The sequence below is a fragment of the Protopterus annectens genome, chromosome 6.part0 (assembly GCF_019279795.1).
Source record: "Protopterus annectens isolate FY-2018-M chromosome 6.part0, PAN1.0, whole genome shotgun sequence".
NCBI lineage: Eukaryota > Metazoa > Chordata > Ceratodontiformes > Protopteridae > Protopterus > Protopterus annectens.
The window spans coordinates 194,771,479-194,915,657 of NC_056737.1; the positions used below are offsets into that span (position 1 = coordinate 194,771,479).

Here is a 144,179-nt window from a genome sequence, read left to right on the forward strand (position 1 = left end):
TAAAGGATTTTGCAGCTTGGACAGCATTATCCTTTAGCATGGTGGCTTTGAAACTTTCCACCTCGGTCTTAAGTAACGTGAAGCTTGCTTTTGAAAAGTTTTACACGGTGGTTTCTTTGAACTGGATGTGGGGACGGAGACCCACTTTGCCCTAGGTATGGCAAGAAGAGCCAGCACAGGTCCTGGAAAGCAACGAGTGTAACCAATCTTGGATGGAACAACACACACACCCCTGAACCCCACTTCCCCCCACCACACACACAATATCAGCAGTTTATAAAAATGCCAATTTACCTGTCAGCATGTCTAACACAGATAGGCACGGAGACTACAAACTAAAGTAATCTAGATGAGAACATATAAAACGTCTTTGATTCGAGATTATGACCCACTGAAATCTCACTGGCTAGCAATGCTGGCTGACGGATCTACTTTTTTTCTGCATGATTAACTATTCTCCAAGGTTGTTCATGAAAAAACACATTTCATCCTACTCCTCCAGCAATTGGTGACATGATTTCTTTTTCAGAGCTAGTAGAGTAAAGGAATTCATAGTAATACGCACTTATAAACAGGGCACACTTTCACATGCCTTTTTATTCGGTAACTGTGATTCTCAGTTTTGCTTCAGAAAAGCACATTTTAAGAGGGACAGGGAAATTACTTAAGCACAACTGGGGACTCCCCTGAAAATCTGAGACCAAAGTAAGACCTAAATCCAACAACTTCTACTGGATCTGTTTTTCTTTTCTCTTCCATGCTGAACACACCATGCTGAACAATACATATTTTCAGAGAGACCTCTTTCTGGTGCTGTATACAGTCAGTGAAGAATGTCTATTCACTGTCATGGCATTTCATGCATAATGGATCCACTAAAGATCCCCAGGTTACATCTCAACAGTAAACTAGACTAATCAAGCTCCTGAAATAATGTACCCATCAAAAATGTGGTTAAGATTTAAGATCTGTTTGTAAGGGTATAGCCACCTACAGAAACTGAGGATATATTTTAAGAATTTTTATTTTGCAAGGATGGCAAGACCCATCTATCTCCTAAGTGAGAGATTCACCCCACACCCTACATTATTTACAAACAGTAATATCACAGTCACACAACCACAGGGAGAACAAAAAAAAATAAAGGGGTGGAAAAAAGCTTGCACAACTGCAGAAGGCCTGACCTCTTTTAAAATATTGTTGGAATAGCTACTTAAGGAGAGATGAGGTCAGGGAGACTGTCTTCTAGTACTTACCATTCACAGAATGGTAGATCTTTCAAGTATGGACCCTGCTTTGAACAGGAAAACAAGTACAAGACCTTTAGTTCTACTTATATAATGCCATGTTGCTGAAAGTATATATTTTAATTATAAAAAAAAAAAATAGAAGAACAAAAGTGGCATCATGTTAGTGGGCTGAAAAAATAAACATCTGCCAATATTAAAGATGCATCTTTTGTACAAAATAATGGGCAACAAGGTGAAATTCATAACTATAGTGAAAACTTTGTAAAGGTAGTGTATTTTTGAAATCACATACAAAAAGGCTTCACGGTTCACAAATGGCCATCAATGCGACGTATAATACACAATTAATACCTACATGGAAATGAACTATGTGCTTTGCAAACATCAATGTAAACTCTAGAACGTAGTTCACATGTGACCTTTGTTACATACTAAGCAATGCTGGTCTGAGATTAGACAGCACTGACAACATGGCAGGAATGAGAACTAACTATGCAAAAATGGACTGTGCTCCTGAAATGAATCTAAATCTAACAATGGATAGCAAAAGCAAGACAGAAGGTGCACATAGGAGCACTTTTGCCACAAGAGCATTACTGCTCACTCACCAGGTAAAAACAGTACAACTAATTCTGGACAGATGGCCATACCCTATACCTTACATATGACCTGTGCTGAGGAAAGGAGGCCAATAGTGTTAGATGGCTGCCTGTTTTCCTGCACACATGGGTCATAACAATTGTATCTGCACCAGTTCCAAGACGGCATTTATGAAGTCATATATTTCATGCACAAAACTGTGATACTTTTGTTGCACTCATGAAATTGTGACATTATGACACGCTGGTACAGTACCCATGATCTTATCTCTGGTATTACAGATGGAATTGATATAGTATTTTATAATATAGTAGCTTATTCATACTACATTCATTTCTCTGCAGTACCCCTTGCTGCCCAGGCTTTTGAATCAGCTCTTTGCCTCAAAAACATAAACATACTTTACCACAGGGTTCCCAGAAGTAGGAGGGAGCTGCTGTGGCACCGTGACATGAGCCTCCTACAGTGATGCCACATACACTCTCTAGCCTTTGTTTTATTTAATGTTTTTTGGTATCAATGCTGTGGAACAGGTATCCTTACCAGCATCCTCCACATCTTACACTGAAGTACCAGCAGCTGAAATCTTTTCACTTGTGTCGTCCTAAATCTGCCCTCCATTCACACAGGGTCCCAATTCAGTTATAGCCGTGGCTTCTGCTGAGGATGTGGTAACCACACTGATTGTGTCCCATTTGTTATGGGCACCTGCATTTGACTGCCACCATCATTCTCATATGCTAAATCCTTTGTCAAGTATCTGGAATCCATCAGAAAATTATATAAGTATGTTTACTATTTCTGTTAAGTATCGCAATATACATAAATAACCCTTTTATATAAATGTTTTTATTACTGATTTTATGTCTGGCCAATACTGTTTTACTTGTAACAGATGCAAATAAATATACTAAAGTAACAGACTGTAAGGGAAGTAACTGTCCTATGCTATAACCTGATATTGTACTCTAACTTACTATGTATTCATTTCTATAAATGTTTACACTATCATTGCCTTTGGCTCAGGCCATGGATGAAACCAGCCCATTTACCTTATTAACAAATATTAAAATAATAACAAAAAAATCCTCAACCATCATTGTAAAATTGTAGCTGCTGCCATAGATTCAGCCACAAGAGTAGTCATACAACCATTATCAGCCCTGCAGGCAGAAAATCCATCAAACCCACAAAGACTACACAGATGAGAAGGGCAACAAAAGTAAAAGTTGAAAGGGATTAACAAAAGAGGTCAAGAAGTAAAGCAATGACCTTTTTACATACATAGCAGAAAGAAAGAACAGAGAGACAAAAACTGGCCAGGCTGAACAGTTCTCGTAAAGATTCGATATAATTAAGATATGAAAGTGCTCAATATTTACAATTAAGTCGTATTATGTACATGTGAGTGTGTGGTGTGGAAGAACTACTTTGGTAAGGCTAGACACCTGGCTGTATAAAACTTCACTCTAGATGATTCTCAGTATTGAAGTGACACCCCGACCCCATGAGCAAAAATGGGAAAAAGGGTTATGGGTGGGTGGATGGATGTATGGATCTTATGACAGTCTTCTGAAGTGTGTGTATGTTTTTATCCCACAAGAGCCAGACGCCTGGAGGACAGCAATTTTGGGTACCTTTATACAATGGACAGTTATAAAAATCCAGGGAACAAAGCTGCCTATTAGCTTAACAACAATGGCAAGGAACATCATGGACAGAATCCTGAGGGAAAGGCAAGAATTGTTTATACATGACAACACTGTCCAGGACAGAAACCAACATGGGCTTGCAGCCAGATGCAGCTGTCAAACTTGAGCCAGTTTTATGAATAGATTATTGGAGAACGTGACAGGGGATTTACAAGCAGACAACGTTTACCAGGACCTCAGTAAGGTCTTTGTCTCCCAGACAGGATGCTGAAAGCAAAACCGAAATAACTGGAGGCAGGATCAGGACTTAAGAAATGGATGGTGGAACTGTAGAACAGAAGGCTATGGTCAGTGGCACAATGTCTACAATTAGGGAAGTGACTACTGGGCTACCACAGGAAAAGTCGTTCTTTTGTCTAATACTATTCATTCTGTGTGTGTCTAAGGCACACCTAAGGAATAAAGAATAGGATTATCCTCTTTGCTGATAATGCAAAGACGTGCAGCAGTGGAGAATATAGGGAAGGCCAAACAACTGGTTAGAAACCTGGCAATTGAGGTTCAGTGAAAACAAATGTGCAGTACAACACTTGGGCCACAAAAACTCTGGGAAGACGTGTCAGTAAAGATGTCAACAGAGCAATAATAGCATCCTCGGGTGTTGACCACATATGGAGTGGACCACTGGGAACAGAGAGACATGGCAGTGGCATTAATAAAAAGAATGCTGGGGTGTATCCTCAGGGGGATAATTCCAGAAACAAAGAGGTAATGCTTCCATGCTACAGGGCCTTAGTCAGACCATACCTTGAAAGCTCCATGTAATTCTGCAAGCCATATTTTAATCTATTTGTTAACTGGATTGGCACACTGAAAACAAGTATCCCTTTTCATGGGGACTGACATGAGAGCAATATCTGGTTAAGTGACTTGCTCAGAGTGATAAAGTAGGCAAAATGAGGCTGAGGGAATCAATCCTAGAATACAGAAAGTAGCCTTTTAACAGCTCACAGTCTTAAGCCTCTGTGCTGACTGACAGACATACAATAACACGGATGTCAGGCTGCTGGAAGGAATTCAGACCAAAGTTACCAGAAAAGTATGTGGAATGAAGCAGAATGATTATGACTATTGACTAGAGCAGCTACAGCTCATCTCACTTGAAACCAGAATACACAGGAAGGACAGAAACTAAAAGAAACAGAAAGGACACATGGGTGCACAAGATCATATCAGGGAGATATGGAGTGGTCATTCTGAACAGAAAGGACAGGGGGGCACAGTTAGTAGACTGTAAGGACTACTTACTCACTGCATCTCAGACAAAGAGTTGTGGTCCTATGGAATGAGTCACCAGAATGAGAGGTGGGGAGAGAGAATCTAGAGAGGCAATAGGGAGGACATGGGACAGCTGGAAAAAAGGGAAAGGGGGTAAGTAAGGACAGAAGGGTAGTAAAAAGTTAAGGCACTTAAAATGGCAGACTAGACAGACTTAATATATCCTTCTGCTATCAAGCATATTGTAAGATAAATAATGCATGAGCTAGGATGACTTTCAGCCTGAGAGTCATCTGAAATGTATGCCTCTGTCTTTTGTAACGCATAACTTGTAGCACCTGAAACAGATAAAAAGTGTCAGACTACCTGATGCCCTCTCTCTTAGAAAAGAAGATCAGGAACTACAGCACCTCTGCCTTACACTGCTGACATGTGGTACCTGTGCTCATCACACGAGGACTGCAAAGTCTGACCTGCAGCATACGGTTCAATCACAGTGGACATCAATCCATGTTCACCTAAGTGGTATATGGCACACTATGTGGTCTCAATATTAAGATGTAGATAATCGCAGATGAGTATAACACACATGAATATAATTTGTGAGGTGTACCAACAGCTAAGCCTCCAGGAACACCAGATATAGACAGTTCCAAATAAAGGCTTAAGAAAATATGTCTTCTGTCTCTCCTTCTCATTTCACCATCTTATAACCTTCCACATCATCTTCCTGCTTACACTGCATACATAACATTAACTTCTATCCTACTCTAAAACATTTTCTTACAAACTCTAAACATTGCAGGTAATGTGTAATCATAAATATTTCCATTGACGTGTACAATACTGCCACCAAGTGGCTATAATGAAAACTGCCTGTATATGTATAGATTGTACTGTCTTTTTCCACTATTTTCTGAGGTTATCCTGGGATAGAGGTACCAGATACCTGCGAACCCAAAAGAGGACACCGAAGGTCATAAAGGAGGACAAAGGAGAACGTGTCCTGTTCTGCACATGAAATACAGTGTAGTGCTGCTACAAATAATTCAGAATGATTGCAGAACTTCATTAAACCCAAGATGAAATGTATCAGCCAGATTAAGAACTACTTCCTTCCTTTTTCATGTAATAGCTGATGGCATTGTAACATTTTATGGGATTTTGAAATACTGTACAATTTTCATGCTTACATTTAATATCACTTATATGAAGTCACATACTTTATTTTCATGGGTGGGAAGTTAGCCATACAGTTCAGCAAGCTCCTGCCTGGTGCCCTGAAGAGTTCTACAGTAGCAGAGAGACAAGAGAGACTTTGGCGTGATAAGTATCATTCTCTGCATTTTCTTGCTGCCTTTAGCTAATTCCACCTAAAAATGCCGATTTGTTAGAGTTTCTGTGATTTAAAAAGCTTGTTTCATCTACATATTGTACTTATTTTACTGCCTGCACTTTAACAAAGTCATTTTTGTGTTTAAATTACTTGTTTAACTATTGTAGGCTACACACTCAAGTGTGATAGCCATTTCTGTGCATTTAAATTGTTTTTTGATTGTATCTGCTTTATTTTCTGAAAAAAAACAAAAAAAAAATACTTGTTTTCCCACCTTTCTGAGCTAGTATAGTCCAGTTTTCAGGTTAGTGCTGAATTCAGGGCTGTGTTACAAGTTTCTGTGTTTGCCCACACCTTACTTGGATAGAAGGAAGTTTCTCTGTTCACCTGTGAGAGAGGGGAGCTTTGAGCAGCCTATCTGTCCCTGGAGGAGTGGTTTCATCCCAGAAATTAGTAGTTTATTGGCCCTTTTGGGCTAATTTCTATCTCTTTCACTTCCCTGCTATAAAACCCACATTTGCAAGGTTTTTGTGCTTGTATACAGCTCAGCAAGCTCCTGCCTGGTGCCCTGCAGAGTTCTACAGCAGCAGAGAGACAAAAGAGAGACTTTGGTGTGATTAAGTATAATTTTTTTTTATTTTCTTGCTGCGTTTAGCTAACTTCGCCTAAAACGCCAATTTATTTCGAGTTTCTGTGATTTAAAAAGTTTGTTTCAGCTACATAGGTTCATAGGTTCATACTAGGCTATCTGCCCTAGGGCATTTATAAGCCTAGCCAGAGTGTGTTTGGCTTTCACCACCCATTTTAAATTAATTTTGCTATGCCCTTTTTCAAGGTTAGTATACTGTGCCTCTAACAGTGACACAGAAGTGATACCCAGGGTAAACCTACAATCTCCCATCCACTCATCAAGATTCCTCTTGAAGAGAGTCAATGAGGGACTCTGCCTAACCTGGACTGGGATTTTATTCCAGAGTGAAGGGAGCCTCTGGGTTATGAATCTGTCCCTCCAGCATGTCCTATTTATTTCAGTGCTGAGGTTCAAGTCTCTCGAGCACGTGCTCGATAGGATTTGGATTTTCTGAGGTGCAGCATGTCCATTAATTCCGGGTTGGACATGGCTTTATACGTCAGGCACAGATCGCCTCTGAGCAGGCGGTATGCCACTGAGTAGAGCTGGAGTTTCTTTAACTGGGCAGCATATGGCATCTGTTTGAGCCCTTTGATCCTCTTGGTGAGGTACTTTTGGGGTCTTTCCAGTTGCTGCAGGTGTCTGGTAAGGTACATCCCAAAAGGGGCATTGTACTCAATTATGGGCCTGATGAGGGATGAGTAAAGAGGCACGATGACTTCCCCTGATCTACATGTGAATCCCTTCATGATTAGGTGGGCTATATAAAATGTTTTTCTAACCACTTTGGCCACATGGTTGTCAAATGAGAGATTGCTATCAACTTGGGTCCCCAATTACTTCTTCTGTACTTAATGGATTACCACCTATGTGGTAATTTGTGGGCTCTTTGTTTTTGCCAAAGGAGATGACTATACACTTTTTGGCGTTTAGCTTGAGGCCATGGCTCTGGCACCAGTTGTCTGTTTCTATGAGGCCCTTTTGGAGGATGCTTGTGTTGGCTGGAGAGTCGATTATGGCACCCAGTTTGCAGTCATCTGTGAACTTGGTCAGCCACAGTCCTTCCGTGTTGGCCTGTACCTCCGAGAAATATATATACCGAACAAGAGAAGTCCCAGGACTGAGCCTTGTGGGACGCCACTTGTAACTGGTTTGGTGTCCGACATGACTCCAGCAATTCTAACCATGTGGGTTCTGTCCTTGAGCCAGTTTGCAACCCATCTAGTGACATAGGGGTTTATATTTAAGCTGGTGAGCTTATCTATAATGGCCGAGTGGGGTACTGTATCGAAGGCTTTTGCGAGGTCCAGGTAGGCTGTGTCGACCACCTTTCCCTCGTCAATGGCCTTGGTGACTGTTTCAAAGAAATCAACCAGGTTTAAGAGGCAGGATCTGCCCTTACCAAAGCCGAACTGGGTAGGATCCAGTGTCTGTAGGTCCCCAACATCTTTATTTATGAGGTCCATGATGATCCTTTCCATAGCTTTGCAGACCACGCTAGTCAGGCTTATGGGGCGATAGTTTCCAGGATCCGTTGAGGCACCACCTTTGTGGAGAGGGACCACTGTTGCTGTACGCCACTCTTTGGGTACATATCCTGTAGTAAGGCTGAGATTGAACAGCAGTTTTATGTTTGGGTTTAGCTCTTCTTGAAGTTCATGTAGGACACAGCCGGGACACCGTCTGGTCCCATTGATGCTGTGTTTTTGCTTTGGAGAGGGCAGCTCTTACCTGAGCATCTGACATGTCAGGGGCAGCACTCTGCTGGGATAGATATTTGCCCTTTTGGTGGGGGGGGGGGAGTTTGCGCTGAACCTGTCAGCTAGGATGTTGGCAATGTATGTGGGTTCGTGTATTTTTGTCATTTTGGACTAATTCTGAGCATATCTGGGAATTCCCACCCAGGTTCCTAACATAACTAAAGAAAGCCTTGTGATTATCCTTAGTGTACTGTGCAATTTTTCTCTCGAAGCTGGCCTTAGACGATTTTATGAGTGCCCGTAGTTTTTGCTAATACTGATCAGTGATGCCTTCCTTTTTGGGATTTTGCTCTATCATGTAGTAGCTTCCTCCTTCTATTGTATAGTTTGTTTATGGCTGGGGTCCACCAGACAGGATGTCTGCCTTTGGAGGATTGGGTCTTGGTTTTATTTGGGATTGCATGATCCATGCATTCCTGAAGGTGTTCATAGAATGCGTTTATAAAGGATTCTGCGGTCTGGGCCATATTTTCCACAGGCCCGGGGGCTTTGAAGGATTCCACCTCGGTTTTGAGGAGTGTGAAATTTGCTTTAGAGAAGTTTTTCACTGTGGTTTTCAGGGCAGGGGGTGGAGTCAGGATGTGAATATCCAGTGAGATTAGTTTATGGTCTGATCTTACCAATGAGGGATACACTTCTGGTCTGGAGCATAGAGTCCCCATGTTGGAGATGATCAGGTCCAGTATGTCTTCCCCTCTTGTGGGAGTGGTAACAAGTTGTTCCATAGCATTTGAGTTTATAAATTCTAGGAACCTTTGGGCTAGGGTGTTGGAGCTAGAGTAATGCTCCCAGTCTATGTTTGGGTAGTTGAAGTCACCCAATATAATGGTGTTTGGAGAGTCCTTCATATTTTCCAGTGTTCTCAGGAAGGCCGAGTGGGGTTCCTGGGTTTGGGAGGGTGGTCTGTAGCAGGCTATAAACTGGAAGGCAGTTTTACCCACTGTTAGTTGCACATGGATAGTCTCTGATGCTTCGTGCTGTGCCACCAACCTGGAGGTGTGGGTATCTTTGATGAATATTGATACTCCCCCTCCTTTTGTGGTTCGGTCCAAGTTTTGGGGCCGAAAAGCATGGTATGAGGTATAACCTGGTAGTGCTGGGGTGACCGCAGGAGACTTGAACCAGGTTTCTGTTACTGCACAGATATCGATGTTCTCCATGCTAAGGAGAGTTTTGAGTGTGTGCATCTTGAGGTTTAGACTTCTGGCGTTGAGTAGCATTATTCTTAGTTTCTTATCCCTTGTGATACCTATGGAGGTGGGTTTGTCTTTTGAGCCTTGCCTTAAAAAGGCACTATGGGGGAAGCAAGAGCCTTTGCCAATATCCGAAAGCCCAGGGGTGACAGGTGCAAGCCTTTCCTAGCGAAGCATCTTGGCTTGTCGAGCATGTCATCCCAGGCTGACAGGCATTGGATCCCCTTTGAATGACACCAATACTTAAGCTAATTGTTGAAATTGATCATCTTGTCTTCATATTGTGGCATCATTCTTGGTGAGGGTAAGATGCTACTCAAGGTCAGGGTCATACCGGCCTGGGCTACATGCTCAGGGAGCTCCTCTATGTCTCTTTTCATGTAGTTCAGGGAGGTACGTCTCAGGTCATTCACACCAGCATGGACAATGACTGAGTCATATTTGTACTTGCCTTGGAGTGACCTGAGTGCTTGTGGTATGTGGAGGATCCTACCGCCCAACAGGCAGCTCACCGTGACCTTCTCCTTGTTCAGCCTGGTGAGCGGGACGTCAGTGTGTTTGACGATAGAGTCACCTATTACAAGTGTATCAGGTGTGTTGTTTAGCCTTAAGGGCTGTGACTGTTCGGCACACTGGCTTTGTGAGCTATGTGCTGCACGTGTTTTGTTTTGGGGTAGCGGTTGCTTGGGTGTCTGCTTTGGAGGTCTCTGCTGCTTAGGCAGATTTTTATTTAGAGCCTCCGAGTATGTTTTTGTGTGTTTATGGGTTTGGTTTGCTGTCGTGGTAGGTCTATGTGAGACTGGAATTGTAGTGAATGTGGTTTCCTTCTTCTCCTGGCTGGTTTCGCCAGTACTGAGTTGAGAGAGCTTAGCCTTCAGTATGGCTATATGGTTGCATCTCTCACATGTGTTGGAATTTGTTGGGAGGAGGAGAGGGTTGTCTGTGTACATGAGGCAGTTGTAACATTGCCTCAAGATTCCCAGATTCACCAGCTGGACCGGAGAGGAGATTGACAACTGACCTTTGGACATGCTAGAACAGTATTGGGAATTCCTTTATAATTGAAAACAAACATGGGCTAATGGGGAACAAGGTACTCAAGGGGAGTTTGTGAGGGTGTAGTGCTTTTAATTTTTTAGTGCTGATTTATATAATTGCTTTAGTGAGCAAGTGCCAGGTAACTTAAATGCAATGTGTTACAGGTAACTTAAATGCAAAAACGACAAACAGTAACTTTCTTTCAAGTGAAACAAAGAAATAAGTACAGTAAACAATGCAGATATCACTAGGGATCCACAGAAGCGCTGAAAAGCCGTGTTTTAGGTGGAATTAGTGTTTCAGGGAAATAACAAGCAATCAAACAACAAGCATACAAACAAAGCTAGATTCAGCAGGCCTGGATCTAGTCTATGCTACAGCAAACAAGGTGTACCAATTTCAGTAAGAAGCAGTTCAAATATGCAGGCACTATAAGCCTTTAACCAGAAATTCCCAGCTCAGAAGGGCAGAGTCCAGCCTCTCCTCCCACAAGAGTGCAGACCACAAACCCTTTTAATGTAAAATAACTGGCCTGAAGCCCAAGTGCTTAAACCAGAATTAATACACTTTTAGAATAACAGACACTGAGCCCTCAATCAGCAGTTCCCAACTTAGAAGGATGTAAGCTACCTGTTCTGCCACCACAGTGCAGACCACAAACCTTCTTAATGTAAAACAACTGGTCTGAAGCCCAAGTGCTTAAACTAAAAGGCTTAGAATGAGATACACCAAACAGTAATAAATACAATTGAGTACTTTTAAGATGACGCAAAAGCAAAATAAAGTAGGAAGAAACACAAATACAGTAAAAGCAGATATTTTTTTTTCAGAAAAGTAGCAAAAACAGTAGTAAAAACAATTCACATGCAGTGCAAGCTGGCACACTTGAGTATGTAGCAATATTAGCCCACACAGTTTGAAAAAATGTATTTAAATTAAAAAGTACTAAAAGCAAGTGCAGAAAGGGTTTATTAGGTAGAATGCGGTAAAGAGATGGGACTGGGGGAGTGTCCTAGATCAAATCTACAGTGGGGCAGGCACTGCAAAAGCCACCAAATTTAAACTACAACCAAGAACAGGGAGGGGGGTGGGAAAGACAGTTTCAGCAGAGATGTGAGGAATCAGAGTGCAAATTATAAAATCAAAAAAATATATACTGATCTCTGTATATTTGCAGAACAGTAAGACAACATATATCTAAGCAACAATTTAGCTCTATAACACAGAATAATACAGAAAAATATACTCAGCTCTATATATTTGCAGATAGTCTTGTAAGGCTGTCTCTCAACACACAGGTTCCAGTTTAAAATGTTAAAAGAGGCAAAAGCAAAATAAGGTAATAAAGTAGGAAGAAACACAAATACAGTAAGGCAGATGAAGTGCAACATTTTTTTTTTTTTTTTGAGATGGAGGAAACAGAGCAGATTAAGATACTATAGGGGAATGCCCTTCCCAAGTGCTCTCTCTGTACACTGCAGAGGAGATTGTACTTATTTTACTGGCTGCACTTTAACAAAGTCATTTTTGTGTTTAAATTACCTGCTTGACTATTGTAGGCTACACACTCAAGTGTGACAGCCATTTCTGTGCATTTAAAGTGTTTTTTTGATTGTATCTGCTTTATTTTCCAAAAAAACAAACAAAAAAAAAAAACTTGTTTTCCCACCTTTCTAAGCTAGTACAGTCCAGTTTTCAGGTTAGTGCTGAATTCAGGGCTGTGTTACAAGTTTCTGTGTTTGCCCATACCTTACTTGGATAGAAGGAAGTTTCTCTGTTCACCTGTGAGAGAGGGGAGCTTTGAGCAGCCTATCTGTCCTTGGAGGAGTGGTTTCAGCCCAGAAATTAGTAGTTTATTGGCCATTTTGGGCTAATTTCTATCTCTTTCATTTCCCTGCTATAAAATGCGCATTAGCGCGGTTTTGCATGCCAGGCAGCACCGGTTAGCTAGGGTATAACTATTCCCAGCTCCACAAAGTGTACTCTTCAATTTTTCCCTTGGAACTAGACAAACTTTCAACTTAAGCATGCAAACCATTCACTTCTCAGCCTGGCACTTGCTCAAAACTCATAGCAAGCACTAATAAACCTTAGCACTAGACCCCCCCCATACTGTAGAGAAGGACAAGGCTCTCTATTTGACCTTACCAGCCAGTCAGTAAAACAGCTCACTGTACCTATCCAGGCATGTCCAAAGGGCAGTTTCAGGTGAACTCTCCAGTCCAACTGATGAATCTGGGCATTTTGAGGCAATGTTACAACTGCCTCATGCACATAGATAACCCGCTCCTCCTACCACCAAACACTAATGCATGCGAGAGATGCAATTATACAGCCAAACTGGAGGCTAAGCTCTCTCAACCCAAGACTGGACCAGACAGTCAAGAGGAGAAGGGAATTATTTTCATCACACCACCAGTCTCACATAGACCTATGAAACCAGCACCAGCAAAAAACACACATTAATACACAAAAACATACTCGGAGGCTCTAAATAAAAATCTGCAAAAGCAACAGAGACCTTCAAAGCAGACATCCAAGCAACCTCCACCTCCCCAACACAAACCATGAAACACATACTTCACAAAACCAGTGTGCCACGCAATCACAGCCCTTAAGGCAAAATAACATACCCACACTCTATAGTCAGGCACACTGAAGTCCCACTCACTAGGCTGAACAAGGAGAAGGTTACTGTTAGCTGCCTGTCAGGTGCCAGGATCCGCCACATAACACAAGCACTCAAGTCACTCCAGAACAAGTACGAATATGACTCTGTCATTGTCTACATTGGTGTGAATAACCTGAGCCATACCTCCCTGGACTACATGAAAAGAGACATGGAAGAGCTCTCTGATCATGTAGCCCAGGCCAGTATGATCCTGACCCTGAGTAGCATCCTGCCCTCACCAAGAATGATACCATGGTATAAAGAAACAATTATCAATTTCAACAACTGGCTAAGCTTCTGGTGTCATTCAAAGGGGACCCAGTGTCTGTCAGCCTGGGATGACATGCTCGACAAGCCACACTGTTTCATTAGAGATGGCTTGCACCTGTCACCCTTAGGCTTTCGAATACTGGCCAAGGCTCTTGCCACCCCCATAGTGCCTTTTTTAGGCAAGGCTCAAAAGACAAACCCACTACCATAAACAGCACAAGTAACAAAAAACTGAGGGTAATGCTATTCAATGCCAGAAGTCTAATCCTCAAAATGCATGCACTTGAGGCACTCCTCAGTATGGAGAAAATAGATATATGCGCAGTAACAGAAACCTGGTTTAAGGCTCCAGGGAACACCCCAGCACTACCAGGCTACAACTTATACCATACATTTTGGCCATAAAACCCGGACCGAAATACAAAAAACGAGGGCGTATCCATATTCATCAAGGGTACCCACACCTCCAGGTTAGTGGCACAGCACGATGCTTCAGAGATCATCCACGTGCAACTAACAACACGCAGAACTGCAATTCAAATTGTAACTTGCTACAGATCACCCACCATGTCCCAGGACCCCCATTCTGCATTTCTGGAAACACTGGGAAACAAAGGTCCTAACAAACACCCTGATATTGGGTGATTTCAATTACCCAAACATTAAATGGGAGAACTACTCATGTACTAACTCCCTTGCCCAACATTTCCTAGAATTTATAAACTCAAACGCCCTGGATCAACTGGTCAACACCCCCACCAGAGGTGACAACATATTGGACCTGGTCATCACCAACATGGGCGACCAGTGTTCCACACTGGAGGTCAACCCCTCGCTGGTTAGATCTGACCATAAACTAATCAGTCTGGATATCCACATTCTGACCCCACCCACGGTCAAAGAAACCACCGTGAAAAACTTTTCAAAAGCAAACTTCACGTTACTTAAGACCGAGGTGGAAAGTTTCAAATCCCCTATGCTAAAGGATAACGCTGCCCAAGCTGCAAAATCCTTTTCTAATGCACTCTAGAGGCACCTACAAGAATGCAAGGATCATTCTATCCCAAGCAAAACCAAGACTCACTCCTTCAAGAAAAGGAAACCAGTCTGGTGGACCCCTGCCAGAAACAAGCTAAACAATAGAAGGATGAAACTAGTACAGAACAGAGTAAAATCCCAAGAGGGGAAGACATCCCTGATCAGTATCAGCAAGAAACTACGATCCCTCATAAAATCATCCAAGGCTAGCTTCGAAAGAAAAATTGCTAAGGACTTCAAAGATAAACACAAGGCATTCTTTAGCTATGTCAAGAATCTAAGTGGCAATTCCCAGATCTGCTCAGAGTTAGTGCAGAATGGCACAAAATACACTGAAACGACTGATATCACCAACATCCTGGCAGACAGGTTCAGTGCAAACTTCATCCCCCTCTCACCCCCAAAAGGGCCCATAACCATACCAGAAGAATGTAGTGCTCCTGAAATCACAGACACTCAGGTTAAAACAGCCTTCTCCAAAGCCAAAAACACAACATCAGTGGGTCCGGATGGTGTCTCAGGCTGCGTCCTACATGAGCTCAAAGATGAACTAACCCCTCACCTAAACACACTGTTCAAACTCAGCCTCTCTATATGCTACGTGCCCATAGAGTGGCGCACAGCAACGGTTATTCTACTCCACAAAGGTGGAGACACAACAGACCCCGGGAGCTATCACCCTAAAAGCCTGACTAGCTTGGTCTGCAAGGCTATGGAGTGCATCATCATGGATCTCATTAACAGAGACATTGGGAACCTCCAAACACTGGACCCTACCCAGTTCGACTTTGTTAAGGGCAGATGATGCCTCCTAAATCTAGTGGACTTCTTTGAGACAGTTACCAAGGCTATAGACAAGGGAAAGGTGGTCCACACAGCCTACCTAGACCTTGCAAAGGCCTTTGACACCATTCCCCATTCTGGTATTATAGACAAGCTCACCAGCCTGAATATAAACCCCTATGTCATGAGATGGGTTGCCAACTGGCTCACTGACAGAACCCACATGGTAAGAGTTGCGGGAGCTAAGTCTGACTCTAAACCGGTTACAAGTGGTGTTCCTCAGGGCTCAGTCCTAGGACCCCTCCTGTTTGGCATATACTTCTCAGAGGTACAGGCAAGCACAGGAGGACTATGGCTGACCAAGTTCACAGACGACTGCAAACTAGGGGCTATAATTGACCCTCCAGCTGACACAGACATCCTCCAAAAGGGTCTCACTGAGACAGATACCAGGTGTCAAAACCATGGCCTCAAGCTAAATGCCAAAAAGTGCATAGTCATCCCCTTTGGAAAAAACAAAGTACCCACAAATTACCACATAGGTGGTAGCCCCCTAAATACGGAAGATGAAATAAGGGATCTGGGGACACAAGTAGATAGTTATCTCTCCTTTGATAATCACATTGCAAAAGTGGTTCAAAAATCCTTCTACGTGGCCCAACTAATCACAAAAGGGTTTGCATCCAGATCAAAAGAGGTCATTGTGCCCCTCTATGCATCACTCATCAGACCCATCATAGAGTACAACGCCCCACTTGGGATGTACCTTACAAGACACCTGTAACAGCTGGAAAGACCACAGAAGTACCTCACCAAGAGGATCACAGATGCCCTATGCAGCTCGACTGAAGAAACTCCAGCTGTACTCGGTTGCATACTGCCTACTCAGAGGTGATCAATGCCTGACATACAGGGCCATGTCCAACCCAGAATTGATGGACATGCTCCACCTAAAAAAAAACATATCCCCTCGAGCCACACACTCTAGGGACCTAAACCTCACCACAACAATAAATAGGACATGCTGGAGGTATAAATTCCTGTCCCAGAGACTTCCCATGCTCTGGAACAAGATTCCAATCTACATTAGGCAGAGCTCCTCACTAACACTCTTCAAGAGAAACCTTGACGAGTGCATGGGAAACAGGAAGTTTCCACCAGGGATCACTTCAGTGGCTTTGCTGGACAGAGGCACAGGGAACTAATCTAAGGGGGTGGCAAAAGCCAACACATTCCAGCTAGGTTTATAAATGCCTTTGGGCAGATAGCCTAGTATCTACCTATGAACCTATGACCCTAAAAGGCCCCACATATATTAATCGCAGGAACAAGTTTTTTATCTGCTAACATCCTACGTACATATGAAATCAAATCCTTTATTACCTGTAATATGGACTGAACCATTTATAGGGGGTTTGTGTATGTGATCTTATTCTAAAATTTCCATTGGTATATTTTATAAGCCAAATTTGAATTTAATAATTGAGATATACCGAGAACAATTGTGGCAGTGTCATTTAATTCATTTAATTTAATTCCACAGCAAAAAACACTATTGAAACTGTAGCCAAACAACATGCCTACATTTACTCAGGTGAGACTAATTTCTACTCTCATTTCAGGAATTCTGCAAAGGACATTTTTTTAATTTTAAAAGTAGTTTGGGATGTGTTGGTGTGGCCTGCATTGATTTTGTGATTCTAAGCTGTAGCAGTTGTGTTTTGCTGAAAATGGCATTTTGGCATTTGCTATTTCTCTGTGGTTCTTCAATGGTGAAAATTTTGCACTTGCATAAGAGGCTGTGAGGAGTGGAGGGGAGTATGCCACTTGCCAAAAAATGTTTTTTCTATATTTTACAATTTTTGGTAAAACTGCATTCCTCCACAGAGTGAAGCAGTTCTTGCCGTTTTGTTTCATTCACAATTCTCAATTTTTTTACATACAACAGAGAGTGGTAAAACTTTAATGTGGAGACTTCACTCAAAAAAACTGACAGTCTTTGATAGGGAGATCTAATTCTGAAAATAACATTCCTTAACATCCTGATAATGGAACACCTTGTGTTAGAGCTAATCAGAGATCGTTACATTCTTCACACTGCTGTCTGTAACACCAGTAAAAAAAAAAAAAAAAAAACACTAAAACACAAGCTGTTTCATGGACACCACAGCAAGAAGTTGTTGTTAAAGGAGCAAATAACCAACAAAGTGGTACCACGAAGAAAACAGTTTTATTGCTTAAACGAAAAAAAAAAGAACAGCTTAGTGTTCAAAACTTTCCATATATGCTTTTGTCCCATACAAACATATAAGGGACTTCATCAGAACTGAATTAGATTCCTCTTATAAGTGCTTTTATACTCTATGCCACACATTACAATTAGTTCACTCGATAATGTTTAAAAATTATTTTAAAAATTAACATAATGACAAAACTACATTTAATAAAACAAACTTGCACTGGAATAAAACCTGTTGTTGAAAACAATTATCTAACCATTGTTAAAACGTGACAGGAATCAATGCATTAGGTAGAAAATAAAAAATAGGTCTTTACAACTGATGTACAAAATAGTAAACTACCTGAATCATTCAAATCAAATATGAATTATAAAAATTACAAAGTTTATACATCCAACAAACATATTAAGAACATCAAAACTATTGATGTTAACAATAATATACTAAATAGATAAATGAATATTCATTTTATGACAAACAATATATTATACTGTACAAATGCTACAATAATTTGGCAGCTCTTAACTTTAGGATAGGTGTAATAATAACTTTATCATTAATAGCAGGAAACAAAGTTGCGTTAAGACACAACTGCCAGTATAACTGCTTGTATTCTGTGGTGGTCTCCCATGCTGCTTACTGACACAGGGGGCACCTGGACCGCTGTACAATAACATTTCAATGTGTAATTACATGAAGCTGGTAGTTTGCTAATAAGTAAAACACATTTAAAATCTGTATTAATTTATTTTTATTTATTTACTTATTTATTTACTGCATTTGTTTACCGGGAAAGTCCAATGGGCATAAAAGAGCCCATTTTCGGTGGAGGCCCGGGGAGAAAAGCTCCGACAAGGACACAGATGCAGAAAAAAAATTAAACATTAATTGGTACAGAAGTAGAAACAGTGTTGCACATAGTGGTTACAGTAATATATACAGAATATATAAATAAGTCAGGAATTTAGTTGGTTTGATTACAGTAACATATACAGAATATATACATAAAAGCAGGAATTTGGTTGGTTGCCAGATGAATTCAGAGTGGTAAAAACGGAGATAATCAGCATTATTGTACCAGTATCAACAAGTCTTCTTTCTTCTTCTTCTTTCGGCTTTTCCCGGTTTGGGGTCGCCACAGCGGATCACCTGTCTGCTCATGATTGGCAGTGGAGTTTTACTGTGTCGAGTTGCCAGCCAGGCGCCAAACCTTCCACAGAAGGCACACACATGCACACACTCATGCCTAGGGCCAATTTAGACTGTCCAATCCACCTACAGCATGACTTTGGGATGTGGGAGGAAACCGAAGCACCCGGAGGAAACCCACATGACCACAGGGAGGACTTGAAGATTCTGCACAGAAGGCACCCAGCTGAGGATCTAACCGGAGAACCTCTTGCTGTGAGGCGACAACGCTAACCGCTGCACCACCGTGGCCACCCATACAAGTATCAACAAGTGATGAAAGAAAAAAAAATAATAATTATGGAGAAAGTATCATCAGTCACTACTAGTAAAAAGCACAGGAATTTAGTTATAATATAAGGAGAAGGAGAAGGTTAGGTTATAGAGCAGGTACATAGCCAGGAAGAGGTGAGATGATTTTTCAGTATTTGTTTGAAGGTGGTGGTGCTGCCCGTGTTTCTTATAGAAGGAGGAAGCGAGTTCCATAGTTTGGCGACGGTGAACAAGTAGAGCAGTTGACCAGTCAGTAAGGTGGGCTTTTCCACTTTTAGAAGTAGATGATTTTCAGATCTTATTTGCCTGCTGGGTTGGTATTTAGCAAGTAGAGTTGAGAGAGCAGGACAGTCTGTGGGTCTGTAGATTATTTTGTCTGCTGTAGTTACTTGGGTGAATGAGAGATGGTGGGGGAGTTCCAACTATCCTAATTGTTTCAGTGAGTTACAGTGGTGGGATGAGAATTTGGTCTTGGTGGCAAATTTGGCTATTCTGTTGTTAACATATCAAGTTTGGATTTTGTAAAAATTTGGATATTAGTGAGGAGAGGGGCACCATAAAGGAGAGAGGGCAATAAAAATGTAGTTGCAAGGGTATTGAGGCTAAGAAAGTGTTGGTGCCTGTACAGCATACTGAGCTTTTGGTGTGTTTTTTGATGTTACTGTTTATGTGTAGGTCAAAGTTTAGGTTTTCATCTATAATAATGCCTAGTAATTTAGTGTGTGGGACAACTATAGTGGTATTGTCTTGGGCTTGTATACTGAAGAGTTTGTTTTTTTTTATCTAGGGGAGTGGTTTTCTTAGGGGTAAAAATTACTAGTTTAGTTTGTTTTTGGATTTAGGGCAAGATGATTGTTAAGCATCCAAGATTCAGTAGAGCTGAGGGCATTCTGGGTGATCTGCTGAAGTTCAGAGCTGGAATTTGCAGTGCATATTATTGTAGAGTCATCAGCATACTGTATTACAGAGCATTGTGGGAGAGTGGTGTGAAAATTTTTAATAAAGATGCTAAATAAGACAGGAACAAGGATGGAGCCTTGGGGTACCCCTGTGGAAGTACTGAGGAAGGGAGAGTAAGACTGTTGCCATTTGTTGGATTGCTGCCTATTGGAGAGATAGCTATTGAACCACTGTAGGGTAGGTGGGGAAATGTGGAAGGTAGATAGTTTTAGAGAGGATGATAGTGTGGGAAATGGTATTGAAAGCTTTGGAAAGGTTGAGGAAAAGAGAAGTGATTATTTTACCAGAATCCCATGCCCAGTTAACTGTATCAAGAAATGAGAGGAGGGCTGTAGTGGTGCTGTACCCTGGTCTGAAACCATGCTGAGTGGGTGACAGAATTTGATTTTCAAGCAGGTGGTTGACGAGTTGGGCATGGATGCATTTTTCCAGTATTTTAGAGAGGGGTGAGAGAATAGCTATGGGTCGAAAGTTTGTGGTGTCTGTGTTGTTGCTGCCTTTGTGTACAGGGAGAATGCATGCTTTTTTTCTAGATGTCTGGGACTATGGATTCTTTAATCGATCTGTTAATGAGTATGCTGATGGGATAAGCTATAGAGTTTGCTGCTAGCTGCAGGAAGTGTGGGGTAGATTGTCAGGGGCCAGAGTACAGGGTTTTAGCGTTAGTAAAAGTTTTTTTTTTATTGTGCAGGTGGGTATGGGGGAGAATTTTAGGTTGGACTCGAAGGTAGGATTGTTTTCTGGGATGATATGATCATCAGCTGTCTTGGTGGTGGTGTTAACCATAGGAAAGGTGGTGGTTAGGTTAGCTATGGTGTCAATGAAGTAGGAATTGAAGAGGGTAGCAAGTTCAGTAGAGGTTTTGTGTGGGTCAGGGGATGGATTGCTTTGAGAACCTGGATGTAATAGATGGTTGATGGAGGTCCAGAATTTTTTGGGATTATTTTTATGTTGGCTTTGTAGGTGGAGGCAGTGGGCTTTTTTATCATTGGTTATTAGACGTTTTGCCTGGTTACGGAGTTGTTTGTATTGTATTAGAGTTGTAGGGTCTTTGTTGTTCTGCCATGATTTCCAGATTTTATCCCTTGTGGACATGACTTCTTTGGTAGATTTTGAGAGCCAGCTTGAATGGTTATGTTTTGTTTTTAGCGGGTGGGTGCTTGTCTATTTAGGATGTCTAGGAATATTGAGTTGAAGAGCTCAACAGCCTCGTTAAGTGGCAGGGATTTGAGGGGTTCCCAATTTACTTTAGCTAAGGTTTCATTAAATATGGATGGTTGGAACTTAGTCAAATTTCTGGTTGATTTGTATTGGTGTTGCCCTGGGGTTGGGGTGGTTTGGATATATGCTGGGTGGTGGTCGCTAATGGTATTAGGTAGTATGCCTGCAGTGATGATATTGTTAGGGTGGGACACTAATATCCAGTCTATTGCGGAGCCTCAAATGTTATTTTTGTGGGGTCTGGTGATGTCTTCATTTAGTTGGGAGAAGTTGTAAAGGTTTATGTTTTTTGAGGGACTGTTGTTGGCAATGTCTAGCCAATCAATGTTTACATCACCTAAGATGATGTTTTCATTATCTATGTTTTGTGAAGTCCAGGCAAGTATGTTTTCTAATACTGGTATGTTGTTTCCTGGAGGAATATACAGAGCAATTATGCAAATGTTTTTATGGCTGTTAAGTTTTAATATAGAGATTAGTACTTCGGCTGGGGAGAAGTTGGGTATTGGTTTTGAGTAGGGATTAATGTATATTTGTTAGGGAAGAGTATTGCTATTCCTCCTCTCTTGTTTGGCTGATCGGCTCTCAAGCATGAGTAGCCTGGGGGAAGAAAGTCAGTGTCTTTTACATATGATTTCAACCAGGTTTCGGTAGCTGCTATAATATCAGGGTTGTTTTGTGAAATCCATGCCTGGAGTTCAGGTATCTTGTTTCTAAGGCTTTGGAGATTTATGGTTGACAGCAAGAGAGATTTGCTAAGTTTGCTAGGGCTGGGGAGAGTTGGACCCGGGTTGGATGTACATCACCACTCTGCGATATAATGCTTTGCCAAATTATGTGAATTATACTTAGTTTGACTGCAAGTTATAGTAAAATAGCAGAAGAAAAACCTCAACTTACACACATTACTAGTACCCTACTAATCTTTGATGCAGAAGTTTTTGTTTTTACCTTCTTGCTTTGCTTCTGCTACTTAATTTACTTTGCCTGTGGGCAGTATCTTATTTCCTAAGTACACCTGGCCTGTATGAAAGAAAGTAATCATCAACAGCCCCAAAAACACACAGACCACAGAAATCATCTGGTTCTGTTGACCCTGCCTGTGTATTAAAAAAAGAAACTCAACAATCCCCAAAACACACTGCCTCCTTAGTGTCTGATTAAACCCTGCCAGGTTATAATACATATATAAAAAAAAGTCATCAATGGCCCTTAAAAGTTTCACACTTAGTATTAGTATCTGGTTGGCCCTGCCAGGAAAAAAAAAGTACTTACCTTGAACGACTGACCCCTGTTTCTCCATTCTCTTGCTCTCTCCCTCATCATGTCAGAGGCAGCTCATGTCATAGGACTATGGCTGACAGGACTGCGAAGTCAGCAGTCTGTCACGTAATCTGTATGGATTCACTTCAGAATATCGAAGGTTTAAAACTTCGAATTTCATATGTTCGAGACCATATGATCGAAGTTTCAAAACTTCGATATTCTAAAATAAATGTAAAAACAAAACAAAACAAGGTTCCCCAATGTTTTTGGAGTGGGGCAAGCTCCCCTGCACCCCCCACACCACCCGCTACTTAAATATTCCAACTCTGAGATCAAACTACAGCAAGGAAAAGGGAAATCTCCCATTCTGCGCTGTTTGGAGATCTCTGTTCAGATCATATGGTCTCAACCATATGAAATTTGAAGTTTTAAACCTTCGACATTCTGAAGGGAACCCATACAGATTACGTGACAGACTGCTGACTTCGCAGTCCTGTCAGCAATAGTCCTATGACACGAGCTGCCTCTGACATGATGTACCTGAAAGCCAGACATTTTTGCCTTTATAGGCAATGCCTGCTGGACGGAGGACACAATGCTGAAAAGGAGGACATGTCCTCCTTTGGCCGGACGTCTGGTAACCCTATCCTGGGACCATAACTCTCAACCTTTTGGCTTTAAAAAAATCATAGTAGACAACCATCAAAATTCAAAGCAGTCAAAATTAGCTTGTTAGTAAATTTGCAGCCTGTGAGTAAGAGAATAATGTGTAACTACCCACCAGTAAAAGTAGAATCTGTAGAAATTTGGACTCTTGTAGTGGTTCTAACACACACACACACACACACACACACACACACACACACACACACGCACACACTACACAGCCCAAAGAAATATATCCTTACTGCACTGCGACATTCTACACATGTCCAGTTTTACACCCCAAACAACAAAAACAGCCAAGGCAGTTAACCAGATTTTAAAAGGTGTACAGTGAGTTTCACAATTCAGTGTATATATTTTGATTCACTGTCTCACAGTTTCAATGGGGATCCAACACATATGTCTCAACCTGCAAACAATGAAAACAGGAACAAAAGCCCTTAGAAAGTAGGAACATTCAGCCAAAAATCTGGACATCTAATTAACATAATATTTGAATACAAAATACCACATAACTCTTCCCACTTCGAGTGGGAACTTAGGATCTGAAGTAGTTAACTTCATTTGTGCAGCAACCTATGGCAATCGGATCCGACCTCGGATCCGAGCCAGCAGTTTTCAACAGCTTTAGATCCGAGCTCCAAGCTCCTCCCCCTACCCATTTGCCGCGGTTATCCAACAGCAGCTTGATCTAGAGTTCCAGGCGTTAGAGACTTTTTTGTGAGAAAAAATTTACCTCATCTTCTCTTTTCTTCTGTTTTTGGTTGTGAGTGTTTCCAGGTCCCTTTTTGTATAAAACTCTCTCTAGTTTAACTCTATTTTCTTTTGTCATTTACCTCCCCCTTCCTTCATGGTTCTGTCAGGGTTGTGTGTGTGTGTGTGTTTGGGGCCTAACGTGTGTGATTTCTTTTTTAGTTAAAATGGCTGAGGCCCCAAAGCCGATCTTTTCTAAGTGCACCGAATGTGGCCATAAGCTCTCCCCGGCGGATGGCCACACTCGGTGTGTGTGTTTGAACACCTGTCTTCTGGTTGTTCCATCTGTGCAGCGTTCAACCCCAGGGCACTCAAGGACCGGAGGTCTAAGCTGATTCTGGCGGGTATTCTGCCCCCGGATTCGGCTTCTACCTCCGGTCCTCCTGTGGCTCCCGCTGCGGCGGCTGCCACTCCTGCTTCCGGGACTCAACCTCCCGCCTTAGGCCCGGAGGAGAGGGAGGCCAGGAAAGAGAAAAGGAGGGAGAAACACCACAAGCGGCGGGCCGAGGCCTCCGCCGGCCCCCGGTCTTCTCCCTCCAGGACTTCTGGGTCTCCTCCGTCTCAGATCCGGTCCCCGTGCTTTTCACCGGGTCCTGAGGAGGAGGAGACCCGATCTCCTTCGAGGTCATCGAGGTGACACTCCCGCCTCGGTGGCCTCATCGAGATCAACCCGAAGTCTCACGGATGCAGATTTGGACCGGATGATGAGAAGATTCCTCCAGGCCCAACTGCAGATGGGAATGCTCCTGCCTCCTCCGGGGAGCTCGCCTCGATAGCTCCTTCTCCATCCCGTTTACCGGGCTCGGAGTCGGGCTGCCTTGGAGCCGGGGGTGTGTCGGCGCCGATAGTCTCGGGTACTTCGGCGCCGACACTTCCCTCAAGTCTGTTGGGTCCATTTTCTTCGGATCCCAGCTCTTGGAACCGAGGGCTGAGCTTTGGATCCGGGGGTATTGGTATGCCTTTGACTCCGTCCAGGTCGGAGCATACTGGTCCATCGGATCCGATCGCTTCGGCACCGGCCCCGATCCGTCCGTCAGATCCAAGTGAGGGTCTGCTTTCAGATCCCAGAGAGAGCAGCTCTCCCTTGGCATTCAACATGGTGGAGAGGGCCCTGTCAAGAGATTCCTGGCCCTCGGCCCTCGCCACGGCTCCACCCTGCACTCCTTCTCTGTTGGGCCCGACTTCCATCACCCGGCCCCAGGGACAGCCTGCTCTGATGTCCCAGGTTGTTCCTTTGGAAGAAGACATGGCTGGTGAGACCTCCTCGGACAGCCCCCCCAAGGAGGTTCCTCACAAGCGAAAGTGCAAAAGGAGGCACCTGGGCTCCCCCGAGTCCTTGACTGAGGACACGGATTTGGAGGAGGGGGAAGCCTCCCCAAGATCACCCCCCCCGAAGAGGTCTCATTTGGTGACATCATGGAGATGCTCAGGATAAGGGGGGGTGGTCTGCCCCAAAGCCTAACTCAGACGAATCCATGTTCCTGGAGGCGTTTGAAGCAGGCCCGTCTACCTCTTGGGTGTCCCAACCCCTGGTAGATTTGATTACTACCAGGGCATGGAAGGAGCCGGACACTGTGGAGCCAGTCCCCAAGCGTCCAGACAAAATTCTTAGCCCACCCTCTGACAAGTCCCACTGGAGTAAGGGTCCCCCTGTAGATGCCATGTTGGTGGCCGCGGCCACCAAGAGGGAACTAGCTCAGGAGAGTCCCTCGGTTCATCCCCCGAGCAAGGAGTCTCGGTCGATGGACCATTTAGGGAAGCGGGTCTTTAGTTCGGCTACCTTCTCTGTGAGGTCGCTGAACTACATGGCACATGTGCTTCGACTGCAGCGGGACCTTATCAAAGAGTATGCTGCGTCACCCCCCCGAGTCCATGTCAGTGGAGGACAAGCGATTGCACTCCACCCGGATGGCCACTCGCCAATCCATATCAAACACCTCTATGCGGCTACTGTCCCATGCCACGGAGGGAGCCGCTAGAGCCAGCGGAGCGGGCCTTGTCATGAGGCGTCAGGCCTGGCTCCGGCACTGTGATTTTGTGGAACCCTTCAAGGTGTCTTTTGCTAATGCCCCTTTCAATGGTTCTGCCCTTTTTGACAAAACTGTTCGCGATACCTTGGTCCAGAGCGAGAAGGATGGGAAGACGTTGTCTGCCATCGGAGTCCGCTTCTCTGCTCCCCAGAGGTCCTTCTCCAAGAACCAAAAGGGACAGAAGAAGATGTGGTTCCGGAAGTCGCAACAGTCCCGTCCCGCTCCAGACTCCCAGAGGAGGGCAGGGTGGACACCGCCCTAGAGGCAGAGGGGGGCCCGCGGAACTTTGGATCCACAGAACCCTTCTCGGACCAGCCCACGCAACACCGACTGCTCCACTCTGGAGGCAGTCGGGGCACCTAGCAGCTTGGGAGTCCATCACGACAGACCGCTGGGTGCTTTGCATTATATCCAGAGGATATCAGATTCCCTTTTCTCTTTACCCACGCAGCCCCAGATACCTCCCCGATGTCCCACCCAATCAGAGGGAGGCCGCAGCAACAGAAATCCAGCAGTTGCTGGAAAAAAGAGCCATCCAACACGTCCCCCCAGACCAGTGCGGGTCGGGGTTATACTCCAGTTTCTTCTTGGTGCCAAAAAAGACAGGGGACTTAAGACCTATCCTCGACCTCTCCCCCCTGAACCTGTCAGTAACCAAAGAGAAGTTCCGCATGGTCACCCTTCAATCCATTCTCCCCCTTTTGCGGGAGAACCACTAGATGTGCTCTATAGACCTCAAGGATGCATACTACCACATTCTGATGGACAGGCGATCCAGGAGGTTCCTCCGCTTCCGGCTAGGAGCCAGTCATTTCCAATTCAGGGTCTTTCCCTTTGGTCTCACCACAGCCCCCAGGGTGTTCGCCAAAGTGTTAGCAGTGATAGCGGCCCACCTGAGGCTCCAGGGAATTCAGATCTATCCATACCTGGACGACTGGCTCCTGACCGCCCCGACAAGGCATCTACTCTGTGCAGCCAGAAACTACTTTCTTCGTCTAGCTCCCCGACTGGGGATCACTATCAACATAGAGAAGTCGTCTCTTACCCCGACTCAGACTATAGACTTCATAGGGGCAAGATTAGACACAAACAAGCTCCTAGCTTTCTTGACCACAGACCGGCTATGAATCCTGAAGCTACATGTGCGGGCTATTCTACATTCTCCAGCTCCTCCGGCGGAATTGGTCCTGAGGGCTCTAGGCTTAATGGCGGCGGCAATCAACCTTTTGCCAATGGCGCGTTTGAACATGAGGGTCTTACAATGGACCCTCCAGGTCCAATGGTTCTTCCTTCGATTTCCTCTGAGCCATCCCATTCCCCTCAGCAGGGCTTGCAAGAGGGCCCTCTTATGGTGGCTCCAATCTCCGAACCTCCAGGAAGGACACCCCTTTTCTATGGCCCCTCCCCTAGCCACGGTGACCACGGATGCCTCCCGCCTCGGGTGGGCATTGTTCGGGCAGGACAATCCAAGGCACGTGGGACCCGATAGAGACCTCTCTGCATATCAATGTCCTAGAGATGAGGGCAGTGCTGTTAGCATTGCAAGCACTTCAGGACCCTTCTTCCTGTAGGAACTATTGCGATTCAGTCGGACAATATGTCTGGTACATCAACAAACAGGGGGGAACCAGGTCTTACCCACTCTGTCGAGAGGCCATGAGGGTGTGGGAATGGACGATCTCCACCAACCGCTTACGCACATTCCGGGGTGGTCCAACATCCTAGCGGACAGACTAAGTCGCACCATCCTGTTACCACACGAGTGGTCTCTGAAACCCGAGATAGCGAATCGGATTTTTGCCGAATGGGGTCAACCCTGTTGCAATCTCTTTGCTTCTCCCTCGAACACAAAATGTTACGACTACTTTGCTCTCATTTCCCCCTCTGGGGAACCTCCGAGAGACACTCTGGTGCATGCTTGGCCTCCCGGTCTACTTTATGCTTACCCTCCTCTTCCTCTGATGCTGAAGTTTCTACAGAAAGCCAGCCGGTTGGGGAGCAGGATAATCCTCATTGTCCCATTCTGGCCACATCAAACCTGGTTCCCTTACCTTTGGTTTCATCTGGTGAATCCTCCTTGGATTCTGGATCCCCGTCCGGATCTAATATCCCACCCCCTAGATCTCCCATTCCCGAATCTGGACAATCTCAAGCTCACAGCTTGGCTGTTCCAGTTCCACTTGTAGCTAGGACTCCCGGTATCTCTTCCCCAGTTAAAACTATTCTAGTAGCAATGCACAAGCCTTCTACTAGAAAGATCTATAGTAGCAAATGGAAACATTTCTCCATTTGGGCGGAACGTCGAAATTTGGATTCTTTCACAGCTCCTTTGCCCACGATATTAGACTTCCTGTCAGGGCTATTTCATCAGGGGGCTAGTTCTTCCACACTCAAGGTTCAACTAGCAGCTATCTCTCATTATCACGTGGGAAATGAACTCGGCCCTTTGATCACCACGAAATTGTGTAAGACTTTTTTGAAGGGCACCTTTCTGCTCAGACCTCCAGTGAAGGATGTAGTCCCTCCTTGGGATTTAACGCTGGTGCTTCAGGCCTTGACAGCTCCCCCGTTTGTGCCTGTAGCTTCAGTAGATCTTAAATTCTTGTCATGGAAAACGGCCTTTCTTGTCGCTATCACCTTGGCTCGAAGGGTCTCTGAACTACAGGCCCTCTGTGTAAAACCCCCATATTTGACTTTTCATAAGGATAGAGTTTACCTCAGGACCAATCCCTCTTTTCTTCCCAAGATTGCCTCTGAATCGAATATTAACCAGTCCATCAACCTACCAGTCTTCTTCCCTAATTACTAAAACAAAGGGGAATACAAATTACACTCACTGGATGTGCATAGACAACTTCGCTTCTACATCCACAGGACATCTGGTCATAAGCAATCTGACCAGTTGTTCGTCTCCTTTGCCAAATTTAACTTGGGTAAATCTGTGTCTAAAGTCATACTGTCTAGATGGATTTCGCAGTGTATCCTTCTAGCATATGAAAGTTCTGGCAGGCCCGCACCTCAGGGAGTCCATGCCCACTCTACTCGGTCTATGTCTACCTCTGTGGCTTTTAGAGCTAGAGTCTCTTTGGATGATATTTGTTTGGCAGCCACTTGGGCCTCATCTCATACCTTTATCAATCACTATAAATTGGACATTATTTCCAGAGGGAGAGCATCCTTTGGCTCTGCAGTGCTCCGAAACATCCTTCCATGAAGGCCGCCCAAGGTTCAGGTAGCTGGGGACTCTGTCCCATAGGTTGCTGCACAAATGAAGTTAACTACTTCAGATTAAGAAGTTATGTACTCACCATAGCATTCCATCTGAGTAGGTAAACTTCATTTGTCAGCAACCGTCCCTCCCTCCTGCCCCCTCACTTACGAATGTTTTCATACTCAGGTCCATGGGTGTTATCTACTTTATCTTGAGAGTATTAGTCTTCAAGCAGTATCTGCTTTTGGGCAAACTTGATCTGAGGTCAGTCAGGGTTGGCAGGGGATTATGGGTAGGGGGAGGGGCTTGGAACTCAGATCTAAAGCTGTTGAAAACTGCCGGCTCGGATCCAAGGTCGGATCCGATTCCCATAGGTTGCTGACAAATGAAGTTTACCTACTCAGATGGAACGCTATGGTGAGTACATAACTTCTTATTACTACTCAAAGACATGATTAAAAAACAGAGTACGACAAAAATGATGGAAAAATATAAACACATTTTCAAGAGACAGTATAAAATCTTTAGACTGAAATAAACTGCACTGCAAAATCTTACCAGACAATGTCATTTATCTTTGCTTCACATAAGGGTAGGTATAAGATGTGTGTCCTGTTTCTTTAACTTACTGTTGCCACTAGTATGTTTGTCTTGTAGTGTGGTTCTGTGTGTACCGGACAGCTTTAAAAATTCCATGTGATGAGAATTTAGAAAATTCGGTGAAGGAATAAAGCAAACTTGAAAATATGGACATCTTGTACAGAGGTAACTCAGGCCTAAAAATAACAGCAGTCTTCCAAAATAAGGACAGTTGAAAGGTCTGTCTGAAAGCAAAGGTGTCATGGTGGGAAATTAAATGCTGCAGGCCTGAAAAAGTCACAGGCACCATTATAAGGTTTAGCAACAATGGAAAAATGCTATGTTCTGCTGAAAGAAACTGAGCAGCTTAGACTCTTCACTCCCTCAGTCCTTCCTTGATCTTAACCTACATTTGTAATTAAGATACTACAGATGGACAATGTTCTGCAACTGCAGCAACAGCAGCTGCAATGTATTATGTGTTTGGATACAAATGTTAAACTCTCAAGCTTCCTTTAGTCCATCATATGTCATAGTAATGCTACAACAGGAGGCAGGTGATAGTTATGAGGCTGTAGAGACAGTATATGTTAGAACAAGGGACAAAATAAAAGTACTGCTAAATATTGGCTATGAGGTAATCACAAACACAAAAATACAATTTGGATCCCCCTGAAACTATTTAATGAAGATGTTTGCCACCATTTTAAAAATGGAAGCAACATCATAGAAGTTTGTTTTAATACATTTTACAGGTTTACTGGTTAAAGGAAAACTGCTCTACTCCCACCCCAGTCAAAACAGGCCATTACTCACGTTCTGTTATGTATGTCAATTGCACAAACACAGCGAATGCCGGATGAAAGCAGAGTCCAGATTCCAAATGTTCGCGCCTGCAGCTCATTCACTAAGGGAATGAAAGAAAGATGAAAATGTGCCAGAATCAGTATCCGATATCCCTCTTATCATCAACTTCATATCCTTCGGAACACTGTCACCCACACACAACTATGCAACAGAAGTACTAAACACATTTCCTACAACTTGAGACACAAACAACACTGCTATACAACAGGTATGCTGACTAGTATATTTTCATTTCTTGAGTGCACAAAGTCAGTACAGAAAGGCCTTCTAGGCAGAAGCTTAGAAATGGAAACACTACTACTACTCCTACTACAAATAAAAATATTTCTGTTTTAAAGTTTTTAGCAATCAATTTTATTCACTACTACATGACTATTAAGTGTCTTGGCTGTACCTGATTGTGTTTGTGATCTAAGAAAAGAGGTGACCTATCCCAAAAGGACGGTGAACATCTGACTAAAGAAAAAAAATTTAAAATAAGATGTCCAGTTTGACAATACTGTCTGCAGTGTCTTATAACAGCTAACATATAAGGAGTTTAGGAAGACATTAGGGGCCTCCTCTCTCTATTCTGGTTAATGTAGCTAAGTGGCAGTTATACCAACTTTATCAAGAGTTGTGCACATTAGGCATGGGTAGGATGATATAAATCTAAAAACAAAAACAAAAAATCTGTATGACTACAGGGAAGACACTGGATTGGGACACCTCAATTTCCTCTTTAATCCTGGAAAAAAGTCAGATAAGGTCACAGGGGTAAAACTATGTCTCTGGTACAAGAAATCAAGGACAGGTCTACTAAAAGCAATTGATGGTCAGCTGCAAAGTAGTAAAAAAAGCCCTGAAAGTATAATAACTTTTGACAACTCCAGCTGCAGAAACATCTAAATAGAACAAGCTAAGTCATTATGGAGATATACTGTGACACCCCAGAAAAGGCTGGCATAATAGGGTTAGTGGTTAGCATAATGGTTAAGATGTTTAAACAGGGGTCAGGGTTTGGGTCTCATCTTTGAAAGGGAAACTGGCTGGGTTTAAAAAGACCCACTAGGGCAGTTAGCCAAGTACCTATTTAACAATGCATAAGATGCAACAAAAGTCTTTAATTATCATATTTAACTTAGATGTTTTCTTTGTTACGAAATGTCATGCAGAGATACCATAGAGAACTTGAACAAGTGGACCATGGCATAGCACACAACTGCACACACAGACCATGGCACAGCACATAGAACCTGTACACGTGGATCACAGCACAGCACACAAAACTTCTACCCATGGACCATGGTACAGCATATAGAGCTTATACCAGTGGACCATGGAACAGCACACATAACTTGTACACATGAACCATGGCACAGAACACAGAATTGTACAGAATGTGTACACGTGGACCACACCACAACCCACAGAACTTGTACACGTGGACCATGGCACAGCACATAGAACTTGTACGTGTGGACCACACCTATCTTGACCTTAAATTAATTCTTTAGTTTCCTTATTCCCCTCTTGACAACCACAAGCATCATAAGGTCTGTCCTCTTTCCAGTACTCTATTTGTGTTGGTGGTTACACCATTTTTGTTGACCTTAGTATTACCTGTAAATAGCAGCTGTTAATGTGCACATTTTCCTCTTATTTCTTAAAAAGATGATTCAGTTTATTATTGTTAAGGGTTATAATAAAGCTGCTTTATATATCCTCATTTGTTTGGGATACAGGATTAATATAGCTGAATCTTTACATCTATTTTTTTTTCTAATCCCAGACTTTCCTTTCAAGATAAACTACTGGAACTAAAGGCCATTAACCTTTTGCTTTAAAACACCTTTATTGAATTATCACCTGTAACATAGGCAAACTTACATTTGTATAAAACGATTCAAACCATATTAACAAGTTCACATTTGCAAACATTATAGGATATATAAAAATATATGTGATGTATATTTTAGGCAACATTACATAAATTATTCAATCCATGCTTTCTCTTACACCTAATTCCGCTTCAAAACATTTTCTGCATATATTGCTCCCACAAGTTCCATTCTTTTCTATGCAAACTATTCTTACTCTTTTCAAAGATGCCACTTCCTGTTCTTTTATCTCTGTTACATTATTCACTACTTTAAGTATAGTTGGTTTGGATTTCCATTTTCTAGTAACTGCTTTCTTGGCAGCCACAAGAATTAAACTTATCAAGGCCTTACTGTGTCTAGGCAATTTAGATACTATATCCCAGTTTCAAAAAATCATTTCCGTAGTTACATTCATCTGCTCACCCAGTATTCCTAACAGAGTACGCTGTAGGAATTTTTTAAAGTTTGCCAACTCACTATACTCCCAAAACATATGCTTCCAGTTACCTCTTTCTTCCCCATCACACCTCCATCTGCCATCTACCTGTGGAAAAAAAATCTTTGGAGTCTGCTTGGGTTATAAAAGTATCTATTCAAATACTTCCGGGCAAAAATCCTAAAGCTTCTAGAATTTGTTGCACATTTGGCAGCCATACATATGTCCTACCGTTGCTTCTTTCTGAACTGCATGTCTAATCTCTCTTCCCAATCTTTGCTTACCTCTTCTGATTGATTCCTATAGTTACTGTGCAATATTTTTATGCCCTACTAATTATCCATTTTTTAACAGCAGCTTCTCTTCTAGACTCATTTAAAAACTCAACCAGAATTAGTCTTTCATTTAGTATTCCCCTATCCTACTGTATGTTACTTATGAATATAATATTCTATACGATCCGTGTCCAAATTCCCATTCTTTCCTTATTTCTTGAATTACTATCCTGCTTTGTCATCATTCCTTTCCACTATGAATTGTAGCTATCATGTAAGAGCCTTAACTGTGTAGCTCTAAGATATCCCTTCAAATCAGGTAATCCTAAATTTCCTTGTTGTTCTGGGAGGATCAACTTATCCCACTTAACTCTTGCTTTATTCCCTTCCTACATACAATCCTTTAACTCTATTACTGTTCACAACTTCTCCTCTGGATGATAAAATATGCCTGACCTGTATATAAAACTAAAGGGACTAAAACAATGTTTACTGCTTGTATCTTGTTATTCATATCCATAGCCAATAACTTCCAGTTTCACAGTTTTTGTATTATCTTTTGTTTAGTCTCTTCCCACATATCCTTAGCTGTCACAACTGGAACCTTTTTAATCCATACTCTTAAACACGTACTTTATCGTGTGCCCATAAATATGGGTATTGCTAGAGCAATTTGTTGTTTTTCTATCTTCATAAATTTTATATCCCCCCAAAAATCCAAACATACTTAGAATATTCCATGACTCTGAGATGTCCTTTTCCGATTCCATCAGGTACAAAATTCATCTACAAATAATTCCAACTTTCCTTGAACACCATACCAATTATATCCTTGAGTTTCTGAGTCCCTTATTTTCTTTGCCAGTGGTTCTAAATATAATGCAAATAACAAAGGGGAAAGAAGACAGCCCTGCCTGGTTCCTATGCCCAAACACAACTTATCAGAGAGGAACCCTCACAGTTTGATTTTTGTCTCTGATCCCTCATATATCCTTCTAATTAACCTTATTATTGTATCAGGAAATCAAATTTTTCCATTGCCCTACTCATAAAATCACAGTCTGTCAAATGCTTTCTCTGCATCAAGACCTACCATCAACAGTGATATTTTCTTATATTCTGCTTCCCTCTGGATCATAATTCTTCTATTAGTGTTGTCAAATGTTTGCCTCCCTTCCACAAAACACACTGGTCCATATCTATCAGTTTTAGCATCACCTTTGCCATTCTTTTAGCCATTGTGGACACAAACTCTTTATAATCATGGTTTAAAATTAAAATGGGCCTATATGAAGCTGGATCAGATGGGTCTTTACTGTCTCAAGGTATTACAGCCATTACTTATTTCCGGAATGTGGGTGCCACCCTCCTTTTAAAAACTGTTAAACAAAACCTTCCAGATTTTTAACAATTTCTTACCTCCTAACTTCCAAACTTCCATCAGAATAGTATATGTTCCTGGAGACTTTCCTGTAGATTGTTTACACATCATTTTCATCTCATCTCCTCCTATCTTAGCTGTTAGTTGTTGAGACTCATCTACCTCTAACCTTGGCATATTTAAGTCTTCCATAAATACTTTTTCTCGACTTCTCTGATTTATACAAATTTTCATACAAGTTCTGAAATATCTTTAATACCTCTACAGGATCTCTGGTTATTTTTCTTGTTATAGGCTCCCTAAGTTCGGCAACAATTCTTTCTACTTTCTGTTGCCGAAGTCGCTGTGCCAAAAGTTTTTGTGCTCTGGAATTATTATCAAAAACAGTTGCTTGACAGAAATCTTTCTAAACTCATGCAGATTATCCAGGTGCTCTCTTATTTTGTCTCTAGCACTCTGCAATTGTGCCTCCTCTTGTTCTATGAGATTCCCCTTATTTTGTAATACTTTAAGCCTTGTCATCCCCTTCATATAATCCTTATTACTTCTTAACCAGATCTCTTTGTCTTTTACTTATGCCCAATTTTTAAAGTCCACTTTCACTTTATCCCACTCCCTAGTTGTAAATTCTGGAATACTTTCTATCTCCCCTAATAACTCCCGAATAATTTCTACTGCCCGTTCCTTAAATTATTGTCTTTTTAACAGGTAGGCGAGGAAGTGCCAGTGTTTCATTTGTATTTCATTACCCTGCAATTTTATCTTAGTACTTACTGGTGCCTGATCTGAAATAGTTATTGGATGTCTCTCAACTAAATGGATGCATTCCTATCCAACATAATTTCTATCAAGTATAGTCCAGTTTTTGTACATTCAGAAATAAATTCTCAGAGTTCTTGCTACTGAATTTGCATCTTTCATACCAAATATTTTCTTAAATGTATTCAAAAATCCACTCTCTTTTGTTATATTTTCCCCTCTAGGCCCAAGATACATCCTCATTTTTGCAAATCAAATTCCAGTCCCCACCTATAAGTAATATTTCCTGTTGAAAGATGATTATTTCTTCCAATATGTTTTTTAGCTCCAAAATAGGAGTTTAATATGAAACATAAATACATGCCAGTGTAATCCTCATCCTTTGCCAGTAGCCCATTACTACTACAAATCTACCATTATTATCTTTTCCCCTCTTCTATCACTACTTGAGTTCCTCTGGCAATAATTAACATAAGTATACCTCTTTAACTGTGCCCCTGATATCCTTCAGAATATCCACCTTGAAATTCTATCTTTATCAAATGTACACATTCAGTTCTTTCCAGAGGTGTCTCTTGTAGCATTGATATTTGCACTCTGCATTTCTTAATATAATTAAGCATTTTTCCTTTTTGTCTATAAATGTGAGACCATTAGCATTTCAAGATAATGTGGAAAGAGTCACCATTATGGTAAGAAGTCATTATTCCCACCTGTTATATATATAGCTTTTTTACATGTTGAATTCCAGGTTTTGTGATACATGCACCCATTAAGGTTTGGTAGGTTAATCTTTTATACATTTTTTCTTATCAACAACATTGGAACCCAAGTCACATTTTACAAGACGTTTTGTTCTAATAAAAAAACAAGAAACCACCCCAAACCCCCACATAACCCATTAACTTAATACAAACACACATAACTATGTACATCTTCAAATAACCCTTCTTATAGGAACATTTGTGCCAAATAGACAGCTGCTAAAACAGGCCCTAGTTAATCTACAATTGAGGTTATACATGCTAAAACATGTTATTACCAGTGCTTCTACTTACAATCATTGGGGTCTGTTCTTTTTATAATCTTTATCCCTCCATCAGATATGAAAACTACTTGCATTCTTTCAGAAATCATTAAATTTTAGCTGTGAAGAAACAAGTATTCCTTTATTGCCCTATTATCAGTTTGTCTCCATGGAAAATTAAGAGAAAACAGATAAATTAAATCCTCTCTTGCAGCCTAAAAGACAAGCTGAAGCATTTATTGCTAACGCAAAACTTTTATTTCTATCCAGTGATCTTGTATTTAATGGTTTCCAGTTAAAATTTGTTATTAGACTAACCCAAGGGCCTTACGTCTGCATAGTGAATGTCTGGATTAAGAAGAATTGTATATGATCTGTGCACTTTTACACCCACCTCAACAGATTAAGATTACAGCCTATTAAATGAAACATGCTTTTTTCTTGCTTTTTGTCTCTCTTTGCACTGCAATGCCCATATTTGTCAACAGCAAAAAAAAAAAAGGAAGGAGAAGAAGAAGAAAAAAGAATCTGTTTAATTTAATAACTACCACACTGAAGAACTAAAAATACTTTACTATAAAACATGCAGTTTTTATTGTGAAAAGTTTCATAGCAATACAGTTAAAAAAATGTTTTACTTAATTAGTTTTCCTTCCTGCTCCCGTCCCTCAGAGTCCTTCCAAACATTAATGGCATGAAGCGAGGCAAGAGATTTCAGTTCCAGACAATTTTAACAAAGTGAACAAAAAGTCCACTCTTTCTGCTTATTCTTATACAGCCGTATTTCACAGATGTGACTGATGCGTTGCATTCTCACATTCATTCACTATTTTCATTGTTGCTGGGTTTTTTTTATGTTCATCTTCATCTCCCATCTCCAGATTCCAGTTCAGCTCCACAGTGCTTTTAATTCTTCTGGTCATCTCCTGTGCTTTCATTGTCTCTCCAGCATTTTCCTTTGGAACAGTGAAAAAGGTTTCACTGGCAAATTCTCTGCATGTGCTTTATTACCAGAAGAATGAGAAGCCCTTCTGCTTCTGCTTGATTGTTCACTTTTTGTTGGACAAACGTTTGCATTTCCTCCTTAGCCTGATCTGCATCAAAGAATGACTTTGATCCTTCAAGAAAAAAAATATTCTGAAGATAGCTGGATACAGCAGCTTGAATCTCCCACCTGCTCCTCAACGTTCCCTGATTAGTGGAATACATTTGTTCTTCTTCTGCCTGGTGTACAGTGAATAATCATTTTCCACAAACACTCTACTGCCTTCATCTTTTAATACTTTGCCCTTTATATATATTTTTTTCCCATCTAGAGAAAGTGTTTCTTCCTATTAATTATTCTTCCTAACATACCAAAGAATGAATCTCTGAGGAGGCATTATACCAATTCTTGGGGAGACCAATGCACCCTGCATATTCCTTAGCGGTTATGACTCAGTCAAGGACGAAATATTACCTTTGTGTCCTTAGTTCATATTGATATAAACTAAAAGAGATTTCTGCATCTTAAGTCCTGCCGGTGCAAATATTCTGCTACTGCTAGAGTTACCACAATATCTGCTAGCATGTAATTTTAATACACTAATCCAAATGTTTATTTACTAAACTCTTTGTGCTTTGATTTTCAGATATAACAATGCACATTCATTTGTTGTTCCTTGGTATTCCATCTCATTGTGTACTTAAATTTTATGGTTACCTGTTTGCATTCCGAGAGTGTGAATACATAGAAAAATATTATATATCTGATGTTATACAATGGAAACTCATCAAAGCTGAGAAATGTGCATGCTGATTGGCTAATAAAACCAGCATGCACATTGTAAATCCAACATAGCAAACTAAAAAAAGTCTGGCAGCTAATATATTTCCAAGCCCTTCTCCTGCCGAAATATATTTGCACAAGTTACTTGGAAGGTGCGTGTCACTGAACTGTCTTTCATCAGTGTGAATTTAAATGGAAATAGTTCAGTTTATTACATAATGCTGTCCAACTGACAAACGAGACAGTGGCACACAAAGCATTTTCCCCCGTCAGTTAACTTTCTGCCATGCGACTGGCAATGAGACGTCAGCACAGAATCAGTTTTTGCCCCAAAAATAAACACCCTCACTTTCTTAAATGTCCAACAGAAGTACGGTGCAAGAGCTTAACAGCACAGATGTGAGTAATGTGTATAACTGAAATTCACATGGGGACACAAGTGGTAATGAAAAACATAGGCTGGCAGACAACATGCAGATGGAAGAAAGAGTGGAACTTACGTATTCTCGCAAAAACTTTGTAAGCAACACAGGTTGACAACTGCATTTTTTAGGAGTTTTAAGTCTATGCTGTCCAACTGACAAACTACACAGCAGCACGCAACTATTTTCCCCACACCATTTAACAGGTTCAGTGTCTTACATGTCCACCTTAAGTTGACTCCAGCAGCTGAGCAACACAGATCTCAATGTGTACAAGTACAATCCACGCCAGTGGGCCAACTGCTGCAGGATACATATTAGTCAAGGGAACAGCCATATGAAAAAAAATAGCCACTTACATTTTTTTCAAACCCCAAATGTAAAGCTTTATAAATAAATTAACCACATACCCATAACATCTGCAGAAAAAAAAAGAGTACAGAAAAGAAATAAACAAATAATAAAAAGTATTGGACTACTTTATCTCATAAAAAGTGGAAGAATACAGACTTAATGCAAACAAAAAGCTAAATAACAACAACACAAACATAACACAACACAAAACTAACACCATTGTGTAATAGCAATAACCCACGGCTGGGTGTGGGTAATGCTTTGCCCTCATGACCAAACCACACCAACCGTGGTTAACTCCAGCATTACCCATACCCAGCTGTGAGTTGTTGCTATACTGTCCCTTTTCACATCAAGACATGAAGAAATGTTTGGAAGATATTAAGTAATTCTATGGCCCTACTGTTCTCACATCATGTACTATTACAGTAAGGTCTCTGAGATCAATAAAAGAATAATAGGGCATTTTCAGCCTCTGATACAAGATAAACAAATTTATACAACCCCTGTAAGTGGCAACATGGGTAATAGTTCTTGGAGTAATGAAAAGGACTGGAATGTTGCAAGTTTTTAACAACATATTCCATAGATGCAGGAAGCATTAGGGAGATTATGTGTAAAAATTGGGCTATAATCCAACAAGACAATGAAGTAGTTAAGAAGTTAGGCCCAACACTAACTATAACATACAGAAGAGGCCGTAACTTGAAAAATCTAGTAGAGAGACCTAAAAGAGTAGCAAGAGGCCAAACTGGTATGTTTAAATGTGGAAGGTGCGCCCAATGTAAACACATTAAGGTTACCAAAAGGATTAATATCAGAAACAAGCCCTATTATATTTGGGGTAAACATACTTGTGATTCCCAAGGGGTAGTATATGGGTCTGTCTGCAACCAGTGCGAAGTTTATTACATTGGTAAAACCGAATGTAAGCTCAAGCAAAGAATATATGAGCATCAATATAGCATTGGTAGGCAGATTAGTACAAATGCCCTAGCAAGACATGTTACAGAATACCCAGATCACAAATTCAGTTTTATTGTTTTGCAAAAGCTAGATCAAAATATTAGGGGAGGCCCATGGCAACTTAGACTGGAAGAAGCAGAGCTGGCGTGGCAGATTCGTACTATGGCTTATATTATGCCTGGGTTAAACGAGTACGTGTCTATAAAATGTTTACTCAAAATAAAAGCACTAGCTAGATAAACATTTAAAAATATTGAGAGTGTGTAAATAAATTTATGTATATATAATTTTCCAATAATGATTTTAAAAGCTTTTTTATTAATTTTATTTTAATGTTAAAGTGTGTATATTATGGCCACAAGTTTCGTGTGGTTGTAATTTTCAATGAGGACATGGACTAGGTTAGTGGAAGGTTTAATGCTGTAGATTTTAAGGATGTAGTTAAACCTAATGCAACATAAAAAATATTTGGTTCGGCAGATACATAGGTATTTGTATTTTGGAATTTAAATAATTAATTGTTTTTAAATATTTAATTAATTAATTGCTTGATTGAATTTGCATTATGTATAAAAAGCAATCCCTGTTTACATGGAAGGTTATTTTGTATTTGTTTCATTGGTCTGAAGAAGTTGGCTTATTTATTGCCAACGAAAGCACTTACCAATAAAGGAGGTAGTTCCAAAAGCTTGCTCACCTTTGTTGTTTTTACCAGATTGTGATTTTTGTCAGTGTCTGAGATCCATAAATATATGAAGGGAGGGGTCCATCTCTTTCTGCATATCTGGTAAAAGTATGTAGGCTAATCTGTTGGGGTTTCAAAGTAATAATCTACTGTTCATTTGCACTTATAATGTATACACCTTATTAAGCTCAGACTAGAAGAGTTCAGACAGTCAGTATATATCATTAAGGAATTTATCCAGCCTCTGGGGAAAATTTTGCATTTTATCCACTTTGCCCCATATCATTAGATTTTTAATGAATTCTAAGCAGTAATCTTAATGCTGACACTGTGCCAACGTACTGATGGGCTGTTAGCATTGATAATGGGGGAGTCCCTGGATAAAAAGGAAAACAACCCAAGACTGGACTTATAAAATGTAGAATTTGAGATTACTCTTAGACCCTAAACATTTGTTATCCAACACTTAACCATATATGGATCAGAGATTGCAGAGAAGCAGCCAGACTTATTATACCATAATGGAGCCCACACAACAGGCTTCAAAACATTCCAAAAATTGGAACCATGAAATTATGTACAGTTCTTATACAATGACTTTGAGCAAGAGGATGAAGTTTGGTAGCTCGACAGGTACCACACTTTTCTTTGGTTCTATTTCCACATTAGCTCCTTGCAGTAATCTTGGTTGGAGGACTGGCATAATGGTTAGGTGTTTATCTTACAGACACAAGGTGCATGGTTTAATTCTCAAATGGGGTAACTGGCTAGGCTTAAAATGGCCCACAAGGGCAATTAGCCTAGTACAAGACTATTTACCTATGAAAGTTAGAGCTGATGAGGACAGGTTAACGCTCATGCGCTGTCCCTCTGTTTTTCCTTCCTTTCCTTCAACAGGGGAATCCTTGAGTACTTGCTGCCTGTCGGCCTTCTCGGTTTCATTTTTGTCATCTTTGTTTGCCTATGTTTTTCATTTCTCTCAGTCCTCAGTTCTCTTTCATGTTTTTTTTTCTTTTGCTATTTCATTAAAGTGCTATGTAATATACACATCTGATCAGATGTTTATCAAGGTATACATACAAATATCTGCTAGCCAGCAGCTGTGGAGGCTCTCAGGCCTGCATGAATGGCAAGTGCCTCATTACAGCCAAGTATTCATCATTCACAGATGGCAACAGACTTCCTTAGATGAATCAAGAACTGATATGCACGTATACAAACGCAAACAAGTGTGTGTATGCATGCATATATATGTTTACCATGAAAAGCTCAACACTGTGAACACTAAATAGAGCAATAACACAAAGCTCAGAAAATCTAAAAACCAACAATTACACAAACATATCAAATCCCAAAACTCTGTACAACTCCAGACGTAGAAATTAAGCAATAACATGGGTCTTGAAGGGAAGAAGAGTTCAGACATTCAGTATTTTCTCTCTTCAAGATGTAACTACAAAAAGGTGTATCGCCAACGGCACAAACCACTAGTAAAAGTAAACTCCAAGGAAACGAAAGTAGTGTCCAAAGTACAAGGAAGTTTATTAGACAAAATGGACTCCACAGAAAACAAACGCTCTTTTGAAACAATAGTCCAACATAAACCAGGACTTCATCAGATTCAAACCACAAAAAAAACAATCAACAGTATAAATACTCATAGAAATTTAAAAACAACCTATCCACTGAGATGTGTTTCAATTGACAAATCAAAAACCAATGCATCTCATGAATCTTGAATTAAAACATACGCCTATCTTTCTTGTTAAATAAAAATATCCTTTACCTTCCAATGTGTGTGGTGTGGTGTATCATAATGTTAAACCATAATAATAATTGGATATATATAATTTTAATACTGTTAAAACCCTATTATGAAATAAAATATATGTATATGTCTCTCTATATAAATGAATAAATAATTAAAACTAAATATAATCCAAGGTATGTGTCCCATTAAAACTTTTAGTCTGATCTAAACTAATGCTGCCATCCAATGGTTAAGTCCAGTACTACACTATATTAAATATCAGCAGCTCTCAATTTTAACACTGGTGTTAGTGATATGTGGTCATTAAAACCAGGTTTTCTCGTGGCATCTAACCTTATTTGCCACTATAATTCTTTATAGGCTAACCATTCTTCCCATAAACCTCCCCCCAATTGTTTACTAACCTGCTCAAGGACGAAAAATCCAAATTTGGCCTCTGGGCATTCTTTTGTATGCCTATAAAGTGCATTAGTGTCTTTACATTTCTGTATTTCATAATTATGTTCATATATTCTTCTTCTCAGGGCACGTTCCGTTTTACCTATATAAAATGAACTGCATGTTTTACATTGCGCCAAATAGATGACTCACCTAGTCTCACAAGTGTAGAATTTTGTATTTGTTATAGTTATGTGTCTATTAACTACACTTATTTCATTCATATTTAACATGAATTCACATTGGTTACAGTGGCCGCACCTAAAACTTCCCATCCTAGACTGCCTATTTATTGTGCCTCTTGTATTACCACTGACTTTATTAATTATGTTATTCGAGTTTGATTCCAATACATTTTTCATACTCCTTGCATTTTTGTAAACCAATTTTGGGGTAATATTCTTAATATTTCCCTTTTCTACAAACATTGAAAATTTTTCCCATTCATTTCTAAATATTTCCCCAAATTTTATGTTGGTCATATTATATTCCAGAACTAATGCTTGTTCATAATTATTAATGTCCCTTACTGCAAATGGCGTACCATTGGCACAATAACCTGTTTTTCTCCCTTTAATGGGTTGAAATTTATTGTCTCTACCCTTATCAACTTCTTTCCTTATTGTTTGGACAAATAATAAAGGATATCCTTTTTCTATAAACATTTTTTCAAGAAGTTCACATTCCAAATGGTAGTCCTCATTTGAACTAGTCATACGACTACCCCTCACAAATTGTCCTTTGACAATGTTCTTTTTACAATGTGAGGGGTCGCTTAGTATAATGGAGATAATTACAAAATGTTTTTTTCCTATATATCCTGGACTCAAAATCTTTTGTCTTTTTGTATATTTCTATGTCCAGGTATTGAAGTTTTTCCTTAGATGCAGTGTAAGTAAATTTTAGGAAACTTGTTGTATTATTAATATAGGTGAAAAACTCATCAAACTTATTCATATCACCTAACCAAAAAATAACTATGTCATCTAGGAAGCGTCTATATAGTAACCAATTATTCTGATATTCAGAATTTAAAATATAGTCCTCTTCCCATTTAGCTAGAACTATATTGGCGTATGTTGGTGCACACGCAGCCCCCATAGATATACCCTGCACCTGCTGATAGTATTCTATATATCCAATTATTATTATGGTTTAACATTATGATACACCACACCACACACATTGGAAGGTAAAGGATATTTTTATTTAACAAGAAAGATAGGCGTATGTTTTAATTCAAGATTCATGAGATGCATTGGTTTTTGATTTGTCAATTGAAACACATCTCAGTGGATAGGTTGTTTTTAAATTTTTATGAGTATTTATACTGTTGATTGTTTTTTTTGTGGTTTGAATCTGATGAAGTCCTGGTTTATGTTGGACGAAAACGCGATTGTTTCAAAAGAGCGTTTATTTTCTGTGGAGTCCGTTTTGTCTAATAAACTTCCTTGTACTTTGGACACTACTTTCATTTCCTTGGAGTTTACTTTTACTAGTGGTTTGTGCCGTTGGCGATACACCTTTTTGTAGTTGCAGTTTAGAGGAGATGGAAGGAACTGTTCCAAAAGAGGACACGGGTGAATCGCGTAGGCTGATAGGACAGCTTACGCAGCTGATCGATTTACTCACCCCACTATGTCACTTACTTTGCGACTGTTCACGTGTGAACAGGAAGACTGGTTTGGACAGAACCGAAGGGTTTGAAGGAGCTAAACCAAAGCGAAAACGCAACTGGAGTGGCAGCATTGAACGCGGGCTTGGAGCGGATGAACCGTACGATGATTCGTTCAATCCAGGAATCACACCCGGTGTTTTTAGGCAAAACGAAAATGCAAATGGAGCTAAACAAAATGAAACATTACCAGGGCTTTCTGGTACACATGACAGGCCTTCCGAATGTAAGGCAAAAGAAGGTACTTTTAATGGCATTAATGCTTTTTCCAATAGTACGCAGAGAAAGAAAGACACTAAAGACTGGCTGTTTGTACCTTTTAACATTGACTTTGAAAGAGTAAATACAACAGTGTGTGGTGTTGATTTAACTTATTCCGCTAAGGTGGATAGGTTATCTAAATTAATGTTAAAATTTAAAACCCTGACAATTAAGAATGAATATTTGACAGAGTGTGTCAAAAGAAATATTGTCCCTAAGGGACTCAGGGTTTGGAAATTCCCTAACAATGTGGAAATAGGGTCTGATTTCCACAAGGAATTGATTCATGTTTTTAATCATTGTGGTATAGAAGTCTTGAAATTGATCATGATTGAAAATAAACATGTACAGGAGAATTTGAAAAAGGAGATAGATATTTTGGATTTTGCAACTAAGGAAGACCTTATTTTTGAAATTAAGGAAGAAAGGGATAAATATTATAAGGTTAAAAGTGATATAGATTTGAAATGTAAAGAAATAGTTGACCGCAAAGTAGGTAAACTAAAGAGGGACATAGTAGAATATCAAAACAATATCCATTACCCCAAACCACCCCCAATCAAAAGTGGAAGGTTTTCTCATGATATCTATCAAGAAGAAAGACCTGTTGATGGTGATAATATGGCTCATAACACGATCGGGTATGAAAATTATGAGAATGAATTCCCACCATTAGATAGGGAAACACATAAAGGCAACGGGAATTATCATGATAAATTTCAAAATTTTCAAAGGAGGGGGGGGGGAAGGGGCAAAGGGAGGCGTTATTATTAACACACCCAAACCCCAATACAAAGTCAAATAGTGATATTGTTGTCACCAATGGAGTCCAGTATACATTTAACAATTTCTCTATATATAATTTCAGCAATGTAACACCAAATATAACCCATTTCCACCTATTAAGTAAAGGATTTAAATATATTCCTGCAATAAAGGGCGATTTAGTCAGTACTATTATTGACATGAAGTTGTTTATCAGAAAAATTAATTTAGAAATGTATTTTGCACAACATACAAATTTTGTCACTTCTTCTCAGGGTGATTCCTTGATTCGTAAAAGCATTTTTAACCCTCCCTTATACCCACAAGTTAAAAACTTTGAAGTTATGTTAGAACAGCAAATTCGACAAATATACGGGATAAGGGCAAATGAATTTAACCTTTCAAAAGAAGAAAGTGGGGTATTAAATGAACTTAGATTAAACAACGACATAAGAATAATGAAGCCTGACAAGGGAGGGGGTGCAGTTTTCATGGATAATATTTTATACGAAGGAAAAATGAACTGCATGTTAAGAGACACCAATAGATACTCAACTGTCTCCATAAATGAGAAGAATGTAGCATACTATAAGATAGACAAACAACTTTATGATATGCTACTAGAAGAAATTATAGATAGGAAAACTTACGAATTTTTAAAAGTGACCAAACCTAAAACTCCCATCATTTTTGGAATACCCAAGATCCACAAAAATGTAGAAGATCCACCGCTTAGACCTATTGTCTCAGCAGCTGGTTCTAAAACACTTCCACTAGCAAAATTTGTGGATAACAAAATGAAACACATTTGTACAGAAAATTCGTACATATTAAAGGATTCTTGGGATTTATTGAGGACTATAACTACTGAATTATTTGATGATAACCTTATTTTTATCACCATCGACGTGATAGACTTATTCACATGCATTCCGCATAACGAGGGTTTGCTTATGTTTGAGGACAAAATATATAGTGACACAAAATTAACTTTGTCAGATAAAAGTGCTATCATGAATTTAATTGATATGGTATTAAAATACAATTATTTCATGTTTAATGACGAATACTATCAGCAGGTGCAGGGTATATCTATGGGGGCTGCGTGTGCACTAACATACGCCAATATAGTTCTAGCTAAATGGGAAGAGGACTATATTTTAAATTCTGAATATCAGAATAATTGGTTACTGTATAGACGCTTCCTAGATGACATGGTTATTTTTTGGATAGGTGATATGAATAAGTTTGATGAGTTTTTCACCTATATTAATAATACAACAAGTTTCCTAAAATTTACTTACACTGCATCTAAGGAAAAACTTCAATACCTGGACATAGAAATATACAAAAAGACAAAAGATTTTGAGTCCAGGATATATAGGAAAAAAACATTTTGTAATTCGTATCTCCATTATACTAGCGCACACCCCTCACATTGTAAAAAGAACATTGTCAAAGGACAATTTGTGAGGGGTAGTCGTATGACTAGTTCAAATGAGGACTACCATTTGGAATGTGAACTTCTTGAAAAAATGTTTATAGAAAAAGGATATCCTTTATTATTTGTCCAAACAATAAGGAAAGAAGTTGATAAGGGTAGAGACAATAAATTTCAACCCATTAAAGGGAGAAAAACAGATTATTGTGCCAATGGTACACCATTTGCAGTAAGGGACATTAATAATTATGAACAAGCATTAGTTCTGGAATATAATATGACCAACATAAAATTTGGGGAAATATTTAGAAATGAATGGGAAAAATTTTCAATGTTTGTAGATACGGAAAATATTAAGAATATTACCCCAAAATTGGTTTACAAAAATGCAAGGAGTATGAAAAATATATTGGAATCAAACTCGAATAACATAATTAATAAAGTCAGTGGTAATACAAGAGGCACAATAAATAGGCAGTCTAGGATGGGAAGTTTTAGGTGCGGCCACTGTAACCAATGTGAATTCATGTTAAATATGAATGAAATAAGTGTAGTTAATAGACACATAACTATAACAAATACAAAATTCTACACTTGTGAGACTAAGGGAGTCATCTATTTGGCGCAATGTAAAACACGCAGTTCATTTTATATAGGTAAAACGGAACGTGCCCTGAGAAGAAGAATATATGAACATAATTATGAAATACAGAAATGTAAAGACACTAATGCACTTTATAGGCATACAAAAGAATGCCCAGAGGCCAAATTTGGATTTTTCGTCCTTGAGCGGGTTAGTAAACAATTGAGGGGAGGTTTATGGGAAGAATGGTTAGCCTATAAAGAATTATGGTGGCAAATAAGGTTAGATGCCACGAGAAAACCTGGTTTAAATGACCACATATCACTAACACCAGTGTTAAAATTGAGAGATGCTGATATTTAATATAGTGTAGTACTGGACTTAACCATTGGATGGCAGCATTAGTTTAGATCAGACTAAAAGTTTTAATGGGACACATACCTTGGATTATATTTAGTTTTAATTATTTATTCATTTATATAGAGAGACATATACATATATTTTATTTCATAATAGGGTTTTAACAGTATTAAAATTATATCCAATTATTATTATGGTTTAACATTATGATACACCACACCACACACATTGGAAGGTAAAGGATATTTTTATTTAACAAGAAAGATAGGCGTATGTTTTAATTCAAGATTCATGAGATGCATTGGTTTTTGATTTGTCAATTGAAACACATCTCAGTGGATAGGTTGTTTTTAAATTTTTATGAGTATTTATACTGTTGATTGTTTTTTTTGTGGTTTGAATCTGATGAAGTCCTGGTTTATGTTGGACGAAAACGCAATTGTTTCAAAAGAGCGTTTATTTTCTGTGGAGTCCGTTTTGTCTAATAAACTTTTCTGGACACTACTTTCTCTTCAAGATGTCCTAATTGTCAAGCTTGTAATTCTATACATATGTGTGTGTAAATACATTATACATACATATACATATATATATATATATATATATATATATCTCTATATATATATCTATATATATCTATATATATATATATATATATACAAACAAACATGTACACACACACACACACACACACACACACACACACACACACACACACACACACACACACACACACAAAGTTTTGCAAGAGGAAGGGTTCTCCTAAGATTCCCCAAATTTCAAATAGCTGAAGTTTTAAGTGGATTTAAAAAAACACTCTCACCTTCAATTCATCAAATCCACTTTAAAAAGCAATTTTATATGGAGGCAAGCCCCCCCCCCCTGCACTGCACTCCTCATGCAGTGGGGCTTCACCCCTCCCACTCCTCCCCTTATTTAAATACACTGATTCCATGAGCACACAACTGTGAAGAAAAGAGTAGTTGAAATGAAACTGATGGGTTGAAACGTCCTATTAAAACTGGGGAACTGTAAGGTAACCAGACAGCACAGATAACCTAGGCATCTCTTTGACTGACTTCGCCAGGTGGAAGAACACTGACCAGAAACAAATGTGGTCTCAGAAAAGATCCCCCGCAGGCCCACACAAGAGGCTCTGGGCAGAAATCCTGCTACAGAATACCCTCCAAGTATACAGCAAAATATAAGAACTGAGTCACTCAAGGACAGTGGCTAAAAGACCACTGTGGGAATGTGGGAATGCACTCAGTCAAGATCTCAGGATCCATGACATCAAATGTGACCAAGAAATCCAAAGGGATCTAAGATAACTACACTAATCCCTTTCCACAAGGAAGTCAATAACCACCCTAGTAATAGCAGTCTCAGTACTGTGGTGACCCCTGAATCCACACTTGTAAAGAGACCATGATCTGTAAAGGAAAAGTCATCTTGTATGTATACTACTTTACCAATAACCTTACTAGTAAATGATAGGTTAGAGAGACTGTGGAAAATTTCCTGGCCCTGCATACAAAATGTTTTCTTGAAGAAATAAGGGAGGAAAGCCTCTTTATACACTTTTGGAAAAAAGCATGAGGCCTCAGGGATGAAATTACAATCTGACAAATAACGGGACTGAAAACATCAAGATAAAATCAACCTAATTGGGACGATATCTAGTCCAAATACAACAAGCCAAAACCCTGAGATCAGACTCACAACCTCAGAATAGTCTGGATACTAAAAGTCCAACAAATTCCATGAATGATTGCTACCCCTAGTGAAGGCCACTCTATACAGCTTCATGCCTTATCCAACTGTGTTCAATTAAAAAAAAGATATCATCACCCTCACACTCAGGGACAGAAACAGCTTTCCAGTTTATAAGGCAAGCTGGAGTGCATGGCCTATCAACACCACACAACAACTTTGCTGGTCTATAAGAGGTAGTGGGCATCTCCCTGAGTAAGGAACATTGCCATCTTATGGAAGATGTTTGACTGGAAAACAAAACAGTGTTCATCATGTTTGAGCAAGTCCTTAAGAATACCTTTCCCTCTCTATCAACATGATCAACAACCTCAGTGATGGACCAGCACCAGCTTCTCAAGATCGTCAGCGCTGTACTCCACAGGAAGCTGGTCAAGGGCAACAGGCAGGCTAGGATTAATCAGATCAGCTTATAGGTCAGATGATCTAACCAGAAGAAGGTCCATATTGAGGTCTGTCTAGGAAAATGATTCCTCCAACTTGAATAACCACATATAGCTAGGCAAAAAATCAAGCAAATATCTTTTCATGAGTTATAGACATAATGAAATGAACAAACATAATCCTATAATTAATTGACAGGAATTATTTAACCACAGCCATAAATCATAAACCCACATGTCAAATTCACCAAAAAATAATTACATTTGGGTGACTCAGGACTGAATCAATTAGCAATTCCATGAACTCTCATAGGAAAACCATGACATTTCAAATGAACAGTAAATGAGAAGGGACATACAGTTTGCTCCTACTTCCAAGATATAATCAAATTAGTTGTTGATACTGTTAATTTTTTAGTTGACTCCTAAACAGCCATCACAGTCAGCAATCCCTGGGTTTTAGTATAATTTCTACCATCAGTTTTGGACAGATACTGAGGAAACAATAATCCAATCCCACAGCCACGGTTCTGTTCACAAAATCTGTACACATCTCCACACTGGGTGGCCAAGCCAACTGGTTGTGGCTTCCTTCCTTTGCATCCTGAAATCTCTCTCTTTCCAGTTCTGAATGGAAGGTACTTCTCTTCAAAGCAGAACACAGTACTTGAAGCTGTGGTGCCACTGCAGCTGATGTTAATAATGGCCTTCCCACGTGGTGCATAAACTTCCTACTGGCATCACCAATGGCACAGCTTCAGGCTCTGTAAACACAGTAAATCATCTAAGCTGTGCATCCACAATGAAGGGTAAAGGAGAAGAATTGAAAGGTATACCTCTACCTCACTATCCTTCCATAAGGTTCTCTGGTTGTATGACCACTGTTCTTTCCAGTGCTTCAGTGAACAGGTTCAGAGGCAGAAATTATTTAACTTACTTTGAGGTTGTGTGTCCTTGGAACAGGTTTTTACAATGGAGATGTAAGAGTTATTACTTTCAAAACCCTTTATGAAATGGGTCTGCTCAACTGGGTTGCTCAAAAAAAGCTCAGTAGTTACAAAAACAATATTCTTCTTATGTTAGGGCAAGCAAAACAATCTTGCAGCACTTTTCCCAACAGGGGCATTTACATATGGAATCTTGTGCTGAATTTCACTGTCTACTTTAAATGTTAAAGACAAAAGGTTCCTGATGAACGAAAGGTGCCTGATTGCCTTCAAGGTCTGCTTGAGCGCCCTAAAATTTGGTAAACTTTTGCAAATGTAGTCACTAGCTTGCAGATCATGCTTGGTGTATTTGTGTGAGTAACCAGCACAAAGTTATGAGGGTACTGGAGGTCAGTGCTGACGTTTTGGGTATTTTAGTTCCAGATGTATATGTCTCATCTCTGAATAAGACCCTGTCCATTCTGAATAACAATTTAATTGAGTAGACAATTTCTCAAGAAGATCAGAATGACCACTAGAAAAAGTGAACAAAATAATGTCATTGATGAGTCATTACAGATAATGCTGACATTCACTTTTGGGTCTATATTACAAGACCGAAGACGCATTCTTTCAAATGCGTCTTGGTCGAACTTAAAAGGCTGAAAACGCAAAATATCGAAGCAGCTGTTAAGCAAATTCTTTCCCTGGGAAAGAATTAGCTTGGCCGCTTCTGTACTTTGCCATTTTCGGCACTGTAGTACGGTCTTGCAGTTGGTATATTTAAGTAAGGGGGGTGTGGGGGGCAAAGCCCCCTACTTAATGTAATGTTTGAAATTGATTTTTATTTATTTTTTTGTTGGAACAGCGATTTTTTTCCCTTGGAAAAAAGAATCGCTGTTCTGACACTTAGACATTGTAAGCTTTCGCTTATATAGGGTCGATCAATCACCATTCACTTTAACTTTTTCATGCAGATTGTGGCACGGCAAACTGCAGATCAGTTCACTGAAATTACCAGACCATACCAAGCTCATAGAAAAATCCTGCTCACTGATCTGAACAATAAATTTCAAACATTAAAGTATCCTGCTATCAATATGGGCTTTTTAGAGATGCATCAATTTTCAGTGAAACATTAAAACCAGTGTTATAGTGAAAGGGGCTCAAGACATAAGTCTTCATCACTCTCATTTCTATGAATGGCTATATAGATGCTGCCGTCATGGAAAAGACTTGTGTCAAGTGTGAATTAGGCAGGTTGGCTAAATCCTCTTAGATTCAAAAACGTCAGAGTGAAACGCCTTTTTCAGGGCCTGTACAAGTCCCAATATTGTTCCCAGCACTTTTCTTGGATCTGCCTAGCAATGAGAACCATGTTATCCTACAACAAAGCCTGAGTCCACAAAGGGATCCTACAAGCTTTCTTCAGTGCTGGGAAGTATATGTTTTTGAAGACTACAGATAAGGACATCCCTGTAGCAGAGACTAAGGCAATGCTTCATGAAGTACCATATGCTGACCTGTCTCATTTTTTTGAAGGTAACAAAAGCAGTGACATTGCTCAAGTCTCCTAGAAGGTTCCCTTTCTCTGAACCATGATTCTGTGAAGCTGCAGTGGTATGTTTACAGCCTTAAGAACTTCAGCTTGTATGCATTCTTATCAATCTGCAAGACTGCTCTTAAGCATGCTTTACAGCACATCTTATTTCTTCAGTGGAAGGAACACCAGCAGGATAGTGTCTTAGGAGAAATGTGATAGTGACACATGTCATACAGAACACACTCACAGACCAGGATTACCTGAAGGGGAGCCTTCCAAGCATACCTCTCAGTTATACAGATTTTTGCAGAATGTCCAGATTTTTGCCTCACACTTTTAGTCCATTTTTTATAAAATTGTGGTTTTCCATCAAATTAATGGCAAATCATTAAAGATTGAAGTTAGAAAATAATGACAGACATTTAAGTTTCAGACTTCACACTCTTCAGAAAAGTCATTCTAATACAAAACCTGTTATTCTAAGTTTGTAAGAGCAATATTTAAAAAGTGTCCATATTTTTGAGCCTTTGTTCCACTTTTATTTATGACTTTGTCCAGATTTCTTGCTCTAAGAGGTTGAGAGGTATGCTTCCTAGTAGTTTGAGTAATTTTAATTTCCCTCTAGTTGTCTTAGACCATCTGTCTGTAGGAGGAAATTAGGACAAAGCAGGGCCTTGAACTACCAACAACCCCTGGAGCATGGAAAAGGATCCGCATAACTTGCTCATCAATACAGAGGCAAACCTTCCTATTTCTATTTTGCCACCATTTCTGTTTTAATTTTCTGATTTTAGTTTTGAGCTTCTATTAAGCTGTTGGCATGCCTCTTCTATTAAGCTGTTGGCATGCCTCTGTCTTTTATTGCTGCGAGGTGTTACCATGTCATGTGTTGTGAGCTCTACTTTTTAAGTTAAGCAGGTTTTGAAGTGCAGTTGTCATTTTAATCAAAGGAGTTTTAGTAATGTAGCCAATGGACTAAGCACATGCTGAGTGAATGGTGATCAAACTCCTTAGAGCACTCTGCTTGGCGATACTGCTGAAAGAAGTCTTGAAACAAAGTAAATCTGGTGCTAAATCTAGTGTGCACTGACTGACTGCTTTTAGTACTTCTGTTCATTATACAGCTGATGATACAGTTTTTTGATCCTAAGCTCTAACAATGACATATTCAGGAAATGACCAGTATCTCAAATAAAGGTTATATTCGTTATGTTACAGATTTTGTAGTAATTAGAAAATACATGAAAAACATAAAATGCTTCACCCAAGGTAGTTTATGTTACATCACTCCTGTCTGATGACATAGAGATATATTCAGTTTATACAATCTGCCCTTTAACTGCATTTAATATTTTACATTAATTCCCATTTGTCATCTTCCTTCCTCCCTAATGTTCTTCTTGGAGGAGTAATTAAATATACTGATGTCTCGCCTTACTCAAAAGTACTCTCCCATACTCAGTCATCTGAATGGTGTAACATGCCATCTCATTACCACTCTGTCTAGAACACTTTCCTGTTGCAGTAATTACAAATACAACATTTATTAAAAAGCTTATACAATTTGTTTTACAAAAAATGCTAAATGTGTTGTTAGTAGCGGCCAAAAAAAAAAGGCATACAGCTGGCATTAACTACAACTCCTCTATGCTGCACAATAATACCACCAGCAAAACGAATGGTACACATTCAGGTACTTACAGAGAGGATCCACAAAAAGGACACTGGGAGGCACCAGACTCAAGCAATAAAAACATTAAAACCTTTATTATTAACGCTTAACAGAGTCATCATGTTTCTGTCCTCTGACACCAGGACTTCAGATAACCATTCCATTACAACTACAATCTTATATACCCAAAACACCACTTAGATACAATTAGTTAATTAATTAATCATTCAATTGCAATCTCAAGCTACCCTAAACCATTCATACAATAAAAATAAAAATACTTTCCACAAGAATTTAGTCTGCTTGTATATGTATATTTTATACTAAAAATATGTAAGGTAAAAAAGCTTGCAAATAAATTATTACATACAAATAAATTATTACAAATTATCTATAAATATGCTGTTAAATGAATATTAAATCAGTAAAGCCAATTAAAATTTTTCAAAAACAACAGTGCCATCTACTGGGGTAAAACATACAAAACTTGACTTTGTTCTTAGTTACAGAGAAAAGGAAGAAAATGTGAAAACCATCAAGACATGGCAGACAGAGCTATGAAATGAGATTTAGTGGGATACCTGGGTAAAGAAAACAGATACAACAGTTTTGTATTGTATTATAACTAATGCATTGTTTTGTTGTCTCTTTATGTTGTATATGGTTGCCAGCCAGAAATATTTGTCCTTCCTTGGCAGTGGGTCAAATATGACCTTATCAATTAGTACATCACGCCAGTAACAAACATTAAGTAAAGAGACAAACAAATACGCAAGCAAACAATCCAATGATGACATAAAAAAATAAGTAAGCAAGGACAAATGATTCTACTGGCACTGCTGTATCACATAAAAATGGAGAGGAATAGCTGCATGGAATCAGAAATACCTGACAAGACTAAATCATCCTCCGCAAGGAAGAGTAAACCTGTCTGGTGGACACCTGCAATAAACAAACTCTATAACAAAAGGAAAAAATTGTTGTCCAGGACCAAGAAGGAACAGGTGCCCAACTGGAAGCAACCTCTTCTTAGCCTGAACAAGCAAATAAGAGCACTAGTGAAATCCTCCAAAGCAAGCTTCAAGTCCAAATTGGCCACATCTACTAGAGACAATCATAAAGCCTTCTTCACATATGTCCACAATCTCAAAGGAAGCACCCAGATTTGTTCAGAACTGGTGGTCAAGGATACCACATATACAAATGCCGTAGCTATAGCAAACTTGCTGGCTGACATATTCAGCAAAAATTTCACCCCTCTGTAGCCCCCATCAGTAATCAGGACATCCACAGTGCCTGCCCCCTTCCCCTTATATCTAGGGAACAGGTCATCACTGCTCTCTCAAAGGCAAAAAATACAACCTCCATGGGACCCGATAACATCCCAGGCTGCATCCTACATGAACTCAGGCAGGAACTTGTAGCACCATTAGGTGCCCTATTCAACCAAAGCCTAAGTACCGGCTTCATCCCAGCTGAGTGGAGGACAGCCACTGCCATCCCTCTGCAAAAAGGTGGCGCATCCACCAATCTGGGAAATTATAGACCTATCAGCCTAACTAACCTGATCTGCAAGGCCATCAAATGCATTATCATGGCCCTCATTAACAAGGACATTGGCAACCTCCAAACGCTCAATCCCACACAATCTGGCTGCATCAAGGGGAGGCCATGTTTGTTAAATTTGGTCGACTTCTCTGAGACAGTCACCAAAGCCATGGATGAGGGAAAGACAGTACACACCACCTACACTGACCTGGACAAAGCCTTCAGCACTATTCCCCACTCAGGCATAATAGATAAACTCTCTCAACTAGGCATCAATCTGTATGTTACCAGATGGGTAGCTAACTGGTTCACTGATAAAACCCACCTAGTCAAAATAGGGGGAGCCACCTCAAGCAGTAGACCTGTAATGAGTGGTCATCTAGTGGCCATTTCAGAATGTCTGCCCCTGCTACTTAACACTGGTTATACATTTGGATTTATCATGTTGATACTCTCCCTCCTTACTTTTTTAATTTATCTACCGTTCTGCACAGGAAATATTGCAAATGGAGAAAGGAAAATGCCCCAAAAAACATTAAAAAAGAAAAGAAACCCTGTACATAGTGCTATGGGGGGACAAACACAATATGTTACCCTCTTCTACAGGGGGCATGAAGCCAGTGAAACATCGCTTTTCTTTTTATGGATCCATTGGCAATAAAAAGAAATCTACAGGGAATGAAGCATAAACTGACACATGAAAGAAAGACAGTACAGATAACTGGGAGGAAAGGGACACTATTTATATAAAAAAAAAAACATTACTAATCATGGCACCAACTACTCAGTTCCCATAATTTCTTCAGACAGAAGGATAACCCCAACACGCGCACACACACACACACACACACACACACACACACACACACACACACACACACACACAAGAAACCAGATGCCAGCACTTCAGAAATATTAATTTCGGCAGCAATGAGCAAATCCCATTAGATCCTCCTGTCGAAGGCAGTTGAAAGTCCTGGAAGAGACTTGACAGGCAGTTAGTATACGGGATCAAGAAAGGAAATAAGGGCATTTTTAGGTTCACAGCAAAAAGAAGGAAGGAATGTACAGAAGTGATCAGGCTATGGAAAGCTGGAAGGGAGATCACAAAAGTCTGAAAAAAAACAGAGGTACTGAATGAATGCTTTGCTTTATTCTTCAAAAAGGCAAACAAGGGGAGGGCAGCATGGTGAGAGGGAGGCAGGGCAAAATAAGAAGACTGGACAACCACCAGGACAGACAGGAAGGAGTTTCAGAAGGATCTGGCAGACCTTATGGAGAACAGATCACAAGGAATGGATAAAGCCAGAGGACTGGAAGACAGAAGTGTGGTACTCTTGTACAAAGTGTGTGTGTGTGTGTGTGTGTGGGGGGGGGGGGGGTTCACGGAGCTACAGGCAGGGCTGTTAGCTTAACAACAGTGCCAGGGAAAGGCGTGGAGACAATCCTGATAAGAAGACTGGTAGCATATCTACAGGACAACTGTCTTGAAGAGAACAACCAACCAGACGGGTTCGTGGTCACAAAGCACTTTCACTCAAACTTGATCTAGTTTAATGAATCTGTTACAGATGAACTTAACAGGGAGTAACTACAGTCACGGTCTATTAGGACTTCAGGAAGGCCTTTGACTCAGTCCCAAACAGATGCCTGATGGAAAAACTGGAAGGGTTGAGGTAGATTTAAGACAAGAAATGGGACAGTTATATGGATCAATGATAGGACAAGTAAGGCTGTGATGACAGACAGCTGATGTGAGAAACTTAGAAAGGGTTTAGTGGAGTACCACAGTGGTCTATCATGTTTCCAGTACTATTTAGAGTGCTTGCCTTAGATACATCTGTAGGAATAGAGAAAGAGATCAACCTCTTTTCTGATGACCCAGAGACAAATGCAACAGTAAAAGGTTGTATGAAGAGTCTAGCAAATGCTGTTGAAAGTCTAAACGAGAGAGCAGAAATGCAGTAGTTATGTAATTAAGTGCAAACAAATTCAATGAACTTAGGGTTGGCATAATGGCTAAAACATTTACCTTGCAAAAGGTTCTCACCTTTGAAAAGGCAACTGGTTAGACATAAAATGGCCCACATGGACAGCTAGCCTGGTACTTACCTCTAAACACTCTAGCCACAGCAATGCTGACAGTGAAGTATTAGCTAGAAGGGTGAAGGTGATGACAACAGAAAGAACCTACCTTTAAGACAAATAAAAAATGTTGGTCTGCAGCTACTGAGATGCACATAAAAAGATACCAACTGAGGAAAGGGATCAGTGTTAACACCAGCTGTTATCTAACAAATACAGCTGCATGTGCTTCTTCTACAGTCACCAGGAAACTGTAAACAGATGCATGTCTGTGCATCCTTCCTCTGCGATGTGCATTTTCACCAGGTGTTATGGTTTCATTAGACAGCTAAAAGACATCTCATCAGTGAATTGTCGGTCCTTTGACTTGCACGTAGGTGTGTATGCTATATGTGAGTGATTGTGTGTGCACGTGCCTGTGTACGGTATGTGTAGCTTGTGATACTCTAGCAGCCTATAGTGCTGGGATATGCTACACTTTCAGTGTAATCTTGAAGTGAATTAAGTGGGTAATTGTATAAATAATGAATGAACACATACATGTCAGAGCCAGGTAGTGGCTGTAAAAAAGATACAAAATGTAACAATATTTTTCACTTGAACACCTAAGGCTTTTTAGAGAGGTAATCCAGATTAAAGATAAGGGGCATGCCACACAGCAGAGGGATGAGATGGGATAATGCAGACATGCTTAGGGGAGGTTTACATAGTTTTGTGTACAGAGTCATAATGTAGCCATAAACCTCAACATTTAAGAAGAAAAAAAGCTCAACATTTGCAGCATGACACTTGTGACACTCAAACTGGTCCAAGAACTGTCTGTCCATGAACTAAATTTAGCACCTTGCTTAGGCTTCAATAAAAAGGCGCGTCAAAGGTCATCTTGTGGTAAAACTGAATAAATAGTACAGGTATTCAGTGTAAAGGATAAAGTACTGAATGTTACTTGAGCCAGTCAAAGTACGGCAATGAATTAAATAAAAAAAGTGGTTGTAAGCGATTTCTGAGATGCAATGCAATCACAGCAGACAAAAAAGCCACGCATTCCACTTACCAAGTTCAGGTTTCCCAGTGTAAAGTTTCTCTGACAGGAAGCTGTGATCCCTGAAACTCTGTACCGTATTTCCTACTGCAATAACTGACACCATCACCAGCCAACTGCGTAGCACATTCAGAAAGCGACTCATAGCGATATTTCTTTAGTAACTACAGAAACACACAAGTAGATATTCTGTGTCAATGTGCAGACTGCAAAAATATAACTAGAGTTAAATCACAGACATTAGGTTCTTTTTTATTAACAAAGTTCTGATGGTTTAAAATAGCTGCTCCTTTTTATGTCTGAAATTTCAAATTTCTAGTTGTTTCTGTGAATCTATTAAAAAATCAGGACCTTATCTAGGCACAAGCACATGTGCCACTGTTCCTCTTCAAACCTTAGCAACAACATGACTACACCTGAGGTATCATAATCATCTTTGTGAAACATTTGTTTTGTCATGAATATCTTAAATGTATTTGCTGGGGCTCTTCTCCCCAGGACTTCATTGAAAATGGTCTTTACCTAGTTGGACTTTTCTGGTCAAAAAAAGACAGAATGACAGATAGATAGAGAAGTAAATAAATAAGTAAGTAAAACTCTTCAGAAAAGGAACAAAAATTCATCTTCCTGGTAGCACGATGCTCCACATATAAATAGGCGATTTCCTTTTGTTTTTGGCAATTGATTGTGCTTGGATTTAGTCCCTTAGTCTTATTTCAAGAAAACACTAAAATCCCCTTGGTGTCCATCTCCTATGCTACCTGCTAGGTGCACTGTCAATAAATAGCAGCACGCACTGGTTCAGTAGTGTGGCTACTAATAGCTGCTTGGCAGCCCAGTGAGAAGTTACCTCTTGCAAGAGTCAGAAAATAAATACATTAATTAATAGTTAACTAGAATAGTGACGACCAGACAGTGTTTACCAGGGAGAAATACAATGTTTTGATATTCATTTTTCTCCATTATTTTGGCTTTTTCCAGCATTGTGAGATTCAGCAAAGTGACAACCAAACAGTGTTTACCAGGGGAAAAAAGCAATGTTTGTTATTCACTTTTCTCCATTATTTTGACTTTTTCTAGCATTGTGAGATTCAGCACTGAAAGTCTCAATATTTCCATATGGAAGCAAAGGTCCCAGTTCATTTTCTGACTACTTGTGAATTTGTCTAGAGGAGTTCATTTATTTCCTTAATGTTACAGTGCCTAATTTTCAGGAATAATGTACAAGCTTTTCCCAGTTATGTGAATATATGAACTTGCAATGGAATCTTTCAAATTATGGAGGAGTTCTCAACTGCCAACCATGTTAGCAGACCCTGTTCAAACTACATTTTGTTAACAGATGTGGTCATACCTGAACTGGAGGTAAAATCAGTTTTGTGGTCTGGCCACCATTGCTACTGCATTTCTCTCTTTATCTCCCTCCCTTTAGCTTACGTGGTATTGAGCTGCCTTAATAATTTATTGACTGAAGAACCTTTTCTGCTTGGGACATGGCTGTTTTATTGAGATAGTTTTAAATGGATTGCAGAACCAATGATCATGATACACTAGTCTATGTCTAAAGTTCTTCAGTCACCTTTGCACTAGGCTAAATTATCCTTATTTATGACTGCATTGTTCCTATCATTTCTTAGCTGAGCATTCAGAAAGCTCAGAAGGGAAAAAGTTTGTCCGGAGAAATTTCTGCCAGCATCAATCACCTACTCAAGCTTTCTTATGTTTTCAGGACCAAGCAGCCAACATTTTTGACTCTAAGGACGCTGCACAATTCTCCGTAGGTAAGTTTACCAAAATTAGTCTTTTTTGTTCCTTTTCTGATCTTAGCACTGATCACTGTGAGACCTCCTGGATTATGATGACCACACTGACTTACAATAAGGAGATTATGATAGTTATTTCACCTTTCTCTGAATTACAGAAGGGTCGACCTTGGTCTTATAAAGTTTGGTACAGCTTGCTTGGGGATGCCAAGTCCAATTATTTTCTATGGCTTGCATGCTTCTTTGCAAATCAGTGTTACTTACATTATAAGAAGAAGCTCTCTCCACCCCTGGTTCAAAGACACCCTCATATATCTAAAACACATGAAATTATTGCTTTGTCTCTAACCATCCTGTTTACATGAAAGGTTACTTAGAGTGCTTATATAAAGCCATATTGCCCAACTAGCATCTGATCAATCCTTATTGGTCTGGCTTTACATCCAGGCCCAGTACTGACACAGTCCATTTAAGATTTACAACTGGTGAGGGCTCATCTCTTATATTCTGTTTTGGTCCTCCTTGAGCTCTTGGCAATATCTGAATTCGTGGACCATGAGAGACTTCTTCAAAGTTTGCATCCCCACTGCGAACTTCTTGAAAAAGTCTTTGTTTAGCTTACCTCTTATACTGTAGGTTATGCTCATTGGGTGGTGTAAGGACTGAACTCTTCCTGAAGCCACCTATTCATGTGCGAGTTTCTTAAGGGCTTGATTTTGTCTCCACTATTGTTTAGGATATATGCAGTGTGCTTCCAATACATACACATCCTACTTTACCCATTTTCCTCAGGATTATGTGCCTGACTTCACCTTCTTCAAGATAGACCTGGGTAAGCTGACAGAATCTAAATCTACACAAGACTAAGATAATGCTACTGTCTAACCATCCTAGCTTCTGCATCCATCACCATTAATTCTTAATGGGGGTCATAGGCTAGAATTTGTTTCCAAGTTCAAAAATCTTAGAATGTTTCTAGACAGCATGCTCATACAAAAGGACCAGGGGACAGCTGTTAACAAAACTGTCAATTTTTCCTCTCTAGAACACCTCTAGAATTTAACATCCAGTACTGTGCTCTCACTGAAAAGCTGTTACTAGTGTACAGCTATTTTCCTGACATGACTTTTGCACTGGTCTGCATCTTTAACACTTTGGAATAACCTTACTCATTCACAGTGGTAGCAGTATTCTGTGGTCAGTATGTGGACTGGAACATCTGCTTGCTTATTTTAATTACTACTTCTCTGTGCTTTTTCATTTCTATCCAATTGAGTTTACAATGAAATGATACTTGATGAATTCCAATGATTTCATAATGACATTTCTCTATAGCGCTTAGGTTTAAGTGTCTATATAAAGAATGTCAAATGCAAGGTAAAAAAAAATATCAAAAAAGAAGTCAGATGTAAAAAAGTGACAGAAGTGAAAAGTAAATGAAGGATTCAAGGAAACAGAAACAGGAAAGTTGCAAAGAATGTGTGAAGGTAACAAAAGCTGTTCATAGCTACTGAGAGACTGGCCCTCTGCCTTTTCCCCTGCTGTGATACTGGAAAAGGATAAGTGTTTATTTTTAATTGTTTTCTTGCACTTCTGTTTTACTACATATCTCTGTAATCTTTAACACTGTTTTTTGCAATTGGTGCACCTGTTTTTAGTCTCCCTTTTGTTGTCTGATAGAGCTGAATATTTGTTACTGTTTGTGACCCTTCAGTTTGTAGTGAGATCTTTTGTCTAGACAGGCCTAGCTGTTTTTCTTTGTGGCAAAAAATAATCAGTCTGGTTTAATCTAGTTAAAAGCATTCCTGCAAAAACAGAAGTTATGTACTTACCATAACGTTCCATGTGAGTTGTTCATCTCGCCTTCATTCTTACACATGGGTTCGGAGCCAATCCATCCACTCCGAGTCGGCCGCTTTACTAGCTGAAGATCTCAGAGTAGCTCAAGGCCAGGTCCTTATCCCATGATGCTCTCTGTCCTACCTCAGATCTAGTTTGCTGAACCCAGCATGAACAGGTATAACTCAATAAATACTCCAACTGGAGTAAGAAGTCCCAGAACAAGACCACCAGACCCCAAGTCTACTCATTCTTCGAGACCCTGGAGGGGGAAGGCGGGTGGGAATGTAAGAATAAAGGCAAGATGAACAACTCACATGGAATGTTATGGTAAGTACATAACTTTTTTATGTGAAGTTGTTCAATCTTGCTGTTCATTCTTACACATGGGTAGCGTCCCAAGCACCCTAATCCTGGGTGGTTCAAGGGAGTATATTCCTGAGGACAGTGGAACCAAAGGAAGCCCTGTCCACTTTGTAATGAGTGATAAAGGTATGCGGCTTAGACCAAATGGCAGCTGCACATACAGTGTCCAAAGGCAATCAAGCCGCATAAGCAGAAGAAGTGGAAACAGCCCTCGTGGAGTGCGCCTTAACACCATGCTCTAATGCTTGGTTTGCTGAAGGGTATATAAACTTAATGCAGTCAGTTAACCATTTGGAAAGGGTAACTTTAGAGACTGGTAATCCTTTCTTAGTGTCAGCATGAGATACAAAGAGTTGGTCAGATCTTCTGTCTTCCTTTGTCCTGTCCAAATAAAATCACAGTTGTTTGTGGACATCAAGTTTATGCAACATGTACTCCAACTTATTAGAATGATTACTGAAAAAGGGTGGAAGTTCAATAGTTTGATTCAAGTTAGTTTCGGAACACACCTTTGGCAGGAATGAAGGATTAGTCCCAGTGATACTCTGTCTGGATGGAACACCAAATATGGGGGTTTGATAAAAAAGGTTTGAAGCTCAGACACTCTACGTGCTGAAGTAATGGCCACCAAGAGAATAGTTTTCCAAGAAAGAAACTTCAACTGGCAGGATGATGCAGGCTCAAAGGGGGGGGGATAATATGTGACAACACAAAATTTAGATTCCAGGGAGTAAAGGGTTGTCTAACAGGCGACCTAAGATGAATGGTACCCTTCAGGAAGGCCCTACATAATCTGTGAGACATCAAATTAGAACCTTCAGCTCCGAGGTGAAAATTCAAAATTGCAGCCAATTGAACTCTAATGGTGGCAGCTGCAGCACCTTCATGAAAAAGTTTAGATAGGAATTTCCAGGATACTGGCAATCGGAGCAACATAAGGATCAATATTATTTTGGGAGACTCTAAAGGCAAACCGCTTCCATTTACTAGCATACAACTTTCTGGTGGAAGCCTTATGCGAAGATACAAGAATGTGCTGTACCTCTGAAGAAAAATCATGTGACCTGGCTAGGATGAGAATCGGAGCAGCCAAGCTGTCAGTTTGAGGGAACGAAGGGAGGGATGGAGGGCCCCTGACAAATGTGTCAGCAGGTCTGGAACTGGGTCCAGAATCCAAGGTTCCTCCAGTTGATAGAGTCGGAGGAAGGGGAACCAAATCTGATGAGGCCAAAAAGGGGCTATTAAGATTACAGACCTTCCCAGGCTTTTGGCTTTCTGCAAGAATTTCAGAATCAGTGGTATAGGTGGGAAGGCATACAAGAGTTTGCATCCTTGAGATCTATAGCGCACATCCAATTTCCCACTCTGAGGAATCGGAGAACAGACTGAAGCATGACCATCCGGAACCTCTCCTTCTTTACAAATGTGTTGAGTCTGCTGAGATCCAAGATGGGCCTTCAGTCCCCTGTCTTCTTTGGAACTAGAAAGAATCTGGAGTAAGTTCCAGATCCTATCTGGTCTGCTGGGACTGACTGGATGACTCTTTTTTTCCTGCAGCCTCTGGATTTCTATGGCTGCTTGATCCCTGAGACTGGGTGGAACGTCTGGGATTTTTTATCCCAACAGGTGGGTTTTCTAAGAATGGAATGGTGTAACCTCTGGTAACGATGCTTTGTACCCAAGAATCTGTTGTAATTCCTAGCCAGGCATCCGGATACAAAGCCAAGCGACCCCCGACCGCCTCCAGAGTAGGACAGTTGGGCCTCCTTTCAGCAGCGCTGATAGGGCTTACCAAGGAACTGATCCCTGTTGCCCTGGTTCTGTGGACCCCCTCTGCTGCCGGGGCGGCGTCTTCCATTATTAACCCCTCCTCTACCCCTGGAGGGGTGTTCACTACGTGTGTTCTGGAAAGCTCCTTGGGACTTTCAAAACCACATTCTTCCACCTTTCTGCCCTTTGGGGTATGGTCTAGTAGGGGTGGAAAAATGGACTCCTACGGCAGATACAGTCTTTCCCTCTTGCTCACACCTAGTGAGAGCCTCCTTGACTTTGGGCCCCAAAAAGAGAAGAGCCATCGAATGAGGTGTTGACAAAGGAAGACTTGAAAACTTCCGCAAAGGAGCAAAGCACATCCAGGACTGTCTCCGAAGAGCTATCGCTGAACTCGCTGCACAACTCCAACCATTGGCTGCATAGGAAATGAGCCACATGGACGAGTTCACTATGGAGTTAAGGGTATTAAGCTGGGTTGTCACCTTCTCAGAGACAGCTCCATCTGTACTACCCTGCAGAGTATCTCCAAGCTCTTTTAGGAGATCTCTTTGAAGACGGGTAAAATGAGTCAAGTAGTTAAGCGATCGCATAGGTTCATAGGTAGGTACTAGGCTATTAGCCCTAGGGCCTATATAAGCCTAGCCAAAAAATGTACCCTGGCTTTCACCACCCAAGAAAATTATTTTCCTGTGCCCCTGTTGAGCAGAGCCACAGAAGTGATCCCTGGGGTGAACTTCCCATTTCCCATCCAATCATCAAGATTTTTCTTGAAGAGTGCTAATGAGGAGCTCTGTTTGACATAGATAGGTAGTCTGTCCCAGAGTATGGGAAGTCTCTGGGACAGGAATCTATCCCTCCAGCATGTTCTGTTTATTGTGGTGACAAGGTTTAAGTCCCTACAGCGTGTAGATCAGAGGGATTAGGATTTTTTTAAGTAGAGCATGTCCAACAGCTCTGGGTTTGACATAGCTTTGTATGTTAGGCAGAGGTCACCCCTGAGTAGGTGATATGCAATGGAGTAAAGCTGTAGTTTTTTGAGACATCTGCGTAGGGCATCTGTTTGAGGCCAGTAATCCTCTTTGTGAGGTGTTTCTGTGGTCTTTCCAGTTGTTGTAGATGTCTTGTGAGGTACATACCAAAAAGGGCATTGTACTCCATAATGGGTCTAATGAGTGATGAGTAGAGGGGAACAATGACCTCTTTTTTTCTGGATGAGAATCCTTTTGTGATGAGATGAGCCATGTAGAAGGATTTCCTGACCACTGTGGCGATGTGATTATCAAAGGAGAGACTACTGTCCAGCTGTGTCCCAAGGTCTCTTATCACATTTTCGGCATTAAGTAGACTACCAGCTATGTGGTAGTTCATGGGTACAGAGTTTTTACCAAAGGGGATGACAATACACTTTTTGGCATTGAGCTTCACGCCATGGCTTTGACACCGGGTATCTGTCTCAGTGAGGCCCTTTTGTAGTTTGTCCACATCGTTAGGAGTTTCGATTATGGCTCCTAGTTTGCAGTCATCTGCAAACTTTGTTAGCCAAAGACCTTCTGTGTTAGCCTGCACTTCAGAGAAGTAGATACCAAACAGGAGAGGACCCAGGACTGAACCCTGTGGTACTCCACTTGTCACTGGTCTGAAGTCGGATTTGGAATCCGCTACTTTCACAGTGTGGGTTCTGTCCATGAGCCAGTTGGCAACCCATCTTGTGACATAGGGATTTATACCTAGTTTAGTGAGCTTATCTATAATTCCAGAGTGGGGGATGGTGTTGAAAGCCTTGGCGAGATCTAGATAAGCTGTGTGAATCATTTTACCTTCATCTATGGCTTTGGTGACTGCTTCAAAGAAGTCAATCAGGTTTAGGAGACATGATCTGCCTTTTACAAATCCAAACTGGGTAGGGTCCAGAGTTTGGAGATTACCAATGTCTTTGTTTATGAGTTCCGCGATGATACGTTCCATGGCCTTGCAGACCAGGCTCATCAGGCTAATGGGGCGGTAGTTCCTGGGGTCCGTCGTGGCTCCCCCTTTGTGGAGTGGGATGACCATCACAGTGCGCCATTCAGTGGGTACAAAGCCTGAGGTGAGGCTATGACTGAACATGGTACTTAGGTAGGGTGCCAGTTCATTCTGTAGTTCGTGGAGAACGCAGCCTGGGATATTGTCAGGTCCCATGGATGCTGTGTTCTTGGCTTTGGAGAGTGTGTTTTTTACCTGTGCAGCCGTGATTATAGGAACTTTGCATTCTTCCGGTATAGAGATGGGCCCTCTAGGGGGTGAGAGGGGGGTAAAGTTAGCACTGAACCTATCTGCTAGGATGTTGGCAATATCAGTTGGTTCTACATATTTAGTGCCACTGTGCTGTAACTCAGAGCAGATCTGAGTGTTCCCATTGAGATTCTTGACATAGCTATAGAATGCTTTGTGGTTGTCTTTACAGTCAGTGGCAATTTTCTTTTCATAACTACCTTTGGAGGATTTTATGAGGGATCTCAGCTTCTTACTGAGGTTGACCAGGGAGTTCCTCCAGTCATGGGATTTTACTCTTTTTTGCAACAGTTTCTTTCTTCTGTTGTAGAGTTTGTTTATGGCAGAGGACCACCAGATTGGCTTCCTTTTTTGGAAGATAACATCTTGTTTCTATTAGGGATAGCATGATCCATGCACTCGTGTAAGTCCTTATAAAGTGCATTTGTGTAGGATTCAACAGTCATACCTCTATTGTCCGTCTGCATGGGTGTCGTGAAGTTTGCCACTTCTGTCTTAAGAAGTGTGAAGTTGGCTTTGGAGAAGTTTTTTACAATGGTTTCCCTAATTGGGGGTGGGGGTGGGATGTGGATGTCTAGGAATTGACCTCTGGTGTGGAACACTGGTTTCCCATGTCGGTAATGACCAGGTCTATGATATTGCTGCCCCTGGTGGGGATGTGAATAAGTTGATCCAAGGCGTTGGAATTTATGAATTCTAGAAAACGTTGAGCAAAAGAGTTGGTACATGAGTAGTTTTCCCAGTTAATGGTGGGGTAGTTGAAATCGCCCATTATTAGGGTGTTGGGTTGTACCCTAATACTTTACAGTGTATCAAGAAATGAGGAGTGGGAATCCTGGGGCATGGTGGGGGGTCTGTAGCAAGCTACAATTTGGATTGCAGTCTTGCCCAGAGTTAGTTGCACTTGGATAATCTCGGATGCATTATGCTGTGCAACTAGCCTGGAGGTGTGGATATCCTTAATGAATATGGACATGCCTCCGCCTTTAGTGCTTCATTCTGGGTTAGGTGGCCGAAAGGTGTGGTATGAATTGTAGCCTGGTAATGCAGGGGTGCTCTCTGGAGCTTTGAACCAGGTCTCTGTCACTGCACAGATGTCAATGTTCTCCATTTTAAGGAGTGCCTCGAGTGAGTGCATTTTGAGGTTTAGACTTCTAGCATTGACTAGCATTACCCTCAGATTTGGATTGCTTGTACCTGTTACGGTAGTGAATTTGTCATTTGGACCTTGCCTACAAAAGGCACTATAGGGGTGACAAGAGCCTTAGCCAGTATCCGGAATCCTAAGGGCGACAGGTGCAGGCCATCTCTGGCAAAGCATCGTGGTCTGTCGATCATGTCGTCCCAGGCAGACAAATACTGGATCCCCTTAGAATGACACCAGAAACTTAGCCAATTGTTGAAGTCAATCATTTTGTCCTTCTACTGTGGTATCATTCTGGGTGATGGCAGGATGCTACTCAGGGTTAGGGTCATACCTGCCTGGGATATGCTTCCTGATGGAAGCATAGCAAAGGTTGCAGAACTAAAGATGCTTTTCCTGTATCTGTCCATCATCCTGGAATCCCTATTAGGAGGATGGACAGTAGAAGAGGTTTCTGACATCTCTTTCTTGCTGGCCGCCGCCACCACCATGGCATCAACCGGGACTCCCTTTGTGAGGAACATCTTGTCTTGGGGGAGGAGATAAACTTGCTAGGATTCTGAGGGACCGGTTCCATAGTATCAGGAGACTCCCACGCCCTTCAAGCAACCAATTCCATTAGCTCATCAAAGGGCGGAGTCACCCAGGAGGTGGAAGGTTGAGACCCAAAGGCCTTCAGGAGCACCGACTCATCCTCAGTAGGGGTAATGGACTGCCAGTCACCCCTCTGCTTAAAGACTTCCAGGATATGAGCAAAGGAGATATCCTCCGATGGGGATCATGGGGACCCTTCCGATTCCTCTAAGTCAGTGTCTGATGTCAAAGACTCCTGCAGGGAATCTAAATGCCTCCTCTTACAAAGTCTCTTCCTGGGAACCTCATCAGTGGGAGCTTCTGGTGAGGTCTCAGTAGAGCAAGGGTCACCCAATGGGGTTACCTGAGGCTCCAGGTCTCAACGCTTTACAGGGACCTGCGATGTAGAGGCAGAAAGAGGCACTTTAGGGGAGGAGGAGGAGGGCCCTGATGAAGTGTGTGTCTTGGATGACATAACTCTCCTCACAGCATCGAAGGCACCACTGCTCCAACCCGAGGAAGCTGTCGGTTCCAAAGAAGATGGCAACTTCCCCCATGCCGAGACAGTGGGCTCTGAACCAGAAGCCCCAAGAGGAAGGGTCGGAACCGACCCATCGGTTTGACTCTTCCCCCCAGAACTGACCAGAGAGTGTTGGCTCCCAGACTCTTCCAATGGAACCGAAGAAGTCAGGGTTGACAGAGCCGACGGCACTGCAATAAGCCTTGGCTCCGAAGGCACCACAATCATCAGATCCTCCTATCCTGGCTCCAAAGGCCCTGCTCGGCTTGGTGGAGGAGTAGTCACAGAAGGTGGGATGGTCTTAGGCCCCGAAACTGGTTGGTTCGAGGCTGATAACAATTTAGCCAGTGCCGGGTTCTCGAGAAGCCTCTGCACCACCCGGTCCACATCAGAGAGGGTCCTCGAAGAATGAGTCGAAGGAACAGAAGACGCCACCGATTGAAGGATAGGCGATCTCAAGGTTTCGGGGACCAGCTCCAAGACCGGGGACCGGCTCCAAAAAACTTGCTCTGTGCATGGCTCCGAAGAATGTGGAGCCGGCGACCGCAGCTTCACGGTAAGCCTTGGAGCCGATGACTTGGGCTCCGAGGAAGCCTTAGAAGACTTCAACCCCTTCGATGACTTGGAGGTCTGGTCAGCCTTGTCCAAGGACTCCTGAAAATCTGGCTTCAATAAGCTTCTATCCACCAGCTTCCTTCGTCTCTCAAGTAAAACCCTACTACTGAAGGAATGGCAGATAGAGCAATCCTCCTGGAGGTGAACAGGCCCCAAACAATAAACGCAATTCACATGGGCGTCCGTGAAGGGCATCTTCTGCCCGCATTTTGGATACTTTTTAAAACCAGATTTTTGTTTCTCCTTATGGTCTGACATATTAGGAACAACACCACCGTAAACACTATTGAAGAGAACAAGGTTACTGAACAACCAATCACACACAAGACACTGCAAACTCTAATTACTAGAAACAATTCTAAGTTGTCAGATCGCTGAACAATGTCAACCTAATCACAAGATAGAATATATATATATATATATATATATATATATATATATATATATATATATATATATATATATATATATATATATGTATATATCCAAAAACTAAGCACACTACTAGCTAATAACAATATAACACACTATTATTATATATAAGCGGAATAGGGATTAAACTAAAGAACGGCCAAAGGCCTAAGAAAAACCGCTCTGAAAAGGATGAAACTCGTCCAACTTTAAATAAAGAAAGGCGAAGGCTAACTAGCCCAAAAAACAGTACAACTGTAAAAAAATTATATTACTATTCAGCTATAAGCAGAATATTGCAAAAAAGATGAAACTATGTAACAAACTGGCCCAAGCTCTCCGACGACCTCTGATCTGTTGTAGCGGCAAACTAGATCTGAGGTAGGACAGAGAGCATTATGGGATAGGGACCTGGCCTTGAGCTACTCTGAGATCTTGAGCTAGTAAAGCGACCGACTCAGAGCCGAACCCATGTGTAAGAATGAACGGCGAGATTGAACAACTTCACATTTGTTATTTTTGTTGTGTGATAGAACTGAATATTTGTTACTTTTTGTGACCCTTCAGTTTGTAGTGATATCTTTTGTCTAGAGAGGCCTAGCTACTTTCTGCCACAAAGAAAAACAATCAGTCTGGTTTAATCTAGCTAAAAGCATTCCCGCAAAATTACTTTTGATTGGATAATTGGGCTGGTTTCTGTTTCTCTGCCTTTAATAGCCAGTGTTTTAAACCAGTTATACTTGTTTGCTCAAGCTGTTCATAGCTGCTGAGAGACTGGCCCTCCACCTTTTCCACTGCTGTGATATTGGAAAAAGATAAGTGTTTATTTTCAATTTTTTTTTCTGTACTTCTCTTTTACTATATATATCTGTAATCTGTGCAACTGTTTTTTGTCCCAGCCACCCACCCAGTTGTTGTGGTGGTGTTAAATCTTGGTGGCTTTGAGTTGCCCGCCTCTGGTATAAAGCTGATACGGGACACTCCCCCCAGTCACATTACATGAGCTCATTATACTCTTTATAGTGAGAACTTAGTAAAGGCCCACCTGTGAAGCTTCTGAACCTTGACTTATCTCATTATCTTCTGTCTCTTCACTTTCTACTACAAAAAAAATATATATACACCTCTTTCTTCTTCATTTTGTTGTTTGCCATATGTACTACTGCTTGTTGGTAGCCTCACTAAATTGATGACAGGATTCTACTGAATCACTGCTTTATTAGTGCTGTCTGTTACTGTTGTGATTTGTGAGATATTGTTTCAAAACAATGTACTGATTAACTATATTTCATTGCTATCTACTGCAATTCATTACTGTTTAACTGCATTTTACTGCAGTTCGTTGCTGTTTAACTGTTTTTTTTTTCATACTGCAAGTGCTATTCTTTTGACTATAAGTGATTAATCTTTGCTTCATTGTGAGCTTTTTCTTACTGAGTTCTTTACCTTAAAATTGAGTAGCATAGTTTAAATACAGGTCTGTAGCATCTAGACCTTCAGCAGTAACAGCACCAGTACTTATTAGTTATGACCACCCCTCCTGGTATGATTGTAGGGCAATTTCCTTTGCTTTCTCTTGCTAACCTGGTGCACTTGAGCATTCTGAGACAGTGTGGCAACTGTCTAATGTACACAGACAACCCTCTCCTCTTACCTCCCAACACTCATACATGTGAGAGATGCACTTGTATCACCAAACTGGAAGCAGTGCACACTCCAACCAAGACGGGACTAGCTGGTCAAGAGGAGAAGGTCAACACCTACAACTCACTACATAGAACACACAGCCCTCCAAAACACCAACCACCACAACCCACACATAGAAACACAAACCATACACCCACCTTCGCAGAGGGTCTCAATAAAAACTTACCCAAACAACAGAGACTCCCGAGACAGAAACGCACTCCACCACCACAATACAACACCAACCCCAGAACACATAGATGACCACCACAGTGTGCCCCTCAATCTAAGCTCTTAAGGCAAAACACTTTGCCCAATGTACTAATCATAGGAGACTCAATTGTGAGGCACACTGATGTCCCACTCACTAGGTTGAACAAGGAGAAGGTGACAGTCAGTTGTCTATCAGGTGCAAGGATCCATCACATAACACATGCACTCAGGTCACTCCACAACTAGTACAAATATGACTTAGTCATTGTCCATGTGTGTGTGAATGACCTGAGATGTACCTCTGCTGTCACCCAGAATGATACCACAATACAAGCAGAAAATGATTGACTTCAACAATTGGCTAAGATTCTGGTGTCATTCTAAGGGGATCCAGTATCTGTCTGCCTGTAACAACATGATAGACAAACCTCAATGCTTTGCCATAGACAGCCTGCATCTGTCACCGCTGGGATTCAGGTACTGGCTAAGGCTCTTGCCACTCCTATAGTGCCTTTTTTAGGCAGTGTTCCAATGACCAAAATTCCACCTTAACAGCTACAAACAAATGCAATCTGAGGGTCATGCTGCTCAATGCTAGAAGTCTAAATCTCAAGATGCACTCGCTCAAAGCTCTCCTCAAAATAGAGAATGTCGACATCTGTGCTGTAATGGAGATGTGGTTTAAAGAGGCAGAAAGCACCCCTGCGCTCCCAGGCTATAACTCATTCCATACCTTTCAGCTCCAAAATATGGCCAGAAGCTGCAAAGGCGGTGGTGTCTCCATATTATTAAAGGATAAGCACACCTCTAGACTGGTAGCCCAGCATAATGCATCCAAGATACTTCAGGTACAACTAATAATGGGTAAGATGGTGATACAAGTCATAGTCTGCTACAGAGCCCCAAACATGTCCCTAGACTCTCACTCCAAGTTCCTAAGCACCCTAGAGTCTATCAAGGTCAAACCCAAAACTCTCATACTGGGTGACTTCAACTACCCTTCCATCAACTGGGAAAACTATTCAAGTACCAATGCACAAGCCCAATGCTTTCTGGAATTTATCAATTCCAATGCCCTGGTCCAGCTCATTCTGCCCCCCCCCCCCCGAGGAAGCAACATCCTCAAACTGGTTATCACCAACATGGGAGACCATTGCTCCCTGGTTAAATCTGACCACAAACTGATCACCATGGAAATCTCTATCTCACCCCTGCTAAGGTGACCACCCTGAAAAACTTCTTTAAAGGCGTTTTGGGCTTAGTTGTTTGTTAGTACAGGCTGTGTGTCTGAGCACATGTCCCAGGCCATCATAGCTTAGCCAAAGCCAGTATAGCATTTCCGTGAAAGTGAACTGTTTGTGGTCATTGGCTGAGTGGGTTTGCCTGGACTATGCCTTGGAGTAAGCACCTCATTGGTTCTTTCAAGTTTTTTTTAAAGTTGTTTCAGGTTTCAACTTTGTTACTTAAGAAGATAACTTGTGACTGTTTCTGTCATTTCACACTGAGCTAATCTGAGGAAGTCAGTGGAAGGGCTCGGAGCTAACTAATCTGTGATATATAACATCAAGTATCCTGTTTTTTGCTTATTTCTGAGTTATTTATAGCACTTTTATTTTACCCACTGTGTGTGAGGTATTAACTAGAATTTTCTACAATTGTTAAGCATTTGGTTGGGTTTGTTTATTCTGATTTTTGTTTCCCACCCTCCCTTTCTATTGGTATCCTGTTTTTATACTTGGTGGCTTTGCAGTTGCCCGCCCCTACTGTAAATTTGATCTGGGACACTCCCAGTTTAGTGTCATTACCTCATTCTACCTATTCCAGGGAGAACATTTGAGAAGGCCAACCCAGTTAGCTTCTGCTCCTCCTTTCCACTTTACAAAAAAAAAAATCTAAGCTTGTTTCCTGCCTTCCCTGTAAATTGTCTAGTCCAGATACAGATTTGCTGTATCCAGGACTGTTTGTAAGCTTCTGAGCCCCCAAGCCTTTCTGTGTTGGAGGGATGCCTACTAGCTTAATTTTGTTTCTTAGAACTAGCCAGTGTTCTAGTTTCAGTACTCAAATCTGTTTCTTTAAGCTCAGCACTTGTTCAGAACTCATGGAGCACTAAATATGCTACAAATTACTTCAGCACTCACATTTCCTCACTTGTCTAGAGGAAAACAGTTTTTAGTACTTAATAAATAAGCACCTATCCAGGAATGTCTAAGGGTCAGCTCCCGGTGCTTTCTCCTGTCTACCTGATGAATTTGGGCATCTTGGGGCAATGCAGCAATTGCGTCATGTACACAGACAACCCTTTCCTCTTACCACCTAATACTACAACCTGTGAGATATGCACTTATATAACCAAACTGGAAGCAAAGCTCTCTTCACCCAAGACTGGACTAGACAGTCAAGAGGAGAAGGTAAACACTTGCACCACACCACATTCATCACATAGTCCCTCAAAACCTACACCACCAAAACACACACATAGAAACACAAAACACACACCTACATTCACAGAGGCTCTCAAAAAGATCTACCCAAACAGGGACCTTCAAAGCAGAAACACAAGCAATCTCCACCCCCCCCAACACAACCCAAATGACACATAGCCCACAAACTCAGTGTGCCACTCAACCACAGCCCATAAGCCATAAAAACGTACCCAACACTCTAGTCATAGGTGACTCTATAGTCAGGCACATTGATGTTCCATTCACCAGGCTAAACAAGGAGAAAGTTACTGTCAGCTGCCTGTCAGGTGATAGGATCCCCGACATAATGCATGCACTCAGTTCACTCCACAGCAAGTACAAATATGACTCTGTCATTGTCCATGTTGGTGTGAATGACCTGAGAGGTACCTCCCTGGACTACATGAAAAGAGATATGGAGGAGCTTTCTGATCTTGTAGCCCAGGTAGGTATGCGCCTAGCCCTGAGTAGCATCCTGCCATCACCCAGAATGATACCACAGTACAAGGACAAAATGATTGACTTCAACAATTGGCTAAGTTGCAGGTGTCATTCTAAGGGGATCCAGTATCTGTCTGCCTGGGATGACATGATCGACAAACCACGATGCTTTGCCAGAGATGGCCTGCACCTGTCACCCTTGGGATTCCGGATACTGGATAAGGCTCTTGCCACCCCTATAGTGCCTTTTTTAGGCAAGATTCAAATGACAAATTCACCACCGTAACAGGTACAAGCAAGCAAAATCTGAGGGTAATGCTACTTAATGCTAGAAGTCTAAACCTCAAAATGCACTCACTCGAGGCACTCCTTAAAATAGAGAACATTGACATATGTGCAGTGACAGAGACCTGGTTCATGGCTCCAGAGAGCACCCCTGTATTACCTGGCTATAATTCATACTTCACCTTTCAGCCACCTAACCTGGACTGAAGCACTAAAGGCGGAGGCGTGTCTATATTCATTAAGGATGTCCACACCTCCAGGCTAGTTGCTTACCATAATGCATCTGAGATTATCCAAGTGCAACTAACTCTGGGCAAGACCGCAATGCAAATTGTAGCTTGCTACAGATCCCCCACCATGCCCCAGGATTCCCACTCCTCATTTCTTGATACACTGGAAAGTATTAGGGTACAACACAACACCCTAATAATGGACGACTTCAACTACACCAACAATAACTGGGAAAACTACTCATGTACCAACTCTTGTGCTCAACGTTTTCTGGAATTCATAAATTCCAATGGCTTGGATCAACTTAGCCACACCCCCACCAGGGGAGCAATATCCTAGACCTGGTCATTACCAACATGGGCAACTGGTGTTTCACACCAGAGGTCAATTCCTCGTTGGTCAGATCCAACCACAAGCAAACAACCCTAGACATCCACATCCCACCCCCATTTGGGAAACCACCATAAAAAAATTCTCCAAAGCCAACTTCACGCTTCTTAAGATAGAAGTGGCAAACTTCACGACACCCATGCTGATGGACAGTAGAGATACAACTGCTGAATCCTATACAATTGCACTTTATAAGCACTTACACGAGTGCATGGATTGTGCAATCCCTAACAGAACCAAGATGCTATCCTCAAAAAAAAAAGGAAGCCAATCTGGTGGTCCCCTGCTATAAACAAATTCTACAACAGAAGAAAGAAACTGTTGCAAAAAAAGAGTAAAATCCCATGACTGGATGAACTCCGTGGTCAGCCTCAGTAAGAAGCTGAGATCCCTCATAAAATCCTCCAAAGCTAGTTACGAAAACAAAATCGCCACTGATTCTAAAGACAACCACAAAGCATTCTATAGCTATGTCAAGAATCTCAATGGCAACACTCAGATCTGCTCTGAGTTACAGCACAATGGCACTAAATATACAGAACCAACTGATATTGCCAACATCCTGGTAGATAGGTTCAGTGCTAACTTTACCCCTCTGTCATCCCCTAAAGGGCCCATCTCTATACCAGAAGAATGCAAAGTACCTGTAATCACGGCTGCACAGGTAAAAAAACACTCTCCAAAGCCAAGAACACAGCATCCATGGGACCTGACAACATCCCAGGCTGCGTTCTACATGAACTACAGAACAAACTGGCACCCCCACCTAAATACCATGTTCAATCATAGCCTCACCTCAGGCTTTGTGCCCACTGAATGGCGCACGGCAACGGTTATCCCACTCCACAAAGGGGGAGCCACCATGGACCCTGGGAACTATCACCTCATTTGCCTGATGAGCCTGGTCTGCAAGGCTATGGAGTGTATCATCATGGAACTTATAAACAATGACATTGGTAATCTCCAAACTCTGGACCCTACCCAGTTTGGGTTTGTAAAAGGCAGATCATGCCTCCTAAACCTGACAGACTTCTTTGAAGGGGTCACCAAAACCGTAGATGAGGGTAAGGTGGTTCACACAGCCTATCTTGATCTCGCCAAGGCTTTCGACACCATCCCCCACTCTGGAATTATAGACAAACTCACTAAGCTAGGTATAAATCCCTATGTCACAAGATGGGTTGCCAACTGGCTCACTGACAGAACCCACACTGTGAAAGTAGCAGACTCTAAATCCAGCTTCAGACCAACGACAAGTGGAGTACCACAGGGTTGAGTCCTACGTCCTCTCCTGTTTGGTATCTACTTCTCTGAAGTACAGGCTAACACAGAAGGTCTTTGGCTAACAAAGTTCGCAGATGACTGCAAACTAGGAGCCATAATCAAAACTCCTAACGATCTGGACATCCTACAAAAGGGCCTCACTGAGACAGATGCCTGGTGCAAAGCCATGGCCTCAAGCTCAATGCCAAAAAGTGCATTGTCACCCCTTTTGGTAAAAACTCTGTACCCATGAACTACCACACAGGTGGTAGTCTAATTAACACTGAAAGTGTGATAAGAGACATTGGGATACAGGTGGACAGTAGTCTCTCCTTTGATAATCACATCGCCACAGTAGTCAGGAAATCCTTCCACATGGCATACCTCATCACAAAAGGTTTCTCATCCAGGCAAAAAGAGGTCATGGTTCCCCTCTACTCATCACTCATTATACCCATTATAGAGTACAACGCCCCTTTTGGTATGTACCTCACAAGACATCTACAACAACTGGAAAGGCCACAGAAATATCTCACAAAGAGGATTACTGGCATCAAACAGATGCCCTACGCAGACCGTCTCAAAAAACTCCAGCTTTAGTCTGTCACATATCGCCTACTCAGAGGCGATCTCTGCCTAACATACAAAGCTATGTCAAACCCAGAGCTGTTGGACATGCTCCACGTAAAGAATTCCCAATCCCTCTGAGCTACACGCTCTAGGGACCTAAACCTTGTCACCACAATAAACAGAACATGCTGGATGGATAGATTCCTGTCCCAGAGACTTCCAATCCTCTGGAACAAACTACCTATCTATATCAAACAAAGCTCCTCATTAGCACTCTTCAAGAAATTTATTGATGATTGGATGGGAGATAGGAAATTCATCCTGGGGATCACTTCTGTGGCTCTGCTTGACAGGGGCATAGGAAAATAATTTTCTTGGTTGGCAAAAGCCAGGGTACCGTTTGGCTATGCTTATATAAGCCCTAGGGCCAATAGCCTAGTACCTACCTATGAACCTATAAAAACAGAGGTGGCTAACCTCTTGGCACCCATGGCAATGGAAAATAGCTGCACGAATGCAAAATCATACACAAATGCACTGTATGAGCACGTACACAAATGCATGGACCTTGCCATACCAACTAGATCTAAGACACTCTCCTCCAAAAAAAGGAAGCCAATCTGGTAGTCCCCAACCATCAATAAACTCTACAACAGGAGGAAGAAACTGTTGCAGAAAAAAATAAAGTCATAAGACTGAAAACCCTCCCTTATCAGTCTCAACAAAAAGCTGAGATCCCTGCTTTTTCCTCTGTTTCTCTGTCTCATTTCTCTGTTCACCGTGAGAGAGGGAGCTTTGAGCAGCCTATCTGTCCCTGGAGGAGTGGTTTCAGCCCAGAAATTAGTAGTTTATTGGCCATTTTGGGCTAATTTCTATCTCTTTCATTTCCCTGCTATAAAACCCGAATTTGCGCTGTTTTGCGCAGCAGTGCTGGTTAGCCAGGGTATAACTATTCCCGGCTCCACAAAGTATACTCTTCAATTTTTCCCTTGGAACTAGACAAACTTTCAACTTAAGCACTCAAACCATTCACTTCTCATACTGGCACTTGCTCAAAACTCATAGCAAGCACTAATAAACCTTAGCACTAGACCCCCCCATACTGTAGAGAAGGACAAGGGTCTCTATTCGACCTTACCAGCCAATCAGTAAAACAGTTCACTGTACTTATCCAGGCATGTCCAAAGGGCAGTTTCAGGTGTACTCTCCTGTCCAACTGGTGAATCTGGGCATTTTGAGGCAATGTTACAATTGCCTCATGTAAAAAGACAACCCTCTCCTCCTTCCACCAAACACTAATACATGCAAGAGATGAAATTACACAGCTAAACTAGAGGCTAAGCTCTCTCAACCCAACACTGGACCAGGCAGTCAAGAGGAGAAAGGAATTACTTGCATCACACTATCAGTCCCACACAGACCTATGAAACCAGCACTGGAAAAAAACACATATAAATACACGAAAACATACATGAAAACATACTCGGAGTCTCTAAATAAAAATCTGCAAAAGCAACAGAGACCTCCAAAGCAGACAGCCAAGCAACCTCTACCCCCCCAACACAAACCATGAAACAAATACTTCACAAAACCGGTGTGTCACACAATCACAGCCCTTAAGGCAAAATAACATACCCAATGCACTAGTAACAGGTGACTCTATAGTCAGGCATACTGACGTCCCACTCACTAGGCTGAACAAGAAGAAGGTTACTGTTAGCTGCCTGTCGGGTGCCAGGATCCGCCACATAACATAAACACTCAGGTCACTCCAGAGCAAGTACAAATATGACTCTGTCATTGTCCATGTTGGTGTAAATGACCTGAACCGTACCTCCCTGGACTACATGAAAAGAGACATGGAGGAGCTCTCTGATCACATAGCCCAGGCTGGTATGACCCTGACCCTGAGTAGCATCCTGCCCTCACAAAGAATGATACCACGGTATAAAGAAAAAATTATCAATTTCAACAATTGGCTAAGCTTTTGGTGTCACTCAAAGGGGATCCAGTGTCTGTCAGCCTGGGATGACATGCTTGACAAGCCACGCTGCTTCACTAGAGACGGCTTGCACCTGTCACCCTTAGGCTTTCGAATACTGGCCAAGGCTTTTGCCACCCCCATAGTGCCTTTTTTAGGCAATGCTCAAAAGACAAACCCACCGTCGTAAATAGCACAAGTGACAAAAAACTAAGGGTAATGCTACTCAATGCCAGAAGTCTAAACCTCAAAATGCACGCACTCAAGGCACTCCTCAGTATGGAGAAAATCGATATATGTGCAGTAACAGAAACCTGGTTTAAGGCTCCAGAGAGCACTCCAGCACTACCAGGCTACAACTCATACCAAACATTTCGGCCACAAAACCTGGACCGAAATACAAAAGGCGAGGGAGTATCCATATTTATCAAGGATATCCACACCTCCAGGTTAGTGGCACAGCACGATGCTTCAGAGATCATCCACATGCAACTAACAATGGGCAAAACTGCTATTCAAATTATAGCTTGCTACAGATCACCCACCATGTCCCAGGACCCCCACTCCGTATTCCTGGAAACACTGGGAAACATAAAGGTCCTACCAAACACCCTGATACTGGGTGATTTCAATTACCCAAACATTAACTGGGAGAACTACTGAAGTACAAACTCCCTTGCCTAACATTTCCTAGAATTTATAAACTCAAATGCCCTGGATCAACTGGTCAACACCCCCACCAGAGGTCACAACATACTGGACCTAGTCAACACCAACATGGGCAACTGGTGTTCCACACCGGAGGTCAATCCCTTGCTGGTTAGATATGACCATAAACTGATCACTCTGGATATCCACATTCCGCCACCACCCCGGTCAAAGAAACCACAGTAAAAAACTTTTCAAAAGCAAACTTCACGTTACTTAAGACCGAGGTGGGAAGTTTCAAAGCCCCCATGCTAAAGGATAACTCTCTCCAAGCTGCAAAATCCTTTACTAATGCACTCTACAGGCACCTATAAGAAAGCAAGGATCATGCTATCCCAAACAAAACCAAGACTCACTCCTCCAAGAAAAGGAAACCAGTCTGGTGGACCCCTGCCATAAACAAGCTATTCAATAGAAGGAGGAAACTAGTACAGAAAAGAGTAAAATCCCAAGAAGGGAAGACATCCCTGATCAGTATCAGCAAGAAATTACATTCCCTCATAAAATCATCCAAGGCTATCTTCGAAAGAAAAATTGCCATGGACTCCAAAGATAACCACAAGGCATTCTTTAGCTATGTCAAGAATCTAAGTGGAATTCTCAGATCTGCTCGGAGCTAGTGCAGAATGGCACAAAATACACTCAACCGACCAATATAGCCAACATCCTGGCAGACAGGTTCAGTGCTAACTTCACTCCCCTCTCACCCCCAAAACGGCCCATAACTATACCAGAAGAATGTAGTGCCCCTGAAATCACAGACACTCAGGTTAAAACAGCCCTCTCCAAAGCCAAAAACACAGCATCAATGGGACCGGACGGAGTCCCAGGCTGCGTCCTACACGAGCTCAAAGATGAACTAACCCCTCACCTAAACACACTGTTCAAACTCAGCCTCTCCACAGGTTACGTACCCGTAGAGTGGCACACAGCAATGGTTATTCCACTCCAGAAAGGTGGAGCCACAACGAACCCCGGGAACTATCACCCTATAAGCCTGACTAGCTTGGTCTGCAAGGCTATGGAACGCATCATCATGGAACTCATTAACAGAGACATTGGGAACCTCCAAACACTGGACCCTACCCAGTTCGGCTTTGTTAAGGGCAGATCATGTCTCCTAAACCAGGTGGATTTCTTTGAGACAGTTACCGAGGCTATAGACGAGGGAAAGGTGGTACATACAGCCTACCTAGACCTCGCAAAGGCCTTTGACACCATTCCCCATTCTGGTATTATATACAAGCTCACCAGCCTGAACATAAACCCCTATGTCACAAGACAGGTTGCCAACTGGCTCATGAACAAAACCCACATGGTAAGAGTTGCGGGAGCTAGGTCTGACTCTAAACCAGTTACAAGTGGCATTCCCCAGGGCTCAGTCCTAGGAACCCTCCTGTTCGGCATATACTTCTCAGAGGTACAGGCAAGCACAGGAGGACTATGGCTGACCAAGTTCGCAGACGACTGCAAACTAGGGGCTATAACTGACTCTCCAGCTGGCAAAGGCATCCTCCAAAAAGGTCTCAATGAGACGGACACCTGGTGTCAAAATCATGGCCTCAAGCTAAATGCTAGAAAGTGCATAGTCATCCCCTTTGGAAAAAACAAAGTACCCACAAACTACCACACAGGTGGTAGTCCCCTAAACATGGAAGACGTAATAAGGGATCTGGGGACCCAAGCAGATAGCAAACTCTCCTTTGATAATCACAATGCCAAAGTGGTTAGAAAATCCTTCTACGTGGCCCACCTTATCACAAAAGGGTTTGCATCCTGATCAAAATAGGTCATTGTGCCCCTCTACTCATCACTCATCAGACATCACAGAGTACAACGCCCCATTTGGGATGTATCTTACAAGACACCTGCAACAGCTTGAAAGACCACAGAAGTACCTCACCAAGAGGATCACTGGCCTCAAACAGATGCCCTATGCAGTTCAAATGAAGAAACTCCAGTTGTACTCAGTTGCATACCGCCTACTCAGAGGTGATCTCTGCCTGATATACAAGGGCATGTCCAACCCAGAACTGATCGACATGCTCCACCTAAAGAAAAGCTTATCCCCTTGAGCCACATGCTCTAGGGATCTAAACATCACCACAACAATAAATAGGATGTGCTGGAGGGATAGATTCCTGTCACAGAGACTTCCCATCTTTTGGAGCAAGATTCCAATCTACATTAGGCAGAGCTCCTCACTAACACTCTTCAAGAGAAACCTTGACGAGTGGATGGGAAACAGAAAGTTTACCCCGGGGATCACTTCAGTAGCTCTGCTGGACAGAGGCACAGGGAACTAATCTAAGGGGGCAGCAAAAGCCAACACATTCTGACTAGGCTTATAAATGCCTTTGGGCAGATAGCCTAGTACCTACCTATGAACCTATGAACCTATGATAACAGTACTTGATATTTTACTAGTTTAGATGCGGTCTACCCAGACATCATGGTATCTTGCTTGGCCCAGCACAAGTAGCTGCAAAACATTCAGCAGAGTCTGGAAGTAGGATCAAAACTGGACTTCTGTGATGCCAAAGGGCAGTTAAAGAGGCAATAACAGGAATAACAGAAGTGACAAGAGGAGCACCAAAAGTGTCTGGTCCTAAGTCCAGTACTCTCTAGTGTGATGTGGATCGACCTCTTTACTAATGACACCAAGATATATGCAACAGTGGAGGATGGAGCAAAACTCTTCGGATGCCGAAAGGCTAGATAAGAAAAGAAAACAAACAGATAATAATGGGGTTTCAGCTCTAACAAAAAAACTAAGTGCTGCATGTTGGTAAACCTGTGGTGATGTATCAGAATGGAAAATGGAACTGATAGCAACAGAGCAAGAAAATGAACAAGGAGTTCCAGCAGCACCTTGATTGAACTACCATGAGCACAATGACAAGACAATGGTAGCACAACAAAAGCCTGAGGTATATGCACAGGGGGACATACTCCTGAAGCAAAAAAGTAATGTGCCAGCTCTGTACGGCCTCAATAAGGTCATGCTGTGTGCAATTCTGAGGGCTATACCAAGGAGGGCATCATACTGCTAGAAAGAGTATACAAGAAAATCATCAAGATGAACTATAGGATGGAACAGAAAATATATGACCAAATACAAGAGGAGCTGAATCTTCTCACCAGAGACCAGAAGAGACAAGGGGACATAATATGGATGCAAAAGATAGTCAGGTGCAGAGGTACAGGGCTTAACTTTCACAATGCTGGCATCAATTATGTGAGGAATGCCAAGGCTGCCAGGATGGAATTGCATATGTCTACCTTCAATATGTGGGGTGTGATTGGCTTTAAGTGAACCCAGGAAATTCACACTGCTGTATCAGGATATGACAAACACCTATCACACCAAACAAAGGTTTCACTGTACATTTACAGTACAAGGTTATAATCACTGATTCCATCGGACTTCACCCACCCTATTCTGAGTCCATTGCCTTCTACTACAATCTGACCAGTATTAACTGAGACTTAGCCAAACACACGCACACACGCACACACGCACACACACACACACACACACACACACACACACACACACACACACACACACACACACACACACACACACACACACACACACCGTTGTCAGGAAAAGGAGCTGATCAGTCCTGGTACATGCTGCCACCAACCAAATCAGCAGCAATATTGCAGTCTCAAGTGCTCACCCAATGAGCCAACATGTATACCAAATAGCAGTCAAACATGTCTCTTCAAAAAGGGGATAAATGTCAACAGTCACACCAATGCTGTGAGTGAACCCTTATAAACTAATAAATATGACAACAGCCACAGCTTTTATTATTGAGTAAATGTAAAAACTGTGGCATCCAGGTCTGATGTACTGTACGACATTCGAATAAACCAAGCAAAATACTAAATTATATCTGTTATATCTTAGAAAATAAATCAGAAACTATAATATGTGATCAAAACACCAATAAAGCAGTGGCATGAACACTATGAAACTGGACTGTTCGGTTTCCAAAGGAACTACATCATAAAGCTACACATTTTGAAGTACATCTCTAAAGCATTTACATATTCACAAAATGCTATTGGCAGAAAGAGTACATTTCTACCATGTCAGACTAGGATGCTTCTGCTCTATAATGACTTAAATTAAAAGACAGAACCTGAAAATTAAGCTTGTTTGCATGTATCAAATGCTAAATTTCTAAAAGGGATGGGTTTCAGCAGCTTGCTGGTCTGTCACATACAATAAAGCTAAACATTTTTAATTTGGACTTGGGCTACATGTTTTGGAGTCAGCAGAAATGTACAGACATATTAATAATTGTTATAGAATAGTGCATGCTGTACTATGAATTCCTCCAAGTTATACCAAGGACATAAATTTCTTTATGCCACGATACAATTTCACTTTCTGAAACTGCAAATGTTGTTAAAACTCAATCCAGATTTTATTTATTTATGTATTCATTTCCATTTCTCTACCAGAATACTGGAGGCCAAGGTAGAAAAAGCTCCACGGTTTATACAACAGATAGAACATTAATACATAAAGCGGGCTGTACATGTACATGTTTGTATCTAGAACACAAAATAATCTTTACAACATTAAAAAAAACAAGAGGGAGACTTGAAAGAGGAGAGATGGTAGCAGGAAGGAAATGACAGTTTAAAGATCGGCACTCATTATATTTGAGAAAGGTAGGCCTAGCCAATGCAAGAGTAGTACTAGGGGATTTCAAGTATAAGGGCAATGCAAGTTTTAGTCTCTCTCTCTCTCTCTCTCTCTATATACATATATATATATATATATATATATATATATGTATATGTATATGTATATACATATATATATATATATATATATATTTTTTTTTTAATTTGTGTTGAAAACTACTACAGTTGGTTTCATTTCTCTTACACTGTCTCTAAATATTTATTCAAGGCTTAAACGATGTTACCTCCCAAACAGAAGCTTACTTCACTCCATGTAATTTTTCCCTACAGAAAATGACTCCTACGTTGGTATTACATATAAATAAAGAACAGATTAACTGCTATCTCTCTAACAAACTTTTGTGCTGTTTAGTTTCCTTACAGCACATCACCTTATGTTTACAAGAAGTATTACACTCCATTCATTAGAAGCTTGTATTACTGTTTTATTTTTTGTTTCTCATTAAACATCAGAGTTAGCCCAAACAGCAAGTTGTTTGTAGTACCTTCTTCCCATCTCATTTGGCACTATAAAAACTGCGACTATCTGGGAATGTGAGTCTTGAAAATCTTTCATGATCAAGCAATAAAGAAACTACTGCTGTACAGAGATTAAATTTCTACCACCAAAGCTGACTGAAGTTCAGGCATGAAGGGCAGGAAACATAACATCTATTGCTAACACAATGATAGCATGGGAAGGAATTCATGTAATTAAAAATACTATTCATTACAAAAGTAACCAACTTAGGCTCTGCTTATTGATCTAACTAGAAGGGGATTCATGAAGTTGTTTCAAGAGATGGAAAAGAAAATAAACAGAACTACAATGTAATCAATGAAAAATGTACTCTACAGATTACCAAAAAAATCTGCCATTTGGGATACTATCCACTCTACATGAATAAAGAAAACAACTTGAAAGAAAAAACACAACAAGCTACACTGGGGAGACATGTTGTGCAGTATGAGATGTTTAGTTGAAAAACAATATCAATTTAAAATGGCATTCTATAGAAATTCATTTGGGAGCATAACACATTGTAAACTAAAACTAACCACTTACAGTGATGCAAAATCGTTTGTGCTGTAGAGAAGCTTGAGGTAGGATTAAAATACAATTTTTTTCTAGTGTCTGCTCTTGGAGTTCCCATATGTGAAGAAAACAATATTTTATTGAGGAAAAAACTTAGGAGATGGATCACCAGTAAAAGGTGACTATAGTCTGAAAGACTACTAATGACAGGCACAACTTAGTTCTAGACACAAAAAAATACACACACGCACACACACACACACACATATATATATATATATATATATATATTACATACACACACACACACACACACACACACACATATATATATATATATATATATATATATATATATATATGTATATAGACAGAAAACACAAGACATGGAGACATGACTGAGATTTGAGGACAAAGGAGTGTAATATACTTTATAAAGGCCAGAAAGCATAGCAAACAGGCCACCAGATCAGGGTGGGGGGAGTGACAGGTCAAATGGTTGAAAGAGAAACAAGAGAGAAAGAGGTCCAGTTACAGGAAGGAGATGGAACAACTAATTACACACAATCCAACTTTGAGGTTCATAGGTTCATAGGTATGTACTAGGCTATTAGCCCTAGGGCCTATATAAGCCTAGCCAAAAAGGTACCCTGGCTTTCGCCACCCAAGAAAATTATTTTCCTGTCCCCTGTCGAGCAGAGCCACAGAAGTGATCCCTGGGGTTAATTTCCTATTTCCCATCCAATCATCAAGATTTTTCTTGAAGAGTGCTAATGAGGAGCTCTGTTTGACATAGATAGGTAGTCTGTTCCAGAGTAATGGGAAGTCTCTGGGACAGGAATCTATACCTCCAGCATGTTCTGTTTATTGTGATGACAAGGTTTAGGTCCCTAGTGCGTGTAGCTCAGAGGGATTGGGATTTCTTTAAGTGGAGCATGTCCAACAGCTCTGGGTTTGACATAGCTTTGTATGTTAGGCAGAGATCGCCTCTGAGTAGGCGATATGCGACGGAGTAAAGCTGGAGTTTTTTGAGACGGTCTGCGTAGGGCATCTGTTTGAGGCCAGTAATCCTCTTTGTGAGGTATTTCTGTGGCCTTTCCAGTTGTTGTAGATGTCTTGTGAGGTACATACCAAAAGGAGCGTTGTACTCCATAATCAGTCTAATGAGTGATGAGTAGAGGGGAACAATGACCTCTTTTTTTCTGGATGAGAAACCTTTTGTGATGAGGTGAGCCATGTAGAAGGATTTCTTGACCACTGCGGCGATGTGATTATTAAAGGAGAGACTACTGTCTACTTGTGTCCCAAGGTCACTTATCACATTTTCGGCGTTAAATAGACTACCACTTATGTGGTAGTTCATGGGTACAGAGTTTTTACCAAAGGGGATGACAATACACTTTTTGGCATTGAGCTTCAAGCCATGGCTTTGACACCAGGCATCTGTCTCAGTGAGGCCCTTTTGTAGTATGTCCACATCATTAGGAGTTTTGATTATGGCTCCTAGTTTGCAGTCATTTGCAAACTTTGTTAGCTAAAGACCTTCTGTGTTAGCCTGTACTTCAGAGAAGTAGATACCAAACAGGAGAGGACCCAGGACTGAACCCTGTGGTACTCCACTTGTCACTGGTCTGAAGTCGGATTTGGAGTCTGCTACTTTCACAGTGTGGGTTCTGTCCATGAGCCAGTTGACACCCCATCTTGTGACATAGGGATTTATACCTAGTTTACTGAGCTTAACTATAATTCCAGAGTGGGGGATGGTGTCGAAAGCCTTGGCGAGATCTAGATAAGCTATGTGAACCACCTTACCCTCATCTATGGCTTTGGTGACTGCTTCAAAGAAGTCAATCAGGTTTAGGAGACATGATCTGCCTTTTACAAACCTGAACTGGGTAGGGTCCAGAGTTTGGAGATTATCAATGTCTTTGTTTATGAGTTCCATGATGATACGTTCCATGGCCTTGCAGATCAGGTTTGTCAGGCTTATGGGGCGGTAGTTTCCGGGGTCCATTGTGGCTCCCCCTTTGTGGAGTGGGATAACCGTTGCGGTGCACCATTCAGTGGGCGCAAAGCCTGAGGTGAGGCTATGATTGAACATGGTACTTAGGTAGGGTGCCAGTTCATTCTGTAGTTTGTGTAGAACGCAGCGTGGGATATTGTCAGGTCCCATGGATGCTGTGTTCTTGGCTTTGGAGAGTGTGTTTTTTACCTGTGCAGCCATGATTACAGGAACTTTGCATTCTTCCTGTATAGAGATGGGCCCTTTAGGAGGTGAGAGGAGGGTAAAGTTAGCACTGAACCTATCTGCCAGGATGTTGGCAATAGCAGTTGGTTCTGTATATTTAGTGCCATTGCGCTGTAACTCAGAGCAGATCTGAGTGTTGCCATTGAGATTCTTGACATAGCTATAGAATGCTTTGTGGTTGTCTTTAGAGTCAGTGGCAATTTTGTTTTCGTAACTAGCTTTGGAGGATTTTATGAGGGATCTCAGCTTCTGAGGTTGACCAGGGAGTTCCTCCAGTCATGGGATTTTACTCTTTTTTGCAACATTTTCTTTCTTCAGTTGTAGAGTTTGTTTATGGCAGAGGACCACCAGATTGGCTTCCTTTTTTTGGAGGATAGCATCTTGGTTCTATTAGGGATAGTATGATCCATGTACTCGTGTAAGTGCTTATAAAGTGCATTTGTGTAGGATTCAGCAGTTGTACCTCTATTGTCCGTCTTCATGGGTGTCATGAAGTTTGCCACTTCTGTCTTAAGAAGTGTGAAATTGGCTTTGGAGAAGTTTTTTACAATGGTTTCCCTACTTGGGGGTGGGGGCGGGATGTGGATGTCTAGGGTGATTAGCTTGTGGTCAGATCTGACCAACAAGGAATTGACCTCTGGTGTGGAACACTGGTTTCCCATGTCGGTAATGACCAGGTCTAGGATATTGCTGCCCCTGGTGGGGATGTGGATAAGTTGATCCAAGGCGTTGGAATTTATGAATTCTAGAAAACGTTGAGCAAAAGAGTTGGTACATGAGTAGTTTTCCCAGTTAATGGTGGGGTAGTTGAAATTGCCCATTATTAGGGTGTTGGGTTGTACCCTAATACTTTCCAATGTATCAAAAAATGAGGAGTGGGAATCCTGGGGCATGGTGGGGAGTCTGTAGCAAGCTACAATTTGGACTGCGGTCTTGCCCAGAGTTAGTTGCACTTGGATGCATTATGCTGTGCAACTAGCCTGGAGGTGTGGATATCCTTAATGAATATGGCCACGCCTCCACCTTTAGTGCTTCGTTCCGGGTTAGGTGGCCGAAAGGTGTGGTATGAATTATAGCCTGGTAATGCAGGGGTGCTCTCTGGAGCTTTGAACCACGTCTCTGTCACTGCACAGATGTCGATGTTCTCTATTTTAAGGAGTGCCTTGAGTGAGTGCACTTTGAGGTTTAGACTTCTAGCATTGAGTAGCATTACCCTCAGATTTTGCTTGCTTGTACCTGTTACAGTGGTGAATTTGTCATTTGAACCTTGCCTAAAAAAGGCACTATAGGGGTAGCAAGAGCCTTAGCCAGTATCCGTAATCCCAAGGGTGACAGGTGCAGGCCATCTCTGGCAAAGCATCGTGGTCTGTCGATCATGTTCTCTCTTTAATGTTCTCTTTGTACACAGTAGGAGTGCCTGAAATCAGAATATATTCTCACTGCACTCAGTTGAGTGAGCAAATGAGATGGGCCCAGAAGGAGTATCCAAACACAAATTTACAAGAGGGGTGGGCAATTTCAAAGCCACCAAGATTAACACGAAAACAAAACCAAGGAGAATGGGTATGGAACTAACTGAAAAAACAGAGTCAAAACTTCCAGTTCAGTTAATATTCAATGCAACACAAATAAATCAATTAAAATGCTGTATTATTTGAAAAAAGTGCAGATAAAAGGTACTTAAATTCTCTTATATGTCCAGTTGAATACAGCTAGATCTTAGCCAGCCAAAGCTCAGGTTTTAAGCAGAAAATATTCCAAAATATACCACTTAAATAGGCAGTAACAGGATATCAATGAATGAGACTACCCCGACTGCAATTACTGTCTATGCAGGAATTCTAACAGGCAATAAAATCTAGCAAACACTAACTGAAAAACAGAGTCAAAACTTCCAGTTCAGTTAATATTCAATGCAACACAAATAAATCAATTAAAATGCTGTATTATTTGAAAAAAGTGCAGATAAAAGGCACTTAAATTCTCTTATATGTCCAGCTGAATAAAATGTACCACTTAAATAGGCAGTAACAGGATATCAATGAATGAGACTACTCCCGGCTGCAATTACTGTCTATGCAGGAATTCTAATAGGCAAAAAAAAATCTAGCGAACACTAACTGAAAAAACAGTCTCAAAACTTCCAGTTCAGTTAATATTCAATGCAACACAAATAAATCAATTAAAATGCTGTATTATTTGAAAAAAGTGCAGATAAAAGGTACTTAAATTCTCTTATATGTCCAGTTGAATACAGCTAGATCTTAGCCGGCCAAAGCTTGAGGGATGGTTGTTTATCCCTAGGAATATGATGGTAACCTCATCACACAAAACGATTTTCACATTTTCAACTACAGTCACCTTAATATCACATCAGACCATTTTTTCCTTATTTGAGAAAGGCATCACCTTTATTCCTAGCAAAACGTTTGAAATGGTGGATGCCATCTTAGAGATGAAGCTTTTCACTAGAAAACGAAATCTGGCCACAGGGTGACAATACTATGAATGAGAAAAGTACTTTCAACCCAGCTTTACATCCCTTAGTCCAGACTTTTGAAAAGGCCTCTATGACTGACATCTACAGACAAGATAGATGTGTTAGCAAATATTGGAATCGTAACCTGTCCAGGAACAAATATGCCCTCTTAACAATTGCTGATGACTGGCAGATCCTTGTGGATAATGAAACCTGACAAAAATTGGGGCGGTCATTATTTCTGACTCAAGTGATTATTCCAGTACAGTTTTTAAGATACTTCAGGATGGTGATACGTATTCCCAAGTTTCTAAATACAAAGTCAATACTGCAATGAGAAATATATATATTTACAATTTGCGGGCATATTTTTGACCTGATTGAAAGTGTTAAGTTAGCAGGGTGACTCTTGTCCTATGTGAAATTATTCCTTTCCCTCACCTGAATGATTATTTGTGCTCCAAGGCCTAATAACTGGTTAAACAATTGTGTTTAGGATTTATTATTATTATTAATGTTTTGGGAAGAGTTTATTTTGAATCAAAGCTTGTTTACATATATCAGGTTTTATTTGAGTTGAAATGTAATAAACATATTTACTTGCATTATTTCTTGTGCAGTAAAAGTTTTTTTTAGGTCATATGGAAAAAAAAAAGAAGATCCAACTCAGGACATGGTTGACCTAATAATATTTTAACATGTTACTTAACTAAACCCCCCCATAGCCCCCATGCACGAGACTTCAACCTATGTAACCCTGTTACTAGTATATCCTACTTCTAGACTGCACTACTTTGGGGAAGGTGATGTAAAGTCATCAAAGCATCTGCATATCAGGAATTATTCATAACAAGATGCATTAAAACAGACATGGTTTACATTAGAAGTATATGCAAAAATAAAAGGAATCTTTGTAAAATATTTGATTGGCCATTAAGAAACAAAAACAGTAAGACTTTAGCGTTAGACAAATAAAAGATTACAACTGAGTCTCATGACTGGAGGGAATATTTTAACCTTCAGTTTGGTGGTTGTTCTGGAAATTTTGTAGGCCAAAATAGGCATGCCTACAGCTAGTGGGGTTTGGCTTTGTTGGCCTGAATGTACCCATTAAAGTTAAAACTCATGGACAAGAAGCCATCTAGATGAAACAATGATAAATCCTTAAAGGTCATTTGATTATATCCTATGAGCCTCCACTACAGGAGGTTTTATGATATTTGTGAAGATTTGCAGCCTAGCTAGATAGAATTTTGTAAACAATTCGGTGTCATTGTAAATATTAATGTAATCCACAGGCTTGTCGTACAAATGTAAAGAGAACTATATGTTATGATTAAACTATATGTTGTACTGAGCTTCAAAAAATTTAATCACAGTGCACCCTGATGGAAGAAAGCTGATAAGTAAAGCATTGTATGACTGTTTGATCTCAAGCTTGAAGACAGGATGTCTGGATCAGCAAACTATTTCTGTTGCCTTAACTTAAGGGATAATTACTAAGGTTTTACATGTAAAGTGTATTTTATTGCTGTTGTTTCCTGGCAGCTGCAAGATCAAAGAAATGTTAAAATTTTAAGTTCTGTGAGCCTGGGAAACTAAACCAGAGAAGTGTCAAGAATGATGTAATGTGAAATGACTCAGCAGTACTCTGTTATCAATTTAAGACTTTCTCAGAGAGAGAGAGAATAAAGCATTTTGGATTTTGTCTAAAGCTGTTAGTCCAGATAGACAGTTAGGCCAGATTGGTATCCTCTTTTCTGCTTCTTTAATGAACACAGACAGAATGTATTAATTTAGATGTTTTGCCTGTTCCTTGGCCTTTAAACTGCAAGTCATAAAGACCCTCAAGTTTACTTTCATGTTGTGGAAAAATAATGTAGAAGGTAACATTGATTAAGTTATTGACAGAATCTGAAAGGTTGGGACTTGAAACAATATAGATTCATTACCACCTGTAGCATGATGTTCTATTAACAATGTAATAGCTATGAATGAGAAATTGTGCTGTAATGTGATTTACATAGATTTAACATCAACATTTGACAGGGTCATGCTCAAAACACTGATCAATAAATAGAAAAACTAGCTACTGACATACCCTTGATAAGATGGATAGCGACATTGCTTACATATAGGACATGGCAAGTATAATACAGCAGCAGGACAGGTCCTAGGCCCATATTTGTTTAAATTGTCCCCAGGATTCAATAATGCCTACACTAAGTGTACATCGTTCTGTGTGAACAGACATACCTCACACCTTCTTTCCCCTAATTTTAGTTTTCCTACTGATATTCTTGCAGCTTTAAATATTGACAGGGATTCATAAAGGTTACCACAAAGTGCAGACTACATGTAAACTTAGTGTAATCTTTCTAAGTGTCTAGAAAGCACAAAAATGAGATAAGAATGTTCTTGAATATTTATTGTGTATACTTAGTGTAGGCTTTATTGAATCTGGCCCTGTATCTTTCACATCTTTTTCATCTGAGATGTTCTCCAGTCTGCATGCAGATGACCTGAAACTGGGTAAACTGATCACACATGTTACAGGCAGGGCATGTCTGCAAAAGAACTTGACTTAATTGACCATTTGGGCACAGGAGAATAATATGCTGCTAACTACATCAGAAGCTTAGTATATGAGATATGAAAGAGACACATTGAAATGTGAATATTTAATACAGCACACACTGTTTGAAACTAGTGATCTATTTAAGGAGCTATATATATGGGTAGATCCAGGGGCGGCCACGGTGGTGCAGCGGTTAGCATTGCCGCCTCACAGCAAGAGGTTCTCCGGTCCAATTCTCTGCTGGGGTGCCTTCTGTGCGGAGTCTGCATGTCCTCCCTGTGGTTGCATGGGTTTTCTCCGGGTGCTCCAGTTTTCTCCCACATCCCAAAGACATGCTGTAGGTGGATTGGACACTCTAAATTGGTCCTAGGCATGTGTGCATGTGCCTTCTGTGGAAGGCTGGGCGCTGGGCTGGCAACTCGACACCGTAAAACTCCACTGCCAATCATGAGTGGACAGGTGATCCGCTGTGGCGACCCCTAACTGGGAAAAAGCCGAAAGAAGAAGACTTAACTAATACTCAGAGCTTGGAATCTAAGGATGATGAACTGAGTAGTTTGGTGGTCTTGGGGAAATACAAAATTATTGCCATTACAAAATCTTGGAATTCATTATATTTTTGTTTACCTAATTATGTTAAATATAAATGTTTGAGAAATAACACTAAAGGGGTGGAATGACTCTTTGGATTCACAACTCACTTGATTTTATTTTATTAGAATTAAATGAAAAAAATACAACGTGTAACAGTTTGGGTAAAGAGTTTTAAGACAAACTGTGATACCTTTCTGGTACTATTTTAGTCAAGCTTCATCGAATTTTAAGAGCAAAGTTAATTTTACTTGGAGATATTAACTACCTTGGAACTGATTGATCTAACTGGACAGCAAACAATTGCTATGTCAGGGAATGAAGGAATTAGGCTTTGAAATGTTACTACAAGTGATAAACATTGTTCAGTTTATGTATGTAAAACCCATATTCCACCTATATTTGACTACAGTGTTTTTTTTCTGCACAATTTGAAACAATTTGTACTATCTGAATTTAATAATATTGAGAAGATACAGAGACAATTTACCAATAAAATGTGTGACGTTCGAGACATGAACTATATGAGGAGATATCAAGTTTTAAAATTATTTTCTATTCACTATAGATATATACGAGGCAACCTAATACTTACATTTCATGTATTTCATGATACTGAGTCACAGGTACTTTATGATATTGACACATTTTAATCTGATAAAACATTTAAGCATAAAAGCTTAAGATTTAAATTCCATTTTCTAAAACATATCTAAGATATACGTATATTACTGTAAGACTAGCAGTATTACGGAACAAGCTTCCTGATTTTTTTAAGAAAGACCGAGGATGTCAAGTCTTTTAAGAGAAGGTTAGACTTATGGATAGGTGAGCGAGTTTTTGATCCACCTATTTTGGACACAATGTTCCTTGATGTCCACATGACCTGAACACTTTCATCTCTTATGAACTTATACAAATGAAAAAGGTGATTTTGATTTCAGCCATGCCAAGAGTGAAATATTTGTCTATGCTGTATGTTAATCAGGGATTCTGGCAAATTCAGTCTTTTGAGTAAATTTCCATGCTGTGCACTTTTAATTTGCCTATTTTTGAAGATACATATTTCTTTAATGACTATCTTGCACTTAATCAGCACCTAAAGTGTTTTAGAGAATTGTTGCACGGATGATAAAGGGGCTTAAAAATGTTGTTAACATTACTGATGATATACTGGTGGGAAGTCAAACAACAGTGAGACACTGAGTGAATGACTTATTAAAGAGACAAACATAGAGCAACCATAAGTTGAATGAAAGTATAAAATCAGAGTTATGTTTTGAGGTACATGGGTCACGTTTCAACTTCAAAGGACTTAAAAGCAGGTAAGAAAGTCAAACGCTGTTTTTACTGCCACCACCATAACAGGATAAACAATCTCACATGAGATTTCTTGATTTGAAATTTATTGTGACTGTATCAGAAATAGGTTTGACATTAAATAAATTACTGTGAGATGACGTGGAATGGTACTGGAGTATAGAAAAGAAGATACATTTGAACTGCTGACATAATAAGCAGCACAAGCAGTCACACTGGAAGATTCTGATGTGAATACAACAGCTACTAGTTGATGCAAGCTAGAATGGAACTGGTGCAAGAAGATTAACTGCTTGGATATGGGTCTACCGCTTTTACTGACATCTGGAAAAGATACGACTAGTGAGAACTTTCATGAGTTTATTTACTGACTTTTTAAAATCTGGTTGCCTAGCTAGTTTGTGACGCATTTTAGTGGAGGCCTGAACAGGAAACTTACAAAATACATCAAAGAAAGGCAATAAAATTACACAGTTTACAACACAGTTTGAACAGAAAGGTATAACAGCTTTGTGAAACAAAGTGCTAGAAAGTGGCTATAACATATCACTGAGTATATTTAAGAAGCTATTGCATAAGGCTGCAAAACAGATTATTATTTCAATAACAAATGTATGTCTTATTTGTGAAGTTTAAGTCAAGAAAAAAGTATATAATAAGTATACCCATGTCAATCATATATCTGCTAAGGCAACAAAAATATTTGCTTGGTGATGCCCTGGAAGTTAAGTGAATAATTCCATAGTTTACTAGGACTTTGACAAGGATTACAGAGTTCCAGTAATATGGTAAGATGCAAGCACTACCAGAAGTGGTTATAGGAGGATGTTTTGAATAGAAATGTCCCAAAATAAAAATGCAGCCATATTTTTCCTTTAATGCAGATATTAGGTGAGCATAAGGCGTGATACTTCAGGCTAGTTAAGGAAAGAAATGTTGGTATGAATGCACAAACTTCACGTGGGTATCAAGAAATGTAAAGGAAGAGCTTGTGATGTGTTATTTGGGCCAGGTATACCTGAGCAGACAGAACAGGAGGTTCAGAATTATGCTGTATGCAATGTTTACCATAATAACTATCCAACAGAAGAGATGTTTACTTATTCAGCTCCAGGAAGGCTAGTGAGTAAAGCTGTAACCAATGTTTCAGTATTAATTCTGTAAGTATGATCTATGAAGACTAACATTAGATGTTTCCTCAGGTTGTGAAATTAAAAGTCAGTAAACATGTGATTAATACACTGAAAGCTATGCCTTCAACGCATGGAAAATTCCAGATGCAGTAATACCAGCTAATGGTCCACAATATACATTTATGCAGTTTAAGAGATTTTTGAAACAATGGGAGTTACAACATGTTACACTTAGTCCTAAATATGCACAGTCTAAAGCTCAGTCATGAGGTCAGTGCAAACTGTTATCAACGTCATGAAGAAGTCACAGAAAACTATCAGTGGCTATTAAGTAGAGTTGCACTTAATGTCACTGAGCTACAGAAATATTCCACTGTACAGTTTTGTCCTATCACCACCTGAGTTACTGATGAGTTACACAAAAGGGAGTAGAATTTCTGCAACTACAGTATTACTTACTCCTCAAATTATAATCTAGGTGCAAGTCAGAAAAAAGTAAAAACAGCAGAAATAGAAATTATGTTACAGTCAACGTAACATGCATCCATTATCTCTATAAGAAGGAGAAAGAGTCAAAACTCTGTAGAGTTCCAATTAGAAGTTTCAGAAACATAAGTAGCAGAGGTCATCTTCTGCAAGTATTATATGAAAATAACTTCCTTAGAAGAAGTAAGGGCCATGAGCATGTCTTGAAAAGGCTGTACTGAATACAGTAGCTATGTTTGTAATGCCTTCAGAAATGCTAAGGGTATTCACAAAAGTGTCAAAAGAGACTTCCAAGGTGGGTGTTAAAGGGGAGGGGGAGAGCAGAGTAGTGCTAAACTGTTGAAAGACTTGTCAGCAGTAGTTCCCAGTACATAATCAAGAACACCACAAACTGAATATCTGATATCTAGAAGACTGAGCAGAAAGCTATTTGATAATTAGACAATTCACATACCGACATGCATCATAATTACTGTAGAAAAATAAAGCATTGTCGGTGCTAAAGTCATACTGGAGTTGAAAGTATTGCTAATTGCTTTTCATTGCAGTAATAAAGCATTATGTCTAGATACCTCTTGATAATTGTTTTGCTCCTCTGCACCACCTGACTCATGTTTAATAACCCTAACCCAACCCCTGAACCTCACCTCAAACCTACACATTACATTACTAAAAAATATCTTCCTAACAATACGACTAAACAAGACACAAATAAACGCGAGCACAAGCACACACACACACACACACACACACACACACACACACACACACACACACACACAAACACTTACTATTACCAAAGTACAACACAAACACTATCCCCTTCCCTAGCCATTGCACTAGCCCTAACCATAAACACTAAGTTAAATAATGCAATTTTGCTTGTCTTCACAAAAGCACCACTTCAAACAAACATTAATTTTCTTGTACACTCATACATTCCTACACTATATAAATCTTTAGTTCAATCATATTCTTTTCACACATGGGTACTCACTCATACCTGCCACTGCCTCAGTCACCACACAAAGTATTCCATCAAATGAGTATTCAACTTATTTGATCACACCTATATATGGGTCTGCTTACAATGATCAACAGACTCAAATAATTGACATTCCTAACACTGGCAATGCAAACACTGACACATTAGTACACATGCACTGTGCAAATAACCTTGGTGTTTTTCAACTTAAAATACAAAAGAAGAAGAAGAAAGAAAAAAAACTTTGTTTTTTGCAGGGTGGCAAGCACACTGTACCCCCTACACCCCTGCTAATTATATATACTACCTCCAAGAATTGTGTAGTCTCTCACACCTGTTGACCATCTGCTTAAATCGACCAAATTGTGTCAAGTAAACAGATGTCAACCAAACGTATATTCAAATTATAACTCCCATATAGAAGTGCAGTCCCCTTGCCATGATGTTGGGGACGAATTCTCCTTATAAGATGCTTTTGCTGTCTTTTGTTTGAATTGCATTGTCTGTCCTGAAGTGCCAAGACTTGAAAGCACCATGTCTTGTCCTTCTGAAAGAAAATCAGAATTAGCAAATGGAATAAGAAGGAAACAAAGTCATGGGAGATCTTAACGTTCCAGCAATAAATACAAGTATGCCTTCAATGATGTTAGAAGGGACAGGCAACTTGCAGAAGCTCTAGTGGAAGCCAGACTCAAACACAAACTGAAGATTCCAACAAAGAAGGGTAAGATCCTTGACCTAATTTATCAGGGTAGATGGACAGTCGGGTAGAGAGGTAACTCTAGGTACCAGTGATCAAGCTAATGCGTGGCCCAGAATCCATGAAGTTCTATCAGACGTCTGACAAGAACAGAAAGCGAGTAAGATGACACAGCCACTGAGTAACAGTGACCAAGCTAGTTTGTGGATCTGAAGTACTGTTTGGAAATCTGACAAGGACAGAGGTCCCGGGCTACAGCTTGATGGGCTTCATTATTTTAGAAAACACAATGAAAAACATGGAATTGTGCCAGGAAATGAAGAACATGAAAAAAAAATGAATTAAATACAGTATTAGAAGAAAAATGAAGTACAGCAGAGAAGGACAGTCAGCTAAAGACAGAAAATTTAAAAATGAAAAATTTGAGCATACAAGATGATGAAAAGTGATTAAAGGGATTAAAATAACTAAGCAATTGGTCGCAGACAGTGGTAGACAATATAGAATGATACTAGTGTAACTTGCAGGACAGGCAGAAGCCAACAGCTGGGACTAATACAATACAATGTAAGGCTGAGCACTTTAGTGCAGGAATCCAAGGAGAACAATACCTTAAGAAGAGAAAGAATTAGTGCTTATACTATTACTGTACTATAAATTTACTTTGACATATTCAATTGTTCTTGTACAGACCTCTATGGACGGTGCACTGGTGCAGTGGTAGCATTGTTGCCTCACAGCAATGAGGTTCTCCGGTTCGATTCTTGGTTGGGGTGCCTTCTTTGTGGAGTCTGCATTTCCTCCCTGTGTTTGTATGGGTTTCCTCCCACGTTACAAAGACATGCAGCAAATGTCATTTTACAAGTTAGCAATGCCCAAATTAGGCAATGGTCAGTCAGCTGAAAGACTGCTGAAATAGATTATTCATAAAATACAAGAATACAGAAAGCCGGACTAAAGGAGAGAACTGACAGATTCAGGGTGAAAGCACATGGCATGTGCTCCCTCCTTTTAGGAGTCAAAGTAGTCTATCTGTAGTGCTTATTTTGTTTTAATTAATTTAATAGGCCACAGCATTTGTAAATTTCTAAGTCTACCATTGGAATAAGAGAGAAATGAGAATAAAGCACTAACTAATTTGTCATACCTCCATGTTTAACTAGAAGCAATAAAGTAAGATGCTTGAAGACAAAAGAACACAGAGGAGTGACCGGAGAGGAAGTAAAGAAGAAACCCAATGGAGTTTCATGAAAATAAGGTGCATAATTTGGACAAAGTGGCTTACTGAGAAATGAATGAACTGGAAGTAGTGCTTTGCTTAATTTTACAGTCTCTCTTTAGAAAGTGAATGATGGTGGCAACAGTTTCTTTAACTTTAGAAAAAAAAAATCCAAGAAGGAACTGGGTAACTGCAAGAGGTTAATTATTTTCCCTTCCATCCCAGAAATGAAACTTCAGGGTAAACTCAGAGATGATAAACACAAGCCTTCTTGCATATGATAAGATTCAAAAAAGGAAGCTGCTCTCATCTATTCCAGTATATTAAGTAAACTACTCATCAACCAGGTAAGAATGACCAACCATGACTTCCTCTATAAAGTGGTGGTCTGAATTAAATGGCTTCCTCAAAGTCACAGCATATGAATGAAGACTGATGGAATCAAACCAATGTCAACAGGATAATACTCATCACAGTACTAACCATCTGCAGTTTATTGAAGGACTGTAAGAGTTTTGTGGCTGGTCACCACTACAATGAGCAAGCCAATAGAACTATGGATGTGCATTTTTAAGATATTTGGTACTGCACCCCACACAAGTTAAATGAACACAAAAGAGTGACTATGGAAGTGATGGTGGGAGCAAAGCGTGGCAGTTCAGGGAAATGGCCAAGAAAAAAAATGCCATGGACTTCATTCCTATGACTGGTCCCATTTAACACACCCGAGACAAATATGATTTTGGAGTTAGCCAGCAAAGTCAACCAAATTATCGATGATACCAACAGTGGTACATTGGTCACAGACAGTGGTAGACAATATAGAATGCTACTAGTGCAACTTGCAGGACAGGCAGAAGCCAACAGCTGGGACTAATACAATACAATGTAAGGTTGAGCACTTTAGTGCAGGAATCCAAGAAGAACAATACCTTAAGAAGAGAAAGAATTAGTGCTTATACTATTACTGTACTATACATTTACTTTGACATATTCAATTGTTCTTGTACAGACTTCTATGGACGGTGCACTGCTGCAGTGGTAGCACTGTTGCCTCACAGCAAGAGGTTCTCCAGTTCGATTCTCGGTTGGGGCGCCTTCTGTGTGGAGTCTACATTTCCTCCCTGCGTTTGTGTGGGTTTCCTTCAGGTGCTCTGGTTTCCTCCCACGTTACAAAGACATGCATCTGGAGTGTTTCTCCCCAGGCCTCTGTTGAAAATTGGCTTTGTTCCAAGTCGGACTTTCCCGGTTAATAAAAAAATAAAAATTGTGTGCCTCCATAATACAATACAATGTAAGGTTGAGCACTTTAATGCAGGAATCCAAGGAAAACAATACCTTAAGAAGAGAAAGAATTGGTGTTTATACAATTGCTGTACTATAAATTTACTTTGAAGCAAAGCACTGATACAAGATAGATAAGTCCAAGAACAACAATAGTTGAGTTTAAAATACCTTTATAACCAAGACAACAAAGCTTTCAGGTTCAAAACCCTTTTTCAATGTTTTACAACAGGTATAGTAAGACGCCCACTTTTATACACAATAATAAAATAGGTCATGTGACCTGCAGCCACCATCACATGACCATTAAAAGTGTAAAAACATTCAAGGTTTATCAAAAGTTACTATGTACAACTAAAGCTATGAAGAATTTACATAAATTTTTATAAAATCAACATTTAACTTGACTACTTATAACATAAGACAGAAATTCTTAAATATATAACATTATACTAGATTATATAAGAAATTTATACAAAAATATATATAGAATATTTATTATCAAATATTATAAATGATATAACCTTTTACATAAAAAGTCCAAAATTACTTTAATCTTGTTTGTTGTATTCTATTTAGTATGGGTTTTAGTGATACTGATGCATTTATACCAGGGGGTACATCAGCTGACAACCTAATTATCCATTCATATTCCCTTAGATCTAATAAATTGGATAAATCACCTCCCCTAGGTGATGCATTAACACAATCTATAACCTGAAATTTAAAATAATGCGAAATACCCTTTGATGCAATATGTTTAAATAACGCATTATTCTCATTAGAGTGCCTAATATTTGACTTATGTTCCGTTATGCGTTCTTTAAACTTTCTAGTGGTTTTACCCACATAGAAACATGGACACATTTGACATGTTGCTATATATACAACATTATTGGTTGTGCATGTAGCATAGCCAAAAAATTTATATTCTTTTCCTGACACAGGATGTTTAAAGATGTCCACTTTTACAGTGTCACTATTTTTAAGTAAATCATTACAGCAACTACAATTATGACAGGCATATGTGCCATGCTTAGCTGTTAGTGTCATGCTAGGTTTCACATAATTAAAATCCTTATAACCAAGAATATTTTTTAGGGTTCGCATGTTTCTATAACTAAAGTAAGGTTTTTCACCAACTACTAATTTTATATCGTCCTGTGCCAATAGTACCTTCCAATATTTATATATTATTTTATTAATATTCTCTGTCATTGAATTGAAAGATGTTATAAATCTCAACCTATTATTACTTGACATAGACGTATTTATGGTTTCACCTGATTTTGGTATTTTGTTGAAAATAGGTTCATATAATCCTTCCCTATTGGATATAATATGCTCTTTTGTATTTTCTAATAAATTCATAGGGTATCCACTAATCCTAAGCTCTTCCTGGGTTTCATTTAACTGCTTTATAAACATATCATATTCTGAATTCAGTCTACTAGTTCTGGCCATTTGGGCCTTGACTATGCCTCTAAAAACATGGGGTGCATGCATATAAATTTACTTTGTCATATTCAATTGTTCTTGTATGCCTCCATACTTCTTGTTTTATTCTCTGAGGATTATAAACCTCCTGTTTTCAGTGTGTTTTGACACTGTTCTGTAAACCTGTTATATACTGTGGTTTTACAGTTGGTTGAGCCTGAAATAGATCATCCATTGATCAGTGCTCTACCCTCTTTAACAAATCTAAATAAAAAAATAAAATCACCCTAGGCTGTGTCACTTAATGTAATATGAAAGGACAACACAATGTAAGGTTGAGCACTTTAATGCAGGACTCCAAGGAAAACAATACCTTAAGAAGAGAAAGAATTAGTGTTTATACTATTACTGTACTATAAATTTACTTTGTCATATTCAATTGTTCTTGTATGCCTCCATGCTTCTTGTTTTATTCTCTGAGGATTATAAACCTCCTGTTTTCAGTGTGTTCTGACACTGTTCTGTAAACCTGTTATATACTGTGGTTTTACACTTGGTTGAGCCTGAAATAGATCATCCATTGATCAGTGCTCTACCCTGGTTAACAAATCTAAATAAAATAATAAAATCACCCTAGGCTGTGTCACTTAATGTAATATGAAAGGATAGTGATGAAGACAACAGGAAGATAGAATGCAAAGTTAGGGAAGCAAACTCGGGTTATCTTCCAATTTCTAAGACATTAGTACGCCAGTAGATGAAGTATACTATCCATAACTGTTAGCCACAAAACGAAAAAAGAATGAAGATGGATCTGGTATAATATATGCAACTGACGGTTACCAAAATGGTGACATAAAATAAAAGAGCTGCCACATTACAAAAGATCTAGACAGCCCTGCAAATGTACATGGGCAGATATTAGAAAATGGTGCATATGATACGGGCACAAGACATTGTCAGGGGAAAGTCTTGAGATGTGGAGCTGAACAGCGAGGACAGAAATGCCTGAGAAGACATAAAAGACAACTTGAAAAAGCTATTACAAACTAACCTAAAAAATATTTAAAAAAAATGGAATTACCATGGGGTACATTGTGAGATACACTAAACTATGGAGCAACACATGGTTTTAAGGATGTTTGTAACAGAAGAGTGCAGATGGAGCAAGGAAGGACATAAAACACTGTAACACTTGAGCTGAATTAATGCACCACAAAGTTTTTTTTTCAAGTCAGCATCTTATGATCTTCCACCAACAATGCCACTAAAGTGCTTCCTCATAAAACTGCTGCTTTCCCTGAAATACTTCATCCCAAGCTTCTCCAGCTACAGTACAACCATTACTCTCCTAGTCAAAATCATCCATCTTTGTGCTTTTTCTGAAATACCTCATCCCAAGCTTCTCCAGCTACAGTACAGCCATTACTCTCCTAGTCAAAATCATCCATCTTTGTGCTTTGTCTGAAATACCTCATCCCAAGCTTCTCCAGCTACAGTACAGCCATTACTCTCCTAGTCAAAATCATCCATCTTTGTGCTTTGTCTGAAATACCTCATCCCAAGCTTCTCCAGCTACAGTACAGCCATTACTCTCCTAGTAAAAATCATCCATCTTTGTGCTTCCTCTTAAATACCTCATCCCAAGCTTCTCCAGCTACAGTACAGCCATTACTCTCCTAGACAAAATCATCCATCTTTGTGCTTTGTCTGAAATACCTCATCCCAAGCTTCTCCAGCTACAGTACAGCCATTACTCTCCTAGTCAAAATCATCCATCTTTGTGCTTTGTCTGAAATACCTCATCCCAAGCTTCTCCAGCTACAGTACAGCCATTACTCTCCTAGTCAAAATCATCCATCTTTGTGCTTTGTCTAAAATACCTCATCCCAAGCTTCTCCAGCTACAGTACAGCCATTACTCTCCTAGTCAAAATCATCCATCTTTGTGCTTTGTCTGAAATACCTCATCCCAAGCTTCTCCAGCTACGGTACAGCCATTACTCTCCTAGTCAAAATCATCCATTTTTGTGCTTTGTCTGAAATACCTCATCCCAAGCTTCTCCAGCTACGGTACAGCCATTACTCTCCTAGTCAAAATCATCCATCTTTGTGCTTTGTCTGAAATACCACATCCAAGTTTCCTACAAGTATGTAGGACAGACAAAACGTAAGGTTAAAACAAGAATTTTAGAACATCTGGGGGATGTTAGAAATTCAAGATTAGATAGCCCGGTAGCTAGTCACTTCCATAAAGAACATGGGGGTGCAGTTAAGGATTTAATTTTTAGTGTTGTAGCTAAACCTTATGGGTCAATGGAGTCTGACAATAATTTTCTAAAAAGATTATTAAATTTGGAATCTAGATATATTATTAATTTTAATACTCTTTTTCCAAATGGCATGAATTTGGAAATTTGAATGTTAAAAATGAAAAATGAATCAAGTTGGAATGTGTATGAATTATTTATTTATTTATTCATTTATATGTTATTTATTAGGATAAATACTCTATTGATCGATTTATTAATTATATAATTATCTAATTTTTGTAAGTGGTATATAAAGACTTGTATTTCAAATTGTAAGTTATTCCATTGAAGGCGAAGGCCGAGGTACCAGAATTGTAATAAAACTCAAAATCTTTCTACAAGTTTGGCTGTTATTTTCATTGCTGAATTTTGGAACTGTGTGGTACAATTTATTTTTGGAGGTGTTGGAGTTGTTTTTGTGGTCAATTATAATGTCCAGCAACGAAACAGCAGGACCACCTGGAAGTGCTAGGAATGGTGTTAATGCTTTGGACCTAGCTTCCATTTGGAAGGACAGAGAGAGGAGGTTAGCCTCCAATGACCCGTGGTTGTGTGTTAGCAAGGATCATACCATGAAATTTGATGAACTTGAAAAATTGATGGTTAAAGAAATGACGTTTTTTTATGACCTGAAATTACTAGAGAAATATGTGAGTTCTAATATTACTCCCAGGGGACTCAGGGTGGATCGATTGCCTGCCTATGAGTTCACTGAGGATGAATCAGATCTTCTGGCAGAATGGAAGGAAATTTCCCTACAATGTGCTTTGAATTGGTTGCGGGTACTTATTAGGCGTAATGAGAGAATGCTTAATAAGGTACGTTCTGATATTATGGAATTGCAAGACACTCTTATTCATAGTTCGCTTGAGGGTGACTTTCAGCAGAATTTAACTGAAATAAAATTAAGGGTGCCCAAAATTGAAATGCAAGTTATTCAACAGAAGAAAAAGAAATTTGTACGCGATACCAATGACTATAGTACAGGGAACATTTTTTCTTGGCAATATGGCTTTAAGAAGGGGCGGGGTAGATCTGCTTCAAAATACAGTAGAAGCAGATCTCGCGGCCCTAGGGACACTTCCGGTTCATCGGTGGAGATGAGTTCGGCGGGAAGGAAAAGTGTTTCCTTTGAGGAGTCAAATTTGGAGGTCTCATCGGGTTCCAATAGTTCTAAAGAGACTATAATCACCGACAAGCAGAGCCCAACTCAAAGAAAAGGTCACAATCGGCGTTTTCAAGCCAAAAGAAAGAGGAATTGATTTTTTACCAGTAGGACGAGGAATTGTTGATTGTGGACATTTATTTGGTGATGATGGTGGGTTTGCATTCGTTTTAGACGAGCATTTGTTAGATACAGGTGAGAATTTAAATATTATTAATTTGTCTGATTTAAATATTACTGACACAATGAAAAAAGTATTATACAAACGGACGAAGTTTGTTCCTACACATGTGCCCTCTCTGGCCGATGTTATTCTGGAGGTCAGAGAGTTTTGTATGAAATTGCATCTCAAAGTATATTTTGCTAACAAGGAAAGTGTGTCTAAAATTGATGCAAATTAAGCAATGGTATTGAAGGACATTTCTGTTTTTGAAAATTCATTACTGGATATGTCTATTTATGAAAATGAATTTTTAGACATTTACCAGGAGGAGGAAACTGATATGTTTTCTGATGGTAATTTTGAATTTCATACAGGTTATGGAAAGTTTAATGTTCCTAAAGTACCATATGTAAGTGAATTTGTTCCACCAAGATTGAACAATAGTATTAATGTTTTTGAAAAAACCTTAAGCAAGCAATTAATGAAGGATTTTGCATTTTTTAAAAAACATTTAGTGGAATACAATTTGTCAAGGGTAGAATGGCAAGCTTTTTGTGAATTGAGGGAGAATTGTGAGAAATATGTCATTATGGAATCTGACAAAGGTGGTAATTTTTCCCAAGGAGAAATACAATTCTATAGTCTTAGATATTTTATCTGATACAAATACTTATGTTTGCTTGCCTTCTAACCCGATAGGAGAGTTTAATGATGCTTTATTTGAGGTTTTGGAAAGAGGTGAACGCTTGGGTTTTTTTACATCTATGGATGTTAAGAAATTGTTCATTAAAAAGCCAAGGGATGCTAGATTTTTTATTTTGCCAAAGGTACATAAGGATTTGAAAAATCCACCAGGACGTCCGATTGTTTCAGGAAGATATGCTTTTTTACATAATGTTGGCTTGTTTTTGCACTCGGTATTGGAGGTATATCTTTCAAGGATACCCTCACATGTTAAAAATACTAAGGAAGTATGTGATTCCTTTAAGGAACTCACTTGGGAGAACAATTTTTACTGGGTGAGCATGGATGTTAAGTCTTTGTATACAAGTATTAATATTAAATGGGGCCGGAAGCAGTGGGTAAACTGCTGGGTGAGGGTCCAAGAACTTCTTACATCATTAACCTTTTAGAATTTTGTCTTACTCATAATTACTTTGAGTTTGCTAAAAACATTTTTTTGCAGAAAGAAGGTACGGCAATGGGTGCCTGCTTTGCTCCTCTTATGCCATTATTTTTATGGGATATTTTGAAAATCTGTTTGTTTATTCAAAAGATTTTTTTCAAACCAGAGTGGTTAAATATAAGAGATTTATAGATGACCTCTTGTTTTTGTGTAAAGGAGATCCCAGGGAATTTGAAGATTTTGTGTCTGGCCTTAAGATGAACCCATGTGGTTTAGATTTTACTTTTATTATAGGTGGCAATAATATTCAGTATTTGGATATAGAATTTTATGTGGGGTTGAATGGCAAGATTCAACATAAGCCTTTTCACAAATCCACAGCAGTTAATAATTTTCTACATGCATCTAGTATGCATAGTGTTCACCTTATTGATTCTTTACCTTTCGGGGAATTCAAACGTATTGCATGTAATACCTCTGAGATGAATAATATTATGTTGGAATTTGATCAAGTGTATCAGAAGCTTTGTGCTAGGGGTTATTCTGATGAAAGTGTAAATTTTGCTAGATTAAAGGTGGAAAGAGAATTGGGCTTAAGGCATAATGAATTCAGTTCTTGGAATAGGGAACATAAAAACAATGGAGGAAACAAGAGGGGCAAGGATGAAAAGGAAATGGATGATAGGGACCAAATATTTTTTGTTTCCAGATTTTCAGTATTTTCCCATATTTTTAGAAGTACAGTATTGGCATTGTGGCCTATCATTATGAATGATGATGGCTTAAAGGACATTATTCCAAGGAAATTGACCTTTTCTTTTGGGAGGTTTCAAAATTTAAAAGAATTAGTAAGAAGTAAGAAAAATAGGGTTAAGGTAGCAAATGCAGGTGCCCATGCTTGTGGAAGATGTAAGGTATGTAATAAGATTAGGAACCTAGATGGGACTAGAATTAATGTTTTTTTATATAATGCCAGGGATTATTTTGATTGTAATTCTTTTGGGGTTGTTTATGTTATCGGGTGTAACTGTCCAGTACCAAAATGGTATGTAGGACAGACAAAACGTAAGGTTAAAACAAGAATTTTAGAACATCTGGGGGATGTTAGAAATTCAAGATTAGATAGCCCGGTAGCTAGTCACTTCCATAAAGAACATGGGGGTGCAGTTAAGGATTTAATTTTTAGTGTTGTAGCTAAACCTTATGGGTCAATGGAGTCTGACAATAATTTTCTAAAAAGATTATTAAATTTGGAATCTAGATATATTATTAATTTTAATACTCTTTTTCCAAATGGCATGAATTTGGAAATTTGAATGTTAAAAATGAAAAATGAATCAAGGTGGAATGTGTATGAATTATTTATTTATTTATTCATTTATATGTTATTTATTAGGATAAATACTCTATTGATTGATTGATTAATTATATAATTATCTAATTTTTGTAAGTGGTATATAAAGACTTGTATATCAGATTGTAAGTTATTCCATTGAAGGCGAAGGCCGAGGTACCAAAATTGTAATAAAACTCAAAATCTTTCCACAAGTTTGGCTGTTATTTTCGTTGCTAAATTTTGGAACTGAGTGGTACAATTTATTTTTGGAAGTGTTGGAGTTGTTTTTGTGGTGTTGTACTTTAGGAATCATATTCTGCAGTCCCACTGAAGCTGAAGGTCACTTCCTACTGAAACTGTGCAGCTACACAAAACTTGTCATATCCAGTTCCCCTTCTCTGCTATTCTATGGTTACCACTTCTCCCTCTTCACAGGACAGTCACTTTCTGAGCACTGCTTCCTCATCCCCAAACCACTGCAACCTTTCGTCATTGATCCAGCTCTCATAATTTATGTATTTATTATTTACTGATATCTGTTAACCGGGAAAGTCCACTGGGTCAAAAAACCCATTTTCAGTGGAGGGTGGGGAGAAAAGCTCCACACAATAACATTAATATCAAGAAACATATTACAGTACATGAACTGTTGAGAGATATTACAGTAAAAGTCAAAAACTAAGCTAAAAGTAAAAAAGCAACTTGTGCACAGCAACACACACACACACACACACACACACATATATATATATATATATATATATATATATATATACACATATACACACACACACACAGAAATAACTATGTGCGTACATATATACAGAAATAATTATTTGTGTTTGCAATTTTGTCTATCTCTCTATAGCTTTTACTTCCAAAATTTCATTCCGTTACTTTCCTCTGATCCCCCTTGCCAAAAGCGCAAACCTGCACCATTATTTCCCTAGTTTAACCGCTCTTCCAGTGACATCTTGGCAATATCACTCATATAACCAACCTTGAGCAACGTCAGATCTCTTAAATTGTGCATTTTTGACAGTGTCGTTCAAGGTAGTACAAGCGGTTGACAAAACCAGCTAAGCCCATTAGAAGCATTCATACCTTTCAGCTATGTTCGCTAGAAGATTTCAATACAATCAAATGCCAGGTCTGTCAAAACCAAATAAATACCCTGTATAGTCTTTTGTTGTTATTATTTGTCCTCCTCAGCGCTAATCGTCAAAAGAAAGCGGACAGAAAAAAAACAATCGATAAACGTTTAACGGCAAATCAAAGCAGAACGGAGTGCTATTTGCACTGACAAATACAGTTAAAGAATGCAAATGTGAAATAAATACGTTTATGTAACTAATGTCAAAGCGATACTCTTAATAACTAAACCGAGGGAAACCATCAACTGCAAACTGCGCTCATTGGAAGTGACCCCCCTCCCTACAGCGGCCACCCTATGCTGTCTTTATTACCCCATACCCCAGTGCAATCCAAAATATTACATTACCTCATGGATTTAAATCTATTGCACTACGTACTGAATATGTCAAACCTAGTACTAGCACATAACTAGCTAAAATAAAACTCTACCTTTTTGCTGCTTCACGTACACCGTAGACCCTAATTCCAGTCCTCTTCCACCTGGCGACTTCAGCCCCGCCTTCTTCCTGCAGCGATTGGTCCGCTAACATGAGATGTGTACATTATTGTGGAGCCTCTACTCACTCAGGCCACATGACAGCAAAGCTTGTCAGCTGTACGGAACACTGAGTGTCTAGGAGTGCCTGATCACTCCACTGGCTTTGTAGGGGCGTTTGCTATTAGAACGTAGGTCGGCGCTATGGGGCAGCTTTTTCTGTTTGGGATTATAGTGCAGTGTTCAATCTTCGAGCAACTGGCGTGGGGTGGTGGTGGTTATGGAGATCATAATGCTCTACAGGAATGGAGGAAGCCAAAATTATAAGTGACGCAAAGCTTTTAAATTAATGGCACCGTTCAATAAGAAAAGTAGTAGCATTACAGAATTTGTGTTAGGGCGTATATCACCCATCGAAAAACAGGTTTAACACGGTCCACAATAAACTTCTCTGCCCTTGAAAAATCACATTTATGAAAAAAAAAATGTACTGCCATTCATATTAGGTAAAATCCGTTTGGAGATTATTACAAATTCATCTCAATAACCTGAGGTTAGAATTAAATATTTTACGTCTATTACGTGAAGACCCTTACCGTTATGCCAAACGTACCCCCATGTCAGAAAATAATACGTCTGTGTTTGTAGGGTTACCACCTGTCCCACTTTGCGAGGGCCAGTCCCTCTTTGGGCAGTTGTGTCCTGCTAAAAAAGTGTAAAAATGGGAATTGTCCTGAGATTTTAGGACAGAATTGGTTCCTATATTTTATGCGATAGTTGCATAAAACAGTTATTCTGTGTCTGAAACACCTAAATGTTATAAGAAACAGAATAAGCAACTAAAATGCTACAAGAATAACCTTTTATTTAGGCAAAAAAAAGGGAAGTTCTGTCCTTTGTACTGGCCGTGAGTATGTTTTGGCCTGCAAAATCTGATGTTTGTACCAAAAATGTCCCACTTTGGGCATTTAAAAAGGTGGCAACCCTATGTGTTTGTCATTCCTGGAGTTGTAGCGTTAGTGAAAGAGCCAAGAATATTAGAGGCACAAATTTCCAAAAATAGGGCCAAACATTAAACATTTTTTATAAACTTAAAAACTAGACTAAAGGATTTGTTTAGCCATGCGTTTTCTGAAGGATATGAAGTTTGAAATTTAAATCTCTGTCATTTAGTGAATTAAATCCCAACAGATTTGTCAGAAAACCTTAAAATTGTATGAGGAACAGATTAAAATATGAGGCAAAAATCTGGGCGAATGTTTAAAGATCCGTGGGTGCTTCATTAAGGCAAACATCTGGACATTCTGCGAAAAACTGGACAGTTGGGAGGTATGTTTAACAGTGAACAAATGTCAAAATCTGGAACACTTATTAACAGCTTACTAACAACTTTTTCTAGGAAGCTCACAGAATGGTTAGAATGTGTTACTTTATACTTTTAAAAAAGTTATTTTTATGAATTAATATGATTTAGTGTTATTTACCATTGATATGAGTTAAAAAAAAAAAAAAAATATATATATATATATATATATATATATATATATATATATATATATATAAAACACCAAATGTGTGAAAGATCCTATCAGGAGCGGCCTTAGGTCAACTGGTTCCCTAGGCAAAAGAGCTTCATGGTGCCCCCTACCACACCATCTGGTGCCCCTATCCTGGTCGACCTACACTAAATAAATACTGGAAAAGTGCCCCTGCTACAGCGGCGCCCTAGGCAACCGCCTAGTTGGCCTATGCCTAAGGCTGGCTATGGATCCTATTAATGTGGAGCTGCAAGAAACCCAGAATTTTGTAGTTCTGAAAATGAGGAACATTCCTCATTCTGAGGTAAACTTGAGCAGGGCCAGTGCTAGCATTTTTGGGGCCCCCAGCAAGCCCTACCCAGGAGAATGTAAAGTGTGACCACGTTGCCGTCATGCCCCCTTCCCTGTCAAGGTTACCCAGCACCATTTAACAATCACTGTACAATGTTGCTACATTCAGACTATTACAAAGACTCGTAGTGCCAAGGTACACACACTGACTGGCATTTAGTACCAGTGTTACTTTATGACAAGCCCCTGCACCACAGCAAGGTAGCCACTAACAGAGATACATGCACACACTGACTGACATTAAATGGAAATATTACATTATGACAAGCCTCAGTACTACATCAAGGTAGCCAGTCCCACAGAGGTACACAAACACACCCACACTGACTCCTACACACAGGACATAGACACACACAAGGCAAAGACATCACTACAGCAAGGCTGAACAGAGACTCCCACACTGACTTCCTTACACACGACAGAGACACAAAAGACAGAGGGGGTAATTCAATAAAGCCTACATGAAGCTATTCTCCCTGTAGGAATAGTGTTAAAGCTCGGACACGGAATATGTCTGCCAAGCGATCCAAGAAACAAGGCTGGGGGTGTGCACAAGTCTCCCAGCACTATTCAGACACAGAGGCGATCTCATAATGCAAATCACCTCATTTTCTGGTGAAAACCATGCAAATTAGGTGAATTTGCAATCCAGGAAGCAGACAGGCATCCGTGTAGGAGCTGTGTCTGCAGGAAAAATGTACGCAGTTACTAACCGTGTATCAGAATGTAAAAATAAAAAAAGGGTCTGTGACAACTCAAATAAAAGCATGTATTAGGTGCAATAGGTATGCCAATGGCCAAAACTATGGCCATTGACATTTAAAAGTAATAAACACATATGTCATGTTTAAGCGGTGCACAGCAACGCAAACATAATAGGTCGTATAATAAAAATTAAAATAGTAAAATATGAGATATAAAGCTATATTCATGTTTCCAATTATATTGGCCAGTAGGCAGTCATACAATGGCAGGCTGTAGTGGTTGCTAAGGACATAGGCTCTGGTGTAGTGCAGTAACTAGGGTATACATAATTAGCTGTATGTAAATGAGCTACAATTATTGAATAGGAAAATGGGCCACCATGTTGGCAGGTACCCAACTGTGTAAGATCTACAACATGGTAGTGTAGGCAGAAGAGGCAGCTGACATGAAAAGGGGGTGTGTCACGGTTTTGTAAGCACATTGGAGCTCAGCGGCTCCTGTTTGTGCTCAACTAAGCACAGCTAAGCAGGAGTGTGTATCTGAGGCCGCTAAGCTGTGCTTAGCTGGTTAAAGAAAAGCTGATCGTGCTCATGTACAGGGGAGGGCCCTTTCTGCTCAGCAATACTTACACTAGCTCCACAGTTTTGCGCGGAGTGCCGCCGGAGTTAGATGTGGAGGAAATTGGAAAAAAAATAAAAGGAAATAGCTAAGAAAAACAATCAACTATAAATGACTAATAAGCCCTCTGCCGCTCACAGTGGCCCATTCAAACCTCTCAGTAATGTAGCTGGCAGGTGGAATATATCATAGTCAGCCAATCACACAAGCTGCATCTGCAGCACACCAGAATAAAGTATGCAGACACCCTTCAATCTGATTTTCCCACACACTCTGCACCATTGGAGTACACACTTGGGAATTTTAACTGACAAAATGATAGGGGCTGCTTCTGCTTTGCTACATCTCTACGTGCTACAGGCTGAGGGCAGTGATGAGGATGATGCTGACAACCAGCCCAGACTGAGGAGGAGAAGAGTGTTCAGACCCAGGGTAACCTTTCAGGGGCTAGATGAGCTGGAGATAGAGCGCCACAGGGTGGACAGGGACATACTACAGCAACTCACCAAGCTCTGCCAGCCTCACCTCAGACCCAGAGCCAACAGAGGGGAACCCATCCCAGTGGAAACAAAGGTATGTATAGCTTTAAGAATACTAGCTACAGGTACTTTCCAAAGACCTAATGGGGACATCATGGGGATCCCACAGGCATCCGCATCCAGGGTACTCCACCAGTTTTTGGATGTCATGCTGGTTGTAACCAGTGGCACATGCCAGCATGAAGGTGAGCACCATTGTGTAAAAGTAGTGAGGTAGGTGTTGTAATCTCATATCACCCACCTTGTGTGTGTGGGCATTTGTAGGTGAAAGCATTTTGAGGCCTTTTCCACCCAGTAAACTTCCAGTTGCCCTATTTTAAAAGGCATGCTGATGTCATTCACCTTAGAAGTATCTTTAGACACTCTTCAGCCCTATAAGCTCTGTGGTGGATGTGATAAGTGTGTAGTACTATAGTGGAAATAATTAGATAGGTAGGTGTTCTAATTTCAGCACTGACAACTGTGTGTGTGTTTGTAACTAAAAGCATTTTGAGGCCTTTTCCACCCAGTAAACTTCCCATTGCCCTACTTTACAAGGCCTGTTGATGTCATTCACCTTAGAAGTACCTTTGGACACTTTTTAACACTTTAAGCTCTGTGACGCACGCAATAAGTATGTAGCACTGTAGTGTAAATAACTAGATAGGTAGGGGTTCTAATCTCAGCACTAGCAAGTGTGTGTGTGTGTGTGTGTGTGTGTGTGTGTGTGTGTGTGTGTGTCTTTGTAGGTGAAATCATTTTGACACCTTTTCCACCCAGTAAACTTCCCATTGCCCTACTTTACAAGGCCTGTTGATGTCATCTTAGAAGTACCTTTGGACACTCTTTAGCCCTGTAATCTCTGTGACACATGCAATAAGTGTATCGTGCTATAATACATGTAACTAGATAAGTAGGGGTTCTAATCTCAGCATTGGACCCTATGTATGTGTTTGTAGGTGAAAGCGTTTTGAGACATTTTCAACCCAGTAAACTTCCCATTTCCCTACTTTACAAGGTCTGCTGATGTCATTCACCATAGAAGCACCTTTGGACACCCTTCAGCCCTATGACCTCCGTGGCACATGCGGTAACTGCGTAGCACTATAGTACAGAAAACTAGATAGGTATGGGTTCTCATCTCAATCCTGGCGACTGTGATAGTGTGTTTTTGTGTGTGGTTATACCATTGTGAGGCTTGTTCCACTCTTGTGACCCCCCCATTGCATTATTTTACAGGGCCTGTTCATGTTATCCACCTTAGATCCACTGTTGGACACTTTCTAAGCATATAAGCTCTGTGGTGCATGTGATAAGTAGGCAGCACTATAGTACATACAACTAGGTAGGTAGGGATTTAAATCTCAGTACAGCCAACTGTATTACTGTGTATGTGTTTGTGTGTAAAGCATACCCTCTGCGGTTGGCAGTGTTGATTATACCATTTAAGGCCTGTTGACCCCCTCCCCATGGTATTACTTTAAAGGGCCTGCTGATGTCATCCACCTTAGATGCACCATGTTAAACTCTACAGGCCTTACCAGTCATCTGTACAAATATATGCAGAATGTCCAGATGTTTGCAACATGTGGTACATGTCTTATAACAATGGGGTGTTATGACAAATCATTGGCAAATACATGACAGTTGCCATCACAAATAGTGACAAACATGTCAGCTTCAGATGTCATGCTGATGCAAAACCTTTTACCATATCATTTGTCTGGGTTTGTAAGAGCAATATGTGAGAACAGTCCCTATTTTGGGTGGTTTATCCCTCCATTCATGAAGGCATTCCCAAGATTAATTGGTGCAAGAGATTGTGGGTTATGTCCCTGGCATATAATCTCTATGGTGCATGTGATATGTACGTAGCACTATAATACATACAAGTAGATAGGTAGGTGTTCTAATCTGATGAGTGCCAACTATGTGAGTGTATGTGTTTCTGTATGCATATCCCCTGTGGCTGTCTTGCCTGTGTGTATGTGATGGTTATACCATTTTGTGTGCCTTTTATACCATGTTAATTCCTACATTACCAACCTAGTCAGGACCCCTAAAGATGTCATCCACTTTAAAAGCACAGTTACACATTGTCTAACACAAAGGCATGGTGTCACGTGCAATAGTAATGTCAGTTTTTATTGTACATAACAAGATAGGTGTTCTGATCGGAAAAGTGTCAACTCTGTCTGCATGTGTGTTTCAGTGCATGTCCCCATACAGCAGTGTGTGTGTGTGTGTGTGTTTGAGATGGCTATACGATGTTAAGGGCCTGTTAACCCCACATTGACAATCCTAACGGCCCCTGCAATTTTCACTCACCTGAATAGTAGCGGCAGACACTGCAGTACTATAATAGCTCTGTGGTGCTTGTGTTACATATATAACAGTATCATATGTACAACTAGGCAGGTAGAGATTCTACTGTCAACAAGGGCAGGTCATAAGTGTGTGTGTGTATGTATGTATATCCCCTTGCAGCAGTCTAACTGTGTTACAGCCACCAGCATACCTCTCATCCACTCACAGAAAGACATCTGTCTAAAGCCATATGGAAAAGTGGGGCAAAGTCCAAACACTGAGCACAACCTTCAAATGTTGCTGTGAAATGCCTGGAAAGTAGATACCAGAACAGGTTGTGCATTTGAATGCACTTTCCAAAGGGTATGTGTTGTGACATGACAATATCTGTCATTAATCTGTAATGCTAGTCTGTCATGATTTTCCAGAATTTGCCAGAAAACCACAGTGTTATGATAAATGGAATAAAAATATGTGGTAAAGATCAGGACATTCTGTAGACATCTGTACAGGTCAGAGGTATGGCCACCATCTGCACCACCCTGCAGGTTGCAGTCCATGTTTGGCAATGTGTGACCTGTGACAACAATTGAAACAATACAGAGGTCCCCAGAGTGTAGGACAACAAACATTTCATTAAGTTGTCTACTAATTGCATAGAGCAGTTATTGCACATCAGAAGCACCTTAATGTTGTGACAAATAGTGTAAGTTAAAGGTAATGTCACACAAAGAAGATGTCATAGCAGCAAACCAAAGGAAATCCTGTGTGTTGCACTTGCCATGGATATGGTATATCCTGCTAACTGTCACGTTACTACAACACGTGTCCCACAGTTCACATTTGATAAGGTGGCAACCACAATCGGTGTCACCTATGCGCGTGCAATATGTAGACATGTGAAGGCCCTGTGATTACCTGCTGCCCCCAGTGACCCACATGTATATAGGCATGAATGCTGCCACCACCCACATATGTAGGTACTGCCTACGGCTGTGTCAACTGTAAGTAGTGTGCAGTCTGTCATTGAGCCACAAACTGCTAACACACTGCAATAGGCCATGCAGTGGGTATGGAACAGTGACAAGGTCCTGGCCTCAAGCTGAATGCAGACAATAGTGTCAGCATACCATATGGCAAGGACATGGCCCCACTATTTCTTACATCAGGACCAACCCCATAAACACACAGACTGCGATGACACACCTTGGATTCTCAGAATGCCAACAATGTTGCATTCAGGCAACAAGTAGTGGCAGTGGTCAGAAAATGCTTGTATGTGGTTCACCACATAGGTAAAGAGACTGCATCCAGACAAAAGGTGGACATTACCTCAGAATAGTCCTCAGTCAGTACAACAATACATTAGCAGTATGGCTGGTCTGCAATGCACCTATGTAGACATCTGTAGAAACTGTAAAGGCTATGTTAACACCCACAAAGGTCAACCATGGGCCTCAACACCTGTTCCACACAGACAGCCTGTAATCAGTACTGCCCCACTGGTTATCAGTCAGGTTGTCCACAGGTGTCTGTGGCATGCCTAGATGGCAATGTTATGTTCAGCCCATCAGCAGCTGCCCCATATATGAGAGTTTAACTCTGTGAGCATTACCGGCACAAGAGGCCTGAATCGCATATGAGATAGCAAAAACACATGATGGAGAGTCAGGTTTGGCTCCCAGAGGCTGCCCTATGTCAGGACTACACTCCTCAAACATGTCAAACACAATACCATGCATACCCTCATCAACTGCATCAAAGTTGAGTGGATGGGAAAAAAAAAACATCTGTCCCAGGGGTTCAACCTGTGTCCAGCAATACCAGGGGCAACAGGTGCTGATTGATGATTCTGTTGGTGATAAAGTAATGGCTAGGCTTGTAAGGGACCCAGGGCCAGTACTCTAGAAACCATATTTGTATCTATGAAACTGTGATCCTATGGAACACCAAGTTGACATGTATGAAGGCTAGCTGGCTGTGTCAAGGGGTGTGCATGCAAGGTTATGCTGTCTGCCTCCATTGTTCCTCACACACTGTTGCACACATACACACCTAGATAAACCTACACATATACAGCCGTAGCTTGGCAGTGTAAAGGTCTCTGTGTTACCACTCTGCCATACTCAGCTTTGGTAATGGCAGCAGCTCCCATGACATACACACACAGATACCTGGAATAGAAACAGAATAAGGTCTGTGAGACAACAGTCACTCAGCAGTACTAACAGCAATAAAGCATCATGGCACAAAGGACATACATTTCGATGTGTACCCATGACAGTTGCCATCAGACAGCACCTTACATGGCATAAAAGTAGTACACTACACACTGCCATTACCTTTACTATATTCACCCTGTGCATCAGTTACATATTAGTATGTCCCTGCATCGATGGTATGGATAACAGGGATGTGGCACAGCTATCATCACATGCACAGGGTGTGGTGTGGGGTTGCCAGAGACCTAGTCTGGGCCATACAGTCGACATTGTGTATTTGTCTGGAGGGTTGGTGTTCATGTGGGCCATAGAGATGAGCTGTGTGTGTCTGGTGGTGACCTGCATGCAATAGTGATGTGTGAGTGTATGCATGCACACAGTCAAGCCATGTGCTAGCTCTACACGAGGGTATGTTGGACAGCTGTGGACCGTACATGGCTGGATGTACAGTTCACCCTCTCTGGCCACAGACACGGGAAATGGTACTGCCAGGAGTGTCACTGGCACCACCATGCCCAAGGCCAGATGCAGTACTACTTCCTGACTCTGACCTCTGTCTGCTGGGTCCATGTCCCTCACAGGACTGGCCAGGACCACATGTCCATGGCCTGTTATGTTGTGGTGTGGACAGCACCCTCCCTTCGGCAGTGCCGGTGGTACTGCCACTACAGGAATGTGAATTTGCACAGCAATGTGGGCTCTCAGCTGATGTTGTTGCTGACCTACATCCATGTGTCTGACGCCCTACTCCCACCACATGTTTAAGCACAGACATTGCACGGTTAAGGACTGACAATGTCTCAACCCACCATCTATCCACAACATCAGTGAAATGATGTATGGCATCACCAATGCCGTGGAGGGTGTCATGCATGCCAGGAAGTGTTACATCCATGATCCTGAACATCTGGCTGGTGTACCGTTCACAATATGCCTATGCCTCCATGATGGACCGAAACATGTGTCAGGTGACACGTGATGTGATACCTCTGACAGGGGCTGGATGGGCAGCAGCACTTCTTCGAGCACCCCTGTCAATCTGCCTGTGTGGGACCTCACCAGATATGGCTAGTATCTACAGCCACAAATGCCATAGGCACCACACTACCCTGTTTGATGCCACCACCCTCCGACTGTCCAATATCTGTTGATGCTGGGGACTGTGTATGTGTGGGCATACTGACCATGTGTGGGGACATTGTGGGTGGAAGTTGGATGTCAACTAATGGTACAGATTCAGCCACCAACAATCCCACCTGTGCCTCACTATGGCCACCATCATCATCAGAGTCTGATGAGACACTGACATCACATTGTGCGTGGGAGAGACCCCAACCCCCATGTTCACCTGTGAGGGGAAGATAACATAAGTAAATTACATCCTGCACTATGTTTGCTGATACACACACACACACACACACACACACACACACACACACACACACACACACACACGGGTGAGGTATCACAAAGGCATTATATAGACCACACCTTCTGACTGATGCCATGCATGACAAACAATTGGTCCACAACAGACACACTCCAGCCCAGCCCTCAACAACATGCAGTACAGCTACGTCCAGTTAATGTTGCTACTACTGTACACCTGTGAGATACTTGAGAAGTGGGAGTATGTGATGGACCTTCAGCTAACACACAGTGCACCCGTGTACACACTACTAATGTACCCTGTACAGATCAGTGGCTACATGTACACAAATGTACGTGCCAGTATGTTACAGCTCCTGCGAATAGGCTCCTGTGATGAACAGTGTGATGCACTGCAGTGAACCCCAATACAAGTGAACATGCACATATTGCAATATGGCTAAGCTTAACAGTTCTGTGCATGGCAAACTGGCTGCCCTTAATATGCCTTCGGTATAGGTGAGCCACAACATGACAGTTCCACACTCACAGGCTTTACATTAATGTTCCCCAGCCACACCAAAGGGACCTATGGAGTTGTGGGGGAGAGTTATTGTCAGCATAAACACATGTGGGTTTGCAAGGAACTCCTCAGTGGCTGAGAGTGATGCTTGAGTATCAGGCCCTCCACCTGTGCCAGCACAGTCCCTGGCCATAGCTGCAGTCCTTTGCCATGCATTGTGTATGAGGTCTGTGGCACAGTGTTGGACCTGTTCATAGCTCCTGTCCTGTTGGCCCACAGGGCAGTGTGTTGTTGCAGGTTTTGTCAGCTCCTTTCCAACACTACCTGGTGATGGAGTCTGAGGTCTGGATCGATGATTGCAGCAGTTTCTGCTTATTGGAACGGCAGGTTCAGTCTTCTGTACATCCCACCTAAAAGACATGAACAGAGGAACACATCACAGGACCGCATACATTGGCTACCATTATGTACAGACCCTGCACATCCACTTTTGCCATCACTATTCACCGCTAACACCCACATCATACCCCTGCCATCTATCAGCACAGTATGTGTGTGGGTATCAGCAACATACTGGCATTACAGCATGTGTTTCCCCCCCGATCCTGTTGTTTTATGTTCCCCCCAGTGAGGACCATTAATGTGCATACTTCTCTGTTCATCATTCACATCACACGGCACATGCAGCAGCTGAGGTCATCACAGAGATTTCCCACTAGGGAATAGCAGGCCATCAAACATCTACCGTACACCTATAGGTTGTAAGGCCAACCCTCTAACTGGTTTCATACATTTTCCTCAGGACTGACCTCACTGTGACATGCAAGACAATCATGGACTCCACAGTGCTGGGACTGATGCATGAGTGCAAGTCATGCTCTACTCTGTTAACACACCCACACACAACCTCCACCTGGTGAGTGACCTGAACTGGCCTTGTTGGCAGCTCACATGTGTGTCCCACACAGTCACCCTGCAGTGGAATGGCCACCCCGCCCACATCAGGCAGTGTGGCTACCTACACCTTTGCAGGCGTAACCTGGTCAACTGGCTGGTTAACAGCACATACACCCTTGGGATACCACCTGTGTCCCTGTTGGACTGGGACATCAGCTGCTGCCTTGCATACACATGGGCTAACATGTGGCCTAGGCATATGGCTGCTCAGGGCTCATAGCCTAGTAACCTCATATGGTACCAGGAATACTGGAAATGGCCTGACTGCTGTGACAGACTATGTTGTTATGTGTCCACACACATCACTGCCATCAGCTGCTGGGTGTCCCCTATGGGCAGCGTTACAGTACCATGTCATCCAGACTACATGAGACAAATAGGTGAGTGCTACTACAGCTGCATGTGGACATTCCAGGAACATCTGAGGTACACAATAACAGAGAGCAGTGCATATGTGGTGTAGGGTGACCTCCTCATAGGTGTCTGACATCTGCAGCACCCAGATGTTTGCAGAATGCGTACATGTGCCTGATAGATGTAGACCCTCCAGCCAGACAAATGTGTATTTCCGGACACCAGTTGGACAATGCATGATGGTTGTCCATAAAGTTTGGGGAATGTGTCTGTAACATGCCAGACCCCTGTGGACACAGTAATGGTGCATGAATATCTGGTACTGCATCCATTCCCTTACATTGTATGCTCAGTATGTACACACTGCTGCTGAGCCAAAGCCAGCATCCCACCACTACTAGTATCTATAACCTGCTGTCCTGCTTTAGGGGCTCACCAGGTATGCTAGCCATAGGTGTCAGGCAATCAGATGCAGGTGTGGAGTAGACACTGACCTAGCCAGAATACATCAGGAATGGTCAGGGAGACTTGGACAATCTGTGAAATACTCCTGTATGACATTGGCAGACTGAGAGGGGCTCAATGACAGTACATGATGTGATATGCCAGCTGTATCCACCAGTACATACTATCAGTGTGATGCCCCTACTCTAGCCCAGTAATCATGGAGCCTCAATCCTCACCCCAAGCACCAGTGAGGGACATACACAATGGGACGATGACAAGTACACACAGTAAAGTACAATTACCCTTAAGAGCACACAGAGATCACAGTCAGTCTGGGGCTGGTTTATCCCTCTCTCTTCAGATCCCCAATAAGACTCCCCACTGGCACAGCTATACAGTTAACATCTCAGCAGAGTGGTTAAGCCAAAACTTCCATCATCCTCTCTGTCCAACCAGTGCTTCACGTCCCTGCCCAAGTAGCTGACACGCACACTTTGAGATTTGATTTATAAATCAAACACACACACCCACTCCTGGGAAAGTCTGGCCCCTTCTTTCCAGACTAAAAGGTAGTTATGACTGCTACAATCCAGCTCTTTATCAGCTACTCTAAGGCCCTTACCAAAGGGTGATGAATCCTACTGTGTGATGTGCCTATTATCCAGATGGTAAGTGTGACCCAGACCAAGGCTATTGGAGTGGGCTATACTGTGTCATCAAATACGTATGCAAGTAGCCTAAAAGCTTACTTAGCTCTACATAGAACAGCCACAATTACAAGGTTTAACTATATTTAATAATAAAAGTAAAACAATGAAAGCTGCAACAACCAAAGTAAATGCCTTGCCGCTGTTGTTGTAAATACTAGAAATCCAATAACAAAAGAAGATTAAACACTATAAATCCAATATCTTCTTTTATTATATTTAATAATAACTAATAAAGGAACAAGACAATACTCAATCAATACAGTAACTACAGAGGTCAGAATCACAGGAAATATTTTAAGACAACATTGCATGACAGTCTCAAATAAATACAGCAAATATCTAAATTAGTCTTTACTGTATTCCCATCTATATGTAAACAAAAGTGCTTTTCCCTAGTTCCTTACTATTAGCAAGGGCAAATACAGATGAGTGGATGTTGTCATATACAAAGACACATACAAAATGCAAAGGTCTTTCTCTGAGACAGGTCTGAAATTAATAATCAATATTATAGCTGGGATAGCTCAGATTATATCATTCTTTGACACCTGCCTTCAGTTCCCAGGCTAACAGCAACTAACACACATTTTAACATCTCTGCATCAGAAGTACATATCTGTCAGATGTTTGTGTAGAACGGGAATTCATAACACAGTTAAACAGTTTTACATTTTCAACATAGTAATTATTTATGTTTGAAGACAATACAAAAACCTCTAGCTGTAGACATTTATGTCTGCTTGCTGCACTGAAACTGAGATAACACATTGGTAACACAAGTTCAGCTTATTTTCTTGAAGTTTTGCAAGTTATCTCTGTACGTTCAAGGCCTCCAGCTTCTACTATTAATACATACATTTGCACAGGTAATAGTTTATTTACATTTCTGTTCTTTTCCAGTGTGGTACACTATGGTTACATGCTTGAAGGTCGGTCATACCTCTCAACCTCTTAGAGCAAGACATCTGGACAAAGGCACAAATAAAGCGGAACAAAGAACCAAAAATAATGACACTTTTTAAATATTGCTCTTACAAACGTAGACAGTTGATAGAATAACAGGTTTTGCATTCACATGGATTTTCTGAAGGATATGACGTCTGACATTCAAATGTGTGCTATTATTTTATGACTTCAGTCTTTAACGATTTGACAGTGATTTACCAGAAAAAAACACAAATGTATGAGAAAATGACTAAAAATATGAGGCAAAAGTGTGGACATTCTGCAAAAATCTGGACAGTTGAGAGGTATGAGCTCAGTATATAACATACAGTTCAACACACACTTCTGTACCAGTAGTTTAATATCCGCATAACATATAGTTCTCTTACATTTGTAAGACAAGCGTATGAATCATATTAATATTCACAAATGACATATGATTATTTACAACATCCCAGTTAGCTGGGCTGGCAGTGTCACAGTCAGTATTGCACAACAGACAATCCAGTAGTAGTCATATGTGAGCTAACCATTGCTGGGGTGACTCAGGGCCAGAGCTGTGATCTATGTCACTGCAGGCAGAGACATCAGGGATGGCCATAGGTGCTGGACAGCAGACTAACAGCAACATGTCAGTCCAGGAAGTCTTGTTGAGACCTACTGTTTAAATTCCTATTTCCCATGACTGCATCCCCCATCTGCATTCCATTACATGCTTAATTGTATGACATACCTGGCGTAGTGCTGTACTCCTTTGTCAGAAGAAATCCACTTGTAGTGTTGTGTTGTAAAGAGTCGTAGTCTGTCTTCATGAAGAAAGTGACAGACTTGTTTAGCATGTGCAGCAGCTTGCCTTTTGTAGGTAATGGTCATGAACAGATGATGGCCTGTGCACCAATCTGTGGGTCTCACTTGCTAATTGCATCCAGAACAGCTGGGTTGCCTTTCCATTAGCCAATGGCATGGTAAAACAGTGCTATAGTCAAGGCCTTCATATGGACCTTGCCTCTTTTCCTGGCCTGTGAGGACATTATCAAGGTGTGGGAGCTACATCATCACAATGGGCAGGTGAAAATACTGTCCACTGTTTGGATTGATGTGTTATGTCCACAGTTTTACATGCTATGTCTGGCCATTGTTAACAGACTTTCAGATTCTGTAGCAGTGTACTGTGTAAATGTGTGTTGGGGTGAGTAAGGAGACAGGCAGGTATGAGTGTCATACATCCTTTTTTGTCTGACTGTGCATGCTGCTGCAGTTGATGTTGCTCTATCAGCTGTGTATGTTTGTAGGGGGAGACTGTGACACATGTCCCTTAAAACTTCAACATTCAACCCCCAACCCTTTATGTTTGGCTGTTGTGTGGATGCTCTGCTGTAGGTGTTTGGGAGCAATGTTAGGTCTGTAGCAGGTAGCTGGACATACTGCTGCATGTGTAGCAGGCCACAGCTGATGCATTCTGGCCAGGAGTCTAACTAGGGATTGTGGAGACATTGTGGGAGAGCAAGCTGTTACTGTCAGTGAGGGTGCAGTGTTAGCTGTTGTGTCACAGCATGGCCTGGTTGTCCTGGTGAGGCATGTGCCTGTGGTGCATATGTTACATAATAGTGCCATCCAGAGAGTGGTAGGCAACATTTAGTACAAATATTCATAACTGTGAAATGTGTCCCACCCTGCAGGCCTTTAATGTGCTACTGTGAGTGACAGTGACTGCGGTAGGAGCAGCTAGTATTGCTGGACATTGCAGGGCTCAATTATTCCTATGTTGTATTGACAGGGATGTAGTTGTCGTGCCACAGACTGGGCTGTGGGCCAGGACAGTGGGAGTCCAGATGTGACAGATGCTAGAAATGTAACAGACAGAGGTACCGAGTCATTATTATGGAAGGCGTATTTGTAAGACATATGTGCATGCATACAGTGTGTAACACAGGATTAGCATGGACATGTGTGTTCTGCTGGGTATGACATGTGACACTGTGCTGTCTCAAGAACAAAGTTCCCCTGCACGTAGGGAGTTGCACGGCAAAAAACAGAACCAAAAAATGAAAACTAAGCCAGCGACAAGTGAGCCATGACACAATTAGTAGTTTATTGAAACTACTAGAGACTTCATAAAAAGCTTACATAACAGACCAGTTTCGGCCTGGATTTCACCTGGCCTTCTTCAGTGTATAACAAAAAGCTAACCAAAAAGAAGTCTTATATAATAAATCAACACATTTGATTGGTTGACAAGACACATCCAATTTCTTAGGCTCATGAATATTCATGTAATGTGAAACAGTATTTATACACCATAAAAAAGTTTTTCTATCATAAATATTCATTAAGCCCTGGATTAAATAGGGCACCAAGTTTGGTAATCCATTTCTTTTCCCTTGCATCAAGTTTTTGATGCCAACCAGATTTATGAGTTCGATCACCAATGAGTTTATCAATAATGATGAAATGAAACTGAGCTGTCTGGTGTGTAAGTGTGTGTTTATATAATGCATTTGAAGTTCTTTTACATTTAATGTCACTCAAGTGTTCTGACATACGTAACCTGAAGGGTCGAGAGGTCTGACCTATATAGAAAGAATGGCAACTGCAGCAAGCCATGTAAATAGCCCAGTCAGTGTTGCAGTTGGCAAAAAATTGAATGTCAAAAACTATGCTACTATTTCTACTACTGAATTCCTTAGACTTCAAAATATATTTGCAATTAACACAATGACCACAAGGGAAGCAGCCAATCAATTTGTCACCCAAAATAGTTGTCTGATATAACTGAGGTAGTATAGATTCAGAATGATGTTTGTAGTGATTAAAATATCCTGCTAAATTTTTTCCTTTATGAAAAGAAAAAGAGCATGTATTGGGAATAATAGTTTTAATATTACCATCCGCCTTCAATATGTTCCAATTATCCTTGACAATGTCCATGAATCTGTTAGTATTTCTACCAAATGTAGTTGTGAAACGTAATATATTCTTTGACAAAGATTTTCTTTTGTACATCAATAGATTGTGTCTATGTAGACCTGAAGCATAATTTTGGGCCATGGTAACATACCCTGAGCTATAACCCCTGTTTATGAATCTATTATATAAATCCTGAGAATGATGTTTAAAACTAACATCATCCGAGCAATTACGTCTAATTCTGATAAACTGTGATTTAGGAATGTTTTTGGCGATGTGTTTTGGATGATAGCTGGAGGCATGGAGTAAGGTGTTATATTGGGGAAACTTCCTATAAACTTCTGTATTCAGGGTATTATCCTGATTTTTAGTTACCAAAACATCCAGAAACGTTATGGATTTCTGGTCATGAGTAATAGTAAATTGTATTCCCCATTTGTTATCATTTAAATATTCCATAAATTCACGAAGATATTCGATGTCTGATCTCCACACCATCCAGCAATCATCCAAATACCTCCGCCAGATATCAATCTCAGGCAAAAACAAATTATGGGTATCATCATAAATCAGTATCTCCTCAATATAAGCCATGAATAGATCAGCATAGATGGGGGCAAAGGAAGCCCCCATCGCTGTACCCCTGATCTGTAAGTAACATTCCTTATCATAGAAAAAGACATTTTTAGTAAGTACATGCTCAGTCAGATTTATCAGAAAAGTGTTGAAACCAGGTTGATACATGTTGGACTTATAAAGCCAGTATTCAATAGCATCAAGACCAGCCCAATGAGGGATGTTGGTATATAGTGAACTTACATCTAATGTGCATAGCCTCCATCCCTCCTCTAACTGCATATCATTAACAATACTTAAGAATTGGGTGGTATCCTGTATCCTTGATCTGACCCATGGTAATAATGGTTTTAAGTACTTGGTCAAAAATTCAGAAAGGGGCTCAGTAAGTGATCCTATGCCCGACACAATGGGCCTACCCGGTGGATGTAAAGGGTCCTTATGTATCTTTGGCAAAAAATATATGAATTGTCTTGCAGGGTCAGTGATAGTTAAATGACTTAGTGTTTTAGTTGTTATAATCCCATTGTCAACCGCAGAATGTAAAAAGTTATCAATTTGTTGTTTAAACACAGGGGTGGGGTCAAGTGGCATTTTGGTATAATATCGAGCATCACCCAATTGTTTGTGAGCCTCGATGTCATAGTCACTCCAATCCATCACCATCACCGCTCCACCTTTATCTGCATGAACAATGACCAAATCTTTATTTCGTGCTAATTCGTCTAAACAACATAACTCACTGTCTGTCATATTATTCGGCATTGGTTGACAAGTGTTAGACTGAAAATGTAAATCACTGAGTACACTGCGTAAAAAAAGGTTTACAGAGGGATGCATAGGAGGTGTAAATGATGAAGCATGATATTTAAAAGTATCCATTTGTTGCTGTTCTTCTTCCCCCTTATCCTGGAAAAACAATTTTAGGTTAATAAGTCTACAGAATGTAAATAAGTCTTGTGCAAAGGTGTCTTCAGGCACAAAAAAACCAGGGATAAAAGATAATCCTTTATTCAATAAAGATATTTGTTCAGGTGTTAATACAGTGCTAGAGATGTTACAGACATTATTTACTTGTTCGTTAATACTTCCATCAAATTTTGTAGACTTGTAACCCTTCTTGTGTTTCCTGCCACCTCTCCTCCCTCGATGTTGCCTAAAGGGGATGTGTAATTTTTAAGTTTAGGAGTGGGGGACTCCATAGTGTGCTGTGTTTCTGTGTCAGTACCTGATGAAGTGTCATAATTAGTTGAATCAGTATTGTTACCACATCCTTTGAGAATGGAACGTGGACGTTTCCTTTTGGAACTAGATGAATTTCTATTATGCACATCTTGAAATCTTACATGTCTAGTATATTTAAAGGGTTGCCCCTTCTCGTAGTCAGACAGATCACGAGAGAATTTTTTAAGTTTTCTTTCTTTAAGATGAGTGTCAAAATTTAGCAAATCAGAGCTAAGTTTGGATAATAATGCAGAAAAAAATGTATCTTTCTGATACTGATTACAATCATCTATTAATTGTAACACTTTGGACGTTTCTTTGTCAATAGTCCTGGTATAATACTTGGACAGAGATTCCACAAACTTCATTGAACATTCTTGTTGAGTGGATAACCATTCCGTATCTAAATTATCATCAGGGTCAGCTACCAAAGGCTGAATTTTGACCCTCAAACCCCTGGGACAAATACTATACAAAACCATTTTTTCCAGTATTTCTGCAATTATTAATGAGGTATTATAATTAATGTCTCAATAACAGTTGGATAGTATCTCTACTAATGGAACCTATTAGGGGATTAATCGGAGTGCCTATATTTCATGTGCAGTAGGTTTTCATACACATATATTCATAAGACTTATCTAGGACGTGCTTCTTCAATGCTGTATATTGGTTGAAAGGATTCTTTAAATATTGCATATGTTGAAACATAACTGAGACCTAAGTGGATTTCCACTTGTTTTTTGAATTAACATACTAGTCACCTCTATGCTTCAGCTATAAGCATTTACATTAACCTTATTATCATTCAAGAGTATAAATATAAATATTTTGGTCATATTGTTCATTGGATTTTTATGATCATATTTGTTCTAAACATAATTAATGCACTATCTTGTAAGACATCCAAACAACCAAAAATATATAATCCAATTCTAATACTTGGGCTTTTGATATCATTCAGGGTCTGACTACTAATATTCTTCTTTGGTTTTGTCTCTCGGACCTTTACACCAAATTATATATTATTTGTCTGATTATATTAGAATTACTAGCATAATAATTCTTTTATATTTGAGATGCTTGACATTTGATCTGTCCTAGTTGATGGATAGTGTATATTGGATGTTATAGTGTTTATTCATCCTAATTTGATTTTTTACACCATTATTGTCCTGTGTCTGACGTGGCTACAGCTTGTACAATATTGCACAAACTGGAATATTGCCATTATTGTCCGATTATTATTTTTTGTCTGTCTGGATACAGGGCGTGGTTGTTTTTTCATAGCAACACAGTATTGATTCTATATCAATACACCATTGACTCTACACCTATAATGGATCTAAACAAAATACTCTTGGATTTGTCTTCCGATAAGGATGATCTTGCACCTTTTGGTATAGGTCATGGTTCTGATGGTTTTGTAAATACCAGTTCCATGAAGCCGGAACAACAATGTGAAAAATTATTTAATGATTTAAACAAAAATATGAAAACACTCAGATCTTGTGTTTGGCACCTCAAACTACTCAAAGCTTATTTGGCCAAAGGCATTTGTCCCAGGGGTTTGAGGGTCAAAATTCAGCCTTTGGTAGCTCACCCTGATGATATTTTAAATACGGAATGGTTATCCATTCAACAAGAATGTTCAATGAAGTTTGTGGAATCTCTGTCCAAGTATTATACCAGGACTATTGACAAAGAAACGTCCAAAGTGTTACAATTAATAGATGATTGTAATCAGTATCAGAAAGATACATTTTTTTCTGCATTATTATCCAAACTTAGCTCTGATTTGCTAAATTTTGACACTCATCTTAAAGAAAGAAAACTTAAAAAATTCTCTCGTGATCTGTCTGACTACGAGAAGGGGCAACCCTTTAAATATACTAGACATGTAAGATTTCAAGATGTGCATAATAGAAATTCATCTAGTTCCAAAAGGAAACGTCCACGTTCCATTCTCAAAGGATGTGGTAACAATACTGATTCAACTGATTATGACACTTCATCAGGTATTGACACAGAAACACAGCACACCATGGAGTCCCCCACTCCTAAACGTAAAAATTACACATCCCCTTTAGGCAACATCGAGGGAGGAGAGGTGGCAGGAAACACAAGAAGGGTTACAAGTCTACAAAATTTGATGGAAGTATTAACGAACAAGTAAATAATGTTTGTAACATCTCTAGCACTGTATTAACACCTGAACAAATATCTTTATTGAATAAAGGATTATCTTTTATCCCTGGTTTTTTTGTGCCTGAAGACACCTTTGCACAAGACTTATTTACATTCTGTAGACTTATTAACCTAAAATTGTTTTTCCAGGATAAGGGGGAAGAAGAACAGCAACAAATGGATACTTTTAAATATCATGCTTCATCATTTACACCTCCTATGCATCCCTCTGTAAACCTTTTCCTACACAGTGTACTCAGTGATTTACATTTTCAGTCTAACACTTGTCAACCAATGCCGAATAATATGACAGACAGTGAGTTATGTTGTTTAGACGAATTAGCACGAAATAAAGATTTGGTCATTGTTCATGCAGATAAAGGTGGAGCGGTGGTGGTGATGGATTGGAGTGACTATGACATCGAGGCTCACAAACAATTGGGTGATGCTCGATATTATACCAAAATGCCACTTGACCCCACCCCTGTGTTTAAACAACAAATTGATAACTTTTTACATTCTGCGGTTGACAATGGGATTATAACAACTAAAACACTAAGTCATTTAACTATCACTGACCCTGCAAGACAATTCATATATTTTTTGCCAAAGATACATAAGGACCCTTTACATCCACCGAGTAGGCCCATTGTGTCGGGCATAGGATCACTTACTGAGCCCCTTTCTGAATTTTTGACCAGGTACTTAAAACCATTATTACCATGGGTCAGATCTAGGATACAGGATACCACCCAATTCTTAAGTATTGTTAATGATATGCAGTTAGAGGAGGGATGGAGGCTATGCACATTAGATATAAGTTCACTATATACCAACATCCCTCATTGGGCTGGTCTTGATGCTATTGAATACTGGCTTTATAAGTCCAACATGTATCAACCTGGTTTCAACACTTTTCTGATAAATCTGACTGAGCATGTACTTACTAAAAATGTCTTTTTCTATGATAAGGAATGTTACTTACAGATCTGGGGTACAGCGATGGGGGCTTCCTTTGCCCCCATCTATGCTGATCTATTCATGACTTATATTGAGGAGATACTGATTTATGATGATACCTATAATTTGTTTTTGCCTGAGATTGATATCTGGCGGAGGTATTTGGATGATTGCTGGATGGTGTGGAGATCAGACATCGAATATCTTTGTGAATTTATGGAATATTTAAATGATAACAAATGGGGAATACAATTTACTATTACTCATGACCAGAAATCCATAACGTTTCTGGATGTTTTGGTAACTAAAAATCAGGATAATACCCTGAATACAGAAGTTTATAGGAAGTTTCCCCAATATAACACCTTACTCCATGCCTCCAGCTATCATCCAAAACACATCGCCAAAAACATTCCTAAATCACAGTTTATCAGAATTAGACGTAATTGCTCGGATGATGTTAGTTTTAAACATCATTCTCAGGATTTATATAATAGATTCATAAACAGGGGTTATAGCTCAGGGTATGTTACCATGGCCCAAAATTATGCTTCGGGTCTACATAGACACAATCTATTGATGTACAAAAGAAAATCTTTGTCAAAGAATATATTACGTTTCACAACTACATTTGGTAGAAATACTAACAGATTCATGGACATTGTCAAGGATAATTGGAACATATTGAAGGCAGATGGTAATATTAAAACTATTATTCCCAATACATGCTCTTTTTCTTTTCGTAAAGGAAAAAATTTAGCAGGACATTTTAATCACTACAAACATCATTCTGAATCTATACTACCTCAGTTATATCAGACAACTATTTTGGGTGACAAATTGATTGGCTGCTTCCCTTGTGGTCATTGTGTTAATTGCAAATATATTTTGAAGTCTAAGGAATTCAGTAGTAGAAATAGTAGCATAGTTTTTGACATTCGATTTTTTGCCAACTGCAACACTGACTGGGCTATTTACATGGCTTGCTGCAGTTGCCATTCTTTCTATATAGGTCAGACCTCTCGACCCTTCAGGTTACGTATGTCAGAACACTTGAGTGACATTAAATGTAAAAGAACTTCAAATGCATTATATAAACACACACTTACACACCAGACAGCTCAGTTTCATTTCATCATTATTGATAAACTCATTGGTGATCGAACTCATAAATCTGGTTGGCATCAAAAACTTGATGCAAGGGAAAAGAAATGGATTACCAAACTTGGTGCCCTATTTAATCCAGGGCTTAATGAATATTTATGATAGAAAAACTTTTTTATGGTGTATAAATACTGTTTCACATTACATGAATATTCATGAGCCTAAGAAATTGGATGTGTCTTGTCAACCAATCAAATGTGTTGATTTATTATATAAGACTTCTTTTTGGTTAGCTTTTTGTTATACACTGAAGAAGGCCAGGTGAAATCCAGGCCGAAACCGGTCTGTTATGTAAGCTTTTTATGAAGTCTCTAGTAGTTTCAATAAACTACTAATTGTGTCATGGCTCACTTGTTGCTGGCTTAGTTTTCATTTTTTGACACTGTGCTGTCTGTCATGATTTTGTAACCCCAATCTACACTGCCTTGCCAGTATGTTGGCACACAGAGTAGGTTTTATGACAACCCTGTCGTAAATTGGCAGCACAACTGTGGATATTCAGCAACAGTCTGTGCAGTTGTCATCTCTACCTAATATTGTAGGCCCCCTGTACATCCAGCAGCATTTATTTGTCTGTGTGCTGGTTCTGTGTTTGCATCAGAGGTCCAAGTACACTGTGATTTGGGCCACTATATATAGGAGTATTGTGTGACTGGTAATCAGGATATGTTTGTAAAAACAGTTGTTATATTCCAGAGGTCAGTTGGTTTGCTGGTATGTTGCTCTGACTGTAGTTCAGATGGTTATATGTCCAAAATTTGGCAGTGGTGTATTTTTTCCTTAAAGTTACATCACTGTAGTGCATGATATATTTACAAAAGCATCAGTAATTCCCTAGAGCTGACTTGGTGTAAGGGTGTGTTCCTCTTACTGTAGTTCAGAAGGTCCTGGGTTCAATACTTAGCAGCTTTATCTTTTTTTTCCTAATGTTACATGACTGCACTGCACGATATATTTACAAAACCAGTGCTAATGTCCCAGAGGTAGCTTGGTGTAATGGTGTGTTGCTCTGACTCTGACTCTAGTGCATAGGGTCCTGGATTCAAGAGTTGCCAGGGCTGATTAAAGTAGAATAACAACAAATAACCAGTAATACATTAGGCACATGACTTCTCAGAGATAATGCATAAAAAACAAGCTCAATTTATATTGCTAACAATTAACACTCATTATAAATTATCCAATAAAAAAAGAAGCTTTCAGAAACACTTTTACAAAAACACTTATATTTGCATTGCTTATTCAAGCCAGTAGGTGTCATAGTGCCATATTTTAAAATAAAAAGTTCTTTTTGCAATAATTTGTACTTTAAACAAGTTTCATTTTCAGCTTCAATATGTTCCAAAACACAACCTTTTAAATCTACATAACCCCATCATGTACAGTGTTAAAATGACAAGCTACCAGACTTTCCAATTTATTATTTCTAACATCTCTTATGTGTTCCTGTAACCTAATTTTAAAAGTTCTTTTACTTTCACCAATATAAAACAAGTTACAGGAACACTTTAGAGCATAAACCACCCTTACTATGTTACAAGTATATTTCATCACCGGTTTAAATTTCACATCATTAATACTTTCAAAAGGTTTCACTACATAGGGCTTACAGAACAACCCCCACAGGCCCAGGTTCCAAACCTGCTCATTATATTGTTACATCTTACTTTAGGTACACAGAATGTGTTATGAATCAACATATCCTTTATACTTCGTACCCTCTTAAAAGATATCAAAGGGGTATGCCATAAATTTTTCACACTATTTTACCTTTTAAAAGAAATGGCCAATAATGTTTTATAATGTCTACTATTTCACTAGTCAGTAAGTTGAATAATGTCACCGTATTATTATTATTATTATTAGTGGTAGTAGTAGTATTATTATTATCATGTATTGTTGAATAGCAAGCCAGTGGCATAATATACTTGTAACACAGTAGGGGTGGTTTATGCTCTAAAGTGTTCCTGTAAACTGTTTTATGTTGGTAAGTAAAATAACTTTTAAGATTATGTTACAGAAACACATAAGAGATATTAGAAATACTTTTTTATTTATTTTTATTTATTTATTTAACATTTGTTAACCGGGAAAGTCAGACTAGACTCAAGTCCTTTTTCAGCAGAGGCCCGGAGAGAAAAGTTCCACTTAAAAAATAATACATACAACAAATAATACATACAACAAGTACAGTAGATCAATACAGCAAATGCACAATATAATATAATCATCACAGTAAGACATAACTAAAAATATAGAATACAGGACACTTAGTGTAATTAGAAACATTATACTAAATTGTGATACAAGACAAGATTAAAATTCTAGACTATAGGACATAGTGTAATTAGAAATATACTATTAAATTTTAATACAAGGTATTATTTATGTCATGCATTTTGTGTATGACTATTAAGAGAGACTGTCATCTAAATTCAGCTTAGGAAAACATACTGGATTAATCAGGAGCCCTACATGGACATATCCAGTTTTTGGTTAGATGGATTTTTAGTAAAGGTTTAAACTGCAGTGGATTTGAGGTTGATATGCTATTTGAAGGTACAGTATTCCAGACTTTAGCTATGCAGCTGGAGAAAAGAGATTCCCTGGCCTGATTATTAGCAGTGGAGACTTTTATTAGGAATTTATTATTAGAACTTAATGCTCTGGTTCAGGGGTATGGTTGTAGTAGATTTTGCAGGGCAGGGGTATTTTCTTTGTCATAGAATAGTTTATGGGCCATAACTAGTTGGTTATAACGTAATAGTTGAGGAAACTCTAGCCAGGTAAGCTGTCTGAGTGATGTACAGTGATGTAATTTGTAGTTTGAGTTGGCTGCGAATCTTGCAATTTTGTTGTAGCATGTTTCAAGTTTTGTGAGTTCAGATTTCCTAAGATTGGTGAGAATTGGTGATGCATACATGAGGATAGAGATTAAGTGTGTTTCTGCTATGGTGGCTTTGGTATTGTTTGTAAAGTATAGTTTATTCCTATACAAAGTACCTATTTTTTGTGGACTTTTTTAGTTTGAGCTATGTGGAAATCAAATCTCATGTTATTGTCAACTTCTACTCCTAACAGTTTTGTATGGTCAGTGGTTGAGATTATGGTCTTGTTAGCAGATTCAGTAGTGAGTGTGGAGGGGGTTGCTGTGGCTTTGGTGGGATGAAATAGCATAAGTTTTGTTTTGTTGGGATTTAGGATCAATTGGGAGCTGGTTGGTCATTTTTCAATTACAAGACATGAGTTTTGGGTGAGTTCATGTAGTTCTGGAGTGGTGGGGGCAGCTCAGATCACTGTGGAATCGTCTGTGTACTGAATTAGGGTTGCTTGTGGGAGTGACATATGGAGATTATTTGTGAATAATGAGACTAGGAGAGGACCTAGTAGGTAATAGGGGTGAGAATTCTCCTTGCCATAGTACTGCTTGCTGACATTCAGTCAAGTAGTCTTGTGACCAGTTAAGTGAGGATTGGGAAATGTTTAGTGAAGAAAGGGTGGAAAGAAGTTTGCTGTTGGACACCATATCAAAGGCTTTTGATAGATCTAAGAAAATAGAAGTTACATATTTGTTATTATTTCTGTGTTGATTTATTATGTTGGTGAAAGTTAGTAGGGCAATGGTTTTACTGTGATTTGGACGAAAACCATGTTGAGACAGAGTTAATAGGTTGTTTGAAGGTAGGGCATGAGTTATGTACGGACAATTCTCTCTAATATTTTGGACAGTGGGCATAAGATAGCAATAGGTTGGTAGTTGATTAGGTCAGTACTACCACCGCTTTTGTGGAGGAGGATTATATGGGATATTTTCCATAAGGATGGGATTTTTTGTTCAACTATGGATCTGTTTATTAGTATGAAGACTGGATATGCTATTGCTTTGGCTGCTATTTTTAGATATTGAGGTGGTAAATTGTCAGCAGCTAGAGTTGTAGGTTTCAATTTAGTGAGCATTTTTGTTATGGTTTTAGTTGAGACTGGGTGGATAGAGAGGGTAGTTCCAGTTTCATTGGGAGTTAGACTGTCTAGCATAGTGGAGGTTGGTTGTTGTCTAGATAGGGCTATTATTGACTCAGTAAAGTATTTGTTGAATTGGGTAGCTATGTTGTCTATTTTATTTGAGGTGGTGGGTTGTGGGGTAGTTGGTTTATCTGGTTGAAGTATGTTATTTATTGCTGACCAGAATTTTGGAGGATTTCTATGGTATTAGTTTGGATTTCGGTGTAATATTTTGTTTTGTCTTGTTTGATCTCTTTTTTAGCCTTGTTTCTGAGCTCTTGGTAGCTTTGTTTGGCAGTATTAGTTTTAGTTTTGTACTACTGAATCCATGCCTTATTGCTATTAATAGTGATCTTGTTTCTTTTTTTAGCCATGGGGCATAGTTAGATTTTACACGCATGGTTCTGATAGGAGCTTGCATGTTTAGTATCGAGAGGAAGGTTTTGTTGAAATGATGGATAGCATCTTCCAGGGGAAGATGTTTCAGCGGTAGCCAGTTTCAATGGTTTAGGGAGCTGATAAAGTTGTTGGGGTTAAATTGCTTTGTACTTCTTATTTGTTTGTAGATTACTTCTTTGTAGGTTACTTGTTTGTTGGAGTTGTTTTTTTGTCTGATTGTATAAGTAGGGTGATGATCACTTAAGGAGTCTGGGAGACAGCCAGAGTGGAGGATGTGATATGGCTTGTTGGTAGTATCCAGTCTAGTGTGGATTGTTTGTCGGATGTTCTGCTTATCCTGGTAGGGCTTTGTATGGTCTGGGTAAAGCTATATAGGTTAATATGTTTAGTGGGGTTTTGAGAGTTACAGGCAGAACAATCTATATTAAAGTCCCCTAGGATAATGGTTTCTTGAGGAAGGGATTTGTCAGCCCAGCTTAGTATGTTTTCCATTGTATTGGTATTTTTACCAGGAGGGCTGTAGGTGCCAATTAGATTGATATGTTTGTTTGAGTTCAGGGTAAATTTAGCTAGTAATAGTTCTGCATTGTTAAAAGATGGGATGTCTTGGTTGGATGATTTAATCTTTAAATGATTTTTATATAGAAAAGCAACACCACCACCCTTTTTCCCAGATCTATCTAGCCGTAAGATATTATATTCAGAAGGGAGAATCTCATTATAGGAGGTGTGTGGTTTGAGCCAGGTTTCTGTAAGAAGGACTATATCTGGGAAGTAAAGTGCTAGATTTGCATGTAGTTCTTGAATTTTGTTGTTCATACTTCTAATAGTAAGGTTTAGAATTAGAAGGTTAGATTTATTCCTAGTGGGGATTGGTGAGCATTTTGTTTGGTTGGAATTAATAGTTGCTGGGTGATGAGGTTTGGTATTTGGGCCATGGTTGGGGTGAATGTCACCACTGAGAGCTAAGCTGGAGGTTATAGAGGTCAGAGTTTTAAGGAGTTTTAGTACTTGTCTATTGAATCTAGTGGAGGGGTTCACAATAGTTGCATGAGGTAGTAGGGAGAAGTGGGTGATGTGTTGAATGTCTATATTAAAGATGGATGGTGATATGGTGTTGTTAGTTGTGTGTGCTGGATTTGTATGAGTAGAGGTGGTGTGGTAGGTGAAAGGTTGTTGTATGGTAGTGTGGCAGCTGGAGCAATGTGTTGCCAGAATTAGTAATGAAAGTGTAGTAAGGTGTGATGATATTTTAATACTGGTGAGAATAGTAGAGTTGGTTAGTTTCATTACTGTAGTTATGAATGTATATTCTTTGTAATTAGTACTGTTTTAATATGTGGTTAAAAATGAATTGTGAGAGGGATGTATAAATATCCACAGGGGTGTAGATGAGAGGGGTAATAAGTATGGTAAGAGCAGAGTGATCTTTTAATTGGATGGGACTGGGGAGGGTGTGGCTAGTTGAGTAGACTTTAAAGGAAAGAGGGGGATGCTTGAGAATGGGAGTAGGGTAGAGGAGCGGAGTGAGCCCGAGCAGTAGCGAGGGCAAACGGAGCAGATTGGAGCAAGAAGCAGTGAGTGCACTTCTTCAAAAGAAACAATTGGTAGCGAGGGCGAATGGAGCGGGTTGGAACAAGAAGCAGTGAGTGCGCTTCCTCAAAAGAAACAATCAGTTAGTCTCGTTTCAACTGTAATACCTGCAAGTCTCTACCAGTTTTAGCATTTTAAATTCAATTTATTCTATATGTTAGTAAAGTTTTCTGTGAGGTTTGATTTACATATGCCCTATCTAGAAAGGGTAAATATCAGCATTTTGAAAATGTAATAGTTCGAATCACTAAATATCTAACTGAAATGATCGAACTATTAAATTTTCGAATGCTGATATAAAAAAAACAAACAAAAAAACCCCAAAGGGTGTAGGCAGGGCGGCAAGCCCCCCTGCACCTCCACACCCCCGCTACTTAAATATACCAACTCCGAGACCGCACTACATTGTAGTAAATGGAAATCTCCCCTTACAGAGATTTCCACTTACCAGTTTGATGTTCTGCACTTTCGACATTCTCGTGTCGACAATATTGTATTCGATATTGTTGACATTCGAGATGCTGATAGGAACCCTCTAGAAATACAGGGTTGCCTTCTTATATACTAGACTGCCACAGTTCAGATTTTAACGCTTCTGCTATATATTTGGTGCTCTATGTACTTATTCTGTTTTGCCATAATATAGATATAGAAATGAGATAGTTTATTTATGTTGCGCTTATGTGTTTTAACTATATTTTGCCAGGGAACTAGGATGCCTAGAAGGGGAACCCTTTGCTGTGTGCTCACCAGTTAATGGCAATTTAGACAAATCACTTCACTTGCTACATAGAGCAATACATACACTGCTAATTAAGTTAGGTATTTCCCAAGATGGTTCTGTGGGTGCTGCTTTGTCCAAGTTACTGTGTTTTCCTAGGGAGGGTCAGCACGCTAGCTTTAGTTAATGAGAAACTGCTAATTAAGTTAGGTATTTCCCAAGATGGTTCTGTGAGCACTGCTTTGTCCAAGTTACTGTGTTTTCCTAGGGAGGGTCAGCAGGCTAGCTTTAATTAATGGGAAACTGCCAATTAAGTTAGGTATTTCCCAAGATGGTTCTGTGGGCGCTGCTTTGTCCAAGTAAATGTGTTTTTCTAAAGAGGGTCAGTACGCTATCTTTAGTTAATGGGAAGCTGCTAATTAAGTTAGGTATTTCCCAAGGTGGTTCTGTGGCCGCTGCTTTGTCCACGTTACTGTGTTTTCCTAGGGAGGGTCAGCACACTAGCTTTAGTTAATGCGAAACTGCTAATTAAGTTAAGTATTCCCCAAGATGGTTCTGTGGGCGCTGCTTTGTCCAAGTTACTGTGTTTTCCTAGGGGAGGGTCAGCACATATAATACATTGGAAAGTCCGGTAGCTTGTAATTTTAACACTGTACATGGGGGGGGGGGGTTATGTATATTTAAAAGGCTGTGTTTTGGAACATATTGAAGCTGAAAATGCAACTTGTTTAAAGGACAAATTGTTGTATAAAGAAACTGTTTTTATTTTAAAATATGGGACTATGACACCTACTGGCTTGAATAAGGAATGTAACTGGAAGTGTTTTTGTAAAAGTGTTCCTGAAAACTTGTTTTTTTATTGGATAATTTGAAACTATCATCCTCTGGGACTTTATCATCAATTGGCTATCCTGCAGTAGCAACCACCCAGCCCTCCACCTAAATATCCATGGTTTCTTTCAGCTAATACAACCCCCTACTAGGATCAATAAAAACCCCAGTAACCACACCATTCTTGACTGGGTCTTAGTTAACAAAGCCACTCACACCTACCTAGCAGGCTGTTTACCTGACTCCCTCAGTGACCATTCCCCAACCTTCCTACTAAAAAGTCACAGTAATGATTGCAAACCCATTACCCACAGATTTATTTGCAGCAAAGCAAATTTTAACCCCAAATCCTTCACCTCCTTCCTCCAGAATGTAAACTGGTCACCTCTAAAGTACCTCAACCTAGACGAAGCAGTCCATTTCTTTAACAGTACCTTCCTCAACATCCTTAACTCCCATGCCCCCTTGAGAAACACCAGAATCAGAACTAAGACCTCCCCCTGGCTACAAAAAACACCAGGGGCCTTATGAAAACCAGGGATAAAAGATGGAAATGCTGGTGCATATTTAAAAACCCCTCAGATAGGCAACTCTTCCTTGAACTACGTAACAAGGTCAAAAAGCAAGTAAAAGCAGACAAAACCCTTTTCTATCAGACATCCCTAAACTCCTCGCAAAACAACTCCTAGCAATTCTGGTCCACAATTAATTCTATACTCTGCCCAGGAAAAGTAAGTACACCCCTACCAACCATCCCTCTCTCTACCAGTAGCATTGCTGATTCCTTCAATAAACACTTCACAGAATCCATGCTATCCCTAACAAAAAATCACTTCCCTACACTAATTCCCCCACCCCAACCAAAAACCACCCTTTCCTACCTTCTTTCTCTCCACAGTACCCACCTCCTACATAAAAAGACTCCTGAAAAAACTAAAACCCACAAACCTAGCAGCACACTACCTGCCCGCTGAATACCTAAAGATAGCAGTTGATGTCCTAGCTTATCCTATTTCCATATTAATCAACCGCTCCAAATCTGAATCCTATGTACCCATGCTATGGAAAATATCACACATCATTCCCCTCCACAAAGGTGGCCCCTTCACTGACCTCTCCAACTACCGGCCCATTGCCATCCTCTCCCCCCTCTCCAAGATACTCGAAAAATGCATCAATTCACAAGTCTCCAAATTCCTCCTTAACAATAATCTCCTCTCTGATACCCAGCATGGTTTCAGACCACACCACAGCACAACTGCTCTACTCTCCTTCACCAACACTATCCTCCATCACAAAAACCTCCTCTCCTCTGCTGTATTTCTGGATCTATCTAAAGCTTTTGACATTGTGTCATACAATCTACTACTCCCTGCTATATCTGACCGCTCTTTCTCCACACCAGCCACAAACTGGTTCCACAGCTATTTACAAGGCCGCCAGCAATCAGTCATCTGGGACAACAATCTATCCACTCGTCTTACTGTTACTCATGGGGTTCTCCAAGGCTCCATCCTTGGCCCCCTACATTTCTCCCTTTTCACCAACAACCTGCACACTGCCACCAAACATGCCTCCCTTATAAAGTATGCAGATGATTCCATGCTCTAACAAAACTCCAACAGATCACCCAAGAATCTTTCTCTTCAGCTGAAAGCTGGCTATCTAATGCCCAGCTTCTCCTCAATCCAAATAAAACCAAACTCCTCATCTTCCAATCCTCCAAATCTACCCCAATCACCCCACATTTCACTATTCAAGCCAAGGATAATACCTCAGTTTCAGCAACAGTCCACATAAAATGACTTGGCGTACAGATAGACAATAATCTCACATTTGACACCCACATATCACTAACAATAAAAAAAGTTTGCAAAAAACTGGGTGCCTTATATAGAAGCTGCCAATACCTCACCAAACCAGCAAGAATCTCTATCGCCAATTCCCAACTAATCTCCACCCTACTTTACACATCACCAATACTTACAAATCTTAGACAGTCAGACCTACACCAACTCGAAGCCTGCTACAATAAAATCACAAAATTTGCCACTGGTGCCCCTTACCGCAGACACCACTGTGTCTCCCTTAGAGACCTTGACAGGCTTGAGCTCCCTCATCTCCTGCACCAAACTCAACTCACCTTTGCTCATAAACTAGTAAACCACCCTCTCCGAATCCCATTGCTCCATACAATTCTCCAACCCTACCACTCTTCCAGACCACTACGCTCCTGCAACAAAAATCTACTCCAGGTCACCAAAGCCAAAAACTCAGCAGGTGAAGCACTATTTTCCTGTGCTGTATCCAAGCTCTGGAACAACCTTCCCACTACCATAACTATCCTTCCTTCCTGCAGTCTTTTCAAGACTGCACTTAAATCTCACCTAAATTCTCACTGGCTTTGTCCTTGTCCAAACCCCGACTAATAAACCTTCTCCCCTTTCAACCCTTCTCTCCTTTCCCAGGTTTAGATGTAGTATTCCCTCTATCACTATAAAACTGAAGATTACTCACTGCTTGTTAATCCTTCCATTATTTAGTTAATCATTTAGTCTGTTATTATTGTTAACTAGTTACTGTTTAGAAAATTTGTAGCACTGTTTTATACGTCTTATTTCTCAATGTAAATTAGAGCTTACTACTCAATTGTACCAAATTTGCTCCTGTATTTCTCCATGTCATGATCACCTCTACCGTATTCATACCTTGATTGTTATTGTTTACCGTCTACCATGTTATTCTGTGGAGCTTTTCTCCCTGGGCCTCCGCTGAAAAAGGACCTGTGTCCAGTCGGAATTTCCTAGTAAACAAATGTGATAAATAAATAAATAAATAATGAGTGTTAATTGTTAGTAATATAAACTGAGCTTGTTTTTTTGTGTGTGTTATCTCTGAGAAGGCTTGTGAGCCGAGGTGCAAGAGTTTGTTCATTAAATTTTGTGCTTATTGGATTACTGGCTATTTGTTGTTATTTTATTTTAATTTGTTTTCTGTGGTTTTTCAGAACATTTATGGCTAGTGATTCTTTTTACAATTGCCCTATGTGCAGCCAAAGAGCTACACAGCAGTATGTTATCCATTCGAGGGGGCATCCAGGGGGAAGGTAATTTACCTCTGAGAACCTCTGAATCTATTAAATCTTGGGAGAGAGTATTGTTGGAAGGGGTTAGTAAGAAACCTCATAACCCCTTTCACTGTGTGGGCTGGCAAGATATGGCTCATGTCTCCCCTGATACTCGAGGTGCTGCAGATTTCCTGGAGAAATTGTTGTTTAAAGAGAACACATTGCATTACAATATTCTGAGCCTTCAGCGTTATTTAGACTTAGATGTAACACCTTGAGGGCTCATATTTATTAAAAATCCAACAACTCCATTTAATTCTTCTGATCCGGTGGACAAACAATATGAGGTTAAATGGATTTCGGCTGCCCATAAATGTGTTACTGAGTGGATACGTATTCTAAAAGAGAAATGTAGTTAAACTGCATAAAGTGAAGGATGAAATTACAACTGCTTGCACTGGTTTAGCTGGTCAATTTGGTGCTGTGCGATTTGAACAAATGCTTTGCAGTTTCAATATGAAGCTAGAAGAAGCTTCTAATGAGACTACTAAAAGAAAAATTAATAAATTAGAACGGGACATTCGGGACTAC

The 144,179-nt window shown here is 40.3% G+C and overlaps 1 protein-coding gene across 1 annotated transcript; it reads right to left on the reverse strand.

Annotated features, from left to right (window-relative positions):
• Positions 1 to 2,492: 2,492 nt before the first annotated feature.
• ERG28 (ergosterol biosynthesis 28 homolog) lies at positions 2,493 to 110,492 on the reverse strand. Its single transcript, XM_044073486.1, has 4 exons — positions 110,349 to 110,492; positions 58,968 to 59,119; positions 30,704 to 30,794; positions 2,493 to 2,610 (listed from the first exon to the last, which is right to left on the reverse strand). Exons 2-4 carry the CDS (start codon positions 59,098 to 59,100, stop codon positions 2,493 to 2,495), a joined length of 342 nt encoding a protein of 113 aa, XP_043929421.1. The 5' UTR covers positions 59,101 to 59,119; positions 110,349 to 110,492.
• Positions 110,493 to 144,179: the final 33,687 nt, after the last annotated feature.

Coding starts and splice junctions, on each gene's coding strand:
- ERG28 (XM_044073486.1), bottom strand. CDS start 59,100: ATGAGTCGCTTTCTGAATGTGCTACGCAGTTGGCTGGTGATGGTGTCA. Junction 30,795..58,967: donor CACTGGGAAACCTGAACTTG/GTAAGTGGAATG, acceptor TCATTCCCTTAG/TGAATGAGCTGCAGGCGCGA. Junction 2,611..30,703: donor ATTGACATACATAACAGAAC/GTGAGTAATGGC, acceptor GATGGATTCCAG/ATACTTGACAAAGGATTTAG.